The sequence below is a fragment of the Hyperoodon ampullatus genome (assembly GCF_949752795.1).
Source record: "Hyperoodon ampullatus genome assembly, chromosome: 11".
NCBI classification, from domain to species: domain Eukaryota; kingdom Metazoa; phylum Chordata; class Mammalia; order Artiodactyla; family Ziphiidae; genus Hyperoodon; species Hyperoodon ampullatus.
In genome coordinates, this window is record NC_136924.1 from 14,764,901 (window position 1) to 14,909,079 (window position 144,179).

The 144,179-nt window shown below is 38.0% G+C and overlaps 1 protein-coding gene across 16 annotated transcripts; it reads right to left on the reverse strand.

Annotated features, from left to right (window-relative positions):
* Positions 1-5,588: 5,588 nt before the first annotated feature.
* Positions 5,589-77,428, reverse strand: ATP2B1 (ATPase plasma membrane Ca2+ transporting 1; the record flags this gene model as incomplete). Of its 16 annotated transcripts, none has more annotated exons than XM_079714294.1 (21): positions 5,589-5,900; positions 15,099-15,185; positions 15,573-15,755; positions 17,579-17,686; positions 19,063-19,274; positions 19,740-19,953; positions 20,184-20,375; positions 27,381-27,487; positions 28,084-28,171; positions 28,810-28,989; positions 34,075-34,312; positions 36,895-37,136; positions 38,542-38,784; positions 41,178-41,392; positions 42,905-43,066; positions 43,818-43,856; positions 46,362-46,502; positions 50,285-50,410; positions 50,499-50,753; positions 64,744-64,941; positions 77,221-77,428. In XM_079714294.1, 21 exons carry the CDS (start codon positions 77,426-77,428, stop codon positions 5,589-5,591), a joined length of 3,750 nt encoding a protein of 1,249 aa, XP_079570420.1. The 16 variants fall into 16 exon arrangements, with proteins under 16 accessions (XP_079570420.1, XP_079570412.1, XP_079570421.1 ...); XM_079714286.1 differs by having other exon boundaries at positions 15,072-15,185; XM_079714299.1 differs by having other exon boundaries at positions 5,875-5,900; positions 15,032-15,185.
* Positions 77,429-144,179: the final 66,751 nt, after the last annotated feature.

The window sequence follows — 144,179 nt, forward strand, 5'->3', positions numbered from 1 at the left end:
ATAGCCTAATTTTACAATTATGAATAATAGAAAAGAGCTACTGCCGTTTGAATTTTTAAGAAATGTTTGGAAAAAATTTAAGCAACATTGTTTTCTGTTCAAAATTCAAAATCAGTTTTGTTACATCCACTTACAGGTTTTGAATTATGCAATTTTTGGATATTATAAATATAGATCTAGCACAAGAAAAAAGAAAAATAGGAAAATATTTACTTTTTAAAGTACAGTGACTTAATTTAATGTATAAAGCCAACAGAATAATTGTTACTTCTGCCAGATGGTATTTTACATTTTGATAAAAAGATATATTCTTAATCATATGTGTCAAGAAAAAGGGACCATAAGTTGTTAAACACTTACAATTTGTCATTTAACTTAAAAGGCACTACTGATATTGCCATAAATTTTTTTTGGTGATGTGGCCTAAGTATCCTTGGCGTCAATAAAATTTAACTTTCTCAAGTAAAAAAAAAAAACTATGAAACTTTGAATAAACATACCTATCTTAAAAGTATTGAATAACGAAAACTTCTAACCAAAATATGCTATTAAAAACACCGTTCTGGGATTTCCCTGGAGGTCCAGTGGTTAAGACTCTGCACATCCACCGCAGGGGACGCGGGTTCGATCCCTGGTCAGGGAACTAAGATCTCACATGCTGCAGGGCAAAAAAAAAATAAAAAACCTACTTAGTTTATCTTTCACTCTTCAGCTAGAGGAGGTCTGATTATAAGGAAAGCATGGATTATACATCTTAATCGGTGATTCTTTGCCTCAGTCTCTTCATAACCCAGGAAGGTTATGAAGAATCTTTAAGATCATCTCTGATGCATTTGATGTCAGAAAAGAACAACAACAAAGGAACACTTAAAATTTAAGCTTTTTAGGCACTGGGCCCTGACTCAGGTTAACAAGATGCTAGTACTGCAGTAAAAACCAATAGCTACCAGCTTGGGGCTCTTGAGAAAGTCAGCCTTGGTGTAAATTCCAGCTCACCATGTGACCAAGAGCAAGTTACTTAAACTCTCTAAGCTTCAGTCTCTCCCTATGTAAAATGGCAGCAGCAGTACAGAGGGTTGTTAGCAATATTTACATAATCCACATAAAGTGCTCGGCATATATCAGGTACTCCATAGATATTAACTTACGATATGACAAGATTCCTTTTAATAGGTAAGGAGAGAGTGTCTGTATTTAATTATCTAAAAAAAGTAATTCGGAAGTTATGTGGTCCTTGTAACTTTGATTTAATTAAGAGAATTCTTAGGGAACTTACCGCATTGAACACCCCACCCAGATTTGGGTGGTACTGACTTGGAAACTAGTTTTCCTAGGACACAGTGCTGGTTAAGAAAGATACCGTATAAACACATATTCATGTTTCTTCCTTTAATTTCCTACTTTGGAACCATTAATATTATCGTGTTGAATAATGACACTGAATTCAGAGAATAGAGATTAAACATGCCTACATTTAGTATATTTATCTGCAAGCTGAAGTATTTTTCTAACAAATAGGGAAAATGTTAAAGAAGTAGTTAAGACAGGAAGTACAAAAATAAGCTATTGAGAGTTTAAGAGACAAAATCATCTATCTATTGAAAGGAAGTTACATTATAAGGATAAAGATCATTTCCTTTTTGACATGTACTGATAAGAGAAGTACAGGAATACAACCATGACTCCCATTACAGCATGAAACATTCTTTATGGTATTTTTATAATGCTTATTCTAAAATAAAGACAATTTTTCAAGGATCTTTCAAAGACTGTTTTTAGTTCGGTGGTATAATTATGCTATTAAAAGTTTTTTTTGGTCTACAAATGAGTGCAACACTAATTTTAAAAGATACAGGTTGATATGGGGTTTGGACGTCAGAGTCTTAAGAGTGGAGTACGTTAAAAGAACAAAGGCAGCTGTAACATGACAGGAGCTCTCTAAAGACACAGGGAAGAAAAAATGTCAATAAGCAGAAACTTAGAGAAACTTCCCTTTCTTATTCAATTAATTTTACAAAGGGACTTAATTCAAAATTCAATCCTAATACATAATACATATATACAATCGAACTTGACAAAGTAGAAAACATCTCTCATGTCATAAATATGGTACTTGTATATACTCATTAACTGAATAATTTTTACTGGTGGAAAAATATGGTATTAATAATCATTTAAAGTTTTCTCAGTATTTCAACAAAGTTGCTAACTTATGTTAATAATTTATTATAAAAACCAGCTGAGGGCAATTTGATTAATTTTGTTACCATAACATTCAGATAATTGCTATTGACAACTTTGCATTAGTTAATGAAAAAATAAGGTCTTACATTTAATGTGAAAAACTAATCTTTTTTAAAATCCAAACATTACTCTCCCCTGGACTGCAAAAATTATCTCTTGTGCTACAAAGATTGAAGACAGTGGGTAGGCGAGTAGGGACAATATACCCACTTTCACTCTAGGGGCAAGATCATGCATATTAGAACACAGCCATAACATTTCAAGTACATTACAGAATTTTCATCAATTAGGTTTTTAAAATTTCAAGTAGAAAAAAATAATTCCCAAATATGATGTTCAAATCAATTTAAATATTCAAAAAGTTCAGTCCCCATTCAGAAACAGATAAACAGTATATTTATTAAATGAGTTAAGACAAATAAACTTTACAAATAGACAAATAATAAAAGGCTCAGTGGCTAAAATAGATGGTAAGCATCATTGAAAGAAATCAACACCATCACGGTATCTCAGTTGGCTTACACGTGTAAAAAGAAATTTTCAAAGAGCAATTTCACAGAAATGAAGCCAGTTTTTTTTTTTTTTTTTTGCTTATAAACAAATCACCATTTCTTGGTTCAAAACTGACATCTGTTATGAAAATTACCATATCACATATTTATAAGATGACAAGGAGTAACTCATCTTCAAAGTGCAAGTAAGTCTATTTACAACCACAAAAAAGGCAATGATGAGGAGAAAAAGATTTTTAAAAAATATACAAAGATTAAAAACATTTGGGATGCAAAATTAAACAATTTTTTGGTTAGAGGATAAAAGAGAAAACGTGATTGAATTACAGATGCTGATTTCAGCTATACATACTATATAATGGGATCCAAGATCTTTAACAGCTTGTTTGCATTTTTTTCCACTTACATAATGCTCTGGAAATTTCTGGTAGAAATTACAGTGTCTCAAAGAGAGAAATACACACTAAGCATGTCTTGCTACTACTTCATGGATGTCATAAGACCCGTTTATGGATTAGAGTTGGTGTAAAAAGCCATTGCCTTGAGTTGAAAAATGAATACTGTAAAAGCTCAATACAAATCCTCCAAAGCACATGCATTTCTAAATCTTTTGGTAATTACATTCATATTTAAGCATAACCAAAATAAAAAAGAAAACTGAAAACATTTCCCTTTTCTCTATTCCCTATGCCTTGTAGGCTTCTCCAGTTGATAGGGTAAATTTTTAGAGCTGAAAGGGTTCTTCAAGATAGTCTAGTCCACCACCCTCATTTAGGGTAAATGATTTCCCCAAGGTCATGCAGCACGTTAATGGCAAAATCAAGACTAGAAACCAGGTCCTGACTCCTAGCCTCGTATGCTTTCCAGCATATCATGCTACCTCTTTTTACAGTATGATTTGCTATAAATACCTGATGAATAATGTACAGTTAAAAATGCTGACAGAGCCAATGTTTTTCTAAGTCTTGCAGAGGCTAACTGCAAAGGACTGATGGAGAGAAAAAGATTCTCCCCCATCCACCAAAAGTATCAAGCACCATCAACTAAATGTTTCTTTGCTGGGTCAGCACTCTCAGATGTTGTAGTAGTCCTCGTAAACTTTATGTCAGCCTGAGGATTGTATTATCTGATGCAATCTGGGCCCTAACACAATGCCAGTTCCTAAAAGGTAAAGACAGAGGCAAAAAGGGGGAGAAGGTAGACAAAAGAAAAAAAGACTTAAAGACTCCAGCTGGCTTAGAGATGGGCATTCCAGCATATGGTTAATTATTACATCTAAATATGTATATTTTTAGGATCTTTCCCACCTCTTCACATAATCTCATTTTACCTAATTTGTTATTTGGCCACTTAAGAATGAAAACAAATGTATCAAAGACAATGGTGGTCATTATTTTTTTTAAACTGTGAGACTATTTTAGGCAAACTAAACTCTATGGAGAACATGTCAAACTGCAATGATTTCCTTAATTTGGTTCTGTTAGACTGCCACCAAGGAATTAAAGGGGGTACTTCATGGGGCTGTTACCATCTTGAAATTTATTCCAATTGTGGTTAAAGAGAACAGACCGATGCACCATATATGTAGAATTGAGTAAAGAAGCTGAAATTTCTTTTTAAAAAAACATCGCTGTGTATTTATTTAATAAAAGGGCATATTTATTTATGTTTACAAACAAGTTTCAAAAACAAAAGGAAAACATGTATGCTTCTACTTATTAACCTTTTTCAAAATGCCAACAGCCCTCATGCTGTATGAAGGTTTCTAAGGATTTATTAGAAAAATCAATACAGTTCACTCACAGTTCACCAAGACATCACTGAACTAACATGTTTAGACAAAAACAAAAAGGACTAAAGTTCTCTTGTAGTTTGATAGTTTGATTTAATTTGATTTGCCTGAAATAACAAAAGCATTTCAAGCATCTTTCATTATGTAGTTGATGTCCTGCATTAAACAATCTACTAAATTCTGAACAAAGGTTATTAGCAAGTTTCCAAAATTTTTAAAAATTAAACAGTTGTTTCAAAACCATTAAGTAGTAAATGTATTTAAGAAACTAATTAGGACAGATGCCATAACTTCATTAGAACACCACTGCTCATGTTTTTTTGTTTTGTTTTGTTTGTTTTTTGTTGTTTTTTTAAACAAAGCATTAGTGTTATCTATTTGGCTATTAGTATTAGCAATTTATCTACAATATTTAACAAGGTAAATTGTAGGCAAAAATTTAGTACAGTTTCAATAGAAACACCCCCCCCCCCTTTTTTTTTTCCTGAAAATACAGCAGTATTTGAAGGACTAATTTTTCTCTGCATCAGTTATAAGGAAGCTTCCCATCTATGAACAGGAACAAAAAAAGTATCTACAAACCTTGTAAACAGATCTGTATCATTTATAAACATAAATAATCCAAATTATTAACAGCCAACAGCAGAAATTAAAGCATCAATTCAATGATCCAGGGCTCTCTGCTTGCTTGCCCAGCTTTACTCCTCTCCCTCTCTCCCATCAAGGATCGAGATAAACCAAAGCTTTGCTAATACACTGTTCAGGACCATTCTTAGGTTCTACTGATGATCCACAGGTCAACTTAAGCTGAGTTACTGTTTCTGTCAGTTCATTTCTCCCACCCCCCAAAAAGCACCCTCAGTCTGGCAGAAAGCTTTGCTTTTTTTTTTTTTAAAAAAATAAATCTACATTCGTACAAGTGTGTCTTCTGTTGAAGTCCAAAGACAAGAATACTATCTTGTCCGTCACAATATGTGAAAAGACCCAGTTTCAATTTGTTTCTTTACAATGCAGCTAGTGTGTTAACATTCAGCTTACAATCAGAGTGATGTTTCCAAACTATGTAGTGGGCTTCCTGGGGATGAAGAGGTAGCAGACTTGTTCATTTCTATTGTAAGGTAAATCCCGCTGTCAACAGCATTGTTATTTTTGTTGGGAGAGGGTGGAGGACTGGAGTTACGTTTTGTAGGAGCATCATCTTCAGCATCAGTGTCATCAATAAGGGGGATATGAGGCTCTGAATCTTCTATCCTAAACTCAGGATGTGTCATAAAGTTGTGAATTGAACTTCTTGATTCCGGTTTTTCTAACCCTTCATATAAAGAACTACGAAATGCATTCACCACTCGAATCTGTAAACATCAGAAAACACAGAAAGATATCAGTACGCCATTAGCTTAATTTAAAAATGGTTCATTTATGAGTTTGAATCCACAAACAGCTAGGTATGAGTGAATCATATTTGCATGTAATGCAGTGGAACTTGCAATACACTGTAAAAAAAAATGAATATTTTAGTAGGACACTACAGACCAACAAAACCACATACTCTAAGAATTAAGAGGTGTAGAATTCAAAGTAATACTAAGAAAATCTCATTGTCACTGGCTAAGAGTTGAATAGCCATTTTATAGGATTTTTTCCCTAAAAAAAAACAAACAAAATCAAACAGAAAACAAACATAAAATTAACCATACACAGCTTTAGCTAATTTTTTTAAATGAAAAAAATTATCTTTTGAAAACAAAATAAGTTAAACAAAGTCAAGCACAGAGGGTTACTATTAATCATGCTAGGAATTAGGGTGTCACCGACTATGAAAAAGCCAAGCAAATATAAGCTGAATGTCACAATGAACTCACATCTACCCCACTACGCCCTTAATTAAAAAATAAAAAGACAAAACCCAAATAAATATCTATAAAATGCCATTAAACAGCTATAAATATTTGAGTATATGCCATTTGTCAGTCAAGTGTTAGTGTTTTTCTCTATAATAATAAAACAAATAAATTTACATACTAAACTTCATCGGAAAGAACAGATTTAAAACAAAACAAAAAGCCCTCTGGGATCCTTCTGTGAAAAATTTCCCCAGGAGAAGACACAAAGTCTTCTAGCATTTTCACCCTTAAACATATAGCTCAACAATTCACCTTCCTTCTCAGAAGTCTGCTGTATGGATGAAGAGAGGTTAATGAATAATTGACTCAAATACATTCCTGCACATACTGACGTTAGGTCTCATTAACCCAGTGTCATAAAGAGTTAAAAAAAAAAAAGACAAAATCCAAATAGTTGAGCATCTAGTATACATCAATTCAAATAATGTTTGCCTTTGCTTTCTAATGAATCCTGTTTAGCAATGAAGACATCATTTACTCATAGTTAACAGAAGTAACTGATACTGATATTCCAAAAAAAAGATCACTAAAGTCATCTCATAAGTCACTAAATTCACCTCCTAAGACAATGGCATTGAAAAAATTAATTTCTTCACAGGGATATTTGAATTTATTTTTTTGAAAATGTAGCAGTTTATGCCCACTTTTTACTGTATATATTTAAGGTATACAAGACTATTTGATATACATCTACACTATGAAATAATCATTACAATCAAGTTAATTAACATATCCACTACCTCACACAGTTATCATTTGTGTGTGTCGAGAACACTTGGGATTGTACCCTCCTAGCAAATTTCAAGTATACAATACAGTATAGTATTGTTACCTGTAGTCACCATGCTATACGTTAGATCTCCAGACTTATTCATCTTGTATAACTGAAACGTTGTACCCTTTGACCAACATCTCCCAATTCCCCCTCCCTCTAGGCCCTGGTATTCATCATTCTACTCTGCTTGTATGAGTCTGACTATTCCAGATCCCCACTTCTAAGAATTTATCCAAAGGAATTGAAATCAAGATCTTGGAGCGATTCCTGCACTCCTATGTTCACTGCTGTCAGTGGCCAGTAGGCATAGAGAATACAAACTGGAGGACCAGCCAGCAAGTCTGGTGAGTGATGAGAGCTGCTCAAGATGACTCTAAAGTTGTCGCTTATTTGACTTGGTTGCTGGTATTGCTAATGGAGCTAGAGAAGCAGTTGAGATGTTTTATTTTGACCAGTCTGGGTAGAGGGGAGTAATGAAGAATCAAGGGGAAAATAAAAATCAATTTTTGAAACATGTTAAATTTGGGGAGCTGCAGAACATCCAAGTGAAAATATCCGGAGCTCAGAAGAAAGGTATGGGTTTAAGTTAGAGATATGGGAGTCGGCAAGGCTCTAGGAGGGGCAGCGTAAAGAGTTATAAGCAGGTGAGTGCAGTTAGTATATTTGTATAAACGATTACACTCACACCTGTGGCAAGTGAAATTAGATTCCTTTTTACGGAAGCTTTCCAATTTTGCTAAGATTTTTTTCCCTATCTGACAAAATGTATTAAGTTATCCTAGAACATCGAAGCTTGAAAGGATATTCGAGATAGTTTATTTCAACCACTTTACAAATAATGAAACTGAGCAACTGAGGACAGGTGGCTGCCTTGCTGGGTCACTACAAATTAGTGCCAGAATGTCTTAGAACCAAGCTTTCTGTACTGCCAACTCCAGGTTCTTTCAAGTCAATAAAAGAAGAGAACATATGGACATCAGCTTTATAACTAACTTCAGTAGATTAAGATACTTCCTAAGATTTAGGTCAGCACATTACAAGGACAGCTTAGAAACGCTGCAAAGCAATACAATTTTCAATAAACAGTTCTCACATTAGGCACACACAATAACATCTAGATTAACTAGGGGCCACTGAGCCAGATTTGTTTTACTTTCTACTCATAAATAAGAAAGCACTCTCGATCTAAGGCGTGACACTGACCTAGTTTATATTTGCCCTCATCTCTGTTACCTTCTATAGGTAAAATTCTCACAGTACTGTAGTAATTCTGAGTAATTAAAAAGTTCCAACTGTGTGCATTATACTGTAGGTAGACAGAAAACTATTTTAATACCACTAAGAAATCAGTTTAAGCAGAAAATGATTACCCATCTTTGACAATCCAACCCTAACTGTTTATCTAGTCTTTTAACTCAATTCTTTTAATAGCTATTAAGACCTACTATGCACAAAACTATAGCTCCTAAAATTATTAGAATTAAGAAAAATTCAACAATCCCTATGTCAAGAATTTTTTAAACAGTAAATTATTGAGGAAAAAAATCAGAGGCATGATGAGGCACATACGGCAAACAAAAAATTGAAATGATTATTATGATCAATAAAGTAATTTTAGGAAACTGAATATGTAAGCATTACATTAAACTTTAAGTAACAAATCAAGTTAAGATCATGTACCCTGCTAAACCACCCATTTTCTTAAATATAATCCTAACTTTTGATAGTAGAAAATATCACTGCCCAAAACACTGTATGTAAGGAGACGGCTCTAAACTATGAGGCTACTTAATCAGTAGCTGATATATCTTACCTTCTACAACAGACTGCCCATTTCTGAAATTTGTATTTATCATTACCTTTATTATGTGCACCACAAAGAATTTCAATGGTAAAGTAAAAGATACTGTGCAACAGGGAATAAAATTCGAGGTTGCTTTTCAAAGCTGTGTACTTGCATATCAAATTTTCTCAAAGTGAGACTCACCTGTGTAATATGTAATGTTTTAATTACCTGGAATAAGGGTTGGAAAACATTTTCTGTAAAGGGCCAGACAGCAAATATTTTAGGTTTAGTGAGCCATACGGTCCCTGATGCAGCTACTCAACTCTGCCTTTGTAGTGTAAAACTACCAGACAGTAATTAAATGAATGAGCATGGCTATGTTCCAATTAAAAACAGGCAACAGGCCAGATATGGTTTGCCAATCATTTATCTGGAAGTCCAAATTTTCTCTCAATTTCTCCTTTCCAGGAAGGTGTAACTATTGATTTAGCAAAAGGATTTACTAACCGTGAAGACTGATATTAGAAGGATACACTTTATAAAGAAAAACTATAGAAAGTTTCCTCTTCAGATTTTTGGAAGATCTGACTAATAAGTGAGGAAACAAAGATGCCCTCTCCAGAGATGTTACAAGCCTAGTATATGACAAAGTTGACATGGATTATAATTTCTTCATTTAGCACAGCAAAGACTCCAGACGAGTCTTTGAGGATAGTGGGGGAGGCGGGAGGGACAAAGTAGGAGTTTGGGATTAACGCATACACACAGCTACACATAAAAGAGAAAACCATAAGGACCTACTGCATAGCACAGGGAACTCTATTCAATATCTTACACCAACCTAAAACGGAAAAGAATCTGAAAAAGAATACACATATGTATAACTGAATCACTGTGCTGTACACTGGAAGTTGACACAACAGTGTAAATTAACTATACTTCACTAAAAAAAAGAGGGTTAAAAAACAAGTCAAAGAAGTTTGACAAACTCAGATATTTCTAAGATTATTCTATATTAGGGCAGGAAACCAGTGAGGAATTCACACCTTTCATTAAATGTATTAACACCATTACCCTCAATACATGTGCCCAGCAACTCACAGGTTTCATATATAGTTGTGCGTCAGAAAAGAGCACAGAGCACATCACCTGAAGCAGGTGTGGGTGGCTATGTCTTCAAACAGAGCTTGTGCTTGATTTGATATTTAATATAAAGCCTGGAATACAATTATACAGAGAAATACAATAAATATGATACACCTAAGGTCATGTGATACCACTCCAAGTGAAAGAAGTCAATTACTTAAAATTTTCTGAAGTAAAAATAAATGGAATATATACCACCTAGGAGATAAACTTGTCAAAAAAAGTTTAACATAAAGCTAATCAAGAGGAAACAACCAAATCCAGAATGCAGGACACTGTATAAGACAATTTGCCTAGATTTTTTTAAAAAGTCAATGTTACGAAACTTAAAGGTAGAGAAAATGGATCCAGGTTAAAGGAGACTGAAGAGTCATAACACACATTATTGAATGTCTTTCCTTCGATCCTGGATCAAAAAAGCTATAAAGGACATTTTGGGGGCAACTGGAGAAATCTGAATATGGACTGTGTATTAGATAAAATGGTATCAAAGATAGATTTCTTGGATGTGATTATATAGTATGATTATATAGGAGAGCACAAAGTGAAGTATTTAGAGATGGCATTTACGGTATCTGCTACTTACTTTCAAATGGCTCAAAAAAAGTATATATTAATACTATATAGATAAAGCAGACATCATAAAATATTAGGAAGTGGTAAATCCAGGTGAAGATTATTCACGTATTAATCTTTCAACTTGTCTGTCAGTTTGAAATTTTTCAGATTTAAAGTTTTGAGGGGAGGGATTAAGTCTCAGTTTGGCTCCTTCTTGTGGGATATAAACAGATGCTTACTTTCCATTCCAGCCTCATCAACTCCTTACATTCCATTACTCTTTTAGTATCAAACTATGTCAGTTGAGGTCTGCTTTCCTCAACCGACAAATTCTGTCAGGTCAGCTCGGGAATCATTTCCTTTTGGTAATTTTTCCTGACTTCTCAGGGTGGGTTAAGGACCCTGTTATAACATTCTCTGTTTCATCACCATGTAGAAATCCCCAACTCCTTGTTTGCTTCCCTTACTAGATGACAAGATCTGGAGGTTCTAGCAGCCTTGGCATATAGTAGGCCTTCCACTGTTTATGAAATACAACTAAATGAACACTAATAGTAGGAGATGAAGGGATGAGTGGTAATATGTCCTCGAAAGCCAGGAATAACGTGAAATCCATAGGAGGGAGGCATGCAACTGACATCAGCCATCCCAGGAGTAAGGCCAGGCAATTTGCATACACCATTTCATTCAGGTAGGTAGTGCCACAGTAATTTCTAAAAGGAAGATTCCGATCTGTCCACGTATGTAAATTTAACATCCTGTCTAAATGTTACAGGGTCAGTTTGTCTTTACAGCACTTGTCTGCTCTTTGCTCTACATCATGTTGCCTCTGCTTATTAGCCATGGACAAGTCATTTAAACTTCAAGTCAGTTTTCACACCTATAAAATGGGCATAGTTCCTGTTCTGCCTGTTTTACAACACTGTCAAAAATAACAAATGAAAATTACTTAAGCAAAGAGTGAACAGATAGGCTCTGCGTAAACAGCATTGTTTTCTCCCCTCAATTCATCCCCTCCCCAGCTTCCCAAGGTTCCTCTAGTCCTTAATTGGCTAAAGACCAAATGGAAAAGATAGGTTTCTGGCCAAATCAGGTATCTTAGCTGACTTCAAGGGTAGGCATGAGGAATGGGGGGGTTTGTATCTTTAATGCCTCTGATATACTAAGAATCTACCATGGACTCAAGACACTAATTCAGAGTAAGAACGATATAGGTTATAAGACTTCTGGAGAGTTTACTAAAAACCTTTTACTAAAAGTCATTTACTAAAAACCTGAAAGAAAATCTGTCATTCTAGTCAATTAATGAAAATTATGACCTGTAATAATTAATCAGTATAAATCACATGATCATCTTTCAACAGATGCAGAAAAGCACTTGACAAAATTCAACATCCATTTATGATAAAAGCTCTTAACAAAACAGGTATAGAGGGAACATACCTCAACATAATGAAGGGACACACCCAGAGCTCACATCACACTTAACAGCGAAAACATGAAAGCTTTTCCTCTAAGGTCAGGAACAAGACAAGGATGTTCACTCTTGTCACCTTTATTCAACATAGTACTGGAAGTCTTAACTAGAGCAATCGGGCAAGAAAAAGAAACAAAAGGCATCCAAATTGGAAAGGAAGACATAAACCTGTCACTGTCTGCAGATGATATTATATATAGAAAACCCTAAACACTCCATCAAAAACCTGTCAGAACTAATAAACGAATTCAGTAAAGTTGCAAGATACAAAATCAATATGCAAAAATCTGTTATATTTCTTTACACTAATAACCTATTTGAAAGGGAAATTAAGAAAACGATCCCGGACTTCCCTGGTGGCACAGTGGTTAAGAACCCGCCTGCCAGTGCAGGAGACACAGGTTCAAGCCCTGGGCTGGGAAGATCCCACATGCTGTGGAGCAACTAAGCCCGTGTGCCACAACTACTGAACCTGCGCTCTAGAGCCTGTGAGCCACAACTACTGAGCCCACGTGCCACAACAACTGAAGCCCGCATACCTAGAGGTCAAGCTCCGCAACAAGAAGCCCGTGCACAGCAAGGAAGAGTAGCCCCCGCTCACTGCAACTAGAGAAAAGCCCGTGCGCAGCAACGAAGACCCAATGCAGCCAAAAATAAATAAATTTAAAAAAGAGAAAACAATCTCATTTACAACTGTATCAAAAAAATAATAAAATATCTAAGAATAAATTTAACCAAGGAGGTGAAAGACCTGTATATTGAAAACTACAAGACATTAATGAAAGAAACTAAAGATGACACAAATAAATGAAAAGATACTCCATGTTCACAGCCTGGAAGAATTCATATTGTTAAAATGCCCATATTACCCAAAGCAATACAGATTCAATGAAATCCCTATCAAAATTCCAGTGGCATTTTTCACAGAAATAGAACAAACAATCCTAAAATTTGTGTGGAACCACAAAAGACCCCAAATAGTCAAGGCAATCTTGAGAAATAAGAACAAAGCTGGAGGCTCCCTGATTTCAACTATATTACAAAGATATAGTAATTAAAACTGTATGGTACTGGTATGAGTTTACATAAAAATGGACATATAGATCAATGGAACAGAACAGAGACCCTAGAAATAAAGCCATGCATATATGGTCAATTAACTGACAATAAAGGAGTCAAGAATATACAATGGGGAAAGACAGTCTCTTCAATAGATGGTGTTAGGAAAATTGGATAGCCACATGCAAAAGAATGAAACTGTACCACTATTATCTCACACCACACAAAAATGAACTCAGAATTGATTATAAAGACTTTAACATTAGACCTGAAACCATAAAACTCCTAGAAAAAAACACAGATGGTAAGTAAGCTCCTTGACATAGGGTGATGATGATTTTTTGAATCTGACACCAAAAGCAAGAAAAGCAAAATTAAACAAGTGGGATTACATCAAACTAAAAAGCTTCTACACATTAGAGAAAACTATGAACAAAATGAAAAGGCAACCTACAGAATGGGAGAAAATATTAGCAAATCATATATCTGATATAGGGCCAATATCCAAAATATACAAAAAACCTGTACAACTTGATAGCAAGAAAACCAAACAATCCAATTAAAATATGGTCAAAAGATCCAAACAGACATTTTTCCAAAAACTATCTACAAATGGCCAATAGGTACATGAAAAGATGCTCAATATCACTAATCATCAGGGAAATGCAAATCGAAACCCACAATGAGATATTACCTCACATCTGATAGAATGAAACAGAAATAACCTAAGTGTCCACTGATGAATGGATACATATGGTGTACACACACACACACACACACACACACACACACACACACACACAGAGGAACATTATTTAACCATAAAAAAGGAAATCTTGATATTTGTGAAAACACAGATGAACCCTGTAGGCATTATCCTGAGTGAAATAAGTCAGACAGAGAAAGACAAATACCGTATGATCTCTCTTATATGTGGAATCTAAAAAAAATGAAACCCAAACCAAGCTCATAGATACAAAAAACAAATTGGTTGCTGTAAGAGGTGGGAGGTGGGCAGTGGTGTGAGAAATGAATAAACTTAAAAAAAAAACCTGAAAAAAAATTAAAAGAAACGCAATTTCCCTACTTCTTTGGAAAACTTAATAGAACATTTTCTTATCTAGGAAGCAATTCTAAATTAAATTGATTATATAAATGAAAAAAACCCACATAAATACCAAAGAACTTTGAAGCTTATACAGGGATGCACTCTCAAAACAAAACAAAATAAATTAAAAATTCACAGCAAGGCCACAAAGTCCAAGCTAAGAAGGCAAACACCTGGCTATATGCTCAGAACTTTTCCTCAGGGTACTAACTTACTTTACAAACTGAACAAGATACAAGTCAGAATGCTTAAGTTCATTTTTAGCTTTAAAAATGCAATTTCTTGGTTCTGTTAGATCAGTTTCAAATCACATGCTTTTGGGAATCATGCATTATGGAACATGTTTAAAGGCATATACTCAAAAATTTATAGTCGTTTCACAAATTCTAAGCTACAATTTTATTCCCCATATTAACTATCAGAGTTAGCATAGAGACAAGCTCACAGATTTCATGTCTGATCTTTGGTTGCAATTGTTCCACCTGTTATCTAACCCTCTAAGAAATAAAACAACCACAACGACAACACTTTGAGGTCTCAATCCACTTTACGAAAAGAAAGCTTTATGAAAAGCCTGAACAATGAATTTAAACATTAAGGAGAAAATGAGAAACGTTAGGTGTGTGAAGTAGGAAATGTTAATTTCATGCACTTAGGAACACACACTCACACCCCACAGTAGTAGAAGCAGTAGAAGAGGAAAACACTACATGTGTAGGGGTAGAAATATTTGTTACATCATGATGCTGGCTGGCGATGGAGGGTTGCCGCCTTAGAGCCCCCTGAATGGAACTTCCACTCTGGAAAGCATTCACTACATCCATCTGCAAGGAATCAGAGATTGTGACAGCTTGCTCAGCAAGAGAGAGAGAGAACAAGAGAAAGGACCATTCCATCTATCAACATATAAAAAGTAAAGAAAAAGGCACTTTTTACAGAGCAGATAAATAGGCAAGAGTAGCATTTGGAGATGAAGGGGGGGAAAAAAAGCTAGGAAAAAAGGAGCTTGGGGGCATATAGACACATTCTTTCATGGTCAGTTAAAACTTTCACCCATTCCAGGCACCAGTACTATTTTTCAAAAGAATAAGTTTTGTGGGTTGGGGAGGCTGGAAAGGAAGCAAAGGAGCACATTCAAACCTCCTCCCCAGGCCCGAAAGCCCTCGGCTCCCGCTCCCATCGTCTCTCCTACCTCTCCACCAGACCCATACCTGCGTTTGGATTCTGTTCAGACCTCTAAACCACAAGATCTGGCCACGCCGTAACTCCCGCTCAGCGTGATCAATCTCTTCCACATCCTCTGCTAACTCCTCCTCAGGTATTTCTTCCTTTTGTGTTCCATGACCAGCTTCTTTTAGGAATTTTAAACGGCTAGTTGGAATTGTTGAAATAAGCTACAACACAGGGGAAAGAACTCAGAAACAAATCATATCAAACTACAATTAAACCGATCAACTTTAATACAAAAAAGGTATGGAAAGTTGCAAGGATAGCCAACTATCTTTACCAATGAAGCAATGAGATCCTGTCCATCAGAGGCTTTCTTTCTCAGAACAAAAAATATCCTTCTCTTAGCTACACAAAAGATTTAAGTTTGAAGGCTAAAAGGTTTTCCTGAATGGAAATAACCTGATTACATTTTCATATTTTATTTAGGACATTCAAGACAGTAAATTATACAACCATGCTTTGATATATACATATTTCCTTAAACTCATATTAATGATATTTATTTCAAATAAAATGAAAATAGGTGATCTTATATGATGCAAAAGAAGTTTACATTTCATTAGTGCTTTAAGAATTCAATGAGAAAAAACATACCAAAATTCAGAAAATCTTCAAGGCTGAGCTGAAAATAGCTTTTGTTTATTGAATGTATTTATTTTTATAAAGTACAACTATTTAAAATTGGATTAATACTGATTGAGAATGACACCAAACAAGAACAGATGCCCAAGAAGACAATAAAAAATACCAAAATACCAATATGTATTAACTTATAGGTGTTCACAGCCATTCCTTAAAGAAGCTGGGAGAAACAGGCATGCAGTCAGAATCACAACTGCTCAGAGAACTTCTAGTCCAACCACCTCATTTTAGAGATGAAACAGGTTCAGAAGACACTGGAAGTGACTTGTTCATGGAGTGACTAAGACCCTAGGTTTCCTGACCAACAAAATCAGTGCTTTCTACCATCGCACACTTAAAATCAATAGACGACGTCAACCAAGGACAGTAACTGATGCCTGTTAGGCGTGTACACTGTACTGAATTTCCTCTTCCTGAAATTAGCCAGATTTTGGGGGAGGTTGTAGGGTTCGGTTTTGCCTGCGAGGGAACATTATAAAGTAACTAGAACGGTAATAAAAAAAAAAAACTGTGGGCCCAGTATGGATCCTGCTTAAAAGAAGATCTCAATGAAAGAGGTCTTTATAATGAGTAAGAAGAGAAACCTCAGAACCTAGAAACACAATTAAGAAAAAGGTGAGATAAAAGGTGCATAAAGACTGAGTTAAGGTTAAGTACAATCTGAATATTCAGTCTGACTGACTTGCAAAATGACAGTAAATTAGCTCACACCAGCTACACACCATAACATAGGCTAGTTTTCATTTATGAAAATGTTGGTACAAATTCTCTATCAGTTTTATAGTGATGGTAATGGATTTAAAATGACACAACAGCACACACACCATTACCACTTATCTTTTAAAAAATAATGACATATATCTGCAAGTCAGCTATCCATAGTGAAGATTAAGGATATCTAATTTTTCAGGCATTGTATTTTATACATACACCGTTGAAGCCATTTGATCCAAATAATCTAAAATGTCATTTTGTGGCCTATTTTTCCAGATACCAGTATTTTTATAGAAACATTCTTCACATCAACTGAAACTCAAGATTTTTCCAATGCTACATTTTTATTAAATTACCTAACAAAATGATAAAAAGTCTAAAGTATATAATATTTTTATTAAAATATTATATCTGAAAATGCAAAAGTAGGTCATAGAGCTAAAGATACAGATATTAGCATTCTAACCAGTTATAAATGCATCAGCTTAATAACAGTTGTAAAACTTGTTCTAAAAAACAGAATGAAAACTACTTAGAATCAAGTTATAGAACTGATTAAAGAATATACACACTAGAAATTTTTTTTAAAAATCACTGTAGTTTTGAACAAAAAATGATGAGATTTTTTTACCTGGCCCCAGAGTAACGTTCCCATTCCTAGGAATATTGACCATAGCCACTGTTCTATTGAAAGTTCTGAACAACTGAAAGGTTTTCCACCAAACTGCACAATTATTATCTAGAGGAATAATCAAGAATAAATTTATTTAGTGAAGTTGTTGACTTATACTCTGGCCCATGCTCCTTAACTCATTGTGGACTTGTAATGAACAGACCAGTAGCTGGTCCACAGACCACACTTAGAGTAGCACGAAGGCACTGAAGAATGACACCCTACATCAACTGTTTTGGGTATATCAACCTAATCGAGGAACTAAGTTTTATCAGACTTGCTTGATAGAGAGACAGGCAGTTACATTTTTGCAATCCCCATATATTAAAAACAGATAAAATAAACCTAACTTCAATAGTAAGTAAAAACTAAAATTTTAGCGTGTCATGAACAATGATTTTTTTAATAAAATACTTCCAGAAACTACACAACAAGTAAGTAACACTTCCCCTAAAGTTTATAGAAGTTGAAAGCTAAAACAGAAACAGTCTGCACAGAAATAATTAAGTCTAGGGTTTTGGTTTTGGTATCCACAGTACACAAGGTAGAGACTGAATAAACTTCAAAATTCTTAGATCTTCATTTTGAAACTAGCATCATCCTGTTTGATTCTGTTGTTGCAAAGCTCACCTTTTAAGTTTAAATCTTACTGTGTTTACTGACTTCCTGGTGCGATCATGCACCATTCACTTACCTGCTTTGATTCCAGATTCTGCTATTAACAACCATTTACACAGAGGAGTACCATAGAATCCAAGATGATATAAAAACATAGGTATAGTAATATAATTATATAAAATTTACCATATGTAAAGTGATGCTTAGTTTTGTCCTTAGAATGACCTTTATAAAAATGGGAAAATTCGGTCCTTTCTATTTCATCTCGACCCCACTTCTCACACCCATTCTCCCACTCCTCTTCTACCTTGTTTTGACAATATTACAAAATGGAAAACTGGCACATACCAAGTCTGGATGAGGCCATTCAGAATCACATGGATTTTAAAATATTCATCTCAAAACCTTTTATTTTTTAATAATGAACTCAACTGTACAAATACAACTACTATCAATTGCTAGAAGCAATTAAGGGATCACTCTAGCTGGACTAAAAAGTGGTTGACTATAAGACTGGCCTTAAATAATATAAAAATTACAACAGTTTTCATAATAACAATGTAGAATAATCAGAATCACAGTGAGTGTGAAGTATCACAGCCACAGAACCAGTAGTGCAATTAAAGTAGTATTAGTTTAATGTACTCATTCACATGTAGAATTTCAGGATGGGGCAAATTTTCACTCGAGTTCTTTTGATGTCATCAAGGCAATACACAGAAGGCCCACACATTGCAGTCAAGTAATTTCTGGAACAAGCCACCTGCTCACCTAAGATCTCCACATAATAATCATATTTGAAACTATCTTTTACAATTACCCACCTGTACCACAAATGTGCCTAAAACAATTGTGCAGAAGATGGCATTATTAAAGATTCCTTCAAACACATTTCTTTCACCATGAATTTTCCGAGCATTTATTTCGTTGAAAAGTTGCATCAGTACAAAGGTATTAAAAACAATAGTATAATGTTCCGATGGAGGAGCATGCAAAGGAGCATTTCTTCCACTATCAATATCAAAAAACTTTTCTCCTGAAAGAATGAAAAATTACCATTTTGTAATTATCATACAAAATAATTTAACATTTCAAGGAAGTATGCAATAAAACCTAGTCAGACCTTTCTTGGCTCTCAAATGGCAGCACAGGAAGAGCTGGAAGGGACCCGGGATTCTCTAGTACAACCCTCTTTTATTTTATACAGGAGGAAACGGAAGCCCCCAAAACTATGGTGACATGTTCAGGATCACATATTTAAGTTAGTGGTAAAGCCAAGGACAAGAAATTAGGACTCTTTTTACTCCCCCTACTGCCCCAATCTATCACACTGCCTCTCAAAATGTCCTAAGGATCCACCGATAAACAGAAGAAATTAAAGATAAATGGGGAGTCAGAAAGAAAATAACTTATGTTCTTGAAAAAGCTGTAGCATTAAAACCATCTGGGATATTAGCTTGGAACAAAACAAATGAAACTTTATTAGGCATTAAATTCTTACCAGCAAACAAGAGTGTAAAGACTACTACAAGCTGATAGAATGCATGACCCAAAATATTCTTCATCATTGTGCGTGAGATGAGAGGCTTATTTCTACCATAAGGTTTCCGAAGCAGGAGAGACTCAGTGGGGGGTTCAGTTGCCAGAGCCAGGGAAGCGAGCGTATCCATTATGAGATTTACCCACAGCATCTGCACAGCCTTAAGCGGTGAATCCTAGAAAAGACAGGTTTCTTAATAGACATTTACAGCTATTCAGGGACTCCGCAATTCTCAGGAAGCCGTTTCTATTTAAAAACTTAACAGAACAGGATTACATTTTTATATTAATTAACATAAAGTACTAAGCTTCAACTTATTTAAATAGTTAAGTACTTTAAAAAGGCAGGTTATACACATCTTTGCTCTAAAATAAACAAGTTTTAATGAATAAATTGTCAACCTACTTGAGTAATACAGGCGCCCGTGAAAGCAACAATCACTGCTACTACATTAACAGTAAGCTGGAACTGAAGGAATTTTGAGATGCTATCATAGACATTTCGTCCCCACATAACTGCTTTAACAATGCTTGTAAAGTTGTCGTCTGTGAGAATAATATCAGATGCTTCTTTAGCTACGTCAGTTCCAGCGATACCCTATTAAAGAAAATTTCTGTGAATTAGACTGAATGTTTAAAATATAATCTTTAAATATTTGAAAAGATAATATATATTTTATAAACAAAAATTTACCATTATACTTAATAATTATTGACTTAAATTTACCGTAAAAGGGGGTAATATAGTTAGTCTAAGATATTGTACTATCTCTCAGAAAGACATTCTATCTCAGCAGAAATCGAACATAATGAACGAGGCATTGACAATAATGTTCAAATTGAGTTTAAAAAAACAAAAAGAGGAATGGACACAGGCACTACCCAAGTTCCTTCCAAAAGTCACACTAAAAGATTTTTTTTTAATTAAAAAATAAGAACTCACAAAGTCAAAAAGTGGGGAAAGAGACACTGCAAAAGCATCTTAAGAGGCTGGAAAGCAGATAACCAAGTAGGAAGAAACTCAGCAGACCCCAGAAAGCTGAATCCTCCATCAACAGTAGGAGAGCAGAATAGCAGCCGTTCTGCACTACAGGACTCTCCTATGTAAGGCTCAGGACTCGGCAGCACCAGGCAGCAATGGAGGTAGGGGTGAAGGCGCGAATAAGAACAGGAGGATTCTTAAAAGTCTACCGAAGACACTGAAGCAGTACTTAGAGGGCCCAAACTAAGAATAACAATGTCCCTCAACAGTGGAATGGGATGGATTAATAAGTTGTGGATTGATAAAAATGAGTGAACTACAGCTATGTACAATAACACAGATGAATCTCACATGAAAAATGATGAATAAAGGAAGATGGACTCAGAATAATACATGATATATGATTCTTATGTACGAAGTTCAAAAACAGACAAAAGGAATCTTCAGAATACTGGTTATCTCTGCAGAGAGAGATGGCAGTAATTAGAAGGGACTGTGGTTGAGGCATCTGGGGGCATAGGTCATATTCTATTTCTTGCCTTGCATAGAACAGGTCTGTTTACTTGTGATAATCTATTCAGTGTTTACTTATGACATAGACACTTTTCTCTATGTGTGTTGTATTTTAATAACAAAATTAAAAGAAAAGGCAGCTAGAGCCTCAGAGTCCCTTCCCACATCCGTACAACCAGGAATTTTGCCACTCCCTCTAACCTGGCAGAAGACTGCCTGCTAATTAACTAGAGAGGGTATAACAGGGAACGTTTAGACTGAACGATACCAAGTGCTGCTGAGTATAGGAGGTGCTATATTGAAAAAAAGGGGTTAAGAGTAACTCTGTTTAATGAATGTAGAGACCAATACCCTTCTTTTTTCTACTTGATTCCCAGAATACCAGTATTCAGGATTGCCCTCTAGGTAGCACATCTGAAAATTCTTTCCTGAAAATCTGACCATCATAGGAGAAGAGACCTAAAAATACTGAAAATTCAAGGTACCCTAAGGAAGTGAAATGGCCAAGCCAGATCACTTTACTGGGAAGCTTCTGGTCGATAAATCCCACTTAGAGGCCTAAGGCTTTCCAGCTTTTCAGCTTTCTACTGGTAAAATATGCAGAGACAACCAAGCATCACTTTGACCTCTGAAGAAAGCACTAACCTGAAAGACAGAGACTAAACCAAAAGGCATATGGAGACACAAACACTACACAGAGATAAAAGCTGATTTTTATTAAAAAAATCAAATCCTTAGAAAGGCAAAAGGTCAGCAATGAAACAAGAACAAGAACTCAGAGATCAAAAACAACCCTAGGAAATTAAATATATGATCACAGAAATGAAAAAACAACAGAAGTTGAGGAAATATTCCTGCAAGATGACAAAGGTATGGTAGACAGGAAAAAAGAGACAAGATAATAAGGTAAGTCCAAGAGGTTCAAAAATCAGAGGGGACTATTCCACAAAGAAGAGACACTGGAGAAGACATAAGACGAGTATAAGAAAATTTCACAAAATTGAAGAAAATCAGTTTTCATAGTAAAAAGTTGCCCTAAGACAAACCATCACAACATTTCAGAGGACTGAGAACAAAGGAAAGACTTATATTCCTCCCAAAAGTGTATGTGGTGGGGGTGGGGGAGAAGGAGGTTCAAAGTTCAACATGGTATGTAGTAACGATGGAGGTACAAATTCAAAATTCTGAGTGAAAATCATTGTCCACCTAGAGTTTTATACCAAGTCCGACTAAGTATCAAGGAGGATTCTTTGAGGAGAGAATAGAGATTTCAGTCATAAAAGTTATGAAAAAGTTTAACTCTCATGAACCCTTTTTCTCAGGGATCTATTGGGGGAGATGGCTTTACTACATGAGAGCGTAAACCACAAAAGACATTGGCATCAAATTCAGGAAATTCAAAATCCAACATAAGAGAGAGGAAAAGGAAATTCTTAGGTATGGAGAAAGAAGAGACAGCTGTGTAGCAGGCTTAGCAAACAGTCCAGATTGAAGCACATCAGAAGATCTGGGAGAGGTAGCTCTAAGAAGGCAAAACTGGTAAAAGTGCCTGATGTCTCTGATGTAATGAAAGGAGAATTTGGCGATGAATTAGTATTAAGTACATAAAAAACTAAGAAAATAAATAGATAAATAATTTATAAAGATTAAAAAGTGAATTGAAAAAAATGTATAGGGAATACAAAAAGTTGTGCAAGGAAGTAAAAGTAATTTTAACAGACCACATGGCTCAGCTTGGAACAGCATTTCTAATCACAATAAGGACGGTATATTGACTGAACTCTAACTCTGATGGAAGAATAACAGGATAGGAAGTGTGCGTGAATGCATACAGGTGTCTGTGTGTGTGTGCCTGTGAAAGTGCTAAATCCTTATCTTTCTTAATGAAGAGTCATTAACAAATGCTTTATATTAAAAAAATTTAAAAAACTATGAATTGGGAGATTGGGATTGACATATATACACTATTGATACTATGTATAAAATAGATAACTAGTGAGAACCTACTGTATAGCACAGGGAACTCTACTCAGTGCTCTGTGGTGACCTAAATGGGAAGGAAATCCAAAAAAGAGTGGATATATGTATACATATAGCTGATTCACTTTGTTGTACAGTAGAAACTAACACAACATTGTAAAGCAACTATACTCCAATAAAGATTAATTAAAAAATACAAAAAAAATTTAAAACCCTTGTAATCATGCCATTTAGATACATGGAGGCAAACAACTAAGGAAAACAAACAGGGAAAATAACTGGTTTCCTTTAGTCAAAAATTAGCTGGAAGAAATGATATGTGGTAGGGGACACAGTTATTAAGTCTTATAGAACTGTTTGACTTATTAAATGCTATGCAATATTGTTTTGATAAACACAAAGTCCAAAACAAGCTTTTCTCAAAATACTCCATGAAGGAGCAATCTTAATTTAAAATTTTAGTCTCTAACTCCTAATCTGTATACTTTACTTTTTTTTTTTTTCCTTTTTCCGGCTGCACTGCGCCGCCGCTTGTGGCATCTTAGTTCCCTGACCAGGGACTGAACCCGAGCCCTCGGCAGTGAAAGCGCGGAGTCCTAACCACTGGACCGCCAGGGAATACCAGGGAATTCCCTGTATATTTTTTTAATGTGCAACATATTTAACACATCTAAACCCAACAGGTTTCCTTGCCTCTAATCATCCTCCATCTTTTGCAAATGCAAATCTCACACTCCCTTGTTCAAAATCTTTCAAAATTTAAAAAGCTACTTTAAGATGTTAATTGTGTCCAAATAAAAACTAGTTTCACAGTGAAACAAGTTTGGGAAACTCGCCATCAAAAAACGTTAAAACAGCTTTTTATAAGCTTCTTAGAGCTGTATGCTAGCATGCATTGTGAGTCTCCAAATTTGTTTTACTGCATCAGAAGTCTGCTTGGGAAGTGCTGATCTACAGGATACAAGAACAAATTCCTCATCTTCATATTCAAGGCCCTTCTGATCGTCACATTCCAGTACCCACCAACACCACACCCTCTTCTAGTGAAGTTAAACTACTTGTAATTCTCGGAGGGTCTCTTAGCAGTAGTTTTCTCCCTCTCTCCATTCAAATGGCACCTCTTTCAGAAAACTTTCCCAAGTCTCTACAGGCAGAGTCAAGGACTTCTTCCTTGAGGCACTCCCTGTGCAGTGTTTAGTTCTTCACTGGCTGCCACCGTGCTTCAGTGATTTACTTCCTTCTGTGCTGAACCTTTAGGAGGCAGCAACTACTCACCTGTAATGTTTCTGGACCAGAATATTGAAAACAGCTTCTTAATGTTTGGAGGAGAAACAAATTATTATTAACCCAAAGTCTAGAAACACTTTAAATTAAATGAAGATATTTTAATTACCTTAGCGAAGATTTTACTACCACAGATGCATATTTGGTTACAGAAGTACATCATGGCATTCAGTCTATGATGACAGAAATATCTGTACATGTGTGGTTAACTGAATTTTGGTAAGAATAATGCAATATAATTTTAAAAATAATGTAATCATATTTTAAACACAGCATGGAAGCTTGCTATCTAAAGGAATTCTGAAAGGAGTAGCTAAACAGGGGAAAATGCCAGGCCTCTTTGCAATGTACTCACATTAGAGTCCTTTTAATTTACTGTTGTAAATTTTATCTTAATGTTGAATTTACTAAATGTAAGTGTATATGTGTGTATACATACATACACACACCTATATATATAAAGAGAGAGACAGAGAATGCAGTGTTTTAAAATGCTATTTCTGCCTGAAAAATAAGAGACAGGTTTAAAAAGAACTAATCAATAGCAATTTTTTGGGCTTCCCTAGTGGCGCAGTGGTTAAGAATCCGCCTGCCAATGCAGGGGACACGGGTTCGAGCCCTGGTCCGGGAAGATCCCACATGCTGCGGAGCAACTAAGCCTGTGCGCCACAACTACTGAGCCTATGCTCTAGAGCCCACGAGCCACAACTACTGAGCTCGTGAGCCACAACTACTGAAGCCCACGTGCATAGAGGCTGTGCTCCGCAACAAGAGAATCCACCGCAGTGAGAAGCACGCACACCACATCAAAGAGTAACCCCCCACTTGCTGCAACTAGAGAAAGCCCGCGGACAGCAATGAAGACCCAACACAGACAAAAATAAATAAAATAAAATAAATAATTAAAAAAAAGAGACACTTCATCTCTCTCTCTCACACACACACACACACACACACACACACACACACGTAATTTCTTGTGGGTATCTAATAAAAGTCCAAGACACATAATTTCGTCTTTCAGTTTTAAAATATGAAATTGAAGAACTGAACAAATATACAAAGTAAATTCAAGCTTGAGCAAGAGTGCTTTCAAGTCCAAGCCACTATGCACTTATTTTTTCTCTGTGCATTTAAAATAAATTTAGATTTTTTTTTTGACGTTACCTTTAAAAAAAAAAAGTGGTAAAATGTACCTAAAACTTTCAAGGCTTAAAAATCAAACAGAGCAGCTGCTGTACTGTGTTTTTGTTTGAATTACTATATTTACCTGCATTTATTTAAAGCCCTTAGCATCTGCCTTAAACACCTAAGTTTTAGGAAGTAAGTTTTTGTTTTTGTTTTTTAAATATTAAAATGCATTGTATATAAATACCTTCCTGGTCAGCTGTCCAGATGAAAGCAGAAGTAAGAATCCTGCCAAATGCTCAAGAGCAGCAATGAGTGATCCCGTGTTTCTAAAATGAATGATCCTGTTTTGCTTACAGCCAAAGGAAAAGCCCTTAAATATTCCTTATCCCTTCAGCTTCTTCTCCCAGCTCTTCAGAAGTTCACACCAATGCACTGCTTACCATAATAAGTTTGGGATAGGGCAGGGTGGAAATCTTTGGGTTCACAGCTATTGGTTGAGAGTACTTTACCCATATCATTTCCTTCTTCCATCTCCCTCACTCCTGTTAAAAGGCAGCTACCATGGTGGTGGTTCTGCTAAACCCCTATTTTAGCAGCAAAATACCAGGGGGACAAATTATGCAAATAAACATTGGTACACATAAATATTCTCCTTTCTGAAACACTTGAGGGCACACTGTGTTTCAGAATTCAAAGTCTCTCATGCTTTAGAAAGATAATGAGGCACATACCTTCTATCACAAATTCTCCCAGATAGGGTTAGCATCCCATAAAAACACATTAATATCTCTACAATGACTACGAATGTTCATATTAAGTGGGACAAATAACATCCTCATATCATTCAGAATATTTTTTGCAATCAAATGATTCTGCTGCAAATTTAGGAAAAAAAATTTCAGTTTTCAGATTTTTGGATTTGAGAATTGTGATTATGAACCTGTATTTTCCAAAAATGAAATAAATCAAATTAAAATTAAATGAAATACTTAAATTTTCTATGGCACTGAAAGTACAAAGATTCATTCCAACACTGAAAAATTAGAAGGACTGGATTCAAAGATATAACAATCTAATTTCAATCATTAAACATTTATGTAGCATATGTATTTTATGATACCTATTTTATAGTAAACACTTCATCAGTATTATGGCTACAGTATAAAGAAAATAATAATGAAATGCTAAAATTTCCTAGCACTTTTAATAATCAAATATAAATTGAGAACTTGGGTGGGGTACAGTAGATCTTTTTTTCAGTCAAAAAAGATTACAAAAAAAAAGATTACATCTATTATACATGAAATGATTACTAAAAAGTTACTCTTAAGACATTTTCAGTTGAGTGGAAGATTCTTAATCATATTCTTAATTTAAATACATATAACTGTTCTAAGCCTGTCTCCTATTTAAGAGGACTGCTGTAAGGTTTAGATGAGATGACAGACATTTATATATTTTACAGAGTACAAGGTAAATGTATGATATTATAACTGTTCAAAAGAAGTCACGTCATCTTCCAGCATCAAATAAAGGTATTATATAAACTAATTAGACCTATAAACCAATATAGGCTTACATATTATCCCTCAAGCTACTCGAGGGACAGTGTTTAAAATCAACAGTAATTTAGTAACAAACAAACAAACCAAACAAACAGAAAACCCAACCAGTAAATTACACCTGAATATTTGAATTATGTTAAGTTCCTACCATTGCAAATCCAACATCAGCTTTCTTTAATGCTGGGCCATCATTTGTACCATCACCAGTTACAGCTACAACCTGGCGTTGTTCTGAGACAGTGCTGTCAATTATACCTGAAATAAAAGTAAGTATTTATGCTGTAAAAACAACCTGTTTAATTAATAAAGTGATTCTGCAGAATATGCTAGCTAGCCAGTTTTACAGACTCAAAGTTAAAAATAGGGGCTTCCCTGGTGGCGCAGTGGTTGAGAGTCCACCTGCCGATGCAGGGGACACGGGTTCGTGCCCCGGTCTGGGAAGATCCCACATGCCGCGGAGCAGCTAGGCCGTGAGCCATGGCCGCTGAGCCTGTGCATCTGGAGCCTGTGCTCCGCAACGGGAGAGGCCACAACAGTGAGAGGCCCGCGTACCGCAAAAAAAAAAAAAAAAGAAAAAGTTAAAAATAAATAATTAAACACAGAGAAATGGAAACTGCTGAGATGTTGGGCAAGGAACAACTACAGAAATTGTTGTATTAGGAATTATATCCTGTTTTAATCACTGAAGATAAACACAATTCACCTAAGGTATCAAAAGGAAATGTATTTAGATTTTATTGGAGAAGATGATATCCACGATTCAATCTAATATTCAGTATCTATTACTATTTTAGGAAGCAGAACGCATTTCTCTATTAAGAAATTGCGGAGTAACTGTAAAATCTACTCACCTTTAACCAGTGTATGTTTGTCAGTAGGAGATGACCTTGCAAGCACTCGAAGCTTTGGCCAAATCTTGTCTATCCGCTCTTGCTCAATCTATAAATTTTTGTCAAAGTTAAAATGTGCCCAAGCCTAGTTTTCTAATTCCAAGTTAGCGACCTAGCATTTGTATCAGTGGTTCTCAAAGTGTGGTGGACAGACCAGTGGCATCAGCAACTCCTGAGAACTTGTTAGAAACAGAAATTGCTGAGCGAGACCCAAGGCCTATCTTATTAGACACTCTGAGGTGGGGCCTAGTAATCAGCATTTTGAAGAGCTCTCTAGTCACTCTAATGCAGAACCGCTGTTATATATATCATTACAAGATCAAATTCTAACCATCTCCCCACTGCCTATGAAAATGGAAACTCCTCAGCGTAAGTAGTGCAGGGTTTGGGGTCCCCTAAAATATGTTCCATGGCAAGCTTTCCAAACTCATCTCCCATTACTCGCTTACACATATTGTACTTCTTGGGCCCAGACTGAAAAAATGAAGCGCTCACTCCCTTTAGGGCAAATTTCTTTATCACTTGTCCCCTTTATTTCCTAAAATGCTACTGTTTTGCTTCTTGGGGTGAGGGCTGCACTGATCCAGGAGCGATGCCTAACACGTAGTGCATATTCAAAATGTATCTGTCCAGTGAAGTTCCTAATATACTAAAAATATATCAACTTAAAAAATAAAAAACGCTTACCTCTCCTTTTTCATTTCGTATTCTTCTGTTGAAATCTTTACCTTCTAGGCATAGGAAATCTTCCCCAGGATGTAAAATACCACATTTGGTAGCAATAGCCCGAGCAGTATTAATATTATCACCAGTGACCATCCTCACAGTAATTCCAGCCCTCTGACATTTCTTTATTGCATCTGGCACCTGGTTAATGTGGAAAAAAATTCACATGATGAAAGAAAATTAGTATTTCCAGGGTGGGGAAAAATCCCACCTAACAAATACACATTGCCTCACAGTCCCACAAATGACAACTTTAATTACATCTCAAGATATTATTTCTTGAAGTAGTCCCAATAATCTCTTCTTTCCCCTTCCACTGCCACAGTCCTGGTTCAGGCTTCACTTTCAGTTATCATCTGACTTAATTTGCTTACATTATTTATTTGCCAAAGGCTTTTTAAAGTGCCTTTTCCCCCTAGCAACCATTAGGCAATTCTTTCCTGGTTGGCTTTCCACCGTTCTGGTTTTACTGCCCAGACCACACCAGAGTAAAATGTTGGTGTTCTTTGGGGTTAAGGGAGGTTCACTTGTTTTTCCCCATTCTTGAGCTTTTAAGGGTTATCTTACCTATTCTGGAACCTCCAACTACTAGGTACATGCTAATAACTTTCAGACCTACATATTTTTCCCAGCTCATTGTGAGAGCTGGATTCCTAGTTCCATCAGAAAAGTAGACATCAGAATTTGGGTGTCTAAAAGGGAAACCATGTTTTCTATCTAAGAGAAACCTAAAGATTATCTGATACCTTCAATCTCCTTACCCTATACATTCTTAAGGGCCAGTGAGTCCTGCGATTCTACCTCAAACCTTCCCTGTACCTTGTCTCCAATGTTTGTTGCCTGAGCTACTGCAATAGCTTTTTTAAATTGGCATCCCTGTGTTTATGTTCATTTCCCCTTTAAAACATCTGATATACCCGAAAATAGTTCTTTTTTTAATACACTTTCTCAAAAATATGATCCCTCAACTGTTATACTATAAACCACAAAGTTCTCAGTATAACAGAGTATCACACTTGAGCTTCAGAATAGTTCCCTAGTAGATAAAAAACAAGGATTTACTATATAGCACAGGGAACTATATTCAATATCTTGTAATAACCTATAATGGAAAATAATAAAAAAAGAAAAATATATGTATAACCAAATCACTTTGTTGTACACCTGAAACTAACACAATATTGTAAATTGCCTATACTTCAATTTAAAAAATACAAGATGACCAAATATTGCACTATTGAGCACCCTTACACTAAAAAAAAAAATTCATTGTTTAGGTGAAATGCAAATTTAATTGGGTGTCCTGTATTTTATCTGGAAACCCTACTCTAGATCTAACTACCAGTTCACAGGAAATAGAAGGAATGCAATTGGCAAAATCTATTATAGAATGTAGAATACTCTCCAGGACACATGTCCTTCTACAAATAATTTCCAAAGAAACAATAGTTTACTTGCTAATTGAAAGAAAAAAACAATTTGTTCGTTGACAGAGAAATTGCAAGAATGGAAAAGGGAGGAAACCTATAGATCCTTTAGATTAAAAGGGACTTGAGAGTCATGGCAATAAATTTAATGTGTGGATTTTCGATCCCGATTTGAATAAACATTTGTGACACAATTTAAGAAATTTTAAAAATAATGAATATTTAGGAATTATTGTTAAAAGTTTTAAGTATCATGGTTGTGTTTCACAGAAGAATTAAAAAAAAAGAGCAGTTTCCTAGATTTATCTAAATTTTTTTCTACTATACACAGCTTGATAGACGAATAATCAATGTATTATTTTTGTGCCTCTGCTTCTGTAATTCTCTTTGCCTAGAAAATCCTTTCCTGCTCTTCTCTAACCAGAAAATCCATGTCGATCCTACTAGAACAGAGGTCGCAAATGCAAATACCCACAGGGCCATGCAGGTAACAGAAATGAGGAAAAAACACTGAAAGTGACAAATCCAAGACAATCCTAACAGAAGGGCACTCAGCTCTAGTCTGTTTTTCTTTTAATCACAGTGGAAATGTTGACAGAATCTGTAATTTCAAGAGAAAGCAGAAACCCAGATTTGTGTGTACTCTCTCAAACCTGATGTTTTAAACACACACACACACACACACACACACACACAGATCACCTGACTGAAGGCTAACTTTGGCCTATACACTGTTTGTGACTTCTATTGTAAACAGTGTAAATGTAACATCTCTGGGAGCTTTCATGGCCTACCTAGACAGAACTGTGCTTTCATATTATACATCCCTCTATTGTTTAAAAAAATCAATATTTGATTTTGAAAACACTGGTCTGCTGTATAAATGTATTTCTCACTTCTCATTTGAGATAGAAAGTAACCCAGATGTGTCCATCTTAGCACTCACTGGGTGGTACCCTGAGATCATTTGGAATAGGAAACAATGAATAAGAGGCAGAAACTGGTCTTGGTTAAAGCTATGTGGCAAATAATATTTAAGAAAGTAAAATAAATTTATTAATAGTCCACTAACCACCAAATACTTCCACTTAAAACTTACAAACTACCTCCACTTTTACAGATAAACTGAAGAGAAGCCAAGCATCTTGTTTAAGTATCTATGCATATGCAATAAAGCTGGATTTATTCTAGATATCTAATTAATCAAGATTCTCTATATCAGAACTGTACAATCCAGAAGATCCACTCGGGAAAGCTACGTCCTATTAGATTGTCTCATTTTAGTATGAAAGCACTCATTTTGTGATACTGAAGAAATTAATTGCCACTTACACGTTTAAAAAAAGATAAAACTGTCCATCAACCTCAGTGCTAAGAACACAAAATGAGCAATACATTTTCCAAAGGACAAAAGTTGAAAACATCCTGATTTAATATATTTAGATAAGATTTAAGCCATAAATCAATGTATAAAAGTTCGAATGGTTTTCCTTTGACCAAAGGTTGGCAAACATGATCCACCTGGATGTTTCACAAGCATCTGAAACTCCAGAACCCCAAACTTGATCTCGAAATAGGCAGCTTCGTCTGACTCTCTTATTACACATTGGTAATACCGTCTACCAGCCACTCAGTTATGCAAGTTGGAGACTGATTCCCCACTCCTCCAGAAGAGATCTAATTGTAGAGATATCTCAGTCCTAAGCTTACTGCTCTAGCTACACACTTCCTTCAAGAGATCTCCTTTAGCCTCATATGTGAATTCTCCAGCCTACTTCACTTTCAGGCTTCTAGGTTCAAGTGCCTGCTTGACATATAATTGGATGTTTCAGAGATCTCAACAATGTCAAAAGGAGTATATCCAAACCCAACATATTCATTCCTATTGGTTCTACCTCTATGTACTTTAAAATCATACCTTTCTTTCCATCTTCCCTGCCACAACTGTAGTTCTAAGCTGTGGTCATCTCTCGTCTGGGATCACTGCAATAATCTCATTGGGTTCCCTGCTTCTACTCCTCTCTTAACTAATACTATTTTAACAACATGAATCATGTCACTTCCCAGCCTGAATTTCTTCAATGACTTCCCACTGAATTTCAGAATAAAATTCAGAGCCCTGACTGCCTAGTAAGGCCAAACATAACCTCGTCTGCCCTTTCTCATCCGAACTTACAGCCTCGCTGGCCTCCCTTCCACCTCTGAAAATCTAAATACTTTCTCGCCTCAAGGGTCCTGTATTTTTGGTGCCATTTTTCTGGAATACTGTTCTTGCGGCTATTTACGTGGCTGGCTCACTTTTAGCCATCAGACCTCAACTCAAATGTTCCATCTTCAGAGATCCGTAATGGGGTCTCTGTTATCTTTATCACCCTGTGCATATCCTTTATAGCCCTTATCACACTTGCAATAGTCATATCTGATGCTCCCCTGTTACCCCACGTCAATTAGAATAGAAGGCTTATGAGGGCAGGGACCAAGCCTTATTCCTCACAGGATGTGTCTTCACTTGGCATACTGTCTATGTACCTATCACTTTATAGGTTTATCTGTTGCGTTACCTCTCTAGAGTGTAAGTTTCATAATTATTTTGTTTAGTGCAGTATTTCCAGTTCCTAGAAGAGTGCCTGGCACTACACACTGGATGCTGAATCAATTAGTTGATGACAGCCACTGAACAAAAGCTGGTTTTGCCTTTGTGCTTTTATTCATGTTGCTTCTTTGCTCACAATGTGCTTACCGCTCACTCTCTTGGTCTAGCCAATACCTCTTCGTCCTTTGAGACTCAAAACAGGTAATTAACCTCTAGGAAGTCTTACTTGACCCCTCTCATGGTTAACATAACAGTGTGGTCTTTTAAGCACATGTATTTTATATAGAGCTGGGTTTGAACACACTAGCTCTAATGTCTAGAGCTAACCTCTATACATCTCATTTTTTTTCATCTTTCAAATAAGTAATAATACTTATAACTCAGAGGTGACTATTAAATGAAATAATACATGTAAAGCACTTGGCATATGTGGCACACAGTAAGAATGCAATAAAGATATAATTACTTTAGAAGGTTGGGGGCTCATGTTCTGTGCTCATATAACATGTTTTGCATATGTATCTAACTATGTACTAACATCCTGGTTATAATTATGTGTTTGTCCATCCCTGCCCAGGACAGTGACTTCTTTGAGGCCAGGAACCAGATCTCAAAAATCTTTATGTCTCCAGTATCTTAGCATAGTTGCTGGCACACAGCAGTTGCTCAATAAACTTAAGAAAAAAAAAAAAAGATTTAAAGAAGAAAAGCAAAGTCTAGAGCTGCAGACTGTCCAGTATGGTAGCAAGATGTTTAAATATAAATTGAAAATAATTTTTTTAATTCGGTTTTTCAGTTGCACTAGCTACACCTCAAAATCTCAGTAGTCACATGTGGCTAGTAGCTATGATATGGAACAACACAGAACAATTCTATGGTTGCAGAAAGTCCTACTGGACAGTGCTGGACTACAGACCATGAAAACAAATAACTTAATGGCATTCACTATGTAATTTAATATAAATATCAACTGAAAAAACCTACCCAGTTCAAGGCACTGGTTATGCTATAAACATACAGGATCCCAAAGAGAAGTTATCTAATTAAAAACCATAAACAGGTAGCACATGCATCACAAGCACTATTATTTCACTTATCTTGGATTCACACAGGAGAGAAATAAAATCACAAACACTAAGAAGTTTACTAGAAAACTGGTTACAGTTAGTGCCTTCTGCACATGCAGAACACAGAATGTTTCACCACCTCAGGTCTCACAGGATCTTCAATCCCCACAACAGCAATGCATGTAAGGCCGGTGACAATATCATTTTCATTATCCCATTCTGGTTCTGGTTCTCCTGCTGGGAAATCTCTGAATGCAAGACATATGGTTCTCAAGCCTTCTGATGCCATCGGTTCAATCACAGTTTTTACAATATCATCACGGTCCCTTGGTCTGAATACTTTTGCCTCACCATTAGCACTCAAGATTTTGAAACACCTATAAGGAAACGTTGAATCCAAACATCAATAATTAACAAAAATAATGGTTAATGCCATTTAAGTGAACTGGAAGGGCTAGAATCATGGAATCTGATTATCTGGAATTCAGAGAATTACATACGTTGTGTTGTTACAGACTTAAATCATATTCACTTTTCACCCTCCCCTTTACAAAATACAGTTCTCTTTTCATGGTTCTCACTTGACCATTCTCCATTCAAGTTACTTTAAACACTTCTCTTTTGGAAATGCAGGGCTTCTAAATTTTCACAAAAAATCCTAGTGGCAGAGAAGAATAAACTCTATGCCTGTCCATTTTGGTACAGAATTAAGACATTAACTTTAATTAACACAAAATTTCCAGATATTTCCTTCTGTTAAAGTAAAAAGCCACGTTCAATCAACCCTTACCTGAGATGCTGTTTCATCACCTATATTGTTTTAACCATGAAAGAAAAAAAAAACTTACTGTTAAAATAAGCACTCTATTAGAATGAGAGAGATAATGCCAAAATAGTTTTAGTTTCAGTGAAACTAACTACAACTCTTTAACTGTGTAGTAAATAAAAGTTACACTGTATACTTCCCTATTTAAAGTTTATTTTTTCACACTGCCTCTTTATGTTCCTCTCTCTTGGTGATGCCACTGCCTCCTGCTTCTAGGCAGGTGATTCCCAAATCCCCATCTTCTGTTTTGATCGTTTTCCAAAGCTTTCCACTCTGACAGTCTACTCAGATGTCGTACCGTACCTTAAATTTACTGCATGCAAGACTAAAGGCTGTCTCCTCACTGCCCATTGAACAGACATCAACATTACTCCCAATAATTTCACTGTTAAGTCTAAACTGTCACCTGAATACTTCCTTTCTCCTCCTCATCTATATAGTATTAGCTCCTAAGTCCTATGTATCTGTCCTCTGAACAGTCTTCCGAATGTTTCCTCTCCTTTCCATTCCCCCTGCTACTCTACTGCCTTCTTCTGGCTCTTACTTCAAGCCAGAGCTACTGTAATAGGCTTTTAAATGATATCGGTCTCCAGTCCATCCTTCCCCGCCACCAACCCACCTTATTCCCTGATGCAAGGATTATCCTCAGTCTCACAGCTATGCTCATTCTGCTACCTGATGAAAAGAATTCTTCAGCTGCATTATCTGGCCTACTTAACTGTTTTAACTGCTCAGGCTAACATTTAAGAGACTCCACAACAAAAGTAAATCTCACTGTGGAAAGAGTTATTGTATACTTAATATACTCCATGCTGGATGTTTTACATGCATTATTTTATCTCAGTGTCTTAGAATTGGTGGTCATCATCCTCTTTTTCAGTGAAGGAAAATGGAAGCCAAAGGAAGAATCTTCCCAGCATCCCAAAACTACTTAGTTGCAGAAGAGCCAAAGCCTGATTTGGTTTTGATGGCAAAATCTCCCCCATACCATCTACCTGCTTCCCAGCAAGCCACGGATGCAAGATTTCTAACATTTCACAGAAATCAGATAACCAAGCACATGTAAAGGGAAGAAAGATGTCCTGTGTGCCACAAAAGCCCATCACCACTCAGCTGAACTGTATGACTATTAGCTATTCCCCCAATATGGTCTGCATATTGCTTCCTTCCCTCCAGTGTGGCTTCCTTCAACTTGATCTTACTTCATACCGAAACCTATCTTAAATGCTACACCCTTCATTGTATGACCTCTCATCTTAAAACTTTGTGTACATCTGTCATATTCTGCATTTTCATTTATATGTATTTTCTCTTAAACCTGTTAGATTATAATCTGACAAGTGTTCATTAAGGTAACACTGGATTATAATCCACATATAAGCTAATTAAAATTGGAAATATTTTAAATATTACAATTTCAAGTGAGTTCTAATTTTCCAAAAATGTTCTTAATTAAAAAAAAAGTTTTCTACTTCTCTACTGGAATTTAAAAAAATCAAAATAATTTCAACACCTGTAATAAAAAATAAGCATTAGGGAAATTATACATAAACATGTGATGTCAAAATTGAGGCGACTGGTGTGTATAAGGACAGTACGAAAGAAAAGATTACCATTCAAAATGACAGCAGATATTTAAATACGATGCTGCAGCAGCATAAATATGATAAAACCTCACTCTGATATAAAAGGATTCTCAAGATGTAGTTTTAATGCTTTGCTGTTCTAAAAACTAATATATAATTCATTCATCACTGTCTACAATGCAGTGTTGAAGACATAAACGGCAGTTTTTCTTCCCAGAAGGCTTTTATTTTTCATGATCCTACATAACAATGGAGTCAACATGTTTCAGAACAAATATCAATGTTCACTTCATTAAACCTACCAGATTGAATGTAATGGGCTTATTTTCCCTGTAGCAAAATACTAAGAAATAAAAGAAGCTGGAGTATGAAAATGACAGAATACCCTGGGCAAAAGAGCGATACCATTAAAATATACTAAAAAACGCCAACGTCCTAGCAAATGCCTGATATTCACAAAAAGAAAATAGCAACCATATTAACATAGTAGATATTCCATAAAGCAACTATAATTAGCAAATTATTCATCTAAGCATTTTCCTCTTACTTTTTCAGAATTATCTCCGATGCGCCCTTGCTGAATATTCGGTAACCTCCATCTGGATTTTTCAGGACAGTACTCATGGACTTTCTAACAGAGTTGAAGGTGTAGACCTTGTACAGTGCTTCTTCTGGTATTTCATTTCTAACATCCTGATAATCCCGTTTCAAATCCAAAAGAAGTCCCAACAAGGCACATTCCGTTTTATTACCAACATGACGCGGTAATCCACCCTCTTTCTCTGGTGGCTATAAGAAAAAAAGGTTTAGAAGCTAGTATCATCTTGTTTCTCTACGACAGTTTAATTTATAATGTAAAACAGAACGAGACATTCTAAACCAAAATTATACAGAAATTATACAGAAAACTTCTATTAGTTTTAGCATTTCAAAGAGGGACATAGAAAAAGTAAGGTAGAAAGAAGCTCTGGAGCAAAGATGACATGGATTCCAATCTCAGCCCTGCCAGTTACTAGCTATGTGAACTTTTGGCAAATTACCCAACTGCTGTGGTCCTTGGCTTCAGCATCTGGAAAATAGGAGCTCTTATGACCCAAGAATTAAATAAGAAATGTAACTTTTAAAGTTGGTTCCTGACACATATGGGACTTAAGAAATTTTAATTCCTTTCCTTTTCTCTTGTTTTCACTGAATGTTTACATTAAATAATTCAAAATTAAATCTACTTTACCAATTTTTATAGCTTAAAATAAAAGTATAAGCATTAAAATGAAGCACTGTTGACTTAAATATATATAAAAACTTTATTTCCTTCATAGTATCTTCACAAATACCTTCTTATGTAATAATCATCACAACAGTATTAAGGGCAGATGTAACCATCTTTACTTAACAATTGAAGAAAGCAGAAACTAACACACCACTGTAAAGCAATTATACTCCAATTAAGATGTTAAAAAAAATAATTGAAGAAAGTAAAGCTCAGACTTTTAGCTAAGGCAAAGCTAGACCTAGAATCAAGATCTCATAACTTTCCAGTCCAATAATCCAATTCATGAAATACTAATTTTGTTTATGGTCTTCACCCACAAATCACTAGAACACGTATCAGCCAAACAATTTCATGCTTTATGTTACAAATAAGACTTTTAAAACTTGCAAAGTTAAAAATATTTTATTCTAAGGTAGTATAAGTCTAGAATTACTTTATTCAGTTAGTCCCAAAAGGTTTAAGGATCACCTTATAGGTAGGATCTACTGAGAAACCAAACAGAGCATATAGCAAGCATATATAAAACGTATTATTTTAAGTTGAAATCTAGTTTCAAAATCTTCTCTAGTAAATTGAGTTAACTTTCTATAGTAAGATAGACTAGTCTTTCACAAAATGAGCAAAGTAAAAATTTAAAATTAAGGACTTATTCTGGTTGTTAGGCTCAAGAGTTTCTAAACACAGGAAATTCAAAATACAAATAAACAGAATGTATATGTTGATCAACAGACCTTACTAGTAACACAAATTGTATCAAAAGAAAATTAAATACAGTATATGGATATATGCCTTTAAAAAACTTAACACAATTCATTTCTTCAATTTATAAATAGTAATGATAGAGCTTAAAAGCTACATACAGTCAAATCATCACAAATTGAAAAATTAATTTTCATATATAAATTATTAAAGAAAGCTTACCAATATTTTTGATGTATAAGCACAATTCACAGAAATTCCTGTTACAAGGTAGGACAAAATATTTGGTGGGATAGCTTCTGGTTCAGGAATCTTTTTATAATGTTTTTCATTTATGTAAGCTTGAACAACTGTCATTCTGTTCATTGTCAATGTTCCTGTTTTATCTGAACAAATAGCTGTAGCATTTCCCATGGTTTCACAAGCATCCAGATGCCTCACTAAATTATTATCTTTCATCATTTTCTACAGTGACCAAAAAAAAGTAGTTAAGCTACATATAAAACCAATGACCTCATTATATTAAAATGATTATAAACTGCTTTAAAATCAGAACTAAAACTCCCAACTTTACATGGATACATAGTATAAAGCACCGATTTAATACTGGAAGAATTTAGTATATTTGACCTATTCAAATAAGCTAAATAGAGTACTAGCTTTCAGTGGTTTCAATCATTTCCCCACTACGTAACATAATCTAGTAAATGAATACAGATACCTGCACCCATATGCAAATCATGTTGACTATATGCCTCCAACACTTCTGTGAAGTGTCGTCAAATTACAAGAGCTATAATAATTTGTACTCTAAGTACAGAGGTACTTACAGCCATCTAAGAGTATATAACATGTAAGGATTAAGTCTCCTTATTAAGTGGAAAACAAAAGATTCTAGTATCAGTCACCAAGGGAAAAGTAGCTTATCAGTTAAATATAGAGTTTGTGGGCATGTAGCTGCCTGATTTTTTTTTTTTTCTTTTGACTCTGATAGATGGAGGTAACATAACAAAACCAGAAAGGATCATTTTTATCTTTTCCATATGTTGGTACAATGGTCTTCTCATCCTCAGGATCATCCCTTCCTCTTATTTACAAGAAAAAGATAGTTTCTAAAAAAAAAAAGAGTTTCACTGTAGCTCCAAAAAGCATTTAGGTTAAAATGCTTGATAATTGATACTTAAAACATACCTGGAATGGGTTAAAACCTGTAAAGAGTTATTTTACAAAGTATGTTCTGTGACTACTAATATGCAAGATACTGCAAGAAACTGATTCCTTGAAGAAATAAATATGGGGAAGGAAGATTACTGTGATTTACATTAACACTGAACGTTAAAAGAAGGAAGTTCTGCAGTAAAGAAAATGTGTTCAGTTTTGCCAAACACTAACAGAGGAGCCATAAGGACCACACCTCAATGAAAAGAAAAGTGACTGGTAACATTTGGGCTAAAATAAACATTTAATAAAAACTTACAGAGAAGTGCTCTTATTTATTTTCTATGAAAGGACTTCAAATCAATCCTGCCTATACCTTTTTGATCAATTGAAAAATTAGTATCATAATGACTATTCAAAGTGAACGACAGTATTGATAAAATGACTGATTTTACCCATGTGTCTAAAACTTATATTTACCCCAATTATTTCTAATTATTTTAAAACATCAAATAGATGATTACACTGTATTTCATCATTACTTTGACACATTTACCATTTTACTTTTGAAACAAAAGATGTGAAATGCCTGAAAATAAAGTCAAACAGTAAGCAAAAAATATTCTTATCATGACACATCTGTTGAAAATTCTTGGGAACACTTAAGATAAGAGTGCTGGAGCAGAAACTATGACCAATTACTTTGTATTGCTCTCTGTCAGCAACATTACTTAAGGAGAAATATTAATTAATATTAGAAAATTGATAAGAGCAGCATTCTTTCATCAGGTATAATTTTACATGTGAAGCCACCTTTTCCATATAAGATATAAAATTGATTAAAAAGTAGATTAATAATCTTCAAACAGAATATTCCTTTAGGTAACCAGCAGCTAGCAAAGCCACTGAAGCTCATTTTTTCCGACATTCTACTAAGAGAACAAGGAGTAGTTAGCTACTGTAAATGGAGAGGTCAGAGAAGGTGATATGTGAAGTGACCTGAGTAAAGTTAGAGAGCTGATGATTCAAAGGAAGGAACACAAGGGTCCTGAAGTGAGAACAGGGTTGGGGTATTTGAGAAACAGCAGGAAGGCTGGTGAGGCTGGACCAGAGCGGGAGAGAGAGGTGGGAGATGAACACTAGAGGAAAGCAAAGGCCAGATGGGGCAGGGCCCTGCAGGCCATACCAAGGAGCCTTGGATTTCATTCTGACACGAAGGCACTGGAGGGTTTTATAAAAGGAAACAAGATGATCTGAATTATTTTTTAGAAACATGAGTCTACCATGTGAAGGCAGGACCGTGGGGTCATGAGGGTCCAAGTGTGGAAACAAGGAGGCCTTAGACGGTTGGATTCAAGTAAACCTCTCTGCTCTTATACCACAGGCAAATGATAAACATGCTTACTTCAATGTTACAGATTGGAAACAGGAGGGGACAGGACAACATAACTATCACATGAGGAAAATTAAGCTAGAACCTTCCCCAGCAGAGTTATGCTTAGCTTTGTGTCAAGTCTGCAATCCCAGGAATGTATAGGTCTCGATGCAGAGATCTTCAACTGGGGGGAGGAGAAGGGAATCAATGACAGCGCTAAAGAAAACAGTGTAAATTTATGGAAATCCCCTAGTTCCAGAGCCCAAGAGAAAAGAGCAACCAGCTGTACATTTTCTACACCAGCTGAGACTTTCTTTTCACTTACCTTGACTGAATAAGCCAGTGAGATAGTGACTGCGAGCGGAAGGCCTTCTGGCACTGCCACCACTAAAACCGTAACTCCAATAATGAAGAACTTCACAAAATACTGTATGTAAATCGGTGTGCACTCTGCAAGCCACGGTCTCTTCTGAACCCAGAATGTATCAATTACAAAATATAATACGAGAATGATAACTGTGATGGCAGACATCAACAAACCTACATAAAAAGGAAAATGTAATTACTAAATATTCTAGACACGATTCATTGTCAGTTACATATTAGCCACTGGAAGAATTATAACTACTTTGGTGATATTTATTTTAATTTCGCTGAGAAACCGTTACATCCTTTTTTGTGCTTAGCTCATCGCTTGACATTATCAGATTTAATTTCTGCTTCCAAGTATAGTCCCGAAACCCAGGAGAAGTGGGAAAAAAGTGTTTATGATTCTTTTCTAGACTTAATTGTATCTTCAGTCTCCTACTAAAGCTGAGACAAAATAATAAGCAATGACGGGGAAATACCAAAAGCTTAGTATAAGCTGGTGCCCTACACGTTGGCAAGCTGCTTTCATGACAAAAGAGAAGTTGATAAGAACCTGATCAATGGGGAGGCCTGGAATTAAATACCGAACCCCATGTTTTTTATGAAAAAAAAAACACAAATTACTAAAATTACTTAATTTTTTCATCTATCCTTACTGCTTTATTAACTTAGCAAACCAACAGTTAATCACGTATTACAAATCACTTACACCTTTCTGTTTTGTGGGATATTTAGCCCCTTATAAATGAGTATTACAAAATAAGGCATGTCCACCTATCTGGGTCTAATAATCCAATTCAGTGTCTACTAAAATACCATCACCATCTTAAAGCCACCCTTTTCCCCAACACTGTATGAGTCAGTATTACCATTTGGCTACATAATATCAAAAGCAAATATTTGCTATTAGATAATAAGCTTTTTGAGGACAGAAGCAAAAATTAACTTTTTCCAACATAGTCCTAGGAAGTAACAGAATGATGCAATGTAAGTGACTTTAATAGTGTAGTCTGATTTAGCCCACACGTGTTCTTTCATAAAGATGATACTGTTGAAGGGCATGCTATGTTTTTAGCTAAAGCTCTGTTTTATTTCCTCTGAAGAGGCGTTCTGTTAACAGGTGTTTTCTAGTGATGGTTGTAATTTATAACTTCAGCCTCACCAGGATGATCCATTCTAACTCTAACTAATCCATTCAATTTAAGTTAACTGTAACTTTCAGAAAAACACACACCTAATTTTTTTTTCATAGTCAGAAAAAAGATAAGAAAATGTGTGGTGAAATTTCTTTTTATTAAAATATAGCTGGGTAATCTTTACGGAGTAACCTCACTGCTAAGCCCTCTCTCTATTGCTCCCAGAAATTCAGAGAGGAGCGTGGGGGCTTGTGAATTGGGCAGCCTTAGGCGCTAATCCTAACCTGACCACTTATTTATTAGCTAGTTGACAGAGGACACTCCCTCTGCATAAAATGAGGATAACAGTTCCCAAGATGCAAAATATTATGGGGATCCACAGTAACTCAAAGGCCTGGTACATTGTAGATAAAACTGAAAATATTTTTAACTCCTCTTCCACTCACAAAGCAATGATTTCCAGTCTTAAGTGTGTCAAAGATGATTTTTAAATAGAAAGGCAGCATATTTTAAAACAAAACATCTTATTTTCTCGTATATATCATACCTGCTTTGCCAATCTGAACAGCCAGCTTTGTTAGTTTCCCTTGTAAAACAGATTTTTCCTTTTTTGGCAAATTCGCTTTCTTTTTGTCTTTTTCATCACCATCTCCACCTTCTTCACTCTTCAAAGGCTGCATTTCCATGGCTGCACCATCCTGGGCTTTTGCTACATTGAAGAGCAAACATAACTTCACTACATTTTAAAGGCACATGGAACTGTTAACATTTTCAAGCAATTTTTTGGGGAAAAAATCAATTTCTTATAGAAACACAAAAATTTAAACATTTAGCTTCCTGTTCTGTGCCTACCCAGAGAAAATAAGACAATTAGTGACACTAGGTTTTGAAACTCTGTACCAGATTTGAGAATGTTGAGCTAGGAAATAGGGATGAGGCACAAGAAGAAATACAGGGTCCTGAAAGAGCTAAATATCAAGTCATTTTTCTTCCTGTGTGTTGTGTTAGATAATGAGACTCATTCCAAACACCATAAATCCCTCCCATATAAGTTATGACCATAATGTAGGACATTATGTAGGACCACACATATAGAGAAATGCACATATGCTTACAGACTATTAAATAGCTGCAAAAAAATTTTACATTTTATATTTTGTTTCTTATGCATTTTTGCTAGCAATCATATTGTAACCAATGATAAAATACTGAAATGCTTAAGTTTAAAGTTACCTACATCTGGACCTTTCTAAGCTTACCACCACAGGTCATAATTAAAGTCTTATTAACATTGTAAAGGCAGCATGAGTCAGGCACTGACAAAAGAGACATTCACCCAAGTAATACAGATTGTTAATTTTCCATATATATCCTACTTTTGGATGAATACAGCACACAAGAGATATATTTGTGGATATAATGAGAACAAGCTAAGTGTACTTTTATCCTCCTGAATTTACCTTTGTTGCGATTCTCAATAGCTCCGTCTTGTTTCTTATCTGTAGGAACAAAATGGGAATTAAAGCTTTCCAAAAGAAATGAATACAGCCATGTTAAATTATGCAAAGGTAGCTCACATTTCTATAACAGAACTGTTACACAATGGTGTGTGTGTGTGTGTGCGCGTCTGTATACAGATTAGAAAGCATTTGGCCCATAATGACCTTCTGGCTCAATCACTCCCTGGGTCTTAACCATGGGGGGACACTCCAAAATAATTTGGGGCATCTATACTTGGTTGATTTCTCCGTAAGACTTTACTCTTTTTTATGCTGCAATACTCCCAAATATGGTACAAGAGGTTTTCAAACTAAATACAGATAGAAGCCTAAGAATGTGGAAAAGGGGAGGGGTAGCGGGAGGAAGGGCTGTCCTAGGGAGACAGCAGGCACACAGGAGAACTCTGACGGGAGTGAGAACCAGACTGGTACGTATAAAAGATGGGGGAGGCAAGCAAGCAGAATATGAAGGTACAACATAAGACGGTAAAACTACTAGTTAAGGGAATCCCCCAATTCACTTAGATCTGGAGGAAACAGAAAGATGAGAACGTCTAACGTAAAAAGTAATCAAGGAGGGAATGGGTCTATTGTTTCGAGTAGGGAGTATAATATTAAAAATGACGAAGAGAACCACTCAGCCTATTCTTTCAACTTCTCTATCAAGGAGACCTACCTTCAAACTGGAAAACGTGGAACAAATATGGTCAAAGAGGAACAGATGCTCAAGACAGGTGAGGAGACAGAATACCTAGGTACTCTGAATGAGCCCAACTTTGGAAAGAGACCAAACATTCACGTTCCAGATTATGAAGGCAACTGAGACAGATTACCCTGGATTTATTAATACATAATATCAATTTATTCAAGGGAATGGTAAAAGAGATGGAAGTCCACAGATGGAAAAATGGTGTCTCCCATTACACACACACACACACACACACACTCTCTCTCTCTCTCTCTCTCTCTCTCTCTCTCTCTCTCTCTGTCTCTCTCTCTCTCTCACACCAAGAATCAAAAACAGCAGTCAGTTAGATGTTAATTCCTGGGAATACTCTTGACTGGATTAATAAAAATAGGTATATAAGATCTTAGAAAAAAAAGGTGCTTGTTGGAAAAGAAACTGTAGGGTCAACAGGAACAAGGTCATGATGTGAACTTCCCTTTCTTTTTTTAATAGGGTCTGTTGACTTTAGTCTCCTGTAAATTAGGATGCAACACAATATATGGTGAAGAGCACACACTTTTGAGTCAGACAAGTGGGTCTGATCTGCCACTAATTAGATCTTCGACTTGGAGCAAGTTATGCAACCTCCATAAGCCTCAGTTTACTTGTCAGCAAAAAGATAAATAGCCTTTTCTGTATGGTTGTAAGGATTATTGAGATAACGCATATAAAGCGGTCGAGAAATGGTATCAGCACTACGCACTGGCCCCTTAGGGCGGCACGTGGAGGGCTGCCATGAGGAGTGGGACAGGAAAAACCTACAGCTTGGGGCCTGCCTCCCTTGCCGGCAGCCAGAACTCTTCAAACATAGTTCTCTTTGAAATCAAGATTTCACAGCTCAAGACAAAACACAAAAACAGAACCAAAACACCTAAATATTAAAAACACTGCTGTAGATATAGCAAGCCAAGACTTTTAGTAAGGCATTTATTTTATAAGATCTCAAAATACTTATGTGTGTGAGAGAAATATGGGCTTACTAGCCCAAGTAAAATTAAATAAATCTAAGCGGTTAAACCACAGTAAAGTGCTATTGCCCTAAAGGGAAAAACGCTGGAGTAAAGGGTGAGGCGGGCCTTTTTAAAAAGGGGACATACTCCCCAACTAAGTGATCCTGAGCTATTTCCCTATGTATAACAGCTTCTTATAAGATCCTTGTGGATAAACTATGGTTATCAAGTTTGCTGATAATAGATCCCCTTGGAGGGACAGCAGATACAATGGATCAAGATTAAAATTTTAAAACCTTGATATCTAATAATGGGCTGAATATAACAAGGCAAACACATGAGGTATCAAGGTGAAGTCTTGATCTTATGTGTAAAAACCAAGTACATAAGTACAGACTGGGAAATGTGAGTAGTAGAAAACTTGAAAAAGATGAAAAGCTCAATGAGGCCAAAAAGTGATATGGTTGACAAGGAAAGCTACTACTGAAGTAGCAAAAAAATAAGCAAAGGAAGTGGGAGTTTAATTCATTTTGCTGGTCAAATGACAGGGAGATTTTAAAGTATTCAAGGAGATGCTGAATACATCTGGCTATGGTAAAGCAGGACTGATATCTTCCTTCATAAAGCCCTCCTCGGACTACTAAGTCTTAAAAAAAAAATTCCCCCTCCCTCAATTCTACCACTTGAAAGTACTATGTTGGGTAACTAATTTTTTGTAGAACTCTTCATTTCAAAATCTGATGAAACAGTGTATTTTTTGGATGAGTTCTTACAATCTAGCTGCCGTATTTCCAAATACCAATTCTTATAGCATATAGCTATCCTTACTTTTCTTTTCCTTTTTCTTCTCATCTTTCTTCTCTTCCTCTTCACCTCCAGCTCCAAGTAAGGTAAAGATAATTCCAGTTTGAGAATTTATACCCACAGCAGTAACTACCATTCTTCCAGAGCCTTCCATTACATGAGTACCTACAACAACAGAAAATGTGTTTTTAAAATTCAACAACACATTAAGTAAAACCAAAATTCTTGTGCTTAAGGTTTTATGTCTGTAATAAGTCATCTGAGTTCAAAGCTCACTCTACTACTCATTTATCATGTGATACTGGGCAAACTGTAACATCTCAATTACTAGTCCATAAACATGGATAACAGTACCTACACTTTGTAAAAATGAGACGCAAATTAAGTCTGTAAGTGTAAAGTGTTTGGCACATTGCCTGGAATTTTAGGGGTTCAACGAATGTTCAGTATTTAAATTATAACTGTATTATTATTATTAGGGGCAATTCACTTATAAAGAAATGTGCTTACAACAAAAAGGATCACACAGCAACAACTGACATATTCCCAAGCCAACCCTACCACCTTTCCCTAACCCAGGCTTTCATGCCAGCCCACCTAGATCACTACAACAGCAAGCAGCCTAGCTAGTTTCTGTCTTTCCAGTTCATCCTGAAATAAGTTTACCCTTCCTAAGATGTGATTTTATCATAAGCCTCTCGTGGCTCCAAAACTTCTGACCCTCACTGACTACTGAATAAAGTTCAAAGTCTTCACATGGAGACCAAACAACACTCCAAACTTTTTCATCCATTAGCCTAACATAAAACTCCATTACAGGGCTTCCCTGGTGGCGCAGTGGTTGAGAGTCCGCCTGCCGATGCAGGGGACATGGGTTCGTGCCCCGGTCCAGGAAGATCCCACATGCCGCGGAGCGGCTGGGCCTGTGAGCCATGGGCGCTGAGCCTGCGCGTCCGGAGCCTGTGCTCCGCAACGGGAGAGGCCACAACAGTGAGAGGCCCGTGTACCACCAAAAAAAAAAAAAAAAAAAGTAAAAAAAAACTCCATTACAAAAAGCTGGGGAGCAGAGATGGGAACACTGACTGAATTCTGACTCCGTCCCTCACAACAGTCTTGCAAGCAGCAGGCATGATTCTTCTTATTTCCTAGAAACTTGCCCAAGTTTACACAACTATTAAGGGACAAGGCAGATTCAATCCAGCTCTGTCAGAGCACAGAGGGTATATTCTTCTTAGGATATAATGTCACTAAGGTTGCTCACAACTCTCCAACCTGTACGACCACACCTCTGCGTCTTTCCCTCACTCATTAAAAGGCTTCCCACCTCTCTAATATTTTTGTGAATTTTAAGTAACTTTCAAAACTTAACTCTTTTTAATATACTCAATAAAGTCTTTATAGTTATCACTTATTTATTTGATCTCCTAGGTTACTACCACCTGGAGGGCAGGGTCTGTAGCACATACTATACAATCCTGTGTACCAAAACAATGTTCAATGGTTATTTGCAAAATAAGATCGTAAAGCATACCTACTTACTCCAGTACTTAAACATTTATATTTGGCTATTAATTACTAAGGAATTTATCCAATATGAATTTTTAGGCCTTTGATTTTCTTGCTTTAAAAAATCTATATTCTGACTATTTCACTAATTATTAGCTTCTTTGCCAGTAAAAATGCAAGGGAAACAAGAAATAAAGGACAGTGAAACAATATTTATTGAGCAAGGACTAAATGTAAAAGACAGTTTATTTCTTTTAACAATTCTAGCTTTCAGCAAATTTCAGTTTTTTATGTTCTGTTCTTCTTGACCACAGGTAATCAAATGTTGGCAGCTAATATGCTCAGGCAAAGTAAACAGCTTTTGTTCTGGTCATATCCCTACCGCTAACTGAATAACTGCTTTTAAACATCTAAATTTAAAAAGCCAAGAACAGCAGTGAGAGATGGCATCATGAGAATAAATTTAAAAATAAATGCATTTCATGTTTTCAGTACATTTTTGGAAGAGGGAAATAAATGCAGAAAAACTTTCCCACCCGTACTGTGATAAGGGACTCCAGAAACTTATTTCAGTCTTTTCTTAAACATGGAAAATTTATAGAGTCCTCTTGGTATACGTGGTGTGTCGGGAACCTGAGTCTACAAAAACTTACCAGCCATGTCTGTTAAAACAGAAAAGGACCAAGATTCCGTTAAAGGATGTCATTCTGAAGAGCTAAGCACTGTGTGAATAAGCTAGATGTACATCAAAGCCCATGAAGTATACATGGCAAAAAGGCAAGAGGAGACTACCTCAGTTCACCAAATACTGTGGCCTGGTCAGTCTGTGGCAGTTAGGTATGACCAGCTAGCTTCCCTCTCCTTTGGAAAAATCATAGATTTTACTTGGCTAACATTAACCAACAGTTTCTTAGAAGTATGGCAAGGAATAAGTAAAATAAGTATACATTAAACTTAAATACATTATATATCCAAGATATTTCTATTTGGAATGAATTTCAAGCAGAGCAATATAAAGAAAAATTCAAATCGAGTAGGAGTGTTCTTAGTAGTGCAGGATATTGAAGGTATACAAATCCCAAGATTTTTTCAAAGAAACAAAACTCTATATTAAAATGAAACTTTCCCCCTATTTATAATGCTGTTTATAAACGTATATACATGAAATTACTCTGATTTTTAGTGGTGGGACGTTTTACAATAAGCCTTTTGGCACATATTTACAAATCTTAAAAAGGTAATAGCTAAACTTAGGTATGTGCCCCGAAGTTGTGATTCTAATTTAACTGACCCTTGTCACACGTTTGACTTTGGTTTCAGTAAAACCATGCCCAACCAATTAGAATATTAAGTTCACAGAGAAGAAGTGAAAAGTATAGCTGCCAAGTTATTAAATATTTAAATAAGCAGAATCTCCTTACAATGTAGGAAATGTTAGCATTCCATTAACATCTGAAAATAATAATTAAAGACAAATAGGCAACATTTTTTTAGTCCAAATGCTAGTACAACTCAATCTAAAAATATATTTAAACCAAATGTCTTAAAAGCAATTTTGTAAATTCTATAAAGAACACTAGAAAATTAAAGAGTAGGAAACTGAAAATAAAAAGCTAAGGAACTGGTATAATTTTGGAGACAAGTTGTGGTACTCTGGTTTCCTTTCATGTAGCATCTTAGAAGGCAGCTTGTAATTTTTTTCATCATCCCTTCCATTTCATTTCCAGTTAACCTTAGGTCTAGCTATCAACAGTTAAGCTGTTGTAAAAACCTCCTAAGTAGACACGTACCTCCCCTTTTCAGACAGCACCCTCACCTACACAAAGCCTTAGATTTTCAGAACATGTCTTAACCGTGTGCAAATTCAGTTCTGCCTAGTAGATGTGGTACTACTCCTGGACCTATTTATTATTAATCATATTACCTTAGATAAATAATTGATGTCTCGGACTCACTCCTCAGTAGTTAAATGAGGGAGCGACATTAGGTTAACTTTAAGGATTTTATGAGTTGTTTTTTTTTAAATCCTGTCCTTTGTAGACCATCATAGAAAATTCATTAATTTGCTTTAAACACACAATCATTCTTTAATTTTATATTACAATAGCCCTTAAGAATAAATGTAAAACAGCTCAATTTAACAGAGATCATTAGGCTTATACTTTAGTTTTATCATTATACTAACATTAACTAACACCGACTCTCAAATCTCTTCATTTTTTTGGACTCGGGTTCCTCATTTGTAAAAATACAGTTCTGGATTTAAAGATCTCTAATGTCTCTGCTGACTTACAAAAGAACGTCTCTAAAGTTTATAAGGGTAGAAGCTAACATAAAATACAGAATCCTCTTCACATTACTGGCTCTTCGGGGAACTGTTTGCTGACAGTGGTATATAGTTGCGGAGGAGGAAAAAGTTCAGTTATAAAAGAAATTCATACCTGATAAAAGTAAGGGATCCTTATCTAAAGACTTCTTAACATGATCAGATTCACCAGTCAATGAGCTTTCATCAATTTTAAGATCATTGCCTTGAATAAGTATGCCATCAGCGGGAAGAAGATCACCTAAAACAAAATAAAGGTATGCTAAACTGTGAACAAGATTACAATAACATCACATCATGTGTAAGATGCACTGCCCTTTTTTACTTACCATATTTCACTTGAGCAATATCTCCAACTGTAATGTCAGCTACAGGTATCTGAATGACCTGACCACCCCTGATGACTGTGAACTTCTGTTCTTGTTCAATTCGACTCTGCAAACCTCTGAACTGTTTTTCCTTACTCCAGTCATTGAAAGCTGTTACTAATACTACACACACTACTGACAAGAGGATCGCAGCTCCTTCAATCCAACCAGTTTCACCTTCACCTTCTTCCTCTCCAACAGAAACGTCTCCACAAACTATTTGGAAAGAAAGAAAATGCCTATCAAAAAAGATTCTGAATTGATAGCAACAGATATGTAATTATAATGTTTATATGCCCCATTAACTTTGCTTACAGCTCTAAACACTTTATTGACTCAAAGCATTCCATAATGATGATGATTAATTTCAAGTTAATTTCAAGTTCCCTGCCTCTGAGGATTCTCATCTTTAGGGTAGGGAGGCAGTCTCGGGTACCTGTTAAGAGTGAGGACACTGGGGAAGATTAAATCTCGACCCTAAGGCAAGTTACTTATTTTTGAGACTCAGTTTCTTCATCTGTCAAATTAGGAGACCACCACTTACTGCAGAGTTGCTGAGAGAATTAAATGCGAAGACACTTGTAAAGAAGGTAGAGCAATGGCTGAGACATCCCTCACACTCAACCAATAGTTAATGCTATTACTACATATAGTAGGCAAGTCATACATGGAAAGTTAAGTATTATGTGTTTACCCATGAACCATGCTTATTTACCATATCAGTTTCACTGGAGTATGATAAAAGCTTGACTTTCATAACATAAAAATTTAAGCAAAGTGCTACTCATTCATTCAACTATTTGAGCACCTACTTTAGGTGCCAACACTGTTTTCAAAGCTAAGGATGTAATGGTGAATAAGACACATAACCTCCTTCTCCTCAGGGAACCTGTACTCAGACTGGTAAGTGTGAATGGGATATGAAAAAATCAGATAATAAAACACAAATAATTAATTTCAGATATAGTAAGTGCCATGAAGAAAATAAAAATATGGTGATGTGCTAGCAAATGAAAAAAGAGGGCTAACTGTGGTTGGGTGAACAGAGAACGCCCCTCTGAGGTGTCCATGACATTTGAGCTAGGAGCCAAATGATATGAGGGAACTAGCCATATAGATTTAAGGGAAGAGGATTCCAGAGAGAGATTAAAGTCAGCACAGAGGCTCTATGGCAGAAAAGACTTTAGAAAAAGACAGAGGCGGGCACAAAGGAAACCTCAAAACTGTAGGGCCAGTAATGGTGAAGAAAGAACAAGGATGGTGCTTTTTGAACCTTTGGCTGTTAGCTATTTGTGAGTCTAAAATCAATTCAGACCTTCAAGATGGCAGAGGAGTAGGCCATGGCGATCACCTTCCTCCCCACGGATACACCAGAAATACAGCTACAACTCCTACAGAACACCTACTGTACGCTGGCAGAAGACCTCAGACCTCCCAAGAGGCAGAAAACGCCCTACATACCAGGGTTGGGCAAAAGAAAAAAGAAAAAACAGAGACAAAAGGATAGGGACGGGACCTGCACCAGTGGGAGGCAGCCATGAAGGAAGAAAGGTTTCCACACACTAGAAGCCTCTTCGCAGGCGGAGACTGCGGGTGGCGGAGGAGGGAAGCTTCGGAGCCGGGGAGGACAGCGCAGCAACAGGGGTGCGGAGGGCAAAGTGGAGGGATTCCCGCACAGAGGATCGGTGCCGACCAGCACCCATCAGCCCGAGAGACTTGTCTGCTCACCCGCCGGGGCAGGCGGGGCTGGGAGCTGAGGCTCGGGCTTCGGTCGGAGCGCAGGGAGAGGACTGGGGTTGGCTGCGTGAACACAGCCTGAAGGGGCTAGTGCGCCACAGCTAGCGGGGAGGGAGTCCGGGAAAAGGTCTGGACCTGCCTAAGAGGTGAGAGGCCGTTGTTTCGGGGTGCTCAAGGAGAGGGGATTCAGAGCACCGCCTAAATGAGCTCCAGTGACGGGCGCGAGCCGCGGCTATCAGTGCGGACCCCAGAGACGGGCATGAGATGCTAAGGCTGCTGCTGTAGCCACCAAGAAGCCTGTGTGCAACCACAGGTCACTATCCACACCTCCCCTCCCGGGAGCCTGTGCAGCCTGCCACTGCCAGGGTCCCGTGATCCAGGGACAGCTTCCCCAGGAGAACACACACGCGCCTCAGACTGTTGCAACATCATGCCAGCCACTGCGGCCGCAGGCTCACCCTGCATTCCACATTCTGTACCCTTCCCTCCTCACAGCCTGAGTGAGCCAGAGCCCCTTAATGAGCTGCTACTTTAAACCAGTCCCGTCTGGGTGGGGAACAGACGCCCTCGTGCAGAGGCGGGGCCAAATCCAAAGCTGAACCCCAGGAGCTGTGCGAACAAAGAGAAAGGGAAATAGCTACCAGCAGCCTCAGGAGCAGCCGATTAAATCTCCACAATCAACTTGACGTACCCTGCATCTGTGGAATACATGAATAGACAACGAAACATCCCAAAATTGAGGAGGTGGAGTTGGTGTGATTTTGTTTGTATAGCTTTGATTTAACCATTTGTCCTAGGGTTCTGTCTGTCCGTTGTTTTTTTTTTAGGATAGTTTTTAGCGCTTGTTATCATTGGTGGATTTGTTTTTTGGTTTGGTCGCTCTCTTCTTTCTTTCTTTCTTTCTTTTTTTATTACTTTTTAATTCTTTTTGTACTTTTAATAATTTTTTTATTTTTTATTTTAATAACTTTATTTTTCTCTTTCTTTCTTTTCTTTCTCCCCTTTCTTCCGAGCCGTGTGGCTGACAGGGTCTTGGTGCTCCAGCCGGGTGTCAGGCCTGAGCCTCTGAGGTGGGAGAGCCAAGTTCAGGACACTGGTGCACCAGAGACCTCCCCGCTCCACCTAATGTCAAACGGCAAAAGCACTCCCAGAGATCTCGATCTCAATGCTAAGACCCAGCTCCACTCAACGACCAGCAAGCTACAGTGCAGGCCACCCTATGCCAAACAACTAACAAGACAGGAACACAACCCCACCCATTAGCAGAGAGGCTGCCTAATATCACAATAAGGTCACAGACACCCCAAAACACATCACCAGATGCAGTCCCACCCACCAGAAAGGCAAGATCCAGCCTCATCCACCAAAACAGAGGCATAAGTCCCCTCCACCAGGAAGCCTACACAACACAATGAACCAACGTTAGCCACTGGGGGCAGACTCCAAAAACAACGGGAACTATGAACCTGCAGCCTGTGAAAAGGAGACCTCAAACACAGTAAGTTAAGCAAAATGAGAAGACAGAGAAACACACAGCAGATGAGGGAGCAAGGTAAAAATCCAACACCAAACAAATGAAGAGGAAATAAGCAGTCTACCTGAAAAGGAGTTCAGAGTAATGATAGTAAAGACGATCCAAAATCTTGGAAACAGAATGGAGAAAATAAATGTTTAACAAGGACCTAGAAGAACGAAAGAGCAAACAAACAATGGTGAACAACACAATAAATGAAATTAAAAATTCTCTAGAAGGAATCAATAGCAGAATATCTGACACAGAAGAAAGGATAAGTGACCTGGAAGATAAAATAGTGGAAATAACTACCACAGAGCAGAATAAAGAAAAAAGAATGAAAAGAATTGAGGACAGTCTCAGAGACCTCTGGGACAACATTAAACGCACCAACATTCGAATTATACGGGTATCAGAAGAAAAAGAGAAAAAAGAAAGGGAATGAGAAAATATTTGAAGAGATTATTGCTGAAAACTTCCCTAATGTGGGAAAGGAAATAGTCAATCAAGTCCAGGAAGCACCGAGAGGCCCATACAGGATAAATCCAAGGAGAAACATGCCAAGACACATATTAATCAAACTATCAAAAATTAAATACAGGGCTTCCCTGGTGGCGCAGTGGTTGAGAGTCTGCCTGCCGATGCAGGGGACACGGGTTCGTGCCCCGGTCTGGGAAGATCCCACATGCCGCGGAGCGGCTGGGCCCGTGAGCCATGGCCGCTGGGCCTGTGCGTCCGGAGCCTGTGCTCCGCAACGGGAGAGGCCACAACAGTGAGAGGCCCACATAACGCAAAAAAAAAAAAAAAAAAAAAAAAAAAAAAAACAAAAAAAAAAAAAATTAAATACAAAGACTATTAAAAGCAGCAAGAGAAAAACAAAAATTAACATACAGAAGGAATCCCCATAAGGTTAACAGCTGATCTTTCAGCAGAAACTCTGCAAGCCAGAAAGGAGTGGCAGGACATATTTAAAGGGATGAAAGGGAAAAACCTACAACCAGGATTACTCTACCCAGCAAGGATCACATTCAGATTGGATGGAGAAATTAAAAGCTTCACAGACAAGCAAAAGCTAAAAGAATTCAACACCACCAAACCAGCTTTACAACAAATGCTAAAGGAACTTCTCTAGGCAGGAAACACAAGAGAAGGAGAAGACCTACAATAATAAGCCCAAAACAATTAAGAAAATGGTAATAGAAACATACATATCGATAACTACCTTAAACATAAATGGATTAAATGCTCCCACCAAAAGACACAGACTGGCTGAATGGATACAAAAATAAGACCCATGTATATGCTGTCTACAAGAGATCCACTTCAGACCTAGGGACACATACAGACTGAAAGTGAGGGGATGGAAAACAATATTCCATGCAAATGGAAATTAAAGGAAGCTGGAGTAGCAATTCTCATATCAAACAAAATAGACTTTAAAATAGACTATTACAAGAGACAAAGAAGGACACTACATAACGATCAAAGGATCAATCCAAGAGAATGATATAACAATTGTAAATATTTATGCACCAAACATAGGAGCAGCTCAGTACATAAGGCAAATGCTAACACCCATAAAAGGGGAAATTGACAGTAACACAATCGTAGTAGAGGACTTCAACACCCCACTTTCACCAATGGACAGATCATCCAAAATGAACTAAAAAAGGAAACACAAGCTTTAAATGATACATTAAAGAAGATGGACTTAACTGATATATAGAGGACATTCCATTCAAAAAGAACAGAATACACTTTCTTCTCAAGTGCTCATGGAACATTCTCCAGGATACATCATTATCTTGGGTCACAAATCAAGCCTTGGTAAATTTAAGAAAATAGAAATCGTATCAAGTATCTTTTCCAACCACAACGCTATGAGACTAGATATCAATTACAGGAAAAAAATCTGTAAAACATACAAACACATGGAGGCTAAACAATACACTACTAAATAACCAAGAGATCACTGAAGAAATCAAAGAGGAAATTAAAAAATACCTAGAAACAAATGACAATGAAAACACGATGACCCAAAACGTATGGGATGAAGCAAAAGGAGTTCAAAGAGGGAAGTTTATAGCAACAGAATCCTACCTCAAGAAACATGAAACATCTCAAATAAACAACCTAACCTTACACCTAAAGCAATTACAGAAAGAAGAACAAAAACCCCCCAAAGTTAGCAGAATGAAAGAAATCATAAAGATCAGATCAGAAATAAATGAAAAAGAAATGAAGGAAACAATAGCAAAGATCAGTAAAACTAACAGCTGGTTCTTTGACAAGATAAACATAATTGATAAACCATTAGCCAGACTCATCAAGAAAAAAAGGGAGAAGACTCAAATCAATAGAATTAGAAATGAAAAAAGAGAACAACTGACACTGCAGAAATACAAAAGATCATGAGAGATTATTACAAGCAACTCTATGCCAATAAAATGGGCAACCTGGAAGAAATGCACAAATTCTTAGAAAAGCACAACCTTCCGAGACAAACAGGTAGAAATAGAAAATATAAACAGACCAATCCCAAGCACTGAAATTGACACTGTGATTAAAAATCTTCCAACAAACAAAAGCCCAGGACCAGATGGCTTCACAGGCAAATTCTATTTAGAGAAGAGCTAACACCCATCCTTCTCAAACTCTTCCAAAATACAGCAGAGGGAGGAACACTCCCAAACTCATTCTACAAGGCCACCATCACCCTGATACCCAAACCAGACAAGGATGTCACAAAGAAAGAAAAGTACAAGCCAATATCACTGATGAACATAGATGCAAAAATCCTCAAAAAAATACTAGCAAACAGAATCCAACAGCATTATCAAAAGGATCATACACCACGATCAAGTGGGATTTATCCCAGGAATGCAAGGATTCTTCAATATAAGCAAATCAATCAATGTGATAAACCATATTAACCCATTGAAGGAGAAAAACCATATGATCATCTCAACAGATGCAGAAAAAGCTTTTGACAAAATTCAACACCCATTTATGATAAAAACCCTGCAGAAAGTAGGCATAGAGGGAAGTTTCCTCAACATAATAAAGGCCATATATGACAAACCCACAGCCAACATCGTCCTCAATGGTGAAAAACTGAAAGCATTTCCACTAAGATCAGGAACAAGACAAGGTTGCCCATTCTCACCACTTTTTTTTTTTTTTTTTGTGGTACGTGGGCCTCTCACTGTTGTGGCCTCTCCCGTTGCGGAGCACAGGCTCCGGACGCGCAGGCACAACGGCCATGGCCCACAGGTCCAGCCGCTCCGCGGCATGTGGGATCCTCCCAGACCGGGGCACGAACCCGTGTCCCCTGCATCGGCAGGCGGTCTCTCAACCACTGCACCACCAGGGAAGCCCTCACCACTCTTATTCAACATAGTTTTGGAAGTTTTAGCCACAGCAATCAGAAAAGAAAAGGAAATAAAAGGAATCCAAATCGGAAAAGAAGAAGTAAAGCTGTCACTGTTTGCAGATGACATCATACTATACATAGAGAATCCTAAAGATGCTACCAGAAAACTACTAGAGCTTATCAATGAATTTGGTAAAGTAGCAGGATACAAAATTAATGCACAGAAATCTCTGGCATTCCTATACACTAATGATGAAAAATCTGAAAGTGAAATCAAAAAACCACTCCCATTTACCACTGCAACAAAAAGAATAAAATATCTAGGAATAAACCTACCTAAGGAGACAAAAGACCTGTATGCAGAAAATTTTAAGACACTGATGAAAGAAATTAATGATACAAATAGATGGAGAGATATACCATGTTCTTGGATTGGAAGAATCAACATTGTGAAAATGACTCCACTACCCAAAGCAATCTACAGATTCAATGCCATCCCTATCAAACTACCACTGGCATTTTTCACAGAACTAGAACAAAAAATTTCACAATTTGTATGGAAACACAAAAGACCCTGAATAGCCAAAGCAATCTTGAGAACAAAAAACGGAGCTGGAGGAATCAGGCTCCCTGACTTCAGACTATACTACAGAGCTACAGTAATCAAGACAGTATTGTACTGGCACAAAAACAGAAAGATAGATCAATGGAACAGGATAGAAAGCCCAGAGATAAACCCATGCACATATTGTCACCTTATCTTTGATAAAGGAGACAGGAATGTACAGTGGAGAAAGGACAGTCTCTTCAATAAGTGGTGCTGGGAAAACTGGACAGGGACATGTAAAAGTATGAGATTAGATCACTCCCTAACACCATACACAAAAATAAGCTCAAAATGGATTAAAGACCTAAATGTAAGACCAGAAACTATCAAACTCTTAGAGGAAAACATAGGCAGAACACTCTATGACATAAATCACAGCAAGATCTTTTTTGACCCACCTCCTAGAAAAATGGAAATAAAAACAAAAATAAACACATGGGACCTAATGAAACTTCAAAGCTTTTGCACAGCAAAGGAAACCATAAACAAGACCAAAAGACAACCCTCAGAATGGGAGAAAATATTTGCAAATGAAGCAACTGACAAAGGATTAATCTCCAAAATTTATAAGCAGCTCATGCAGCTCAATCACAAAAAAACAAACAACCCAATCCAAAAATGGGCAGAAGACCTAAATAGACATTTCTCCAAAGAAGATATACAGACTGCCAACAAACATATGAAAGAATGCTCAACATCATTAATTAGAGAAATGCAAATCAAAACTACAATGAGATATCATCTCACACCAGTCAGAATGGCCATCAGCAAAAAATCTAGAAACAATAAATGCTGGAGAGGGTGTGGAGAAAAGGGAACACTCTTGCACTGCTGGTGGGAATGTGAATTGGTACAGTCACTATGGAGAACAGTATGGAGGTTCCTTAAAAAACTAAAAATAGGACTACCATACGACCCAGCAATCCCACTACTGGGCATATACCCTGAGAAAAACGTAATTCAAAAAGAGTCATGTACCAAAATGTTCATTGCAGCTCTATTTATAACAGACTGGAGATGGAAACAACCTAAGTTTCCATCATCAGATGAATGGATAAAGATGTGGCACATATATACAATGGAATATTACTCAGCCATAAAAAGAAACGAAACTGAGCTATTTGTAATGAGATGGATAGACCTAGAGTCTGTTATACAGAGTGACGTAAGTCAGAAAGAGAAAGACAAATACCGTATGCTAACACATATATATGGAATCTAAAAAAATGGTTCTGAATTACCTAGGGGCAGGACAGGAATAAAGACGCAGATGTAGAGAATGGACCTGAGGATATGGGGAGGGGAAGGGTAAACTGTGACAAAGCGAGAGAGAGGCATGGACATATATACACTACCAAACGTAAAGCTAGTCAGAAGCAGCCGCATAGCACAGGGAGATCAGCTCGGTGCTTTGTGACCGCCTGGAGGGGTGGGATAGGGAGGGTGGGAGGGAGGCGCAAGAGGGAGGAGATATGGGGATATATGTATATGTACAGCTGATTCACTTCGTTATAAAGCAGAAACTAACACACCACTGTAACGCAATTATACTCCCATAATGTTTTTAAAATAAAAAAATAAATATAAAATAAAATCAATTCAGTGGCTCATGACCAGGATTTTGAAAAATGAAAGAGAACAAAATAGAAAAGGATATACATGTAGTAAAGGTGAACTGTTTTTTGAAAGCTTACTTTGGTTATTTTTAAATTCACATGAAGGAGTATGTTCTTCTTTGTTCCTACGTAAAGTTCTTTCTTACTGAGCATTGAGCTAGAATCTCTGAAAGTCAATGGTTCTCTTAGGAAATGCAGAACAGGAAATGGATTATTCACAAGAAAATAATGAGTAAACCAATGATACTAGAAATGATTAAAGTATATTCCAGAATAGTGAGCATGAACTGAAGAGAGGACTTGAGGTGCAAGGGTGCTGCATAAAGATGAATCAGGGAGAGGTATGAGGGACAGATAAAGGGAGAGAAGACAGAAGCCGGAGAAAAATCAATTTGCGTGAGATGCAACAATCACCATCCCCATCAAATGGGCATGATGTGAACAATCACAAAAAATATCCCTGTGAAGATCAGCAGGATTCAGCCACCAATGGGTATAAAGCATGTTCTCCAAAGGAGATGGCTAGATGATCTACTGAGAGTGCTGGCCCCGCCATCCAAATACTAAAACTTCTATTTTATTTGTTTTCAAGCTGAAGAAATAACTATGTATCATTGCATACAATAACCAGTTAAGTGAATCTATGGTTTACATTATTTTAAATAGTAGAAGCTGTAAAGACAGCTTCCCCTTACCTTTCCCCCTGCCCAGAATATCAGAGATTTGCTCTCTGAATTACATAAAGCAAGTCTGACCTCAAGAACTCAAGATGAAGGTTGAAATACTATACTGACCACTTTCACTAACCTTGAGGCAGTGCTAAAATATTATCTTCCAAATAAAGCTCTACAGTGGTCTTACTGGTTAAAAATATAAAAATGCAATACTTGGGACTTCCCTGGTGGTTCAGTGGTTAAGACTCTGCACTTTCACTGCAGGGGATGTGGCTTTGATTCCTGGTCAGGGAACTAAGATCCCGCATGCTTGCACCCTATGGCCAAAAAATAAAATAAAATACAATTAAAAATATATTAAATTAAATTAAAATCAAGTGATGGCAGGGGATTCCCTTGCTGCAGATAGAAAAAAAAAAGCAACACTTTTTAATAGTGTGTAAGAATGACAGACTCATATCAGAAGATGAAATTTAGTCGTATTTCAAGAAAAACTTTTACATAACTGGTGGATGGAAGTGAAAATAAGTATCATGATTTAGTGAGTACACTAAAATCTTCCACTTGGATTTACCTAATGTTGAGTTTTTTCCAGCTATGAGAGATATTAAAACCAAGTTCTGAAAGAAAATAAACTTAGCCCAAATCAGGCTAAATCAATATTATAAAATATAATAATGTATATTCAATCATGCTATTAATAATGATGTTTTTATTTTATTTATTTATTTATTTATTTATGGCTGTGTTGGGTCTTCGTTTCTGTGCAAGGGCTTTCTCTAGTTGCAGCAAGCGGGGGCCACTCTTCATCACGGTGCTCGGGCCTTTCACTGCCGCAGCCTCTCTTGTTGCAGGGCACAGGCTCCAGACGTGCAGGCTCAGTAGTCGTGGCTCATGGGCCTAGTTCTCCGCAGCATGTGGGATCTTCCCAGACCAGGGCTCGAACCCGTGTCCCCTGCCTGCATTGGCAGGCAGATTCTCAACCACTGCGCCACCAGGGAAGCCCAATAATGATGTTTTAAGGCTACTAAAAATCAAAAATTTAAATGTTCACCTTTTTAACCTTTAATTTCTATTTGTGTATATGTTTTAAAATGCTCACAGTATAAATAACTTTAAATATATATAATTCATAAATGCATCATTTGGAGACATGTGCTCATATCTTTTCTTTATAGGGTAAATAACCAAAAAAGTTTAAAGACAATGCAACAGATGTTTAAGGGAAAGGAATTGTGAGATGATTATTTAATTTTCAGCTTTAAATCTCATATGCATATGTATTTATAACTAAACTACTGAATATTTCAAAAGAGAGTGTGAAACAAGTTAGTGACATATTTCATTTCATATATAGTTCTACTTTATATTACACAGATGAAGTTAGAATGATCTTGAAATAGACAGTATTAAAGTATTTCTAGAAACTGAATCTTTTTCCTACTGATGACCATCACAAATTTTTAAGGGAGCTGCAGGGAAAAAAGAAAGTAATATCAAAATCAAACTTAGGAAAGGACTGTAGTTTACCAGTTACACATGGGAAAAAAAAAGTATTTTAATAATGTTTTCAGTAAAGTCCAAGTGTAAATACAATAATAAAAATCGATTTTTACTAAAGGTGCTCCCTTGTAAATATATTCGCCTGAGAGGTACACACCATCTAAATTCAGCCTATGCTCTCTACCACAGGGCAAATATGCCATTCTAAAATCCCCTACGTGATTCCTGGGTGGTATATCAAGTGTATATATTAATAGCATAAAAAAGCAGTTCTCAAAGTGTTGTTTAGGAACTCCAGGGGGATCCTCGAGGCCAAAACTATTTTTAGAACAACACTAAGATGCTACTTTGCCTCATATTTCATGAATGTATAGTGAAACTTTCCAAAGACTACATTACATGTGCTAAATACAACAAAATGAATGCAGAAGCAGATGAGAATCCAGTTATCTTCAATTAAGCCAGAACTCAATGAGATACAATGACGTTACAAACACCACTACTCTTCATTATTTCATTTCAAACTTCATTAATAATTATAGTAATTATAATTATATATTATAATATTTATTATTTTTAAATGCACTGATGAATATTTTTAAATTTCTCAGTTTTAATTTAGAATACAGTAAATACCTACAGATATAACTCACATAATCAAAACCTCTTTTGAGTTCTCAATACTTAGAGAGTGTAAAAGGGTTCTGAGACCAAAGAGTTTGAGAACCACTAGTTGCATACAGTGACTATAGATTTATGTGGGTTATAGTGCTTATTTTCACACTAAACAGTACTAGTAAGAAATTTTGATAATTTGGATTTCTATGACTATAGATTTACGATTAATGGATTTCCTTTTAAGCAAGTATCCACTTCTTAGTGTTAAACATAACATGATGAAAAGATACATGAAATATACTAAAAAGTGTTTTTTAAAAAAGTGCAAACACTAAACTTTTACCATGGAGCAAAAATACCTTTATATGGTTTATTAACACCTTCTGGTAGATTTTGAGTCTCTTTAAAGGGCCTTAAGACACCAACAACTCTAGTTATCTTCTCAGTTGGATCTAATACCAGTTATCTCCTTAAGCAAATGGGCCTGTCACTATACCCTACAAATGAAGCAGTCTAAATGCCAAGATTTGCCCAGATCCCGTGAGTAAAAAAAACCTACTCCCACTGAAAATATTTTTCTTCAGTTTTCTTATAGTCTTGGGAAAAAATGTTAAAAGTAAAAAGTTTTTAATCATCTGCTAACGCACTCAAGTCTAGAACACCAATTCCCAGTATTCTATAATGACAGTTGGATAAACCAAGCAGTAAAGAATTTAACTGCATGTTGCTAAACATGATATCACCTCCCTTTCCAGATGAAAAGACACACACACTTAACACTTACACATCCTCACACCTACCCACTTGTGCACACATACATATACATGAGCACCACAGACACATACACAAAAACATTTTTAAAATCTCAGAGGATATATATCAAAATGATAATCTCTAAAAAGTGGGATTTTCAGTAAATATGATTTCCTTTGAATTGTCATTTTCCCCCCTAATTTTTCAACAGCAAAACATGTACCGTTTATTTAATAAATAAAAGTTTAAAAAATAATTTGGCTCAATACTGATAAGAATATTGCCTAAATCCTTTCGTATCTACATCAGTGATTCTCAACTGCAGGCAATTTTCCCCCCCGCATAGGATACCTGGCTACCACTGGAGATACTCTTGGTTGCCAAGGTGACAATGAATGTTCCGGTGAAAAATGTCAACAGTGCCCCTCTGAGAAATCCTGATCTCCACAGACTTCAGCCTCAGATCCACTCGCTTATGCTGTGACCCACTACCTCCTCCCGCCTGCCCCCACCAAAAGTTCTCTCTCACATGAGTTCTAGGCATACCTTTGAAAGAATTACTTTAAATGATTACCTAAGCCAACTTTCAGAGTTAGCAAATATTTATTAAACTCTTAATAACTTGAAAGGCAGAAGAATGAAGCTTTCACAAACAAAAATATTTTGGTGAATCACTCTTCTGATATATAAAATACTAATGGTTCCCTCTATAGCTATTTACATATAGTGACCAAAACCCAAGCTTGATCTCCAGGCAGTTATAGAATGTAATGTTGGAAATAACCATTTTAAATAATTTGTTTTAAGGGAAAAGAAGAAGAAATTTAAAAGAGAAATGAAGGAGTACTTCCCTGGTGGCACAGTGGTTAAGAATCCGCCTGCCAATGCAGGGGACATGGGTTCAATCCCTGGTCCAGGAAGATCCCACATACCCCGGAGCAACTAAGCCGGTGCGCCACAACTACTGAGCCTGCGCTCTAGAGCCCGCGTGCCACAACTACTGAAGTCCGCGCACCCTAGAGCCCATGCTCCGCAACAAGAGAAGCCACCACAATGAGAAGCCTGCGCACCACAACAAAGAGCAGCCCCTGCTCGATGCAACTAGAGAAAGCCTGCACGCAACACGAAGACCCAATGCAGCAAAAGAAAAAAAAAAAGAGAGAGAGAGAGAGAGAGAGAAAAAAGAGAGAAATGAAGGACATAGAAAGATGAGAGAAAAACAAAATCATGTGCAGTTACAGGTTAAAGCAGAGTTACCATTCTATATTCTTCCACTGGTCAGAATACTCTGCAGCATAAACATTTCTAAGATGGCAAGGAAATTATCCAAATCATGTATATAACAAAAATATATATAACATTTTAAGAACTTGAAAAGTAATGGATTAGGGAAAAGAATAAATTTTTGCTTTCATAATGATTTTCCAAAAGATTAAAAAAAAACCCAAATTAAAAACTAATTACTTCACAATAGTGTTCTAAAGAACTTAAAAATCATGGTGACACATAACACATCATATATATGGCTTAGTGCTTTGCCAGAAACAGCAATATGCATACTTGGGTAGGTTACTTAACCTCTGTGTCTCACTTGTAAAATGGAGGTGACACTGTCTATCTTATAGGGTTACTGGGAAAATTACCTGAGGTAATATATTTAAAGAACTATTAAAAGCACTATTAGAATGATATCCAGTACAAAGCAGTTAATGAAAGGTGGCCTGCTATTGGTATTATGTATTAAGCAAGCAAATGCACTGAACTTAGCATCACACATAAGAGTCTTCCCTCCCCACCGCCCAATTTACTTACGTGCATTATCCCCTTCTGGAGGTTGATAAAAAGAAAGGCCCAATGATACTATGGCTGCAATTTCTAATATAATTAAAGTGACATCTTGTAATGCTTCCCATACTAATTGAAGAAAGGTTTTTGGCTTTTTAGGAGGTATAAAATTCTTTCCAAATACAGCTTCTCTTCTCTCTATATCTGCAGGGTTTCCACTTAAACCTAATAAAAAGAAATAAATTTAAGTGAACAGTTTTACTACTTACAAATGAAAATATTTTATTCAAAACACATACATTCTCTACACTTTAGATTAGTTACATTTAGACACAATTCATAAGACCCTATCAAAATGGTTTATTCTCATGAGTTAGACTAAGTGTACATAATTTAAATCACCAAAAAAACATGTGCAATGCTTTAAGAGAACATTTTAAGTAGATGACGTAAGGTTGAACTAAGAATTTCCACTTTTCCAAACTGCTGGTTTTTGATCATACTGTCTTACACCATCTTATAGACTGCTAGAGACCAGAAATGATATATGAGTTTGATGGTTTTATATTGGAATTAAACATTTCCCTGACCTTTACTTAGGATATTTTTCCTCCAAAAGCAGGGAAGTATATAAAGATATTTATTTGATTTACTTATTGCATCTTGGTTAACTTAATAAGTGAAAGTCTTTTATTTTCATTCTTATTTGCTGAAGAACAATGAAAAGTTCATCCACTATAAGCTCTAAAACTTCTATTATAAAAGGTCTGTTATAGGGAATTCCCTGGCGGTCCAGTGGTTAGGACTTTCACTGCCAGGGCTCAGGTTCAATCTCTGGTTGGGGAACTAAGATCCTGTAAGGCGTGGCATGGTCCAAAAAACAAAAACAAAAACAAACAAACAAAAAACAGGTCTATTATACTTCAATTGATAAAAGATTTGCAAGTCACAAAACAACAGGAGACTTAGGATGGCCTTTCCTTCAAGTTTACTTTTTAGGATTTATTTCCAGTTAAAGAAACAGGTAGTGCTATTGACTGACCGTCACTGTAAAGGAAAAGGTACCTTGTAGGACATATTATTTATTGCCTGGAGCATGGAATTAGACAGCCGTGAAGCAAAAAGTTAAGAGAGAGCTGGATGATCAAATTTGCCTTTCCTTCACCCTACCAAGCAAGTCCTTCTCTAATTTAATCCTGCTGATCCTGTCGAGCCCAGATATATCCCAACTAGCTAATGCAAAGTATGTACATATTTACATTATTGTGGGAGTATGAAAACACAGGCAGCAGTGACAAATGACATTTTCCCTTAGTTTAAGAACACTGAAGAAGAGACTTCCCTGGTGGCGTGGTGGTTAAGAATCCGCCTGCCAATGCAGGGGGCACAGGTTCGAGCCGTGGTCCAGGAAGATCCCACATGCCACGAAGCAGCTAAGCCTGTGCACCACAACTACTGAGCCTGCACTCTAGAGCCCACGGGCCACAACTACTGAGCCCGCATGCCACAGCTACTGAGCCCACGTGCCACAACTACTGAAGCCTGTGTGCCTAGAGCCCGTGCCCTGCAACAAGAGAAGCCACCGCAGTGAGAAGCCCGCGCACCAGAACAAAGAGCAGCCCCCACTCGCCACAACTAGAGAAAAGCCCGCGTGGAGCAGCAAAGATCCAACACAGCCAAAAATAAATAAGTAAATATTTTTAAAAAAGGAAAAGAACACTGAAGAAGAGAACAGAGATACCAGGATGACATGACTTTTAATTTATCATTATAAATTTAAATTTATAATCAATTTAACCTCAACTCTTTATTTTTTGGCAAGAATTCATTCTAAGGAAAAAGACAGGAAAACAGCAGATCACTGTAAGGCTCTCGGCTTTAAGTGTTTTAGCTATTACTCTAGATGCAGAGGTGGGCAAAGAGTAGAAGAGAGAAAACAAAGGAGGTTTATGAGAACAAACAATGAGAGATGAATATGCAGATCTTAAAGTAATTATTTACTTTGGTTTTTTATTTATTAATTACTTATTTACTTGTTAAAGACACCAAAAAGCTTCCAGAGAATGTTTTCACAAGCAACTGTGGCACAGTCGGGTCCACACTAGGCAGTTCAAAAAGCATCTTAGATTTCTGATGACAAAAGTCATCAACTGAAAGCTTCCACAGAGCTCTAGGCTTTGAGTCAGAGTCAATGGATAGAAAGGCAGTGAAGGACTGCACTGACTGCGACTAGCGGGAAAGACAGTATGAGAGAGGAAACTTGCAAATTATAACTTAGAATCCACACACTGTTTCTTCAGGCAAGAGCAATGCCCCTCATCAATCCTGGCTGCAAACAGTTAACAACAGTCTGTGGTTTAATCGGGGGATAAGGGAATCGATGTAGTGAGGTTTTCCACAAAACAGAATGTATTTGTTTTAAAGAACTATAATTTAAGATGTTCTGAAATTATGTGCTTACTGCTTTTCAAATAAAACACCCTTTCTTTTATGAAAGGATGATATTAGACAGTGGGTAGGTTTGCTCTGTCTTATATTTTAATGCCCTTACAGCAAAAATAAAAGATTGCTATCCTTCCCTGTGTCAGTCTCCAATTCTTTCTAAGAAATATGTTTGAGATACTGGTTCTATCAGTTTAACTCGCCCTTAATGGAGTCCACCATTAACTACATATAACACCTCAGTTTTAAATATCACCACTGCAACTATAAAAATAGTTGATTAAATCTTAACTTATACTGGTTGTAACAGGGGCCAATATTTTGTTAATGCTGAAAAGAACAGCCATAAAGCTAAAGATCGCTTAAAAATGTATCTTGGAGGGAATAAGGAAAAAAGCAGCCGATCCAAAGGTTATCGTAATTCTTCCTATGCTCCCACCACATATACAAGCACACACCTAGGTCACTGCACCACTAAAGCTGTCTGGTTTAGGAATTAGAAAACCTAGGCTCCAATTCACCTACTGAAATCTTGTGCAAGTCACTTAACCCCTTTGGGGTTGGGGGGGCATTAATATTTATTGGTATAACTCAGATAGTTTGGAAGGACCAAAGGAGAAGGTACAAAGTTTATAAACCATAAACTACAGGGTAACAGTTAGTTAAGGTAAGTAAGGAGAAAGACAAGTTACAAACTAAACACTATAGGTTTTAACTCCATGTTGGGGACAGCTGATTTCTACTCATGTAAAATAATAAACCCACACAATCTAAATATAATGAAGTTCAGAGTTCTGCAGCAGTCTGTCCCCCCTCCCCCGACTCCTGATACTTACTGAAAATCTGCTACTTCCAGGTACTGTTCTACTTGCTAAAAAGCCAGTGTGGACAAAACAAGTCTTACATTCAGCAAGCTTATATTATACTGGAGGAAGACAAATAAAGAGACAATTAAAATAGTATGAAGAGAGGACTGGCATTCAGTCTAAGTGCAATGGAAACCACTAGAAGGCTTTATAGCAGGGTAGTGATAACTAATTTCATTTAAATTGTCTGAAGGAGAAACTGAAGAGTTGGAGAGTGGAGGAAAAGACCAGCTGGGAGGCCGCTGCAGTACAAAGTAAGAGATGGTGGTAGCTTCCATCTGGGTTCAGAAATGGAGGCAGAGGACTTCCCTGGTGGCGCAGTGGTTAAGAATCCGCCTGCCAATGCAGGGGACATGGGTTCGAGCCCTGGTCCAGGAAGATCCCAATGTGCCACAGAGCAACTAAGCCCGTGCGCCACAGCTGCTGAGCCTGCGCTCTAGAGCCCGCATGCCACAACTATTGAAGCCCATGCGCCTAGAGCCCGTGCTCCACAAGAGAAGCCACTGTAATGAGAAGCTCGCGCACTGCAACGAAGAGTAGCCCACGCGCAGCAATAAAGACCCAAAGCAGCCAAATAAATAAATTAATTAATTAAAAAAAAAAAAAAAAAAAGAAAGAAAGAAATGGAGGCAGAGTCACCGAATATGCCAGGTATCTTGTAAGGAGATCAGACAGAACTTGCTGAAGGACTGGATGTGGAGGAAAGAAGAAAAGAAGGATAAAGAATGATACCTAGATTCTTTTTTGTCCATGCACTCAAGTGGATGGATGATAGAGACATTTACCAAGATAGGCAGGCTTTGGGAACCGTAGACTTGGGTGGAAAAAGGGAGGCAGGAGTTAATGGTTCTGCTTTATCGATTTAAACATGAGATGCCCATTAAAAAAGCGGGAATGTCTAGTAGACAGCCGGTTAGCCATATTCAGAACTCACAGAGAGATCTGAGCCAGAGAGTCCTCAATATACAGATGATTCTGGAGCCATGGGCCTAATGAGAGCTTCTAGAAAGCTGAAGTAAGTTGACAAGAAGCAAGCAGGGCTGAGGCGAGAGCCTTGGAGCACTCCAACATTTGATTTGAAGATCAACTAGGGTTCTTAAAACACCAAAGGAAACTGAGAAGAAAAGGGGATACACATACACATGCACTTGCAAATAGATTCGTGCAGTACTACAGAAAGGGAGTTTTAAAAAAGATGATGTGGCTGATTATATCAAATGGTGTTACAAAAGTGGAGTAAAATGAAGACAGAGAATGGATAACTGGCTTTCACTAGATGGAGGCCGATGGCCTTGATAAGGAATCTTCCAGTGGAGGTATGGAAGAAAGTCTGATTATAAAGAATTAGACAGATAATGGGAATTAGTTAAGTGGAAACAATGAGTACAGAAACTTCTTCTAGGAGTGTGATGCAATGGAGAGAAACAAAGCAGTAAAAGTAAGATAAAGCAGTAAAGGTGAATTAAAATGGGTAAATAAAACCCGTTTTGCTTTTTAAAGATGAGTGACAGATATTAGGGCAAGTTATTTAGCAATGGAAATGACCAACTAGAGAAGACCACACTGGTGATACAGGAGAGACAGGCTAGTTAATCTAGAGCAAAGCCTTTGAAGAAGCCAGAGTAAACGGAATCCAGGGCGTGGGTGTTAGTCTATAATAGGTGTAGGAAGAGGCTCCACTGTGAGGGGGGAGAAAGCAAAGTTTGTGGGGAAGAGAAAGGTAAGCAGTTGGAACTGGTAATGAGGCTACATGGTCCTAGTTTTAAAAGGAGAGGAGATATGATATCAAATCATTTAGAATAACTTATGAATAAATATACTGAGAATCTTCTGCCTAGTCCTGTTGGCTCCACTGATTGTAGTGTAGCAGCAACAAGGCCAAGGGCATTGATCTCATTACGGCCCAGTTAGCCTGACAAAGAGAAGAAACAAAACCAGCCCAGAATATATGCTTTTGGGGTCTGGATCTACCATTCTATGAATAGATAATGGCTCAAGAATACTGTCTTTATATGTGAAAGGGATAGATAACGGAATAAAATGCAAATTCTATCAACAGCTTGATGTTTTACCAAAAGAAAAAACAATGTAGCATTTCAACTGCTGGGGCTAATAAAAACATGTCTCAATTTTAGAAAATGAAGAGGGGAGAGTAATGGAATATAGAAAGCAGGTGGATTTAACTGAAAATCATGGCTATTACATAGCACATCCTAATCTTATCAAATTCTGTACTTGAAATTATGTCAGTATTTGTGTGTGTGTGTGTGTGTGTGTGTGTGTGTGTGTGTGTGTGTGTAGTAGTGGTAGTGGTGGCAGCAGCCAGCCTGCATTCTTTTTTTTTTTTTTTTGCGTTACGCGGGCCTCTCACTGTTGTGGCCTCTCCCCTTGCAGAGCGCAGGCTCCGGACGCACAGGCTCAGTGGCCATGGCTCACGGGCCTAGCCGCTCCGCGGCATGTGGGATCCTCCCAGACCGGGGCATGAACCCGTGTCCCCTGCATCGGCAGGCGGACTCTCAACCACTGCGCCACCAGGGAAGCCCATAGCCTGCATTCTTTAAGTGAGCGCCACAGGAAAACACACAGATCAAGAAAGTACGTGAAAATTTGTGTTTGTGTTCATTCTTCTTGAGAAACAGACTAATACCCTCATCATACTTTCAATTTCAAAAGAAAAGGAGACTGCCCTCAAATTTAAGTGAATCACTGTCTAAATTCAAACTTAGGCTTAGTTCCTGAATGCCAACCATGGGCCAGATAATGTGATGGGCACAAACATACAAAGGGAAATGAGTCAGACAGGATGCCTTTCTCTGGCACTTGCCTTCAAGGAACTCACAGTTTGGTGGGGCAGACCTGACAAGTAATCAGTTAATCACAAGCCAGTGTGTTACATACTATGGCGGTGGTGAGGCTGTTAATGGAAGCCAGCAAAGGGAACTAGAATCCAAATTTATGGGGTTGGGGTGGACAGGGGAGTTCTAAGATACCAAACTTGAGATCCCAGGAACGATTAAGAGAGACAGTCACAGGAAGGGTGAGGTACAGTGTTTTAGGTGAAAAGATCAGCATGTAACAGGACCAGAAACAAGAGTGAGCTTGGCACAACAGTATTTAAGAAAACTGAAAATTTTGCTATGCCTCAAATACTGAGGAGGAGAGTTGGAAAAAAGAGATGAGATGAGGTGAGATGAGGTAAACAGGAGCCAGACCCCAAAGAAATTTGTTAACCTAAGTGAGAAGTCTGAACTTCCTTCTAAGGGCAGTGTAAAACCACTGCCAGCTTTCAGCAGGAAAGTTGACGGGCAGCGTGAAGGGAGACAGGAAAAGACACCAGTTAGTATGTTGTTACCTGAATTATGCAAGAGAAAGACAGCAGCCTCAAGCAGGGTGGTGGGGAGGTAGAGAAGCAGACACCCTTGAGTTAAGAGACAGGAGTTAGAATTTCCACGTCTTGTCGACCCAGTGAGTGAGAACAAGTGAAAGACTCCTATCAAAGTCAAGTCTATCTAGCAAGGTGGATGACAGTTTCACTGCAAAGGGGGAAAGAGGAAATATGCTTTCAGAAGGGAAAGTTTGGAGAGGCTGAGAAAATGAAGATGTCTAAAAGCAACTGAGCTTTCAAAAAGCCCAAAGCCTGGGAGAAAAGCCTGGACTGGAGCCACAGATGTCGGAGTCAGACGTGAAGTCTTAGAAGTGGAGAGCATCACCCAGGGAGAATGCAGAGTGCACCGTGAACAGAAACACAAGGCCTGCCAACACTGAAAGGAAAGCACGGGAGGCGGATGAAACGGGCCAGAAAGGAAGAAAGCAAACCTTGAGAGTATAGTGTTATGAAAGCAGAAGAGAATGCTTTGGGAAGGAAATATGTCTATTGTACTCAGAAAACTGAACTTGAAAAAACTAACAAAGCGATGTTAGTTCAGGCTCTATCAAGTACAACTTTAAAAAATAATATATATGCTACAAGGTTTGAGAAGAAGTAGTCAGTGTTACAATTATCTTCAAAAAATTCATAAGCAATGAAAACTGGTCATCTGAGCAGGATTTAAATTAAATGTCTAATTCTCTATTTCTAAAAAAATTTTATTGGGGTATATAATTCTCTATTATAGCAGGAATAAATTTCTAGGACAAGGTCACACAGGATCATCGATAGAAAACCCTCACTGATAACTGTATACAAGTATTAAAACATACGTGGCTGGCACACCACGGCCATGCAAATCCTTGTCGAATGCCTAAAACCAACCTGTATGACCAAACACATACATCAGGGAATCACAGTGTTCTTGTAGTAGCCTGTAAGTCAGTAATGATTTATCCTGGGCAAAAGGCTGATTTCTTTCGAGAGTTAAAATATATTTCCATGTGTGAATGTCAATTTTATTGTATTACATCATGAAGACATGGTCAAAGCACACCATTACCAACAACCTTACTACTAGCAAGTGCAAATATAAACTGCCATCTGAAACATTATGGAAACATTAGTCAGCCAGGGACAACTGCTGTTGACTCTACCCTGCTTCCTACCACACACTACTTTTGCTTCTCTCTACCACTGTTTCCTTATTTCCTTTGTTTTTTTGTTCTCGTCTACCTAATTTTAGCAACTACCACTTAAAAAGCTTGGTGTCTCATTTGCTTTCCTGCCCTTTACAAATCCATAAAGTCATGCCTCTTACAGAGTACCATTCAGTACCTATCTTTAATTTTTATGAATTCATTTTTATCCTTTGCTTGATACAGTACTATGAATAATAAATGATACCAAGGGCTGAGATTTGCATTCTGTAAATCTTATTAGAGAGTCTATTCTACCATCCAATATAAAATATAATATAGATAACATAGGAACACATTAAAATGGGAAAGATACCAAAAGCTAGGGTAACAATAAAAAGATCAAGAAATATGGTTTAGAACAGGACTAAGAAGGTTAATGTAGGGAAACAATGATACAGAAGAACAAAACTGTAATGGCAGTTTTATACAGTTAGGATATTAGAAGATTATTCTGCCATGAAAGTACATTCTTGGATTCTGAGGACTATAAGATAGGTGCTTGCTAACACATAAAACCAAAAATATGAAGCAATAAATCTCATTCCAGTTAACCTTGAAATTTACAGTTCTAGTTCTTTTAAGAGTAAAAATAATTAATCAGAACCACTAGGAAGTTTTTAATATGAAAATTACATCTGGCTCAAAACACTTCCTATTGATCAGTACACGTACAGTATGCTTAACATCAAGTTAAAGCACTGCTCTGCTAGAAAACAAGCAATAAATTAGCAGGCCAAATGAGGAAGCACACAAGTACAACTTCCTGAGGAGGGCATATTTTAAAGACCAACTAATAAACAGAATCTTAAATCCCCATTTTTTTTTTTCATCATGTAATTCCTGCCATCAAAAAAATACTATTGTGGGCTTCCCTGGTGGTGCAGTGGTTGAGAGTCTGCCTGCCAATGCAGGGGACACGTGTTCGTGCCCCGGTCCGGGAAGATCCCACATGCCGCGGAGCGGCTGGGCCCGTGAGCCATGGCCGCTGAGCCTGCGCATCCGGAGCCTGTGCTCCGCAACGGGAGAGGCCACAATAGTGAGAGGCCCGCGTGACGAGAGAATACAGGTACTTCTTTCTCAGTCTCTCAACTCTTTTGCAAGCTGAATGAGATGAACTTTTATAACACGAAGTACACTACGGTAGTTAAAAGCATATCCTTTGTCTAGGTTTGAATCCCTCCTCTGGACTTATGAGCTGTGAGACTTCAGCTAAGTTGCTTAACCTTTTTGTGCTGTGGGTTCTTTGGCTGTAAAACAGGATAAGGTTGTTGTGAGGATAAAGTAAGTTGATATAAATTTATAAGTACTAACTACCAATTTGGCACAAAAAGCGTTATCTAAGCTTTACTTATTATTGTTGTTGTTGTTAAGAAACATCTTTAATTGTTCATCCAGACTTTAGAGCAATCTAATATCTACATCCCAAATATTTCTGATTTCCCTTCTCCACTCATTTTTCTCTTAGGCATGTATCACTAACACACTACACATCTCATTTGTCTTGTGAACTTGTCTTCCCCATGTAAAAATAAGGAAGGCAGTTTTGTTTTATTCATGGATGTATGCCCAGAGCCTAGGTAAGTGCCAACAAGATAGGAGATACCCAATAAACACAATATCTCAGCAATTCTAAAACACACACATTCTTACATTTTATTAACATCTCTGAAATTGGGATGTAATTTAATTATACACTTACGATTATCTTACAGTTAAAACTGCTAACACATTCTTTTTTTTAGGGGGTATATAAAACATATGACTATCATTAACCTAGATCTGATGAAAGACTGTGTGTCAATGAATGAATGAATGAAAGAACTAAAGTGACAGATAAACTTCAGTTTTACCTAACCAAAATTCCTGTACTTTAAAGAATCACTGTTATCTCACTTTCCCTGACTATAAGCAGATTATACTTAAAAAAAGGCTACTTATTGTCTAGATCATTTTACTTGGGCATAAAAACTCCTAGCTGATTATTCCCAGGGATGAGTCATTTGTTACCATTTGCCTAGTTAATCAGTGACAAAATATTCATTAGCTTCTGAGTGAATTATTTCTAAATTAAACGAGAACTGTTCCTTTGGAAATAACATTTTTGTGAAAGCTGCTATTGTTTTTATTTATTCTTATGACGACTGTAAACACAAATATAATGCTTACAATGGCTTTTTCACATTCTTTAAAAGAATATTTCAAAATGACAAACTATATATATATAAACAGTGAGACAAAAGTTTGTACAAATTTTGACAAAAATTAAATTCACAATACTAGGAAGAAGATGAGCAAGAATTTTCTAAGAATAAAAGACGGGGAAAATGGCACACACTTGTTTAATAGCACAAAGCAGCAACGATACACACAAAATTGAGTGTTGAGTGAATATTTCTAGAGATTGTCCACAACTTCCACCATGTCGTCAAAGAGGTACATAACCATCCCCTGCCTAAATCTTAAAAACTACTGTACTAGGTGCAAAGTTTCCGTTAATTTAATAAACTTCACTAATTAAACCAAAATCAATATAAGGAGAACTGCCCAAAATAACAACACAAAAGAAACTGCAGCGCAAAAGAGAAATAATGTCCATTAAAAATGAACAAATAATGTCCATTAAAAATGAAATGGAAGGGTTTTTAGTTAATCAGAAGTTTTGTCTTCTCAGAACTAACAGCAGGGAAACACAAAGACATGGTTGAGGGAAGTGCAAATATGTGCAGATTTCAAAGTGAAGTTCAATATCGGGTTTTTAAAAATTAACTAATTATTTATTTATTTTTGCTGCGTTGGGTCTTTGTTGCTGCGCGCAGGCTTTCTACAGTTGTGGTGAGCGGGGGCTACTCTTTGTTGCGGCATACGGGCTTCTCATTGCGGTGGCTTCTCTTGTTGAGGAGCACGGGCTCTAGGCACGCAGGCTTCAGTAGTTGCAGCATGAGGGCTCAGTAGTTGTGGCGCACAGGCTTAGTTGCTCCCTCGCATGTGGGATCTTCCCGGACCAGGGCTCAAACCCGTGTCCCCTGCATGGGCAGGCGGGTTCTTAACCACTGCACTGCCAGGGAAGCCCCAATATCGATTTTATGAACAAACGATGTTGTTATAAATATTGAGGGTTTTTAATGTTAACATATCCTATCAATTTGGTGATCATGAAACATCCAAAATTAGGTTTTAGATTAAATGTAGTATGTACATATGGTTGAATTAATGAATCTACCAATTGAGAATAGCAACTTAATGTACAAATCTCTAAAGTTATATGAAGTTAGCTAACATTTTAAAGTAGATTTGCATACTGAACAAACTCCAAAGTTTGTCAAATTACATCTATTAAAAGCTCCATGGGTCTGTTCCTGATTCACTCAATTTAAGCAGCAGGGGTCCAGCTCTTAAAATGGTGCAGCATATTTAAGGTATAACTGAGAAGTCCATGTTTCTAGTGGTTCTGACTTGAGGAAAAGATCCAGACAATCTGGAAGACTTTACAGAAAAAAGAATATACTCCAACTGATCTGAGGAAGCCCTTTTAGGATATATGTGAATACTGACATTAGCTTCCTCAAGACCATGCTACCTCAGAAAAATTAAAGTAACTACCTACCATTAAAACAATGAGAAATTCACATAGAATTACATAAAGGTTTTAAAGAATCTTTTAGTGTGATTTAAAATTCTTTAACAACTTTGGAAATAACTTTTTGCTATTACTTTAAAATTTATCACAAGTAGTGGCATGGCATAAGATGTTTCAGGAAAAATGTTAAGAAAAACACTGAAGCACAATTTTTCTAGAATTGGCTTTGGAATATATACTAATATCTTTTAAAATTTAGCAGTAATAATTTCCCTTCCTTACTAAAATAAATTGTAATCACCAAACATTCATCCTCATGTATCCTTCCCCCCTCCTTTGCAATTTGGAAATCCCTTTTGGAAACTTCCTAACCTTACTTTTATATTCAACATGATCAAAGTATAAAATAAAGATTATCCCTTCAAACTATTTCAAAGACCATAACGCAATGAAGTCATAATGAACGTTTCTGTTTTTCACAAAGAAATTTACTACAGATCAAGAATTATGAAACCAAAGATTTCTTTGAACACAGGGAAACTGAATATAATTCGAAGATTGAAAACTATTTTTAATCAAAGGAAATGTCCGCTAAATTAAAAATTGCCATCTAATCTACTCCATTTGCTCTGGTACCTTCTGAACTAACTGTTAAAGTTTAGGTTAAGAAAAAAAAACAAACTTGGTCAGCTACTGGCAGTGAAAGCTATTTTAAGCCGCCTGGCAAAATGAAGGATAGTGAGCAGGGTTTAGTTCCACTGAATCCCCTGGGAACTACCAAGCCTGATTCCAGCTCAAGTGGAGAGACAATCATGCTATCGTAAACAAGCAGCAATATGTGCGACAGTACAGAATACTTCCTCCCATCAACTTAAAATATGTAAATTAATTTGCAACACTTTTTTTGATCTAAAGTTACTTTACACCAATCTTTAATGCCATGAAAAATATGGCATAATCAAACAACAGCCAAGACAATCTAAGCATGCTTATTTATGAGCCAATTACAGAACTCGCCAAAGTACTAAAAATGAATGTAATGAAACTCACCTTCATTGGGAGATGTTTTTAACCTGGCGCAAATTCCATAGACATCTCCATAGCTTTCCTGTATTTTTCGTAATGCATCTGTAGACCTGAGCTCCATGAGAGCCCGCAGCTCTGCGAGTGTAATTCCAAAGTCTCCATCATGATTAGCTTCCTTCAAAGAGTTTTTTACGCCACCATATGCAACCGAGTTGTTTGCCATGTCGCCCATTACAAGTATAATTTAACAGGAGGAAAATGTTTCCCAAAAGACTCTAATTTTCACTTGATATATATCCAAGATGAAAATCTTTTAAATATGAAAATCTTTCTTAAAACAAACACTCATTGTATGACTTTGTAAAGGAGCATCAGCAGCATTTCCCAGAGAAGTATCTTGACCTTTGGCCCATGACTAGTTTCTTCCTATCAGTCATGAGACGTACACATCTGTAAGAAGAAAATATTTAAAATTAGTAAAATCCATATGAGAGTATTATGCATATAAGCATACTTTCTAAGTGTCAACAGGTAGCTAATCAAAGTATATCATTTAATTGCAAAAATATTTTTTACTGTAGTTTCATGCCCTTAAAATATTTCGTATGATAAAAAGTGAAAGTATAACTTCTAAATAAACTTGTATATCAAGAGACATTAACTTTCACCATTATTAAATGAAACCGTATTTCACATAACTGTTAGGGATTATTAATAGTTATCATTAAGTACTTCGTTAGTTGCTTTAAACTCATTCTCTCATTTAATCATCACAATTTAATCCCATGAGGTGTTATTGCTCCTTACTCTATGGAGAATAAGCCTCAGAGAAATTGAGGGGTTTCTACACAGCTCACAGATGCCTGATATGAATGAGTTGGGATGCCTCTAAGCCCATGTTCCTTCAAATACACTACCCTGTCTCTCCAAACCTTTCATATGGGAGAGTCCCCAAAAGGGCGAAAAGCACAATGAACTTCTCATATGTTTTCCTGCAACTCTCCTTGGCCACTCTGTGATGCCAGCAACTTTTGGCTTCCTGAAACTATCTTTCACATGTTTCACATTTTTCAACTGATTTCTGTCACATGTCACCGCCTCAGGTCTTCGTTGACTCTCCATCTAAAGAAATTCTCTACCCCTTAGTCACTCTTTACTGTTACTCTGTTTTATTTTCTTTGCTGGCCCTCAGTATTATCTGAAATTATCTTGTTCATTTATTTACTTATTTGTTGTCTCCCTCCACCTACAATACTAGTTCTGCATACAGGGCATGGGTTGGTCCATTTCTATATCCTGAGAACCCAGAACTGTGCCAGACCCATGGTAGACATTCAGTAAGCATTTCAAGAATGAATGAATGCATTATTTTAATTTTCTTCACAATTCTTGGTTGAATCTGCAAACGTGGAACCCACAGATAGAGGACCGACAGTAAGGGACCTGAGCATCCGCAGATTTTGGTACCCTGTAGGGGCTTGGGTGTGTGTGTGGGGGGTTTGTCCTAGAACCAATCTCCTGCCAATACCAAGGGACAAATGTACTTTCAAGTTCTCCTCTTACTCTAAACCACCTAAAAATGAGCTCTCAACTCTTCCTTCTCAATATATGTCCTTTAAAGTATGACCTCAAAGTTAACATGCCCAACAATGGATTCATCTTATTACCTAATTAGAAAGTTCCCTTCCCAACTACCATTATCTTAATCATCTGGGCCTGAGATCTTAAAAAATCTTTGATTCTGTCCACCCCAGCTTTCAGTGAACTGAGTTCAATTAACTCTTCCTTTGAAAAGCCTCTTCTTCTACAGATCCCCTTTTCTTCCTGATCTTCGAGTCTCCCTACACAAATTATAATCACTACCCCCTAGAGTTTCTCTCTCATTCTATTATCTCCTACAACAAATCCCTTCTACATTTTGCTGCTACAGTTAGTCTTTTAAACAGTTATCATGCCCCTATATCTAAACCTATAGGATGAAAACACAGTTTTATCGTTCATATCTGTTTGGCATTCAAGCCTAAGCTCTATTTTACCTATTCAACCTCTCTCACTCCCCAAAATATCCCATGTTTAATAAATGCTTAATGATGAGGAACTAGAAAAGATTACTTGCAAGTACAATTAATATCCAGCTATGAAACTGTTATGGGGATGTTTGCAAATCATGGTATGTGGTTAAATATCCATCAAAATTGCCTAGAGGACTTGTTAAAATACAGATTGCTGGGCCCCACTTCCAGGGTTTCAGTAGGATAAGGGTGGGCTCCAGATTTTGCTTTCCTAACAAATTCTCAGGTGATACTGATGTTATTAGTTCAGAGAGTACAATGTGAGAACCACTGGACAGGAGAACAGGCTAAAAACTGAATTTATACCAGCTGGTTGAGGATGGCTAGTGGAGGGAAAGTTTGCTTGCCTTGGCTTAAATTTACAAGGATGTGATAGTTATGAACTCTGTAAGACATTTTCTTTCACTGCCTGCTTCCTCCACTTCACAAATCCTTCTGCTTGCCCAATTATTACTAATTTTACTCATCTCCTAGGCAAAGTGGGTTCCTACTCACACATCAATTATTATAATAACCCAACTTCAAAAACTGAAGAGGGTGGTTATTTGATACTCTCTGAGTTTTCATACCCCAAATTTCTTGGTATCTGTACATCGCACCAACCCTAAAATAAATTATTATTATTTACTGAAGAGATAAAATAATTAAGATTCATTAGTCTATGTGTTGGAGGCATGTAGGTCATCATCCCTCTGGTTTCCACAAAGAGGAATTTTCCTCAACAATTTCTGACCTCCTACCCCACCCATTACCACTGAAGTGAAATGAGCTGCTTGACAGATTTTTGGAGAACAACTAGACATACATAGCTTCCTCACCTCCCTGTGCTCTTTGTGAACCCGATGTCTGCAGAACTCATCCATTCTGGTCTGAGTTATTAGGGGCAGACCCCCAGGTAAAAAAGCCTATTGTTCAAAGTGCCGGGGGGTGGGGCACGGATAAATAACTGTTTAGTTCTGGATTCAATATTAGAACTTCATTGTTGTCACACAAAAACTTTCATTTCAGCTTTTGTCAGTAATAAAACTAATGTTTTTATTCCTATGTGCCAATATTTGTCTTTTCTCTTCACAGAATTCAAGCAGGAGAGAAGCGTGTTATTTATTGGGTGCCCTTAAATTTCTCAACAATAAGGATACATAACAGAGCTAGGACCTGAAATCTCTGTTTGCAACTCAAAAGCCACGCTTCTTCTACTATAGTGTTTCTACTTTAAGTCTTCATGTTTATTAGGCTGAAATGGAAATTTTTGTAGGTTAAAAAAGAAACACCACCAAATGTACCAACTTATATAATAAAAACAGAATTCAATAGACATTATAGTGGATATTTGTTATCTGCCGCATCAGCTCATCCTTCTCCCCCATTTCTCAGCAATGGCCTCACTTTTTGTTTGGGGATCTGCCCTTCCCCAACTCTCAATGTGGTCCATCCCCATATCCAGACATTCCCCCGACCATAAGGATGATGGGTTCAGTAATGTGCATGTGACTCAACAAAGACCAATACATAGGTGACAACAAGGCATCTGCTGTGACTCTGGAACAGAGACTTGTTTCTTGTTACTGAACTTAAATCTGAGATGTGGAAAGCCTCTGAGAAAGGATCTAAAAGGGAGGGAGGGAGGGCATATGTCTGTCAGTGCTAGATCATTGGAGCCCCTTGGTCGATCAATGCCTGAAGTCTGTCCTATCCATGATCTTTTCATTAATTTTTCAATAAATTCCTTTTGGGGATTTTCTATGACTTTGCAACCCATAAGGCTTTGATAATTACATGATTACCAACCATGTTCAGTCCCCCCACTCTTTAAAGAAAGAGAGGTCCAGGGAAAACCACCAAATGCAAACGAGCCGCTTTCCAAAAGTGGACTACTTTGAATTACTGATTATCTACAAATGATAAACTGGGCTGTTGTCTATTTCTAGATCATCTATAGCCTCTCCCCCTATTTTCCTCTCTGCCAACTCTTCACTCTTTTACCCACCTAACTAGTGAACTGACAAAAATGCCAAAGACAACAAACAAAAAAGTTTTGCTTTTCGTTTGTTAGCTACAACATGACAATCAAGAGACATGCTATTTGGGATTGAGGTACAACACAGTAGAACACCTACTTTGCTTCTCATCGTTCACTAAAAGATTCTGACCTTCCATTTGAAAAGTTAAAGAAGAAATGTTAAGTGGAAGCTCAGGCTCCACAAGAGGGGGACTTTAAGGAAAACACATACCTAATCTACATAGGCCTACATAATTTATCCCAGAATCCCGAGATGACGCCTCTGACCCAACCACTATTGATAATCTTTGAGGGAATACATAAAAAGACAGAGGTGGTCTAAGACTAGAGTGGGCCTAGGGGTAAGACAGGAATAAAGACACAGACCTACTAGAGAATGGACTTGAGGATATGGGGAGGGGGAAGGGTAAGCTGTGACAAAGCAAGAGAGAGGCATGGACATATATACACTACCAAACGTAAAATAGATAGCTAGTGGGAAGCAGCCGCATAACACACGGAGATCAGCTCGGTGCTTTGTGACCGCCTGGAGGGGTGGGATAGGGAGGGTGGGAGGGAGGGAGACGCAAGAAGGAAGAGATATGGGAACATATGTATATGTATAACTGATTCACTTTGTCATAAAGCAGAAACTAACACACCATTGTAAAGCAATTATACTCCAATAAAGATGTAAAAAAAAAAAAAAAAAGACTAGAGTGGGGCAAAAATAGTTACAGTCTTCAAAAAGAAGAATAAGATGGATTTCAACCGACACATAAGCTTTACTGTGAATGGGCAGGCCCCCAAAAGAAAACAAAAGGATGACTATGGGGTCTTAGTACTGAGTGAAGCTCATAAAGAGACAGTTTTGTTAATATTACAATTCAATCCCTTCTTTCACAAGGTCACTTGACTTACAGATTGTGGAATGGTTGTATAGATATTATTTAGACTCAACAATGATGACAAAAATATCACACATTAGGAAAACTACAAGAAATATAGTAGAAGAGTTAAGTAAATTTGGGGATGAAATATGGGGCTCTAAGAATGATTATTAGGGACTTCCCTGGTGGCACAGTAGTTAAGAATCCGCCTACCAATGCAGGGGACACGGGTTTGAGCCTTGGTCCAGGAAGATCTCACAGACCACGGAGCAACTAAGCCCATGCTCCACAACTACTGAGCCTGCGCTCTACAGCCCACAAGCCACAACTACTGAGCCCGCGTGCCTGAACTACTGAAGCCTGTGCACCTAGAGCCCGTGCTCTACAACAAGAGAAGCCACCACAATGAGAAGCCCGCGCACCGCAATGAAGACCCGACGCAGCCAAAAATAAATAAATAAATAAATAAATTTTAAAAATACAAATAAAAATGATTATTAATATTATATAGTAACACAAGATTCCTGCAGGCAAGAAAATATATGCTACTATAACTAAGTGTATTAGAATAAGAGGAACAACCTGAAAGATGTTTTTAAATGCATTACTGGGTTCCTAAGTCCTGACTGCTCTAAACTTTTTAGTGATGTGAAAATATAGAAGTTATGTTTCTCCAATCTGTAGATGACTTGAAGCTAGGTAAGTCAGCAAGTATGTTAGATGACAGAATCGGAATCAGAGACAGGTGGGAATGGGAAGCTAACTTTAATTGGTATAAAAGTATAGTCTCCTACATTTAATTCCAAAAACATAACTGTACAAACACGACATACAAGAAATACAACAGTATATATTCAAAGACAAAGGTTCAGTTTACTCAAAGCTCTGAATGCCTTAGCTTGATGTTAATTAATGTAAGTGCTTTCCCCTCCCAAGCTCTCTTAGGCAGCAATGACAGAAGTGTAACAACTAACAAAGGGAGTTTAATAGACCGATTCTACTTTGCCTTGGACAAACACATCTAAATGTTACAGGATAATCTGTAAAACACAGACATAATAACAAATAACACACCTCCCTAAATGTTTGAATATATGTAAAACAGTGTGTAATTAGCCTGACACACAGTAAATCGTAAATACATGTTAGCTATTTTTACTATATTTCTAAACCTAGAGGAAAAGAGAATCCTGATAACAGTCTAATATAAGTGAAGCTCTGCTATACAGATAAAGCATTGATGACTGAATACATCAAAAAGACTGGTGAACAAAAGAGAGGCACCAACTTTTATTTGTATTATAGACAACAGGCCTACCAGATTTCACATTCCTCAGGTCTAAATTACCATGAGAAACATAGTGTAAAAAATAATAAAGAGGGCTTCCCTGGTGGTGCAGTGGTTGAGAGTCCGCCTGCCGATGCAGGGCACACGGGTTCGTGCCCCGGTCCGGGAAGATCCCACATGCTGCGGTGCGGCTGGGCCCATGAGACATGGCCGCTGAGCCTGCGCGTCCGGAGCCTGTGCTCCGCAACGGGAGAGGCCACAACAGTGACAGGCCCGCGTACCGCAAATAAATAAATAAATAAATAAATAAATAAATAATAATAGAGAATGTTGAAGATGTCAGAAAATCAGTCAACTGAAGTAGTGGAAGAAATTCAGTCTAGGGGATGAATATTCCATGATAGCTATTTTCAAACATTTGAAATTTAAAAAAAATTTCATTGAAGTATTATTGATTTATAGTGTTGTGTTAATTTCTGCTGTATAGCAAAATGATTCAGTTATACATATATTCTTTTTCATATTCGTTTCCATTATGGTTTATCACAGGATACTGAATATAGTTCCCTGTCCTATACGGTAGGACCTTGTTGTTTACCCATACTATATATAATAGTTTGCATCTGCTAATCCCAAACTTCCCATCCTTCCCTCCCCCACCCCCTCCCCCTTGGCAACCACAAGCCTGTTCGCTATGTCTGTGAGTCTGTCTGTTTCATAGATAAGTTCATTTGTGTTGTATTTTAATTCCACATATAAGTGATAGCATAAAACATTTGAAATTTTAGTGTAGAGTAGTGACTAGATATATTCTGTGGAGTAGTGGAGGGCACAACTAGAATGAAATGAAAGAAAGTTACAGAGAGGCAGGTTTTTGGCTGAGGCAGAACTTAGTAACAAGTTATCCCAAACTGGAATGGATCTATAACAGTTAATTTTATGTCCACGTGACTAGATCACAAGATGCTCAGACATTTGGCTAAACGTTATTTCTGGGTGTGCTTACAGGGGTGTTTCTGGATGACATTAGCATCTGAATGAGTAGACTAAGTAAAGCAGATTGCCCTTCACAATGTGGGGGGGCAGCACTGAATCCACTGAGGGTCCAAAGAAAACAAAGAGAAGAAATGGTAAGTCGTACCCACCCCTCCCTGCCTAACTGTCCAGTCTTCCTCTGCCCTCAGACTGGGAATTACCCACTGACTTCCCTGGTTCCCAGGACTTCAGACTGATCTAAAACACCAGCTTTCCTGGGTCTTTAGGTTGTAGATGGCAGACAGTGGGACTTCTCAGTCTCTGTAATTGCCGGAGCAAATTCCTCATAATAAATCACTATATGGATAGATTTCTTATTGGTTCTTTTTCTCTGGAGAACCCTGACCAATAAAGGGTCCCTCGGTCAGTTAGACTCCCTACGCTTGGAGTTGATAGAGCTATACTAAAAGAATGTATGGAAGAGAGTTCAATACTTGAAGACAGCCCATGCCCTTTTGGTGATGACTCTAGTCTTTAAAAATCCATTCCTGATTTAAAAGGTAACACCATAAGTCCTGATGCAATAAGCATGCTTTATACATGTACACAACTTCCTGTCCAGCACTCCATTCCCCATTGATCTTAAACTGTTCAGCTTTTAAAAATCAAGATTCCTTTTAGGCAAGATTACTTCAAAGAGAATATACCCCAGACAAGAAAACTTATCCTTTTTTTTTTTTTAATATAGTGTATGAAACATACCATCTAATTTGAAGATCTGCTAATTGTGTTCATAAGCTTAGGAAAGACATTTGATTAATTTCAACCCTGAATTTACACAAACTGGTTATAAATAAAAAGTAATTTACGTGTTAGAAACCAATCCTTTCATTTAAACTTTAATTAATCTCTTAAAGTGTCCTTTGAGTCAACTAAAGATTCCTAAGTAATCTTGACTTTTTTCAAATCACTCCCAATTTGGGATGAAATTTCAAAACTAGCAGAAAAAGTTATAGTCCTAAACCTTACTCTTTAATTTTCTAATGTTTATAGATTCGGTAACTACTTCAGTACATTAAGTTACTTCTGATTTCATACATTCTTTCCCAAGAAAATTCAAACAGTTCTCTTAAGGTAAAATAAAATATCTTCAAATTTTCATTCATATATTAAAATAATTTAAGTGTTAAGTCAAACTTCTATTTACTAGGCCTATTACGTGTCTCAGTAAATGTTTAAAAATAAAAAAATAGTATTTACAAAGGTTCTTAGTCCATGACTGGTTCTATGGGAACACAAATTATGGATCTGGGGTTTGGGGGGGAATCCTCTGAAGATATAGACAGCTTATTTTCATTCACTTAGAAAAATTGTAAAAGTTTCTAAATCAAAGTAAAATACCAACAATATACAAATTTTAAAAAGCCAGCATTATGCTAAAAAATGATTACAAAGGAAAAAATCATAGACTTTGACACCTGAAAGGGATGTTGAAGATCAAATCCAATTGTTCATTTTACACCAGTTGAAACCAAACACTCATCATCATCTACTTCTGAAAAGAATAAAAGAAAGCAAGCATTAAATGCTCACAATAATCATTAAAAAGAAGAGTAAAAGATCAAAATTTAAATCATGGGATAAATCGTAACAACATACAGGTTTTAAGGAGGCTACTATGGGGAAATAACTAGCATTGTACTTCAAAACGGGTACTGACACCCTAGCTATTAGACACACCATTCGATTGACAAAAGGGTAAACGTTTTTGACTGCAGCCTTTCAAAAAAGAACACTCACAAAATCTCCACTTAGCTTTTTTTTAAACATAAAAGTTAATTCAAATTCCTCTGTAGACAAGTAGCTGTGAGAAGAGGGATAACATCTTTATAGCTGTTTCTCACTGTAGCTGCTATCGGCATGTTATTGACAGTGAGCACTAGCTCATACATTAAGAAATCCAGCCTCACCCAGCCCCACCAGATACTAGCAGTAACTCTCAGTCAGTGAAAAACCTGAAACTTGCCACCTTAAATGTTCCCTGAGGGAGTCTGGACTGTATAACTATGCCTAAATTTAGGCCTGTTATACTGAACATTTATTTAAAGACAAAAACCATGCCTTATTTATCTCTGATCTTCATATCTTAAGAGGTACTATGCTCTTTCAAACTTCCTTACAGTCACCTTCTGCAGGAAAAAAAAATCTTATACCTAACTCATACCCTAAAATTTAGTCTTTAAAAACTTAAAGCAATTTTAATAAGAAATGACAAAAATGTACTGTAAATTACTGAATATATAAGTACTAGCATGTAATATCTGACTGTAATGGAGGAAAGAGCAGATGGTCTAATATCACACATAGCAAAGAGTAGACACCTCAAGATTGTGAGTGGTGGGAAGTTTCTTTTACCAAATTTTGTTATATTCAAATTATTCCATTAAAACACTCTGAAGAACCAAGGGATTACTTAATTTTAATGTTACTCTGAACTCGCATTAATCAAGTTTTAAGGGGTTTAAAGAAAACATACACGCTTGGCTTGCATAAAAGAGCGTATAAAGCTTGTTTAGAAAAGTAATTTACATCAGGTGAGTAAAGAATGATACATTTACATAAGATTAAATTCACCAAACAGGATTTGTTTTCATAGAACGGATAAGCAGGAAAATAAGCACAGACTACAACACCTGATTTATTAGTCTCAAAAAAATTCATGAATACCATGGCTGTGTCTGTGTTGACAAAAATTAGTCCCACTCCCCTCAGTAAGTTACTTATCCACTAGATTCTTTCAGAGACAGAGACTAAGTACAATACTTTCAAGGGCAAGTTACAGATGCTGCCAGTGATAAATTCAGAATGACCACTTTAGCAAATCTCTCAGGGTGGGAAGCAAGTAGATTAGAATAATGGAGGAACTAACTTGTTCTTCTATTACAGCTTTTTGGTTTTTTAACATCTTTATTGGAGTATAATTGCTTTACAGTGTTGTTAGCTGCTGCTGTACAACAAAGTGAATCAGCTATATGTATACATATATCCCCATATCTCCTCCCTCTTGCTTCTCCCTCCCACCCTCCCTATCCCACCCCTCTAGGTGGTTGCAAAGCACCGAGCTGATTTCCCTGCGCTATGCGGCTGCTTCCCACTAGTTATTTTACATTTGGTAGTACTTATAAGTCCATGCCACACTCTCACTTCATCCCAGCTTACCCTTCCCTCTCCCCGTGTCCTCAAGTCCATTCTATACGTCTGTGTCTTTATTCCTGTCCTGCCCCTAGGTTCATCAGAACCATTTTTTTTTAGATTCCATATATATGTGTTAGCATACAGTATTTGTTTTTCTCTTTCTGACTTACTTCACTCTGCATGAGACCCTAGGTCCATCCACCTCACTACAAATAACTCAATTTCGTTAACACACAGCTGCAATGATCTGTTTACCTCTCTGTCTTCCCCAATGAACTGTGAACTCAAGGCAGGATTTGTGCCATCTATTTTTAACCCCAGCACTGTCAGGAATATAGTAGGTGCTCAATGTTTATTGAATGGAAACATTCCTGTTTGAACCTTAGCTAAAAATCAATTTGAAAAACAGGTTTTACATTAGTAATCAATGACAATTCAAACAGCAGAGCAAAACATAACTCCTAATGCTGTTTAAAATAATATGCTAGGTGTTTAGTTTGTTAAGAGAAAGTCATAGCCTTCAAGGAGTTTTCAAACCACTTTGGTATGCAAATATACAAACTTTCCTTTAAATTCTTTCAGACAATGTAAGTTAAAGGTAATTCAGATTTCCAAATAAATTATATAATGATTGCAACATGGCAGTGGTTCTTAACTGGGTCCTAGACTCTCAAGGCTATGCAAAGTAACAATGCTGAGTTTCAATACTTCATAAAGCCTAGAAGAAATGATATATTTATTTGAGAAATAATTTGTTAGGATTGCTCATGTTAAATTAAAATTATGCCAAATCAATATGGTAATAAAGTTAGCAATTAGATCTAAAGAATTAAGAGATAAAAATCTTACCTGTAAAGGCAGATTGGTAAGAAAATCCTCCATCCCACATCTAGCTATCACCCTCTCTTAAATTTGCCATTTCTATTTTATCTCCTACTCACAGATCACCCCATTTCAAACCAGTGGCTTCTGTGCTGCACCAAAACTACTCTTCAAGGTGACCACTGACCTCTTTTGTCCCTAAATCTAATAGACACATTTAGTCCCTCTTACCTGACCTACTGGCAACCTTTGTTACTGTTAATCACTACCTCACTCTTGAAATGTACTGTTGCCTTAATTTCTCTGATGTTGACTCTTGTTCCCACCACAGTGCCACCTCTGGTTGCTTGTTCTCCTTTTTCACTGCTTCTTCTTCATCTTGAAATTGTCAAGGGAGTCAGTGGAGAGGGACTGGGTGGCACTGTAATCCTGACCATAACTCTTTCCATCTGTTTTTAGTTAGTGAGCATGAGATCAGTTTATTTGCATGTGCATTTACAAGGCTCATTTTTTTTTGTTTCTGTCCTATCTCATAATTTCACTATTCACTTAAAATGATGAAACCACATGATAGCAGTCTGGCTTAGTAAAAGTGTGAAAAAAATACCCAGTTTCCTTATCCTAGCCCCCAGTACAGCTCCTTTTCCCCCACAGTCTTTAGTTTATAAAGAAATATGTCAGCCCAAAGCAGAACAGTTTCTGTAAACTGGTGATCCATCCCCCTCCCTGGGGCTGTAAGACAATTACTCTTTTGATAACTGTCATTTCCAGCACAGATTATTTGTTTATGCCAGAGTACTTAATTAAGCATAAGATATGATAAAATTTTAATGTGAATGATCTCAAACACAGATTATTTGAAGTTCACTATAGACATTTTTGCTTTATGGTCAAATCAGTTGGACTCATCTTGTTCCCAACATGGATGATGCCCGTGTCTCTGGAAAGGTTGTCCTAACTAGGAATGAGTGGTTCTCAAACCTTAGCCTGCATAAGAATCACCTGAAGGGCTCTTTAATACACAGACTGCTGGTGATCTCTGATCCCCAGCAATTCAGTGGATGCAGGGCAGAACGCAAGAATTTACATTTCGAAAAACTTCTCAGGCGATGGTGATACTGATGTTGCTGGTCTGGAGAACCACTATTACAGATAATAAGTATGCCCTGAAATCTGACTAAGGAACAAACTGTTGGATTATCACCTTAATCCAAAATTTCCCAACAATAATATAAGCAAATTACTCATGGTTCTTTGTTATGCTATTCTTAATTTGCATGAATAACTGAAAGCACACCATATTCTAAAAATACGCTGTTACTTTGTTTTTCTTTTTAATACCAAGTATATTGATGTATTATACAAATACTGCAAATAATTTCCTTCATTCAAAGAAACGTGAAGACACATTGCTTTATTTTGAACATATGCAGAATGATTTTAAACACCTAAAAATCTTAAATTTTAACAAATTTAACAGAGAACTACAATTCAGATATCTACCTTTCTCCTGCTCTCTCCCAGAAATAAACTGTCCTTTGTTTTCTCCTATCCTATTGTTCTACGTAGGCGTTTCAAGAACTTTCATCCTAACAATAATCATTTCCACGCGAAGGAAAGGCCTTTGAAAAGCTCAGAAGTAATTTTATATAATCCAGTGCCGCTTACCAACAAATATAAGAACATATTCTATCTACAGTTAAATATGAGAACGAAATGTTCTCTCATTTTCTAGTCTCAGTGGTTCTGAGAATTTCAGCTATAGTCAAGAAAGATTTCTAAATTAAAAGTGTTTTTTTCCTTCTGTTCAGGAGCTAGGAGGCAATATGAACACTTGAATGTCACACCAGCTGCTCTATCAGCCTACTCAATTCTTAAGAGCCTCTATCCTGTCAGTTCACGAGAACCTACACTTAAACGCTTAAGGAAACAGGATGCTCATTATGTCACTGAACAAGCTCACAAAAATAAAGTTGGCAATATTTAGAGAAGCATAACTCTTATCTATAAATTTAACATGAGCTTTCTGTCTTCTTAATTAAAAACTCTAGATTTCAAGGACTATTTATTCCAATATTTAAACAACTGAACGAACACAGAACTAAGGGCAGAAGACCCTTTTCCATTCCTTTATCTCCTTTTTCTTTATACCGTTTGATTAGTTGATGGTCTTTTGCAATTTCTAGCCGTGGTTACTAAAGAACAGCCCAGTAAATCAATACTCACTTTTGCAACACATTCAAAAAATCTGGTTGAAAAACAAGGTAAGCTATATTTTAAGAGGATGTTAGGCAAGAACCTGATTTACAGTTTACTCACCAAGGGGCAAAGAATATGGACATGAGGGGATGGGTTGAGCCGTAACCACTCCATCACATCATGTTGATGATCCTTCAAGCTCTCTGGTTTCACACAGTTCCTGACCTTCATTCCAAGACTTTGATTTGTACTCTGTGACTGCTATTCAAGGGAAGAGCTATACATTAACGGTCATCATCACTTGGAATTGTTCTGTTTTCAAGACTTCCTCTCCGGTGCAACTTCTATTTCTCTTCACCTATAAAGAATCTTGTATATATATCCTGACCTCCAGGCTCAAAGGCAGTCAAGACCCTTTCTGATCACACTTGCCTCCCTAAGAAAGCTAACTTCCCAATGGTCAGAGGCTCCAGTTTTGCTCTTCTGCCTTCCCTTGCTCTTTTATTCTCATACTACACTCATCTGGTTAATTAGCTACCCCTGAAGAGACATACCATCTGGCTGAGCGATGTGCCGGTTAAAATGTTAAATTCCATTAGAAACTTGCTTTTCTCAGTAACATACGATCCACTGACACATCTCTAACTTCCTAGCATGTCCCTTTTTCTATTTGGAGTCTCCTAAATTACTCCAACTCTTGCCTCTCCAGGCTACTCAAGTCTACTGCAAGACCATACTTCCTTATTTCCTTGACAGCCACTGCAAGCCATGGCAACTACTTTGTACTGGTTCCTTCACCTTCAATATTCAGATACATTCGACCCCATAAAAGACCATTCTCTCCTCCTCCCACCCGAAACAGTCATCTCCTGGATTTTGTTAGGCAAACAACATTTCCTTTTTTCCCTTCCTTTTACCACCTCTTATAAGGTCTATCCTCAATGCTTCTTCCTGATCACCTGCTCTCACCTTGATCCATCCTCCCACTCCCGGGTTGGCTGCTTGTGGTGATGAATCATCTCAGGCTTCTTCTCAGTCCTCAGCCTCCTATATATTTTGTGTCATTTGACAGTACTCTTCCCTCCTATCCATTATATTTCTTACTTAGTTCTCCCAGGTCTCGCGCAATACTCCTCAGCCCACATATTTCCTGGCTTTTTAAATCTTTACCATACCCTAAATGAGGTTATCACCCAGGGATCATCTATCCACAGGCCTCTCAGAGCAGCTGATATCACATAATGACCTATATCTAAGGACTTGATCAAGCTCCAGGCCAATGTTTTCGACTGTTAACAGACATGAACATTTGAGTATCTTGCAGCAAATCTAACTCAATCACCAATATTATTACACTTATCTCCCCATATCTGTTGTTTTCTCTGAAGTTCCTATCAGTTCCAAACATATCTGAGTAAGCCCTACATCCAAGTCTCTTTCTTCAAGGAGTCTGCGGCCTAAATGAGGAAGAAAGACAAGTATACAAGCAAACACAATTAAGTGTTGTAGAGAGCATCAGGAAAGGCTGGGTGAGCACACAAAGCGACGAGTGTTAATGGGGATATGGCTTTGAGAAAGGCTTCACTGTCTAGGACATACCTGGATTGAGGCAGGGTTGGGGAGAGGTGATGAAAGGGCTGAAAACAGATGTGTGAGTGATAGTTTGACATACCTGAACACAGGAGAATAAGGAGGCAGCACAGGAAAGAGATGATACCATGATAAAAACACTATCTACTTATACCCTTGGAAGGTTTCTTAAAAGTTTATCTTCTCTTCTTAAATACAACTTAAGCTTTCTGAGGGAGTAGCAACTTGTGTTCCTTTCATAGCTCTTACAGAGGCTAATAAATTGTTTAACTGTTCACTAGAATAAAAATGGATGAGTCCATCTAAATTGTGGAAGATCAATGCAATTAGAATCCTCAAGTTCCCCTCACAGAATATTTTAAAAATCAGGCACACACATTAAAAACAAACAAACAACCCCCCCAAAAAACTTCAGGTTAATATTAATATAGCACTTGGGAGAAAACATGCAGATTTCAAAAGCTCCTGACTTCCCATTTCTTTATGATAATTTCTTAATACAAATGATTTATAAATCATCTTATAAAACTCTTATAAATCATCTTCTAAAACTAATAAGAGACTTGCATCACCCTTTGAAAAGGTCAGAACACTTTCACAGCACTTGCAAAAAGTAAAATGAAGGAACCAGGAAGGAGATCAAAAGGAAGGAGTACTTTTAAGATGGTGATAAGAGGGCCTCCCTGGTGGCGCAGTGGTTGAGAGTCCGCCTGCCGATGCAGGGGATACGGGTTCGTGCCCCGGTCTGGGAGGATCCCATATGCCGCGGAGCGGCTGGGCCCGTGAGCCATGGCTGCTGAGCCTGCGCGTCCGGAGCCTGTGCTCCGCAACGGGAGAGGCCACAGCAGTGAGAGGCCCGCGTACCGCAAAAAAAAAAAAAAAAAAAAAAAAAGATGGTGATAAGACACTGGGCAGCATCTAGCCTGTAAGCATCTCCACTCTGTAGAGGTCTTCAGTAGAAGAGAGGTGGATACTGACGGCTTCAGCGCGGTGTCATGTACCAAATCAGCACCACTCCTCTCATCCATTTGTTTCAGTATCACTCTCAGGTTCCCCACCTCTTTTTCTTTGGACAAGTATCAAATAATCTCTTAGCGTCATTTTTCCTAATGAAAGCTGGCCTATTCCCTTTGCCTTTCTACTAACTTCTCCTTCAAGGAACAGCTAACATGCCCTCCCTTCTTCGACACCATGACATGGAATTACTAGTCTACTTTTCTCTGCTGCTGTAGTTTTTGAGCCACTATAACATTCAGTATGTACTACAATTACCTGTGTACATGACTGTCTTCCTGATTAATAGGTAAGCTCTGAGGACAGGTTGGTCTTGCTCATTTCTGAATCTCCTAGTGACCACCTACAGCTACAACACCTTCCCACAGAAATGGCTCAATACAGGGTAACTGAACTGAACTGGAAAACATGTGGCAATGCATTGAAGATACTGGTCCTTTAAGTAAGGCCTGTCTCAGGTGCTGGCAAATGAAACTGTCAGTTCCAGAGAAGCAGAGATTATTTCAGCACTCAAGAGGATGCCTGGCCCACCAGGGAATCATGACTACGGTGATGGTAGGTCCCCAACTTCTTAGATTTCATTTCAGCACTTTTCTGTACTTGCTGGGTGATCTTCAGCAATTTACCTGGTGTTTTAGCTTCCTCATTTGTGAAATGGGGATAACACCATTTACTTCATAATTTTGAAGAGGTTTTAATGAATTAATGCATGAAATATCTTAGAAATCATCCCAATGTCTTAGAGCCTGGCACTTAATAGTAAGTACTTAATAAACCATAGCTATTTAATTGTTATAATTAGCAGTAACACATTTTTAGTTTCCAATAAACTGTCATGTGCAGTAAACACTTAAGTATAATACTTAAGTCAGTCTACTGATATAGAAGGCACATAATACATACTTGTTAAGTAAGTGAAGACATTAAATTCAATATTTGAATGTGATGTCCTTATATATAATGACACCTAACAGCATTTAAGAATTAAAAAGCAAGAGGCCTGGATCACATCCAGAATTTTCTAACAGTTGACTACAAACTAGATTGATCTACTTTAGAAAAGAACAGTAGAGTGACACCTCAGAGGCAGAAAAAAGGTTTTCTTCCCACAATTAAAATTAGATGATTAACGGTTGAAGGTTCTTCAAAACTTAAAAATAATGATTAAGGGCCTCCCTGGTGGCGCAGTGGTTGAGAGTCCGCCTGCCGATGCAGGGGATACGGGTTCGTGCCCCGGTCTGGGAGGATCCCATATGCCGCGGAGCAGCTGGGCCTGTGAGCCATGGCTGCTGAGCCTGCTCATCCGGAGCCTGTGCTCCGCAACGGGAGAGGCCACAACAGTGAGAGGCCCGCGTACCACAAAAAAAAAAAAAAAAAAATGATTAAGAAAACTAAACACCAACCTGGAAAACTCTTTGTGGTACAATATTCAGGGCGGAAATACAGAGCTATATCTATCTAACGATTATAACCATTTAGAATTCACATATTGTAAATGGACAAGAACCAGAAAACCCTAGGGGGAATTAGCTAATTTGTCAGAGTAGCCTACAGATTATTTTCTTTCCTAAATCCTGTGGATGTTAGTTGAGCATTATAAAAGTGACGTATTTGCCTTCAATTATCAGACATTCTGACTTTGATCTATCAGCATTACATTGAAATTCTAGTGCAATGGAAGAATTTGCCAACTTTGGTACTGACTCACAGTATCCTTACCAAAACTGAACTTTTTTTTTTTTTTTTTTGGCGGTACGCGGGCCTCTCACTGTTGTGGCCTCTCCTGTTGCGGAGCACAGGCTCCAGACGCGCAGGCTCAGCGGCCATGGCTCACGGGCCCAGCCGCTCCGCGGCATGTGGGATCCTCCCAGACCTGGGCACGAACCCGTGTCCCCTGCATCGGCAGGCGGACTCTCAACCACTGCACCACCAGGGAAGCCCCAAAACTGTGAACATTTAAAGTTAATGGCCATGATCTAGGATATCATACACAGAATGTACAATGAGCAGCAAACACTGATTTAATAACTTAAATAGAAAATGCACCATGTAAACTACCAGTCAAGGAATTACGAATAATCCTTCATATGTTCAATGCTGGCCTGAGCAAGTAAGAGAGTAAATGTAAAGAGAAGAGGAAAAATAGTATACTAGGGCTTCCCTGGTGGCGCAGCAGTTAAGAATCCGCCTGCCAATGCAGGGACATGGGTTCGAGCCCTGGTCTGGGAAGATCCCACATGCCGCGGGGCAACTAAGCACGTGCGCCACAACTACTGAGCCTGCGCTCTAGAGCCCACAAGCCACAACTACTGAGCCCGTGTGCCACAACTACTGAAGCCCAAGCGCCTAGAACCCATGTTCCACAACAAAGAGAAGCCACCGCAATGAGAAGCCCAGGCACCACAAAGAAGAGCAGACCCTGCTCAACGCAACCAGAGAAAGCCCGCGCACAGCAACGAAGACCCAATGCAGCCAAAATTAATTAATTTTTTTTAAAAAAAGGAAAAAGAAAAATATTATACCACACAAAGGACACAAGCAGACATACAACAGAAGAGCCTTCTCAGGACCTGATCACAGGAAGAGAAGTATAAGGGTACAGCTCTTTGCATTTAAAGGAAAGTCTTCTGAACTCATCAACAGACTTAGCTTCTCTGGGACCACCTGGAAGGAAATAAATTTTAAAATCAGTATATTAGATTAAGCCATATGACACTGCCATTTTTCTATGTGAAAACCAGTAGAATATCAGCAATTTCATATGGTTCAACCTAATATAATCGATTGAGCAGAGTATCCACATCAAGCATACTAAAAAGATTAAGATGGATTCCAGTTCTCAAGATCAGACATTAGCTAGACTGAATGAGTTAATTTAAATTAACTGGGGGGGTGGCAGTTAACAATCAGAAATGGCTGGCCAACCATGAAAGAACAGGCAGAAGACAGCTGTTAGAACAGCAAAAGAAAACCTGGCCTTTCTCATTCAAGCAGTGTTTAGCGGAGTATTCTAAGCCACAATGAGGTTCCAGTAGTATTTGTATCCTAACTGGGAAGAACTATAACACTGATGGGATACCTGTTCCAGGTACTGTGCTAAACAATACACAGTATACTCTACCTAATCCTTCCAACACCCTGTGAACAAGGTATTGTACTATTATTACCCCAACTGCCAGATGAGGTAACTGGTCTTTGAGAGGGTAAGAAAAGCCTGACTCCATTACACATTCCAAACCTTATACCACTTGTTCTGCTGACATACTAAGCAACCTTCTAATTATAATATGGCGTCTCATGTGGCAAAATCTATGGGGAAGAAAATGTGTCAGCCAGGACTTGAGAATCTGTTTCCCAAAGCAGTTACTTTTTTTTTCCACTGTAAATTAATAAACTGACATTCTGCTTTTTATATCAATCTCATGAGGCTTTGATAATTATAGTCTGATCCAAAAAATCGATTATTAGAGTGTAGATGAACTGAGTTTCAGAGCCTGCAAGTCTCAGAATCTTTATCATGGTAAACCTACTAAGGGCTGTAATCCCTATCCTGTGAGGGCCCTTTGGGGGACAGCCAATCCTCATCCTCCCAAGAGAGGAGATAACCTCAACATTATCATTAGCAGTCTCTTCCTTTTGACATCCCTAGAGTACAAAGAGGTAACAGAAGCGACCAGATTCTAATCCTGACTGCTGTGCTAACATTTAATCCTGAGCAAATCACTCTCCTTCCCTGCTCTCAGTTTTTCACGGGTAAAATGGAGGAGTTGGGCCCAAGGACCTGCGACCCCTTTCTTACCTACACCAATGGCTGCCTATCCGGTGAAACACTCCTCCCTCGCGTTCCACGTGCACCTTCTAGTTTTATATCTCTCTCTCTTAGCATCCCTTCCTGTTTCTCTGACTGGCTCCCCTAACCACTTTCTGCCTCTACACCCATCCCAGTAAAGTCTGGGGTCCTCCACTCTTATCTCACCAGCACTCAACAGTTATAACTCTAGACTTGTACTTAACAAACACTGTCTGTACTCCCCGTTATCTACCTCCTGTGGATTCTACAGAGTCAGCATGATCTCTGCATATATGTGAGGTATTGAAAAGCTGTGCCTTTATCTGAAGGACCCAGGTGCACTTCAATAGTCTTGGGTTCAGGATTTCAACTGGTTGTTAGTATTTTCTTTTCCAGTTTTGTCTCTTGCTTCCATGTAATTCACCTACAAAACTATACTTTCAGACCTCATTTCTCACTCACCTCAAAAATCCTAATGGTCATTTAATTTTTAGTTTTAACCTCAAGCTAAAACCTCAAAATCCATTCCTATTACCAATCCCCAAATTCCTCTAGACCAGAGTTTTCCAACTGGTGTCCTAGAGAAGGCTAATTCACAATATGTTAACAGCTATGACGTGAAAAGGTCAGCATAGCAAATAGGTTTCTTTAGTCAGACTTTGCACAGCCATGCAATTTTGTGAATCTACAAGAGGGAGATATTATATGTAGCATTTCCTGAACTTATTTTTAACTACCGTTTCTCCCCCACCACCCCCGCCAATGGAGCACCTATTAATATCTCTAGGAACCAGTGTTTCACAGAATATTTTAGGAAACACGGTTCTATCCTTTCCTATTTCAGTCAAAGTATCGACCACTTAAGCTCAAAAGTGCCTCTGATGTCTTACTCTCTCCCCAATAGCCAATCAGTAGCTAAATTCCTTTTCCTTCTCAATCTAATCATTTCTATTCCCTCCGAAACACTGAATTTCAGACCCTGTCATAAGAGTGATAGATCATGTCTACAAAACAAATATTAGATATGTTGCTATCAACCCCTCAAGGCTGTCATGAGGATTAAAAGAGAATGAATATGACATCTTGTATAACGTGTCTTTCCGAAGCATCCAACATTTCTCCCTGAGGATTAGATGGAATTTGTTCTTTATTATGGCAAATTTTAACTTGAAGCTTAAGGATATCCATCTTCTTAATAAGGGCAGTACTGGCCTTATACATATCAGCCATTATTGGACACTTTTAAATGAAGCAAATGAGAAATGTGGATAATATGAATATGGCATGAGTAACAACAGTGGCAGAGTGAATGTCATACCCAGCACTGGGTCGCCATCCCCTTCAAAATATTTACAATCAGGAGGTATAGAATAGGTAACAGCATACAGCTAGTTTTCTCATTGATTCAAGCGTTGAAAGTTGGGTTTTTCTAACTCTGTAAACTGTGTACCTCCTCAACTAGCCTACCATGTTTCAGAAGAGGTGAAGATCTTCATTCATGTACACTTACTTGTAATCCCTTACTGACATTAGCATGAAAAGAACAAGCATGCAAACATTTTCCTCATTCAAGGTGCATTTGAGTGCTAGGTATTGGGGACACGGAGGGAAACAAAACAGAATCATCTCTGTCTCTACAGAACTTATATTCTTCTGGAGAAGATATTTATATGTGTGTGTGTGTGTGTGTGTGTGTGTGTGTGTGTATGAAACTACTAATTATACAATTATTTAACTACAACTGTAGTAAGTATACACTGGTTGATTCTTTTTTAAACCTTTAGTTATTCACAGATCTGGAAGAAGGAAAAAAGTGGGCATTAAGCTCATACAGGGTTTAAAACAGTATGTCTCATTAGAGCCTTTCCGAATTAGCCAGAAAATACAAAATGCACATGGGATATTCGGGGGAACACAGGGATGGCTAAGTGGGGAAAGCTTTGGCCACAAGGTAGCATTAAAAGCAGATTCTTTGAAATTGTGCCCATGATGGCGAAAACACCTCTGAGACCTCTGAGTACCACCTCTTTGGCTTGTTGCCAAATGTATAGGGAAAACCAACCAATTTTAAGTGTTTACTATATAGAGAGCATTGTGCTATGAGTTTTACACGAAGTTGAATGATTATGATGATGATGCTAGCAATAATAACTAACTTTTCCATAGTGTTTTATGGAACACGATGGCCCAGTGAGATTGGTACTATTATTTTCCTCTCCCTCTGAGGAAACTGAAGTGAAACAGGTTAAGTCATCTGTCCAAGGTCACAAAGCTGTTAAGGACAGAGCTAGGATTCACACCCGAGCAGTGTGGTTTGCTCCTCCCCGCTCTGCTCTGCCTTTGCATATATGCTCACATATATATTGAAGCATGATATTAGACCCCTCTGAGATGTTCATCTATTTGGAAATTCGGCATGTCACTAAAATTCTATGGGAATTTTAATTCTGAATGATCATATGTTGAAGAGATCAGGATTTTTCATTACCATCAATATTTACTGAAGCTCATTATGTGAAAAGCGTCACACTACATATGAAAATACAGGGATTTCCCTGGCGGTCCAGTGGCTGAGACTGCATGCGTCCAATGCAGGAGGCGCACGTTCCATCCCTGGCCAGGGAACTAAGGTCCCGCATGCCCTGCGGCGCAGCCAAAAAATACAAAGAGGCTAAAAAAAAGGAAAAGGTTTATAGACCAAGAAGAGAATTCTTCATTAAAAACAAACAAGAAAACCTCAATTTGTGCTACCAATTAAGCTTATGTTCACGATTTTCACAATTAAGACATACATGTAACAGTACATAGGGAATCGTATTATATAAACGTCAACATATCTCTTTCAGAGCCAAAATACTCGTCTATTATGAAGGATGACATACTTGTACCTGAAAGCAGCATTACTATTCATTCTTTTAAAGATATTATGCTGAACTTTGAGAATATCTGTGTTCTTCCTTTATTAACAATAAGACGAAGGGGCACATCTTTTACCCGTAGAGTGGAGTATGTGGTCTGGCACAAGGTAGGCACTTGAACGTTTGCTAAATGAACAAATGGTACTATTTAACTATAATGCTAGAAAAACCATGCAAATATAAAATTTGTACCCTCCCCAATATTGTTGTTATGTAACTTAAAACTGAAGCAATGAAGTTTTTACTACATGCTAGAAAAGTGGCCCTCACAACTCAAGATCATCATCATGAAAATATTTCACATGATTCCACCATTAGTTACCACTATAATAAAACAGGTAAGAAAAAGGGTTCTCTCCAGGTTGCCCCAGAATCCATTTCTTCTAGTGGTAGATGTGCTGCTGGTTTGTTTGTGTTTTTTTTTTTTGTGGTACGTGGGCCTCTCACTGTTGTGGCCTCTCCCATTGCAGAGCACAGGCTCCAGACGCGCAGGCTCAGCGGCCATGGCTCACACGGCCCACCCGCTCCGCGGCATGTGGGATCCTCCCAGACCGGGACACGAACCCGTGTCCCCTGCATCGGCAGGCGGACTCTCAACCACTGCACCACCAGGGAAGCCCCGCTGCTGCTTTTTTAACTTAAAGCCCTAACTAACCAGAACTTATTTTTAGGTATAATTATTTCAGAAAAAAAAAAATGATAAAAGGTCTTGGAAAACACTGCTACTTAAAGAATACTTAAATCTATTTAGGCCAGAAAATTGTTTTTACAACCTCAGAGACCTATTGTCATCAAAATATTTCCTCCATGGAGGGAGAGGGTAATTAGCAGAGAGGTGTTAGCTTTGAAGGCAGCTGAACCTGTCGTCTGCAGGTGACCAGTATGTGAAACACAAACTGGAAGCTGGGGGTGGGCATTGTGATAGGGAAAGAAGTCCATGGAGGGAGAACCTTCCAATTTCCTCTTCCACTGCAGGTTCTGCAAAGACAAATTAAACGGCTAAAACCCAAGGTTTTCGATTTACTCTCAACAATAAATATTTCCTGATTTCACCTTGGATGTACAGAACCATATAAGGCACTGCAAAAGAATTACAGACACGGTTTATACAGCTGATGGTTGGCAGAATTACTGACGATGGATCTTGTAAGACCTTGTGCGGCAGCATCAGATTTAAGTGCAGTTAAAAATTACAATGTTCTCCTTGAACAAACGTATGGACACCAAGGGGGGAAAGTGGCAGGGGGTGGTGGTGGGGTGGGGGGTGAATTGGGAGATTGGGATTGACATGTGTAACTGATGTGCATAAAATAGATAACTAATAAGAATCTGCTGTATAAAAAAATAAATAAAATAAAATTCAAAAAAATATAAAATAAAAATTATAATGTTCTCCTAGAAAAGATCTGAAAAATAATAAGCATTTACTATATTTCAATTTTTAAATGAGAAGAGTGTTTCTACTATTGCTGTTTTTGTAGATATTATTTACATTAAAAGGATAACAAAGTGGTATGCAAAGTCTGGGGAATACTAAGTCTCCACTAGTGAAGACACCACTTTTACTTATCTGAGGGTACAAAAACTGCAAGTAGATGCAGCTTATTCATTTGATAGCTGTTGCCACCTCACAAAAAACAAAATTTTCCAGCTCCCACAGTTTTACAAGATAATTACCCTTCTAAATACACATTTTTAAAACAATTACAATTCCCAGATTTACAAAGCAGCCATTAATTATTATTACTATTGATATTACTACAGAACACAAACAAAAGAAAAAGTATCCTTTTTTACAGTTTCAAATCACTGTTCTCTCCTTAGAAGAAAAAGTCTGTAGGAAACAGTAGCCACTATGGATCAAAAAATTTTTAAGTCTTTCTCAAAAACAAAAAACAATAACCACCTCTCCAAAAAACCAATCACAGTGCTAGTCTGTAAAGTACTTCACAATTTTGACTATTAACAATACCTCTTATAACCAACAGTGCCAGGAAAGCAACACAAGGAACAGCAGACGCTTTCTTTATCACTGCCAAATGATACTGAATACAGACCCTGCAGGATATTAAACACCTTGTATTTTTCATGCATCCAGGGTCCAGCTTTTGAGGTACTCCTATGCAAAGCCCAGCTGTTTTGAGTGATTTATCCACAGGAGTTTAATTTCAATTGTGCGCTGGTAAGTGGGAGGCAGTGATTATACCCTCCCCAAACCTTTCTAGTACACTAATGAACATTTTAAGAAATAGTTTCCGACGGAGATTAATTTGTCCTTCAAATATTCTCCTCCTAACTCACTAATGGCAATATCTGATTCACCACCTTTTAAATACAAGAACACAGGACCCAGCTTATAATGACGCTTGTGCTTTATTCATTTCAAGACCGAAAATGACACAGAGCAAGTGTGCTCTCTTGTGTGTCCTCCCCTACCATCTTCAAAGGAAAACTGTACTGGAAGTAAAACCAGTTACACTTCCTTGAAAACACATCGCCAGGTTCCTTCACCTCTTTTTGCTTTTGCTTATTTCTCCTGGTACCAAACCGCACCAGTGTTCATTCCTTCTCCTCTATAGTACCAGAAAATCAGGTGTGGCTATTCCTAAACTCACCAGTAGTAGCCTATCAATTAAATTATAGGTTCATCCTGTCCAATGTTTTTCATCAAAAACCTAAAGGTAGACATAAAAGACATACAATTTTCAAATGCCACAACTAGAGGAGATCTCCTATAGCAGATGGCAGGCTACATGTTTAATAAGTGGGACAAAAAAGGAATAAGATGAAATATTATCAATACTAACCCCTGCATTGAGATTTTCTAATGGGGGCGGGGGAAGCCATAAGTACAGAATGAAGAAGTCTTCAAAAAAACTTAGTAGGAGTTTTAGTTTGCTACAACCAAAGCCTGCCTGCATTAACATTATACTAAATCAGAAGGGAAGGCACCAGTGATCTTCAAAGTCTTCTGAAAATTTCCCTGAATAGGTCTTTGATACTGCGGAAACTTGGCCAGTTAGTTTTAAAAGCACTTGATTATATATTCATGGGGTTTGGGGTGGGGGTGGGGGTGAGTGTAAGACTTGAAAGCACAAAGAGAATCTGAGCTCCCTTTCTGTGTGGGTCAACAGTTAAGGCAACTCCAGGGTGAAGTCACTTCCACAGAAATCTAAATTCAGTTGCCTTTATGGGAAAGCACAAAAATCACCCTCTTATTTAAAAAAAAAAAGATGAAACCATCCTCCTGGTATTCTGGTAATCAAATAAAAGTGCAAGTAGTGCAACTCTTCGTTACCTAATTCATGGAACTGAAGAGTGAAAATTTATTTTAAAGAGGTAACTGATTATAGACAGCTTTCCAAGATACACTATTATGTGCTTATCCTTGATGCTGAAATGTTTCTCCTTTAAAAAAACTTTATTCTTAAAACCCATGGATCAAATAGTCAGAGCAGGTAAGAGGCAACCCCTGCATTTCCAAGCTCAGCTGAATCAGTCCTTAACTTCCACCAAGAGGAGTGGAGTGGGGTGGGGGAATTACAACATTGTTCATATTTTATCAACAATGAAAGAGAATAATAATTGAAATAAAAACCATACACACTGGCAAAAACTTCCACTGATTCCTCAAAATATGTCTATTGTGTGCTAGGCAATACTTCAGGGACCCAGGACTCAGTGGTGAATATGACCATGTTCCTGCCCTAATGAACCTTGAATTCTACTAATTATGTGTCTCCTCCAACTATTTTCTAAGAATGATAAATACATGAAAGAAGGACAGCATGCAAGGAAGGGGCACTACTTCAGAGAGGATGAAGAGGAGTATTTGACAGTGTCCTCAACAATGACAAGGAAGCAGCCTCAAGGAGATGTGAAGGAAGCAGCATTCCTGGTGGAGAAAACAGGAAGGGCCTAAAGTAGAAACAAGGTTGAAAGGTTCTATCCAAAGGCATAGAAAGAAGGCCATGTAGCTACTGCACAGTGCATGATGAGGCGGGGTGATGAGCTGGGAGAAGCCAGATATCGAGGGACTTTAGGCCATGGCAAGGAGTCTGAACATTAATTACAAGGTGATATGGTCTGATTTGTACTTTAAGATTATTCTGGCCTCTATGAAAAATGGACCATGGCGCCAGGAAAGGGTATGGAACTGTAACTCCATTTGTCTATTTTTCTTATTAGGCAAGGAAATGAAAATCATACCATCTCCAAAAGAGTGGAGGAGTCAAGGACGCTGCATCAAGCAGAGTCACTAACCTACTAACTGCCCCTCCCCCTCCCAAAGAGTCTGTATGAAAGACTTCTAAACACTGACTGCAGCAGTGAATAACGAAGATAAACAGGAGGACTTGTCACCAAAAAATAAAGGTGACTAACAAAGTGCCTTTTTTTTTTTTAAACCCCATGCCTTCAAACCATAGTGATTCCATAACAGAAATCAATCTCTTCATGGACTACAGAAGATGAAACTATGTGACTCTCGAAGTTTAAAAGGACTTTTTTGGGGTTTTTTTTAAGTGGCCATTTGACCTCCATTTCATGTTTTCTTATAGTAAGTGGAGAGAGAAGAACCTGTCAGTGGATGGCATTCAGAGACGGCTAAAGATTAATAACAACGAGCCTGCTAAATTAACAAGCTTTACTCCTTCTCACCTCTAGAGTACTGTTATTCATGTTACTTCACCTTCCAAAATGGTCTCTGCTCCTCACATGAGACTTACGTTGTAAAGCCTGTTTAAAACTACTGCTGGGGAGTCAGAAGTGGCAAGGATGGTGATCTACACAGGAAGATTTCATGCACCTTCTCCAATACATTTAAACAACAGAATAACAGCTTTAAGAACATGCCCTGTGGCCATGGGAAATAGGAAGCTATTTCACATCTGTCTTACTAACACAAATCAAGAGTTGCCTTAAGAAGGAACTGAACCTGTATACGGTGAGAGCTCAGTATCAGCTGTGCAAAAAGTCAAAATAGGGGCTTCCCTGGTGGCGCAGTGGTTGAGAGTCCACCTACCAATGCAGGGGAAACGGGTTCGTGCCCTGGTTTGGGAGGATCCCACATGCGGCGGAGCGGCTGGGCCCGTGAGCCATGGCCGCTGAGCCTGCGGGTCCGGAGCCTGTGCTCCGCAACGGGAGAGGCCACAACAGTGAGAGGCCCGCGTACCTCAAGGAAAAAAAAAAAAAGTCAAAATAAATTTGGTATAAATTCTTAAAATTTAAACAACTCTAGAGGGATATTTGCAACCCCAAGGGCTCCTCATTTGCATATCTTTACACACTGTGCTGGTCAATATGCTAGGCATCCATCAAAGTGCAATATTTTGTGAAATCAGGTAGTTTACAAGGAATCATATAAAGTACTCTTGTTCTTGAAGCAGCTAACCAGTAACACCTACATTTCCATTTTCCATTTCATACTGTTACTTCCATGCTTTCTGGCTTATACCCTCAACCCATCTCTTGGTTTATACACCTGAGAAGATCCAAAGCTGCTTAAGGCACTGAAAACATTCCTTGTTCCAGGCTCTCAGAAAAAAGTAAACATTAGTAAACACTAGTTAGTAAACACTAACTTTCAAGCCAAGTTCAGAAAAAGGCATTTGAATGTCAGGCATTAGCCAAAATTGCCTATACCCTGTTTTTGCAAGGCCTAAAGCTAAGAATAATTTTAAAAATAGTTTTACAGGGTTAAAAAAAAGAAAAAGAATATGCTGCAAAGACTGTACGGGCTCTTGAAAGCCTAAAATAATTATTAATATCTGGCCCTTTTCAGAAAAAGTTTGCTAGTCCCTGGTCTAAGGCAAGCAGTTCCCCCAACTAGCTCTGTATCCAAACAATCTACAGAGCTTTAAAAAAACATATAAAGTCCTAGGCTTCACTCCACACCAACAGAATCAGAGTCTCCAGGGCTAGCATTTAAGAATCTTAATTTTAAAAAGCTCCTCTGGAACTTCTGAGTCAGGAGTATAATGGTAACAGCCTGAATCCCAATCTCTCTCTCCTCAAAATACATAAAATCACAGAAAGTGCAAATAAAACCACACATGACCTCCAATATTACTAGGAGACAGAACACCACAAATTTCGAAGTACCTGCAAGTGGAGAAATCAACACCAAAATCCAAGAGAGCTCCCACTGCCTTTGCAAACCTATGGTAGCCTGACACAGGAGAAGGGACACTTAAAGAGAAGGGACCAGAGAACACAGATGAAGCACAGACAAAATCACCCACAGAAGAGGGAAGTCCAACATCAAATGTCAAAATACTCAACACTGGAATTTGGTAGTTGACATCATCAGTGACACAGAAAGAGACTGAAAGACAAGAGCAACAAAAACGCAACCTCAAACAAGCAGCACTTCTGGGGAAGAAGCAGATTAATAGAAAAGAGAGGTGTCCCTTAGACGGACAGAAGTGAAGAAAGAAAATATAAGGATCCTGAAGAAACCAAAGAGAAAAAGACAAATTCCTGCCCAATTCCCTTCACTACTGCCATCATTCATTAAAAAAATGTCCTTTGCTATTTTGATGGAAGGCATTTATGAACTAAGAACCTTGTCCACAAAATGCCTAGGAATAGGTGGGAAAAACCAAACTAATTCCATAAAGAGCTATTGGAGGAAGAAAACAGAAAATGTAAATCACATTCCAGCTAATGAACACTCTCCCCATAAAACAACACCACACACCAAAAACCATGAAACATGAGAAAACTGTGAAGCAATATTTCAAATTGAATTAAATACCCTCAAGCCAAGTATCTGAAGACATTAAAAACAAAACCAAAAATCACCTAGAAAACATTCAAAAGCTAAAAGCAGAAATGAACAAAATTCTAGGAAGAAATGCAACAGGAATTGATCAATCTCAAAGAAGAAATCAAAGAGAAAAGGATAAAACCATTTCTGAAATTAAGAATAAATTACAAAATGCTCAGGAGAGATTGGATTTGAGTGAAAATCTAGTAAGAGACATTGAAGGCAGGGAAATAAGAGAATGAAAATAAGAAAGGAGTAAAAAAGAGACAGAAGAGAGTGTATGAAATATAAGACATGCAAGAGATCCAACACTGTATAATTAGAGGCCTTTAAGAAAAGAAAAATGGAACAGAATATTTAAAACTACTGTTCAAGAAAGCTTTCCAGAAATAAGAGAAAATCTAAGCCAGCACCTTGAAAGGGTCCACAGTATACCTGGGAAAGCCGACCTGGACCAATCTACTTCAAGACACATCTTAGTAGAAACACCAAAACAAACAAACAAAACCCATGAAAGACAATAGTGGAGCGGGGCAGCATTTTCAAGAAATTTAAGAATGTGGGAGCCAAGCTTTCCTTCAAATATTAAGTCTACCAAAGAAAACAGTTGTGAAGACACAAAAACCCCGAAATACAATGTGCACGTGGCCCTTCCTGAAAAATTGACTGAAGATGAACTTCATTCAACTAAGGGATCCCTGGGGAATCTTCGGCAAAAAGTTTAAGGGTGAGCATTTAATACACGTAACTACAGAACTAAGACAAAGGTGGGAACATGGTTAAAAGAACAGAATGTACGTGTTATACATGCTGACAAAGTAGACAGAATGCACAAATACACTAAAATAAAATTACAGAAGAAGAAATAACTATGCAGAGGAAACTTCAAAAAATAGATTGAAGACCTCTAGGTAAACAGATCTTAAAACCAAATGAAATGGATAATTTCTTAAGAAAATACGGCTTACCAAAACTGACCACAGCAAAGATAAACAGAAAACATTACCAAAGAAAAACCTCCACAAAAGAGCACCAGGTTCAGAGGGTTTCACAGAGCAATTCTACCAAAAGTTTGAAGACCAGAGTCCCAATGCTACATAAATTGCTTCAGGGAATAGTAAATAAAAGAAAACTTTCAAGTTCCTTATGAAGCAAATATAACATTGATATCTAAACCTAATATAGAATAAAACTGTAGACTAGTATCACTTATGAAAATCGATGCTAATATTTTATTTAGGATTTCTGCAGACTCCAACACCACATTAAGGAAAAAATACACCACAATAAAGTGATATTTATACCAGGAATGCAATACTCCAATATTAGAAAATCTATTAGTTAGCAGGAATAAACAAATACTTAATAAATTTTGTCTGTCTATATCTCAATCTTAAAGTCAGTCAATTAATGGGGAAATACTAGAGGCATTCAATATAAGGTCAAAAACAAGGAAAAAATGCTGTCATGTCCACTACTATTTAACATCATTCTGAAAGTATCAGCCAATGGATGAGAAAAAAGAAAACAACTGGAGCTATAAGAATCGGAAAAGAAAAACAATCTCTTTAGATGCCATGATAATATACCTGGAAGACCCTAAACTTCAGAACTAAGAGAATCAATGAAAACTAACTCAATAATAAAACAACTGAGTAAGGCACAAGGGTTAAAATTAACATGCAAAAATCAATGGCCTTTTCATATACAGCTAATAACCAATTAGAAGATTTAATGGAAAACTTCATTACAGTAGCAACCAACAAGATTAAAAATAACTTAGGAATAAACTTAACAAATGCTCAAAATCTATATTAAAAAAAACCCTGACACTCCTGAAAGACACAAATGCAGACTTGACCAAATGCAGACATTCTTTCTTCATGATTAGGACATCTCAACATCATCAAGATGTCCATTTTCCCTAAGTCAATTTGTAAATGTAATGCAATCCAAATAAAAACAATGAGCTTTTTTCTGGAACTAGACAAGTTGAATGCTAAGGTTTATATGGAAAAATAAACACACAAGAATAGACAGGAAGCCACAGCAAAGGAAGAGCTATGATGGGGAGATTAGCCTTACCAGATATTAAAATGTACTGGAAAGTCCCTATGAATAAAAGAGTGTGGTAGTGGTACATAAATAGGCCAATGGACTAGAATACAAAGTTCAGAAATAGACCCAAATATATATTAAAAGTAGTATATGATAATGGTGGTAACTCAACTTACTTGAGAGTAATGAGAAGCAAAGATGGGCTTTTTCATGAATTGTATTGGGACAACTGACTATTTAGACATAGATAAAATCATATCTAAGCATTCCTTACACCACATAAGAATAAATTCACTAAAATATAAAAATAGTCCTTAAAAACAGGGAAAGATGTTCAGTGTCACTTATAAGAAAAATGCAAATTAAATCTATGGTGAAATACCACCTCTCACCATACACAGTAACAAAAATTCAAAAGCTGGAATATGTACTGTTTAGTGAGGCTTTGAGGAAACCATCAATGCACCAGCAATGTATGCAAAATGTCAAGCAGCAGTTGTAACACATAGTTGTAAATTTTTTGACATTACTCCCATGAAGAGGTGAAGTTCATGTCCCTACCCTTGAATCTGGACAGACTTGTGACTACCTCCTCCAACAGAGTACCACAGAAGCAATACTATGGGACTGGAAGCTAGGTCATAAAAGGTCATGTAGCTTCTGTCTGGTTGTCTTGGAATGCTCACTCTCCTGATACGTATGCCTTCTCAGAACCCAGGCTGCCAATTCTGTCAAGAAGCCCAAGCTCACTGAGAGACCATGTGTACATATTCTGGTTGACAGCCTGAACTCAGCCCAATTTCAGCCATCTCAGTCCAGGCACCAGATGTAAGTAAAGAAGCTGCCATGGAATTCTAGTCCCCTAAATTTTCTAATCACCTCCCAGCTACCTGAGACTTCAAGCTCGAGACAAGCCACTCTCATGTCCCCTACCTGTATTTCTGACCTAGAATCTAGAAGCATGATAAAAGAATTGCTACACGATTAAGCAGCAACAGATAACCAGAGCATGGCATATCCCTAACCTGACAATAGCTAATAAAACTATTAATTGACCCTTCACATCAGCAATTTCACAGGAATTTACTTTGCAGATATATCTTAACAATATGAAAATACACATGCACATTTGTTGCACTTACTTATAACTTCAAAATGCTGAAAACTACCTAAAATGTCCAAACATAGGAGAGTGGTTGCAGAGCACATACAGCAGAAAACCACAAAGCTATTAAAACAAAACAAAACAAAAAAAACAAGAAAAAAGAGGAAGCCATGTATAAGCCAATATGGAGAGATGGGCAGGGTATACGGAATAGGGGAAAAAGCAGAGTGCATACACCCCATTCTGTGTAAGAAAAGAGAAATAAGAAATGATACACAAGTCTGTTTATTTTTGAGAAAAGAAACATAGAAAGAATAAACCAGAAAACAAAACAATTAGCTACTTGCAAAACGAACAGGGATGAGAGGGTAGAAGGGAACAAGGAAAGGACCAAGGATTTTGATTACACATTGTTTATGTGTAGTTTTGACTCCTGGAAGCACATTAGTGTTCCACATATGCAAATATAAAATGGAAACAAAATGGGTTGGGGCGAGAAGTTAAAAGAGAATACAGCGTAAGTAAATGAACCCAGCTGTATTCCAACTGAGTAAACTGACAACTCTGAAAGTGAATGGGGTGGTGGCGGCAATGCAAGTTAACTTTCAGACACAGTATTATTTTTACTACAGTGCCTTCGCCTAGAGGAAAAGGGACTGTAAACAAGTCTTAAATTTCTCTTCGTACCTCTGCCTGTCAGCGTGGCATGGATGTGGACGTTCTCAAAGAAAGTGTTAATGTGGGGAGCTACAGTTTTCATGGTGGAAGTAGAGAGAGACCAAAAAAATGGAATGGGGGACAAAGAAGAGCCCTGTGGGCTGGACTAGCATGGGAGCTATCAGTATGAATTCACAATTTCATATATTTTTTATGTATATGAAACATATATACACACATATACATGTCTATACACATCTTAAAATACAAGAATTTCTAAGGATGAGGGGAAAAAATGACTTAGGGCTATTTCAATACCCAGCTAAAATCAGCTACACCACGAGCAGTGTTTTATAAGAAAAACTGGGTTAGTTTGGAGCATTTAACACAGAGCTTTATGTTCACACTGTAAAATTTAATCTTCTCTCTTGGTCCATCTGAGACTGGGTGAGGAAAGGGAATGTGGCCTCTCTCCCTCTTGCCTGCTACTCCATATTAAGTGGGGGCTCCCAGGTCTCAGGCTAGTAGAGTACTAGTGATTTCACTTCATTTTTGGATTTTGTTGACCAACTGTTTATAGTTCTATTTCTATGAGAAAATTTGTTTCAAGTTCTAAATCAACAAAAATGAACTTCTGAAGTACAACCCAATTTTATTCACTGCCTACACTTCAACCCCAAAGTCTGTTTAAACTAAATAAACATTAAATTCTAACCATCAGGCACCACTCTACCTAATTTGTATTTTTCACTATAGCACCTGCTTTTGCCCTCTTTTCTTGGGATAGTCTTTAAATTCACAGATGCAATTTAATAGGATGATCAGGGAATGCCTCACCAAGAGGGGGACATTTCAGCAAAGATTTGAAGGATGTGATAAATATTCTGGGAATTAAATTCCTTAATAACCAAGTCTAGAGTCAATTTTCCTCCCATAACAGACAACAGAAGTGCTTGCTTTCAACATCCAATCAAATGTCTCTTTAACTTACTGAGAACAAACATGATAGCCAGTGAGCAGACCAATATTTCCTCAACATTCCCAGTACATCTTCTATTTCCCACTGCAGTCCATCTCATCACTCCCTTCCCCAAGGAGAGAGTTCCTTGGGGGACTCTCAGGGGCATTCTTCAGCAACTTCTCTCAACTCAAATGGGAAATACAACATCAGTGATTCTCAAAGCATGGTCTGCAGACCAGCAGCTTCAGCATACCTTGGAGCTTGTTGGAAATGCAAATTCTCAGACCCACTCCAGACCTATTAAATCAGAAACTCTGTGGCTGGGACCCAGCAATGTGTTTTTAACAAGGCTCTAGGTGATTCTGATGCATGCTAAAATTTGAGAACCATGTTCTAGTTGACTAAAATTACACTTTAGAGAGTGAATTTCTTTGCTTTCCCTATTATGGACTGAACTGTATCTCCTCAGAATTCTTATGTGGAAGCCCTAACCCAAAAGGTGGCTGCCTTTGGAGACAGGGCTTTTTAAAGAGGTAATTAGGGTTAAATGAGATCATAAAGATGGGACCCAATCCAATAGGATTGGTGTCCTTATAAGAGGAAGAGAAGCCAAAGGTGCACAAAAGAGAAAAAGCCAGATAAGGACACAGCAAGGCAGCCATCTACAAGCCTAGAAAAGAGGCCTCAGGAGAAAACTAAACTTGCCAACACCTCGATCTGTGAGCCTTCCAGCATCCAGAACTGTGAGAAAAATTAACTTCTGCTGTTTAAGCCAAGCAGCCTGTGGTTATTTTGTTACGGTGGTCCTAGAAGACTAATACATTCCCTTTTACCTCAAGCAATATGTAATTTTGATATTTTTCTTTAGGTATCAATGAAAATACTGGCCACTGTTAAAAGAAAACTGTCTGAAGTTCCCTTAGGCAACTGTAAAACTCGTTCTTCGAGTCAATATTTCACGCTTTTTAGATGATAAAAGAAGGGTTATCTTATACCCCACTTCCCTGGGAAGATAAACCAGAAGCATATGCAGCTTAACCTGTTAGAAGTCTATTTCCAAGTACAAAACGGTGCTGCTTCCAGTATCTACAATCTATCCTAATTTGACTTTGGTCTACTCTTGTCTAAGCAAAGACTAGATACCTTTCTCAAATTCTTGTCCCCTATTTTCCCCTACTACAAGAAAGCCCGATAACTAATATGCTTTTTTTTTTTTTGCGGTACGCGGGCCTCTCACTGTTGTGGCCTCTCCCCTTGCAGAGCGCAGGCTCCGGACGCGCAGGCTCAGCGGCCATGGCTCACGGGCCCAGACGCTCCGCAGCATGTGGGATCTTCCCGGACCGGGGCACGAACCCGTGTCCCCTGCATCGGGGGACCACTGCGCCACCAGGGAAGCCCCTAATATGCTTTTGAGCACACTCATTTTCAGTTCAGTTCGTAGTTAAGGATTTTAAAATCGCAACTGTATTTCCCCCTTTATCCAGTCTACACTGAATAAAATGTGATAATGCAGCACACCACTAAACCTTCCAAAAAACCTAAAAGGAAATTTCAGCAAAAATAGTGCTACACTGAGTACACTCTTCATTAAGAAATACTAACATGTAATAAATATTAGCCAACCAATCATATTCATCAACAGCCTAACCAGCCTGAGAGCATCCTCTAGACACAGGTTATTTCCACATGCTTCACTATGCCTACATCAGTGCACAGCATATTTATGTTCAATCTCAACACAAAACTACATGATTGGGAAGAGTGTCATATTTCAAGTGGTGTGTGTGTGCATGCACAGACACACACAGCAAACATGCTTAGCTAAACTGACAGTTAAGTGGCCACATACACACTAAGAGAAAACAACTGGGTATTAATCCAAATAAATATAGGACCCTGTCTCTACCATATATCCATAATTAACATATTACCCTTATGGAGTTACTTATGTTTTCTAAAAATACAAATGATTAGCCTCTCCCAACTTCTTAGGCAGTAAGGTCAAGAAAGTGGCCAATCTAACCACCTAGTCCCTTCCCCATTTAAATAACAATGACAGTATCATTCTCCCATGAAGACGCTATCACACAAAATACCTTTAAAAAATGTAACTAATTAGAATTTACCCTGAATAGTTATTGATTAGAAAATTTTTGTTCCAATTTGAAGAGTCAGTCAAGTTTATAAGTGAGATCCATCTTTAAAATATTCTAAAAATATCCTTGGGAAAGTATAAATTTGGATCATTCTTCCTCTTACTGTACATCATCTGATGAAGAACTGATGGTAAAAATTATAAAACTGGGGCATCTGAATAAAAGAAACATTAAGTTTTAACCATATTTGCTGAGAAAGAAAAACACTAATTTGGGGGGTAAGTTCAACAAGGGATTCAAATAAAAGTTACTCAGCCGGTGATTTTAGTTGCTAGATTTTAAAAGTTAGAATAATATCTGCATTTTCAATGTTTAAATCAAACCAAATATGCTTCACATATCTAAAAACCAGTGAAAGATGTCAAAATAAGAAGGCAAACTCATACAGTACATGCAAGATCATCTTTTCCATCAATTCAGTCATATGCAGAATACTAACTCAGATGTTTAAAAAAAGAAAAAAGCCCAAGAACATACAAGAACACCCTCCACCAAGTGAGAAGAGGAAAACCAGGACCATAGTGCTGACCAACTGAGAACTCCTTATAAGCACCCAAAGGCATCAATCTCACAAATGAGACATCCTTCCAGAATAAGGTCGTTGGTAGGCATCTAACCCAAGATGATGTTGGGGCCTTCAGCCAAGATTTCTGTCTGTTCAGTCTACCAGGGGATGAATTTATAACACTTCCTTTCATACAAACACTGAGGTCTCATCGGTATTACTCTTCATTATTGAGGGTAACTGAGTGAACTATAAAGGAACAGTTAACACTTATCAGTTGCATAGATGTTTTGGTTATAAAATATCTGGACACACTAGTTTTTGCACAACTATTACAAACTGCAGAACAGGGGAGTAAACTTCAGGGATCAGGCATCAGAGTTCTAGCTCTAGATTACACATTAATGAAGCCATTTTATCCTAAACCTTGCTCACTGAGCACCCACTGCTTACAATAAATAAATGGAAATGCAATAAATTTCCATTTATACAGGACAGAGACTACCTGCTTTAACCAAAATTATCTGGCACCTAGAATAGTACCTGAAGGTATACCAGAGACAACATAAAGCTGGCACTCAAATATTTCGCTGAAGGGATATTATGTCTGTCGAAGTTCAAGAGAGCTAAACACCTAACAGTGGAATGGACACTAATATGGGATTCTGATCTGGTTTTTCATCCTCCCTGTGCAATCTTGGGCAAGTTGTGGGGTCCCCAGATCTCAGTTTTCTCATCTAAAAAAGAGAGGGTTGGACCAAGTTCTCTGATCTTTTCTAGCTCTTAAATTCTTTGCCCTCAAAATGCTGGCCCTCATTACCTCTCCCAGTCCAAGTGCAAAAACATCAGTGGTTCCCTTCCATGGATTTAAGACTCCTCGTATCTTTTGCTTATAGTCTCTTCTACCAGAAAAAACATGAGAAGCCTGAAGGTGAGCCACAATGTAGAATCAGTTTTAAGTTCACTTTAATGGTTCAGAACCTTGGTTCACTATATTGACTTCAGTTGTTTCCATCCAGAATCTAAAAACCTCTCTATTGTGATTGGCAATGAACAGATGCTCTTCAAACTTTTTCAATATTGGCATCCTTTTAAAAACCTATGTATGATCTATATTTCAACTTCCTGTTTTCCAACTTAGAGAAAAGATTCACATTCTGTTACTGCCTGTCTTGTCAGGTTCTAACAGGGCTGCTGAGTAAAATATAGAACACCCACTTAAATCTAAATTTCAGACAACCAATAAATAATTTTTAGTATAAGTACATCCCATCCATTACTTGGAATACACTTATACTAAAGAATTATTCAACTGAAATTAAATTTAACCGAGTGCCCTGTATTTCTACTTGCAAAAACTCTAGTACTGATTTAATATTACCAGTTTACAAACAAATGTTTAAAAGTAGTCTAAACACTGAATATACTTAATTTTTCTGACTCAGAAGGAAGTTGGGTCTTCCAATAGCTAAGCTTCACCTCACTCTGGTCTCCCAACTTACAACACTTACAAAACACTGGAAATGAACTGTAAAATAGCCTCTACCATATGACCTGCCTTCCTGGCCCCAGACTAATAATAGAACTAATAATCTTCATGCTTCTAAGATGAAACTTAAGAACACAAATTCGTATCTGCAGCTCGGAGGCTGCCTTATTCCAAATGGCCTATACTCAATATTTTTTTAATTGAGATATAATTGACAGGTAACATTATATTAGTTTCAGGTGTAAACATGATTCAATACTTGTATATATTGCACAATGACCACCATGATGAGTCTAGTTAATATCCATCACCACACACAGTTACAACCTTTTTTCCTGTGATGAGAACTTTTAAAAATCTACTCTTAGCAACTTTCAACTATACAATACAGTATGATTAACTACCGTCCCCAGGCTATATACACTACATCCCCAGGGTGTGTACCTTTTGACCACCTTCACCCATTTGCCTCCCGCCAAAACCCCTGCAAATCACCAATCTGTTTGTTCTGGTTTGTTTTTTAGATTCCACATATAAGTGAAATCATACAGTATTTGTCTTCCTCTGTCTGACTTATTTAGCATAATGCCCTCAAAGTTCATCCATGCTGTCATAAATAGCAAGATGTCTTTCTTTTTTTATGGTTGAATAATATTCCATTGCGTATACATACACACGTTTTATATAAACCATCAATATGGCTTCTTAATCCTCGTCTATTCTTTAATTTGCTATATAAATACATATACTCATCTATCGTACCCAATATATCATAAACCAATTAGGGAGATACTTCTTTTGTATCCTCACCTTCATCTCCTATCCTACACCATACACATGGTACACACTCTGTTATGTATACAGAAGTTTAGCAAGTGTTTTCTAAATATTAAATGTCATTGTAGAAGAGTACAAATACAGAAGTTGTAATGGTCTGCACTGAATTCATACTGATCCCATGACAAACCTGGAACTCACTTTTTGAATTAAATTCATATTGACTGCTTAACTCACTTTTTGAATTAAATTCATATTGACATATTGACTCTTAAAATATAGAAATGCCAGTTGTGAACTTTCTGGATAGTTGGATTCTTTCCAGTAAGCATTTACTAAGCATCTAGTAAATCTAGACTCTATCCTAGATGCTTACTATGACTATGTAGTGTGACTATAAAGAAATAATTGAGGTATCAAAATATATAACCTAACAATATCTATTTTTACACTAAGAATTAATTATGTTAGCTCATCCTAGTAAGGCTGTCATTGCTAAAAACATTTCAAGCACTCCTATTTTGAAATTTCCTTTAGAGTCTGGGGCACTTTTAAAAGGAAATATCCTCAATGACAGCAAATCTTCATTTTCTAGAAGATACATCAACAAGAGTAATTTTGAAGAGATATGGGGATATATGTATATGTATAACTGATTCACTTTGTTATAAAGCAGAAACTAACACACCATTGTAAAGCAATTTTATTCTAATAAAGATGTTAAAAAAAAACAAGAGTAATTTTGTAGATAAGTTTCATTAACAAGTGAATGGTTCACATACTATATGTTATAGGGACATTGGTTTAAAACATAATTATATCACAGAACCTGTTGTTTATCAGAGGCAAGTGTCTATAAAAGGCAATATTTCATAACACAGAATCTCAATCAATTCAGAATCTCAACATCCTAAACCCAAATGAATTGTTCAGTCTTGTGGAATGAATTCAACAGAATTATGCTTTTTAAAAATTAATAAACATGTGTTTTGCCAATTATTATTTATCACTTATTAATTTTGACATGAACGCTTCCTTGAATCTCCAATGTTATGTTTTTCTATTACAGACCTTAACTTTTTCTCCAGATATCATCAGACATACCGCACTTCATTAACAATTACTATTTCCTAATATCTTTGCTAACATAAATTCTCCTTTTAAGATTAAGATAATATCAAGTCTTCATTGTCACTTTAAATGTGTGGCACAAACTTCCTACAACCTAAGCAGAACTAGATTTAAATTTGGCTTTTTGTAGTCAATATATAGAGTCAATCAGAATAAGCCAAATCTCTAGCCTCCTGTACATTTTTCATCAAGCCTTAGGTAAACAAGTAAGCATGTCAAAAATCATCCAAGAACACTCTAATTCCAAGAAAGAAAAAGAAAAAAAAAATCTAGCCCTTGACATTACTTTCAAACTTCTGGTAACATGTGAGAGGCTCAACAGTATACAGCAGAAAGAGCAGCAGAGTGGGGAGTTAGAGAACTGGGGCCACAGGCCTTCTCTGCCACTGAGCATCTGGGCAGGTGAACTGACTCATTTCTCTATCTCCAGAGAAAGAAGCCATCATCTTACCTGGAGGGCTGCTATGCAGAATAAATATGACAGTAACTGTTACATGCAACATGTTTCTGACACAATCAACCTTCTTCTAACTATCGAAGAAAATCAGATTCTTTATCCTCATGACCTCAAATATTATAGCCAGTATGCCAAATCTATTTTCTTTAACTAAAGCAGTGGTCTGAAGTCTGTGACTGTTACCAGTATAATACTCAAACTCTTCATGTCAAAAGCACTTATTTATGGAGCAAAATCGGGTTGTGAAATATTTGCCGTAAGCTGAAGTTTATCCTTATAAAGAAAGAAAGTTTAATATTTTTAAACAAAAATCTTTCAACAACATACCACAAAACTTTCTTGGACAATTTGAAAAAGTCAAACATGATTAAACCAGCAAGTAACCACTGAGGATTACTGCTCTTTTTTTTTTTTTTTTTTTTAAAGACCTACAATGTGCCAGGTGTTAGGCTAGGTCCCGGGGATAGAGACAAGCAGCAACTTAGACCTCACCCTTGAAGAACTCTGTTTATCTAGGAGTGTGAACGTGACAGATAAATGTAAGATAATAAAAGATATTTTAGAAATACTGTATTTCTCTGGCTTAAATATATTTAAGAAATCATTCTTTCCACTTCCCAGCATTTTTAGCCCATAAAATAGGAAATTCCACACTTGTTGAGTTGATGGGAATTTGAATCCCCAATTTTTGCTTACAATATCTTTAGAAATTTATAATTAAAAAGTAACACTGAAACCAAAAGCTAGTTTATACAGAGATTGTTTGTCACATGCCAGGCAAAACAATTAAAGGGAACAGAATTTGCCACCTCTCAGAAAAAGCACAGAATTATCAAACTAAGAAAGGGCAGTGTTTCCTTTTTATGCATTAGCACTCAGTTACTATTAAAGACAAAAAAATTAAAACACACAAAGACAATTTAAAAAAAAACACCTTGGGGCTTCCCTGGTGGCGCAGTGGTTGAGAGTCCGCCTGCCGATGCAGGGGACACGGGTTCGTGCCCCAGTCCGGGAGGATCCCACATGCCACGGAGTGGCTGGGCTCGTGAGCCATGGCCGCTGAGCCTGCGCGTCTGGAGCCTGTGCTCCGCAATGGGAGAGACCACAACAGTGAGAGGCCCACGTACAGCAAAAAAAAAAAAACAAAAAAAAAAAACCCTTGAGTTTAAACCAATAAGAAATGCAGACAAAACCTATATATAAGTTTCAAAGTTACAGGTCAATTGTAAAGTTGTTAAGATAGTTAAGATCACAGAACATAGGTTATAAAAAGCAACATGTTACCATGCTGTGATTCTTAATCAAATGGCTAAAATGATTTAGATGACTTAAAGCTCAGGAAAGGCTTGGACTCAGATTTTCCTATACCGGAGAAAGTGGAATATGCCTGTAACATGCCTCTGCCAGTTAGCTGAAGTATTTCTGTATGTATATTTAATTTCTACTTTTACCTCCCACAACTATTATTAAATCAGTAATTTATTTTCTAATGAATGTTTCAGAACCAAGGAAACACTGACAATACAAAGCAATGGCGACATAGACATGGAAATGACTCTGCCTAGGGAAGATGGGGGAACGTCTCATCAAAGAACTGGCTTTTAAAGTGTGTCCTGAAGAGAGAGCAGTATTTTGTAATACGAGGAACTTAGACAAAGTATGATGTACAAAGTATTGATATGTCAGAGAATAAAGAGCAGGCTGTGCATGTCTGTACCACAGTTAAGAACTCGTGGTATGACTTGAGGTGATCACTGTGACAGCAGAGATGGGGTCCTATGGGGGGCTCAGAGTCTAACTGGGCAACCTGAGAATTCAGTAAGTGCCAAGAGAGAGCATCCAATTTTCTGGAGAGGTTGGGAGGGCTTCATGAAGCAGTTTCATGATGAGTCCTACAAGACGACTAGTCCAGATGAGGAGAGCAGCACAGAGCTACTGTTTTTGAACCAAATTTTCCATGGCTATTAAGTTTTGTGAATTCCAATTTTTAATTTTAAAAACCTTTTTCACGATGTCAATTTTTTTTTTGTAATACTTGTGCCTGCCTCTGAACAACATTTCCAGTTCCTCCAAATCTGCTCTCATCTGCAGTGTGCTGCTGCAAAACCAGTTATCAAGATGCTATAGAAATTTATTTAAAATACTAGTAAACAAACTAAATACCTAAAGTGGAGCGAGGCACTGAGAGATCTGATGCATGGACTCCTGGCTTCTAGAGGGCCTGTCTGCCAATTTCCTGGTTTTCTACATGTTTTATATGGTTCAGGAAACTAGATAAATAATAGCCTTCAGGCTAGGAGAGAAACTATCCCACATCTCTCCCCATTCTTCTGGTCTCCTTCCTCTTTCATTCCTTTCCCTTTCAGAGGCATCTCGGATGGCAATTAATCCACTAAATTGCATTCCACGGCAATTAATCCACTAAATTGCATTCCACGACAAGACCACCATTATTCACTGACTTCAACATTAGAGGAATGTCATGATAATTTTATCCTTTTACACCTTTAACTTTTCTAAGTAATTAAGAGGCAGTACTTAAGAGAAAAAAACCTGCTTTGAATATTCAAACATATACGTTGATGTCTAACTACTCACTAAATGTAAAAAGTTACATTCAACCAACTACATAATCTGTCCTATTCTCCCTCCTCTTGTCACATCCCACTTCTGCAGCTGTCATCTTTAAAGTCCTCAACACTGCTATAATTTAGTGACTTTTGATGACTCTAATCTCTTAGCGTACGTTTGCAGCTTTAAGTTAAACTATAATCTCTCTAGATCCCACAAACGACTCAAAAATTCTTCCTTTCAACTCCTTGCAGCACCTGCCTTATGGGGCTACCTAGTATTGAATATATTGGAGGGGCACAGCCAAAGAAACCCCTCAAAGGAGGAGTTTTCCTTCCTTTCAGCACAAAGACCTTCATCAATGCAGCCTCAGCTTGGGGAAACATTCAACTTGAATCTACAAGAAAGGAGACAGGGGACTTCCCTGGTGGCTCAGTGGTTAACAATCCACCTGCCAATGCAGGGGACACGGGTTCAAGCCTTGGTCCGGGAAGATCCCACATGCCACGGAGTACCTAAGCCCATGTGCCACAACAACTGAGTGACCCAACGCAGCCAAAAATAAATAAATAAATATATTAAAAAAAAGAAGAAGAAAGGAGACAGTAGGGGCAAGTCCAAGATTACGACGCAACTCAGAACTGACAGTCTGGCTCTCTACCTTGGTTGTATGTGGAATATAAGCAGAGCTCAGTGCAACTTAAAAAAACAAACAAAAAAACCCACAAAACAAACAAACAAAAAAACTTCAAAGGTAATAGTGACAGAAGGAGAGAGCTCACCATCGAGAGTTCTAAGAATAGGAAACGATGGTAGCAAAACTACTGCCACATGAAGGTTTGACAGCTGACTCCAAAATGTCTTTTCTTCTTTGTATAAGAATAGCTGGAGGAACTTCCCTGGTGGCGCAGTGGTTAAGAATCCGCCTGCCAATGCCGGGGACACGGGTTCGATCCCTGGTCTGGGAAGACCCCACATACCGCAGAGCACCTAAGCCCATACGCCACAACTACTGAGCCTGCGTTCTAGAGTCCGCGAGCCACAACTACTGAAGTCCATGTGCCTAGAGCCGGTGCTCCTCAACAAGAGAAGCCACCGCAATGAGAAGCTCACGCACCGCAACGAAGACCCGATGCAGCCAAAAATACATAATTAAAAATAAATAAAAAATTTTAAAAAAGAATATGTCATTCTCTTTAAAAATAAAAAAAGAATAGCTGGAAACAATATATCCCTATTCATTATAGGAAGAGATCAAAGACTAGGAAGGAGACATGTGCATACACTTAACACTGGTTCCTTGGAAGCATACAGCACCTGATGAATCACCGCACAAAAAAGGAAACCAAGAAGGAACGCTGGACATACCAAGTGAGACAGACTGAAAGCTCTGCATAACAGACTCTCTTTCTTGGCAGGTCACAGTTATTACTCTCTAGCACAGTGATCACATAACTATTTTTTGAAGGAATTTATTTATCCAAAATCTTAAGTTTTCCACTCAAAGTTTGAGCACTAAGAAAAAGTCAGATACAATGTCATAGGAAGAGCCTGCTAGGACACCTTCCTAAACCTAAAGTTTTATTCCATATACAAATACAGAACCTCCACTTTTTTGGATTAATTCAACATACACTTGCACTTAAAAGCTTAATGTCAAACTTTTGTAGAATTTTCTCCTCTGTTAAAAAAAAGATGTATTAATCTGTAAGAAGCATTTTAGAAAACTTTATCAGCATTTTGAAATAACTAATAATAAAAGTAACATCCATTTCTAAGGGCTTCTTCTTAGTATTCTACTTCACTTAGTAAAGTTTATCTTACCCTTTAAAAGCAGGGATGGTGGAACTGTTTCAGAAAGAATTAAACTTATATAACACAGTTATAACAAAATATTTCTCATCTTCAATAGTATGATTCAGCTGACATATTTTCAGCTTAAGTTAAAAGAAAAGGTGCCTTGTGATAAAGTCTCACCACAAGCATACTACAGTTTCTAAAGAGAGACAGGGACTTTCCTGGCGATCCAGTGGTTGGGACTTCGCCTTCCAATGCGGGGGGTGTGGGTTCAGTCCCTGGTCAGAGAGCTAGGATCCCACATGCCTTGAGGCCAAGAAACCAAAACATAAAGCAGAAGCAATATTGTAACAAATTCCATAAAGACTTTAAAAAAATAAAAGAGAGACGAAACAAGCATTTTACTGGAGTCTGAAGTCAGTGGACTCAAGCTCAAGACCAGACACAAGAGGCTCATTCAAGAGTCATTAAGAACATCACAGGTAAAAGTCACGTGCCAGAGGCTAGGAACAGAAAGATAAACAGTCCCTGCTCTCAAACTGAACGTCTCGTGGAGGTGTCAAACATGTAAACAAAAACAAATTATGAATTTTTAAGAGGGCTATGAGAATTTGAGAAAGTAAAGCAAAGACCTAGAAGTTGAGTGGCACCAACTGTACACATAGCAGGAAAAGACAAAGAATCCTAAATACTTAACTAGCCTCTCAGCAGCAACGAGGCTGGCAAAAAATGTTAATCAAAAGATAATAAACTACCAAAATCCTTTAAACCCAGAAATTACAAAGGAAACAATCATAAATGAAGATAAAATCTACAAAAAAAAGATGTTCACTAGCGGATTATTTAACATAAGAGAAAAACTTAAAACCCAAACATCCACTAACAAGGGACTAGCCATGGGATGGAGTATCACACTTATTAAAATGATGTTGATGAAAAAAATCTGATGACAGGAGAAAAATAATACAAAGGTTTTTAAAATCACACAATTATACCTACATTATCTCAAGCATGTTAATAGATGTACAAATTTTTTTAAAGTTCAAAAATAAATCAAAATGTTAAAGCTGGCTATTTCGCAGAGATAGTGATTTTGTTTCATTTTTACATTGTTCTATATTTTCCAAAAATCATACAATCAGTATTGTTACATTTTAAATTGGTAGAAAAGTTATGTAAGTCACTGTATTCCAGGATTCCCTTTTAAAACCATTAATAACCCCTTTCATCTTTTTCGGTAGAGAATCTCTCTCCCCCAAATTCCACAGAACCCACTCATTTAAACAGGTTAATATCTGTAAATTCCTTGAAACAGTATCTGGCAGGTAGAAAGCAGCTACACCAGTGTTCATTTTATTAAATATTTTAAAATTCCCTTTATCTAGTCAAAGTAATTAGTGTGTTTTATAGCTGGTCTATTTTTCATGCCAGTTTGACAAAAAAAAAAACCATAGGTTTTTGTTTTTCTTTTCTGAATTCCAGCATCTCTTAAGGGATGACTACCGTCTCCCTCTGAGATTCTTCCTTCAAAAGAAAGAGCAGGAGGAAGAAATTCTGTCAAATATCAAATTCTTCAAAGGGAAGACAGGAAATTAGTGAAGGGGGTGGAATTTTAAAATATGGTTAATTGTTAAGATGCACCTACAGAAGGGTACTCCTTAACATATTAAAGAGTCTCTCACAAATCAACATTTCATGGGATTAAATGCTATACTTACCCAGATGAAGAAATAAAGAAATCATATACCAAACTCTTAGCTACGGACAGGACTATATGTAACTATTTAGAAAAAAAATGTCTTCATGTTTTTATGAGCTGCTTGGAGTGCGTGTGGAGTAGTGGTGATGGTGAGGGACAATCCAAGGGAAACTAAGAAACCAAAGAAGGCAAGCAACTGTTCTACATAATAAAGGAGGGAGAAATTTGAACTTGCAAAGTGGAGGAAGACTTGAGGGAGAGATCAAGGAACTTAAGTGGACTGCCTCCCCTAAGTAAGTTTTCAGTCAAGTCCACATTGCTCACTTATGCTTTAGTAAAAATGGATTCTTTTATTCAAAGTAATACTGAATTCTGCATCTCAGTTGCACAAGACTGCACGCAGACACAAGAACGGAACAGGGGACATATCTGGCTTATCCACAGATATAAACTTATTCCACTCATGTATTCATTTTTCATTTTGACAAACTTATACATGCATGAAGTTTGTTTACAGAAACAGGTCTATAAGACTTTAAAAAAATATCAGCAGTTTTTTCAGTCCCCTTATCCCAGTTTCCATTCACAGGCAACAAGGAACAGGTACCTTTCATTTTAGTACCTAACTCCATTTCTACAAATAATACTTGCGGTGCTCCTGCTTGCTTTTTCACTTTTAGGTGTTAGATACATAAATCTCTTTAAACACCATTCCTCCTCCCACCCCCAGCACAAGCACAAATGCTTCCCAAAGTACTTTTATTTAGAGGATATAAAGAAACTACAACTCAATAATAAGACAAACAACCTAATGAAAAAGTGGACAAAAAAAGATCTGAACAGACACCATAAGTTACTGGAACCCAAAAGGCTATCAATGGGTAAATGGATAAACAAACTGTGGTATATCCATGCAATGAAATCTTTACGAGCAATAATAAGAACTGAACTATTAATATATGCAGCATGGATGAATTTAAAATAATTATGCTGAATGAAAGCCAGACCAAAAAAGAACACATACCTTATGATTCCATGTATATAGACTTTAGAAAGTTCAAATTAATCTATAATGACAGAAAGCAGATTAGTGGTTCCTTTCCCTTGAGCTAGTCAGAGTTCTCAGAGAAGACACTTCAACTCTGGCCAGCATCCTGAAAGCAAAGTGAGGGAAGGTGACTGCGGATCTTAACAAATACTGTAAACTCACACTCACTCTCATTTTAGCAAACTTTGACAGGGAGTAGGTGTCAAATGCCACTGACATGCCACTTCTTTAATGGAAGTCTTAGATAAATAGATTTATTGAAAAGCTAAACTGTCTTCATGAATGAAACAGCATATCATCGATGAAACACCAAATGATAAATTAAAGGCAAAATTAGATAGTAAACCTAAAAAATAAATTCAACAGTTGAAAATTTGGGACAAGGTGGAGGGAGAAGAAGACCTACTGTGGACATATTGTTTTAAAAGTCAAAACTTCCAAGAAAGACAAGTTAATAAAATTCTCTGATTTTATATTTTGTACTTTTGTGGGAGGTAACAAAGAAACCAAGTGATTTACCCATGGTCACTTGGCTTTTTAGTGGCAACAATAAAACTCAAATTTAAATCTGGAGAGATCTTAAGACAGCATCACAGAGTTAAAAACCCAAATCAGAAGTTTTAGGTCTAGTCACACATAGGAATACCATGCAGATACACAGACTCAAGGACCTACTTGTACAGCACAGGGAACTATACTCAATATTTTGTAATAACCTATAAGGGAAAAGAATCTGAAATCCAATCATATATACACCTGAATCACTGAGCTTTACACCTGAAACTAACATGACATTGTAAATCAACTATACTTCAATAAAATACAGATATACAGTCTCTGAGAAAAGTGGGCATTGCTGGCAAAAGGAACGATGTAGCAAGAGCATCCAGAGGCAAAAGAGAATCAGGTAAGTTCCAGTGTTCAATATATATATTAAAAAAGTGGAGTTTAAGCTTAAAGGCAGGTGAATTTAAATTTTATCCTAAATCCACTCTTCATGCAAAAAAGGGCTGATTGGTGTTTGTTTTTCTGATACCTGACATTCAGAGGGTCTGATGCTGGAGGATATCCTTTTCCTGGACTTTGCCATCCTCTCTTTCCCATTTCACTGACTGACCTTCCTTGTTTTCAGCTCCCTATATTTGCCCTTTAACTCAATAGTTCTCCACCATAGTACTAGTTGTCAGGAGTGTGCAAAGTAAAGTACCTGAAGTTTGTGATTCACTTTTTAAACAAACAAAAAAGGGTAGTTAAGGCATCACTCACTTGATTTGGGGCATAAGTAGAGAAAAAAAGGACAGAATTATAGCAAAGGAACTGAAAATTTCGCGTAACTCTAAGTATAAGCAAGGCAGCGTGGAGTATATGCCAATGCCATCCACGTCTGTCCCAAGAGGAAAGATCAAAATCCAGTAGGAAAAGATCATACTCTAACCCATTTCACTTTTGCTGATTCCACTGATGTCTGCCTTCACAGCTTTCTTTTTATTTTTTTCACTACTAAAACCATTCTACACTCCTCTTTTGATCAACGATTAATTCCTTCCATAATATCTTACCAAGAGTTAGGTCTATAAAATGTAAAAGGGATGGGAGAACACTCAAGATCAGTACACCTGTACAGTTTCAGCGGTGCTAAACACTGGAAAGTGAATAACCTATGGAGAGCAACTTTTTTCAAGCATTTAAAACTACAACAGCTTACGTGCCAAATCTATATAAATCATTAATTGCTTAAATGTTTGAAATTATGACTCCACGTACTACATGAGCATTCAACAGAAATGATGAAGTCAGGTAGAGGCTTTCCTGACGTAAGGAAGGCAGAAGAATAACCACGTTGCTATGCTTTAAACTTTAACTGAGACCAGATATCTACACATCTTCCTGATGCCTGCAGTGATCATGCACCAAGTCATGGGCCAACAGTTCACTCTCAATGCATGAAGAAGAACTCTCTCAGAAAATCAGAACCTGCAGCAAACAGACATTTAAAAACCTGGCTCCAAGAGTACTCCTATCGATAAACAGTAACTACAAGGGTATCATACTGTAAATTTTAGACCATAATATATGCTTCAAATTACGGCATTTTACATCATGCAATATGCTAATGGATTACAGATACAACAAGCACATCTTAAGAACATCAATGCTGATGAAAGGAAAAGATGTCATGAGCTAAAAGAAAAGTGAAACTGGTCATTTTAAGACATAAATTTTAGCTACTGTAATTTGTCTAAAATGGACAAATTACTACACTGCAGTTAAGAAATGGAAATGACTTTCTGTGGAGAAGCTAAATTCTATTGTCCTAGCAACAGTCTATGAAATGCGGCTGCCCTCCAGAAGTAAAACAGGTTGTCCTATGAATCCATCTGAGCAAAGCTAAAATTTCAAAGGTAAAAAAGTCTTTAGAAATTCTCCAAGAAAAATTCCTCCACTTTATCCACTTTACCTTCACGCAAGCTACACAATGTCTAAGTCCTAAATCAATCTGCCAGAAAAATACTGATTGAATGTTTATGGGATAAAACTCTATATATCCTCAAGAACTCATGCTCTTATCTGAATGAAATTACTAAGACAAAAAGGATATATAACAGATGGGAACTGTATGACCCTGACTACAAATGTACAGCAATTCAGACAAGAAAGTTAATGAGTGATGACTGCAAAAGGTAGATGAATGCTGAGTTTTGAAGAATGGGAACATTTAGACAGACGAGATCAAGGGTCCCATCAAGTGAGAGGAAAATCATAATGATGTCACCGCAAAAGGAATGAGAGGGTGTACGCAGGAGACTGCCTGACTTGACTGTCCCGCAGTGGGGAGTCAGCAGTATAGTACTGCAGCTCTGCTCTCAGCTCCAGAAGCGTGATTCGCATTGCGAACAGCACCCCCCGGAGGTGTGCAAAGTGGTGATCCTGGTTAAGTAATACAGAAAAGCAACAAGTGGGTGCTCCACTAAAAGGGATTCTGTGAAACAAGGGAGCTTTTAAAACACTAAACACATTTAGATAGATTCAGTCCATATTACCATAGCGAAATACGGGAGAAGTCCCAAATGGGAAACTGCACAAACCAGCCTATCTTGGATTTGGGTTTTGCCCTTCTCCCTCCATAAAACCCCTATTAATATTTCTTAGAATCGGTGTTCTAAAATGCGCTTCAGAATACTGAGCTGTTTTCTAAAAGGTCTTCAGAGTCAAGCTGCATCTTGATAAAGAGAAAAATGAGGAACCACTGAGCGTTTTAGTCAAGAAACGACAGCAGCAAAACTACTTAAAAACAAGAAAATTCTGGCACAAATATCAAAGGTAGATTAGAACAGCAGATCTGAGAATTTTGAGAGTAAAAGATTGCTTAGAATCCTTCTGGGGGCAAACCAACTCACGGAGTTAATACAATGAACAATAAATCCACATTGTTAATAATCAAGTTATTTAAAAAGCATCTTTTAAACAGACAAATCCTTTTTTATGATCTACTTTTCAGAACACACAACTTTTAGTCCTAAATTTGTCAAGTCTTTATAATAGTCATACTAGTTTACAGTTAGGGAGTATCATCTCAGATTTCACAATGTAAGCAAGCACTGGTCCATTCAAAACTATCCTTGTTTTTTCCTCCAGAGGCCGAAGTGACAAAAATATTAATACAAATCCAGGTATTCTGGGTTTTGAGACACCACATTGTTGGAAGTTATTGTACTTAGAAATACCAAATAATATTCCTACCAAAGAGGTAACTAAAAACACTGCATACTGTTTAGAATAATTAACAAAGTTATTTAGGAAAATTTTAATGAAAAATAGCTTTAAAAACTATGGTGAAAGGTTTACCCACAGTTTATCTGGATCTCTCTGCCAGAAATCTTTATGAGCTTAGATTTCCACAACCATTAGTAAATTATAACCCATGATTCCTAAATATATTCTAAAGTGCAGCGAACAAGCCTAAGGTTTTGTAACAAATGATCAAAAATTGTTCAGCACAGTCTTGAGATGGACCTGCTTTGAAATTAATTTCATTATAAAATGTATTTTAAAAACAGATGCGGGCTACTTATTATAGTGTCATAAATGAAGCAAAAACAATTACATTTTAAATCTGGTCTTAAACAGAAAGTAATCCATATAGGGTAGATAAAATGGTTAAAGTCAGATCAGTTTACATCAAATGGCTCTTACAGTAGACTGCTGAACTATATAATCTGTTCTTTAACATTAAGTAAAACAGCAGTAACTTTTGTTTTCGTGCACAGAATGGTAAATTATCAATTAGTCTTATTACTATTCTTGAAAGATCATTAAGGACTAACGTGCTGTTTCGGACGGAACAGCTACTTGTTAACTGAAATTAATAAGGACCACTATTTATCCACCAATTTATGTCCTTTTAGTTTGAAAGAACATCCGAAGTCTTTCCTTCTAACATAAAATAAGAGCTAGACTAAAGCATATCATATGTATATAAATATACAGTACTGTACTGACACAGCATGCATTATTTTTACATAAGCCCCCATGTTCAAGGCATTTGGAAATGGCAGACACTGGGGCATGAAAACAAACAGAAAAGAACATTTTCCATCTAGGACTTTCACAGTGCTTAATAAGTAACTCAATAACCGTAGATGGATCTTCTGAAAGAAGACAGTGCACACAGATAAAAAAATATTTTCAATTTACCAGTCTTACAATTGTCACAAAAACCACCAAGTCCACAAATCAAACCTGGCTACAATAGTCAAAACTACTTGAAAGCACTATGCTCATAGTCAAATAAATCAATGATGTCTTTCTAATTTATAAAGGCATCTCAACTACGTAATATAATTTTAAGCGAAATGCAAACTCAATGTGAGTGTTTCTCAAAATGCTGACTACTGGGCCCCACTCACATCTGCTGAATGAATCAGATTTGCAGGGGCCATGCCAGGGAGTCTGCACTTTCAGTAACTCCGCCAGGTGACCCTCCTGCACACTTTCTGCAGAACCACCACCTTCCCTGTGAGCTTTATAGCAAGGTTTTGGATGCGGAGAACTAAAATCTCATTTGGGACCTTTTAAAACTAAATTTCATTACATACCGAATTAATATTTCAAAAAGACTTAAGTAACAAGCTGTGGCAGAAAAAAACCAAATACATGAAAAAATGACAGCAGAAATTAAAAAAAGAAACTTTTAGTACAGGCCATTTTATTTTTAACTCAAGATTTAAGACACCCCTAATCATTTCAAGGACTAACCAGTCTTTGTAAACATAATTCCTAACTTAAAAATAATCCTATCCACAATATTAAAAATATAGTATTTCAAATATGTTCAAATTCATTTACTCAGCTGTTAAGCAAATCAGGGTATGAACTGCTTATATTATACCAAATACAAGCAACGATTAAATTTATAAGTTAAACCGAAACAAATCTGTTTATATTCCAGTATTAAATTTACTGTGGTCAGAACCTGATTTTCATAAACTTATATAACTTTCACAAACTTACGGAGACATGTATAATGGAAAGAGCAATGAAGCAAAAACTAGAAGGCATCTAGAGTCCAGTTCTGGCTAATCTAGCTGCTGGCTATATTATATGACCTTAGGGCCTAGAGAAATCATTTTACCTACCTAAAAAACAAGGAAGGTACAGCTATCTACTAATTTCACAGATTTATTGTGAGAATCAAAAGGGATACTATGTAATACACTCTGAAATACTGTAAAGCATTTTATAAATCAAAGGCATTATCATTAAGAGTAAAATTTGAAAGACACTATCTTTAGGTGCCTGCTGTAAAACAGACTATTACAGAAACAAACATAAAAATTGACCTTTTAGATTCAATTAGATGTTGTACATTATTGTATACATCCTATAAATTATAAATATAAAACATAAGAATTTAATACAGTAATCTGTCTTATGCCCCCATTTATAATAGATCTATTTCTTGTGTAAAAACAGAAATGAAATTAGATGCACCATGAATTGATAACTGTCAAAACTGGTCACTAAGTATAATATTCTAGTTTCACATGCTGGACAATTTCCATAATAAAAAATTTTAACAAGACCACAATGTATATGTGTGTGTGTATAAAATATCTGTAAAAGCTAAAAACCAAATCTTTTAAAGTTTTTTTTTGAAAATTATCCCCATACCTATTGTATCACTGTCCTTCAATGTTACCTCAGATTCTATACATTCCAAAAGAAGCTGCTCTCACGTACCCTTCTATATATATCATGACACCTATTAGAAAATAACTATTCCTCTCCAACGCAGTGAGTAAATACTCTTACCCAAGCTGCAAAAACTTAATTTTCTGCTCCCTGATCCTTACTCCTTTAATTTTCTCATTCATTACAAAATTCCAGACGTAAAAAGTGAAATGACCAGTTTCAACTGCATGTATGTGTAAAAACATAAGGAAAAAAAAAAGGGGGGCAAATACACTTTTTTGTTAGTATTGCAAAAGACCAATAGTTGTAATTGGCCATTCCTCTTAAAACCTGTTGACCCATACAACTCAATTCACATGGTAAGAGAATGCTGCACCCAAAATGAAGTTAACATATCTGTCAGACAAAAGAAATTGGTAAATTTAACCCCCAAATCAAGGATTTTATCAAGATATGCATAACAATGTATAATTACTCTGCATACATCAACCTAATTGCTCAAATGATGCCCTTTAACCTGGGCACATATTCCAGACTGAAAAGCGTAAACTACCTTTCATCACAAGCAGATTTTTTAACTTAATAAAACTATTTGTAGCTCAATAGCTTATGCTTTACAGTAGTCTATGAAGAAACTACAAGTGGTGAATTAAAAATTAAATGCAGATAGAAATGGTAACGATCCTGTGGTTTGCAATTAAAACTATATTTAGTAATAGCCACACATTTACTTATTCATTACTTGAAAGCTGAATCTTTTTTTATGTTCCATCTGCAGTCACAATCATCAGAAAATATCCTGTGTCTAAAGAGATAGTGTACCTCAAGTTTTTGATTTGTGAGGGAGGGGGACAAGAGGGACCAAGTGGTCAGGGAAGAAAATCTCACCCATTTAGCTGTCACTACAGCACTTGTTTTCTAAGCATTAAAAACTCCATTCATTTTTATATAAGATATTGATACATTTGACAAGAGCCATGCACCAGAAACCACTTTTTCCAATATGGTCTTCAATAACTTTGAGGGTAAGTACTCCTGCTGGAAGTCCTCATTTGTATTATTTAAAAACAATTAACTGTAAAATCTGCAGTCAAACCATAAAAGGCAAGCTGTTGGAAGATGAAAAACAAAAAAAAATTACTATACCTTATTCAAACAAGGTTAATAATTTTGCATGTTTACTTTAGAATCTCTTTATAGCACAGAAGCTAAAAAAATTTATAAAACCACGATCATGCTGGTGGGTACCCTTATTTGGTGGCAACCGCTAGTTTTAAATATCTATTTACGATGAAGCTATTACTTTCCTTATTTCTTTTCCTAAGTAGATCCAGACTATTATTGCCCCTATTATTTTATCATAAGCACAAATCAAAGCTAGTTTCTCACTTCATCTCAGAGTTCTACACTAAATCCCAAGCTTCAATTAAAAAACCATGATTTCCCATACAATTGCAGAAACACCCCTAAAAGAGTGAGGAATTGCAGAATACGGGAAAATGAAGACAATTTCACCTTACACATCTAAATGGGGATGTCAGTAATGACAACTGTAACAAAAATCAAGAGGGTGTTCTCTGAATTTTCACCATTTTAATAAAAGAAAATGCTGAAATTTTAAATTAAAGGTGGCGCTCTGTCCTCAACTCACCCGACTGTGACTCACTTTTGCAGACTATATGGTAGGAAATAACTTACTTTTCAAAGATCTTTGCAGTTAGTTACACCCAAGCCAAAATCAGGACAGAGATCCACCCTTAATTACAGCAATTCATGCAAAGCACAGAAACTAAAACGGCCCCCTGAAATCATGGCTAAAGAAGCCCATTTCATATACTAGTTCTCAAAGTCTCCCTTTAAGGAATATGTTCCTACTTACTTCAAATTTGAACTCACCAGGACAAAAAAGAAACAAAGAGGGGGAGGGGACCCAGATGAAACGCTCAAGTACAAAAAGCAGATTCTCCTCCAATCCCTCTAATTCCCCCAATCCGCCTCTGCCACACACAAGGACAGGGAGTCTGGGGAAGGCTGGCGGCAGGACAAGCGGTGAAGGCCCTTCATTCACTCACGTGGGCCACTATCCAAAGGGTTACACACCCTCTGCCCGAGGAGAGCCTCATACAAAGCAGATCCTTACAAGTACTTTTATTACAAAATACACCCACACTGAACAAGAGCTTTATTTTAAAATAAGACTGTCCTCAGGTGGGGGGAGGTGAAACACAACAAAGGCTTCCATGTTGAAAGGCAGACAGTCCAGATATAAGCATATACCTACAAGCGTATGAAAAAAAATCTATATAACTAATTTATCATGAACAGCAATCGATACCAACAGGAGCCATTAGATTATTAATAAACCCAGAAAAGTGGCATGCATAGCGGCCAAAGGTGGCTGCCTGCTGCGCTCTAACCCCAGGAAAGGCAAAATTACGCGTGCAGAGGAGGGTCGAGCCCTCCGCAGGTTTAAAGACCCCCTGAGCAACTCTTGCCCTCCCCTCCGCGCCAAGCACCGCTGCACTGCACAGGATTCGAGCACTCCCAGCGCTGCGAGTCCGGCAGAAAACTGGTGAATAAAATGCGCACAGACACCAACCTGGCCAGTGACCGCGGCGCAGAACCAGGGGTCGCTAAGTAGCTAAGCCACAGGATTCTCCAGCAGGATGGAATAAAGGGAGCACACACCCCCACCTCCGCAACTGGAATGCGGCTCTTACTGACCCTTCCAAAAAGGGGGTGGAGGACGCAGGATTTTTTCCTTCTTTCTTTTAAACTAAGTCTAAGAACGCGAATCGGAAGCAACCGAGAACGTCCTGGGGGGCCAGACGACAGACGCCGGGATAAAGACGAGACTGTTCTCCAACTCCCGGGGAATCGCCGTCCGATGTGACACGCATCAATCAACTAGCCCCAGCCGGGGGCCGACCCCGGCCCCGCTCTCCGCCCGCGGAGCGCCAGTGGGGCTGAAGCCGGGGATTAGAGGGGTGACCCTCCCGGGGCGCCGGGAAAGAGTGCCGGGCACCGTTGCCCTCAAGGTCACCAGGCGCTGAGGCGGGGGCGGCCGGCCGCAGGATGGGCTATGGCGCGGCGGAGGCGGCTCGGAGAACTGAAGAGCTGAGGGGTTAGACGCGAAGTCCCACCGAGCCCCGTCCCTGGAGCCCTGGGCGGGGACTCCCGGCCGGACCCGGCGCTGAGGCGCACACCGAGGAAGCCGCTCACCTTTACGATCTGCCGGGACGGGCGCGGCGGGAGACAACCTGCGAGGGGGCGCCGGAACGCCCCCGCCAACTTCTCCCGAATCCGCGCAGTCCACGGAGCACCCAGCTGTCAGGAGCCCCGCCGCGACGCCCCCACCTCCGTGTTCCGCCCGACCTCCCCCGCAGGTGACCTGTCCCGCCGCCCCCGCCGCGGACGGGCGGCGGCCGCCACTCACCTCGCCCAGCAGCAGGAACCATTTTCCGAAGGGGAAAGGAAGGGGAGGCTGCAGGAGGGTCGGGGGAGGGGGCGGTGAGGACAGCGGGAAACGCAGAGAGCGGGGGCTCGGTCCTCAGCCCGTCCGCAGGCGGCTCGCAGGACTCGGAGCGCCACGCGGAGGTTCGGCTGCACCTCGAGGATGAGGTGGCCACGGAGCCGAGAGGTTCGGCGTCCACCAGCCGGGGCTCCCTACTCACGCTGCACTGCGAGGAGGCGGCGGCGGCGGCGGAGGAGGAGGCGGCGCCCGGCCGGCCCCCGCCCAGAGCCCGGCAGCCGCCGAGTGGCCGCCCGCGTCCCCGCAGGACCCGCCTCCTGAGCTCCGCAGAGCCGCACACAGGGCGCGCCGCGCTCAGCACGGGCAGCTCTGCCGGCCTCACGCCGCCGTCCGCAAAGGCAGCGGCGGGCGGGGTGCAGCCCCCTCCTTGAGCACCGCAGCCCGACCCGCTCGGGGCGGGGCCCGCGGCCCCCTGAGAGCGGACAGCGGAGCACGAGGGGGCTGCGCGAAGCTTCGGGCAGGGGCGCCGCTTGCACCGGGTGGCCCGCAAGATTGCAGGGGGAGCCAAGGGGAGGTGAACACTCACCCGTTCCGGTCTGGCGCTCCCTTCTCTCCACACCCTCTCGCCTCCCGCTCCACGCTGGCGGCGCAGCTGCTGCCACTGCCGCCGCCGCCGCCGCCGAAGCTCGCGTTGCCGCCGCTGCCGCCTTGGCTAGGCGCGGTCACGTGACGCGGCCCGCGGGGAGCCTGGGGGCGGGCAGGCGCGCGCGCGGGAGGAAGCGCGACTCGGACGGAGACTGGGAGCTGAGAGGAGCGGAGAGGGCGTTTAAGGGGAGGACCCGGAGAGCGCGCCCCCGGGTGGCGAGCGCGCGCCCGGTGATTAGCACTTGCCGCGCGGTGGGGAAAGGGTGGCCGGAATGAGGGGCGGGGGACTCGCGCCTCCACGCGCCCCTCCCTCTCTTCCTCCGCTGAGCGCCTCAGCCGGCCGCTGCCCCCGCCCCCTCCCGTTCGCCCCTTTCCTCCTGTCGCTGCCAGCGATTGGCTGAAAGGTTCTGACGTCCTTGTTTCCATGACGTATCGGGGCGGGGGGCGGGGGGCGGAGGGGGAGGAGGGGGTGGGTCGGGCAACCGGGGCGGTGACGCCGTCAGTCACAGCTGCTGTTTCGGAGCGGGTCCGGGTGGCTCCCGCAACTGTGGAGGCAGGAGAGCGATGTCTGCCGCAGGCTGACTTGGGCGCCCTTTACTTGAGGTCCCGCCCGAGGCAACCCCGGGTCTGCGCTCTCCGAGCCCGGGAGCCGGGCTGGCGGGCGGGCTAGGGCGAGCCCTCCAGGCGAGGACAGGTTAACGCAGACCCCCGCGTCCGCGGACATTTGAGCGGCTCCTCGCCACGTCTCTGCTCCACTCCGTACCGGACTCGGTTCCTGTCCCGGGCCGTGACGCACGCGCCGGACGACAAAAGTGCCGCCTAGCTCGCTCCCTCCTTGGGGAAGGACAGCCCACACCCCCCACGGGCGAGGGGCGCCCCACCTCTGTTTCTGCCGGTCGGGCCCGTAGACTCCGGGGATACCCGCTGCAGCGCTCAAAGAGTTAACGCAGGCGTTTGGCCGGTGCGAACAGGCCCATCAGGATCTGCGCTCAGAATCCCCGTGTCTTCCTTTGGGGCTTGCTTTTGCTACCTATGCCAAGCCTTTGGCTCTTCAGTTCACTTGTAGCATCTCGGGGTGGGGGAGGGATTGAGATGCTGAAAGGTAACATGCTTTGCCACAACCTTCAAGAGATTTTGCATGTTAATAAAAAAGAAACCACCGTAGTGACATTTTCAGAAATAAAACGGGTTTTCTTTCCTACACACACATACACACGTGTTCAAAGATTTGTGTCTTACCTAAGACATCGTGCTCCATCTTCGTCTAATCGCCTCTGTTTGAACTGTCGCCACTGCTTTAGAGACCTTATCCGTGTTATTTTCAATACCACTTAATCAGAACAAAAAGATAAATTCTGCAGAGGCTCCTCCTTTCTCTTAACTCCAGGACTGGAAAAATTAACGTCTGTAACGTCTTCCTAAAAGCAAACAGTCGATGCGAAGGACTTTATTATGTATGTTCACTCTGGTAGTGTTTACATTAAAATAGTTTTGAAGGATTTAAAAACTAAATACGTGAAAAGTTTAAAAAGCAAAAAAACCCCAGTTAACCCTGTTGAAATTTTTTTTTTATCAATTTACGTATCTTACCAGGTCAAACAGTACCAACCTTTTGAGCTGTGCCCTTGACATGCAAAACAAGCACTGGGCAGGATGACCACGTTTTTTCCTCTCTTTAATCACTGTTAAGAAATTGGTTGGTGGCGGGCCTCCCTGGTGGCGCAGTGGTTGAGAGTCCGCCTGCCGATGCAGGGGATACGGGTTCGTGCCCCGGTCCGGGAGGATCCCATATGCCGCGGGGCGGCTGGGCCCGTGAGCCATGGCCGCTGAGCCTGCGCACCCGGAGCCTGTGCTCCGCAACGGGAGAGGCCACAACAGTGAGAGGCCCGCGTACCGCAAAAAAAAAAAAAAAAAAAAAAAAAAAAAAAGAAATTGGTTGGTGGGTACAACAGCCCTTCCTGACACTATTTCAAAACTTCTTAACAGAAGAACAGATTAACTTTTCAAAACGGCTTAGAGACATTTAAGACTCATTGGCCTTTGTCCAACTTTTCCTCCAAGGAAGTCGCAATAGAAAATTGAATTATGTATTATACTTTAATCAAGAATTTGACATTAAAGTAATATATGATTCATTGCTATAGTGCACTAGCAAAATGGATAATAGATTAAACTAGAATCTGTTCACTTTGTGGGTTTGTTGCAGTTCCAGATACCAAATGGTATGCTCGTACAGTGTTGTGGTCATGAAAAATTACTCAGCATCTTCATTTTAGAACATGATTTCAATAGAGTTTTCATTTATGGAGATTATATACATATATATCCCAGAACATATTTATGTGCATTTTAATGAAATGTGAGTCACATACAATAGTATATTTTTACTGTCATAGTCAAGATGATTGCACTGTGTAGTTTGGTTTTTATATTTTCATTCTTCAAATAGAAAGCAATATATAACTGTACACATTATATATAGAAAATTCATCTTTTTCCCAAAGGTTTAGCACTGAAACCTTCTTAATGGCATATTTTTCATTGTAAAAATCAAGAAAATATTTGATTACTTAATTAGCATTTCCTTAAAAAATGGAACTACTTAAATTCAAGAATGCCACTGTATATGATATAACCATATTCTTTTAATCTTAGACCTCACTTATTCTATGGATTCAATTGATCCATAGATATATTGGTGCATAATAAGAGCAATATAATGCAATTTATTGTTGAAATACTTAATCTTCTAAACCACTTTTAATATGCTTTAAATATTTTTTTTAGTTACAATGAAAATTTTATAAAGGTATTTAAATCTTATGGCAAGTTACTATTTGGGATGTTAACATTGCTTGAAGACAGGCTGTGTATTCAAAATAATGTATTTTGCAAACTGTTAAAGTATGTTTCATTTAGTGGCATAAATCTCAACTATTGACATCTTTTCTAATAAGTTGATCAATTCAATATGAACTAATCTTGTATAACTTATGGAGACAGTTTTCTAAAATCCTCAATGTAATTAAGTGTAAAGGGAAACATTAGGATCTTTATTCCCTCAAGAATTCTGTCACATTCATCTATCGAGGGGACAAAATAAAGGCATACCAACAGCAGCATATTTTTAAAACCATATCATTTCCCAATGTACACTTTTATACGTATGTGAATGTGTCAGTGCTAATCATTGCAGAATACTGAAGAGAACTGACAAGTGTAGGGAGGCAAAAGAGGAAAAATATTCAACGCTTCATAAAAAGTAGTTGTGTATGTTCTCAAATTTCCATTAACCTGGATCATCAGAGAGAGATATGAAGTGAAACATTACTTAGCTGAAAGCCACAGAGAACTGTTATCTATTAGTAACAAACTAATTACATTTGCTGAATTAAATGAAGTATGATTATAGGTAAGCCTAGAATAAGAATTTTCAAGTCACATAATGGAAAATTTTTATAGGTGAAAAATGTGAAATGGTTAGATGTCATAATTTGATGGGAATTATTTAACATCCTGTACCCTTCGGTATAAGGCATTTTTTTTCTACCCCATATGTAGTATCTAGGTCATAGGGTGTGGCCCTAAATCTAAATTCCAGAGACTCAAAAAAAAAGGAAAGCTCTTACTTAAATGTTGTTGAGGAAGATTTCCTGAATGAGGATTTGGACTTGACTGGTGCCACGAAATATATAGGAGATTTAAATTAATGCAAAAGAAGATGGGCAATAGAAATGCCAGGAAATGTACCTGAGAATTAGCAAGTTTACCACATCCATTTTCCTATCCTTTCTTTATCTATGAAACATAGATTTACTACCTTTGTTATCTTTCACCTGCATACATAACTCATTTATTTTCCCATTAATAATGGTGAGTTATGGTGTATCACAGGGTTGTTGTGAAGTTTTGGTGAAATGTTTACATTAAGCTCTTAACAGAAAAATTGGCGTATACTAAATGCTTGGGAGCTGTTGTCATTATTTTTCATAAGCATGCATTCTTTATCCCTTATTACAAAGTAAATGTGCTGCAAACAAGAACATACATTTTTACTTGACTTACTTTAATGAATAGGGGCTTATTCTCACATTAGAAGTTCAGAGGTAGGTGACAGTATGGTTGATTCAGTTGCTGAACACAGAATCAAGGATCCAGGCTAACAGCTTTCTGCTCCACCCACCCTGGTGTGTGCTTCAGTATTTTTTATGCCCCAAACAGGAAAATCAGAAGGATTTTTCTCACATTTGTGGTGCATCTTACGTTTTTCCGATTATTTAGTGCTTATAGTTTTACATAATTTTTCGTTATCGCCCTCCTTTCCTTTGAAACCCCTCCTTTGTTCTCAAGATGTTAGAATGTGCGGAAGAATCACCTGTGTGAGCTTAGCGAGGCAGATTCTTGGGGCCATAGTGGCAGAGCTTCTGACCCCGACTGTTTGGAGTGGAGCCAGAGGATAGACATTTTTGATGGTTCCTTTAGGTGACTTTGATGCACTTCACAGTCTCTGTTTCCCTCCTTTGTCCTGACATTCTCTTGTTGTGTTCTTCATTAGTTCTTCATTCTCTTTCCCTGGCTATTTCTGATATTAAGTGCTTATATTTGAGCATTTCCTTCTATCCTAACTTTCATAAAGTTCACCCATTTTCAAGACTTCAGCCCATTGAGGATAAGGATAATGTTACTCATTAATTTATTCATTAATCATTTGTTGATCTTGACAATTATCCTCTCAGTTTACTAAGGAAGGAAAACATGGAAGATGCCTAATATTTAGGAGGCATTAGCATCAAGGTAGTAATTCATCTATTCTTTTTTTTTTTTTTTTTTTGCGGTATGCGGGCCTCTCACTGTTGTGGCCTCTCCCGTTGCAGAGCGCAGGCTGTGGACGCGCAGGCTCATCAGCCATGGCTCACGGGCCCAGCCGCTCCACGGCATGTGGGATCTTCCCGGACCGGGATGTGAACCGGTGTCCCCTGCATCGGCAGGCGGACTCTCAAACACTGCACCACCAGGGAAGCCCTCATCTATTCTTTTATACAAAGAAAGTTTCATTAAACATTTATTACATGCCAGACCTAATAAGATCTGGCACATAATAGGTGATTAAAATAAAATTAGTTTGAAATGAATAAACAAATGAACGATCACCTCTCCAATGATAAATTCTAAATTTTTATCCACTGCCTTGTTCCTTTATTCTGGTGACCCGAGGGAACACCTTCAGGGTCATTTTTTTTCTTCCAGGTAGAAATAAAGTTGAGCCTTGAACGACACAGGGGTTGGGGCACCCACCTCCCAGCAGTTGAAAATCTGCCTATAACTTTACAGTCAGAACCCTCAGAATGGGACAAAATATTTGCAAATGAAGCAACTGACAAAGGATTAATCTCCAAAATATACAAGCAGCTCAATATCGAAAAACAAACAGCCCAATCCAAAAATGGGCAGAAGACCTAAATAGACATTTCTCCAAAGAAGATATACAGATGGCCAACAAACACATGAAAGGATGCTCAACATCACTAATCATTAGAGAAATGCAAATCAAAACTACAATGAGGTATCACCTCACACCAGTCAGAATGGCCATCATCAAAAAATCTACAAACAATAAATGCTGGAGAGGGTGTGGAGAAAAGGGAACTCTCTTGCACTGTTGGTGGGAATGTAAATTGATACAGCCACTATGGAGAACAGTATGGAGGTTCCTTAAAACACTAAAAATAGAACTACCATACGACCCAGCAATCCCACTACTGGGCATATACCCTAAGAAAACCATAATTCAAAGAGTCATGTACCAAAATGTTCATTGCAGCTCTATTTACAATAGCCAGGACATGGAAGCAACCTAAGTGTCCATCGACAGATGAATGGATAAAGAAGATGTGGCACATATATATAATGGAATATTACTCAGCCATAAAAAGAAACGAAATTGAGTTATTTGCAGTGAGGTGGATAGACCTAGAGACTGTCACACAGAGTGAAGTAAATCAGAAAGAGAAAAACAAATACTGTATGCTAACACATATATATGGAATCCAAAAAAAAAAAAAAAAAGGTTCTGAAGAACCTAGGGGCAAGACAGGAATAAAAACACAGATGTAGAGAATGGACTTGAGGACACGGGGAGGGGGAAGGGTAAGCTGGGACAAAGTGAGAGAGTGGCAGTGACATATATACACTACCAAATGTAAAACAGATAGCTAGTGGGAAGCAGCCGCATGGCACAGGGAGATCAGCTCGGTGCTTTGTGACCACCTAGAGGGGTGGGATAGGGAGGGTGGGAGGGAGGGAGACGCAAGAGGGAAGAGATATGGGAACATATGTATATGTATAACTGATTCACTTTGTTATAAAGCAGAAACTAACACACCATTGTAAAGCAATTATACTCCAATAAAGATGTTAAAAAAAAAAAGAAAAAAAACCTTTACAGTCAGCCCTCCCTCTGCACCAGAGGTTCTGAATCCTCGGATTCAACCAACTGTGAATGGTATAGTACTATAGTTTGTATTTACTGAAAAAAATCCACATGTAAGTGGACCCAAACCTGTGTTTTTCAAGGGTCAGCTGTGCTGGAAGAAAAAAGCCAATTTACCAGTCATCAAAAGCCAGGTCACTGAAAGTCAATTGTTTGACTTACATGTGTTTGATGGCAGAGAAGAAGGGGTCAAGGGAGGAAAGCTGAAAATGCTGGGGAGTGTGCAGCTCAGAATAAGGTAGGATCTAAAACAGAGGGGATTCACCTTGAAAAGAAAAAAGAACATCTCTTTCTCTGATGCAGAAGAAAAAGGCAAAAAAAAAAAAGTGTCAAAAAAGTAAAAATTGAAGTTTAGAGGAAAGATGACATAGGCACACAAATGTCATCTTAATATTCCTTATATAATAATAGGTGCTTTGGGTCATCAGCCAGAATTGAGTAAGGCTAAGTAAGGAGTGGATTGGGCTGATTAAAGAAACTAAAGGATGAGCAAAGGATAAAATGTTATCCAAGGCCCAGGCACATTTAGAGTACAATTTTATAGCAATATAGGTTTGCACAATATCCTCTGGTGCCTCTGAGTTGGGGTTTCTCATTGTGGTTACAGTTGTTAAGAGTTCAAGAGAGCCTGGTGCAGTTCTTCTCAGTGGGGTTTGTCATGGACACTGATAATTGGACTGTATTAGTCTGCTAGGGCTGCCATAATCACACACCACAGGCTGGGTGGCTTAAGGAACTGAAGTTTATTTTCTTACAATTCCACAGGCTAGAAGTCCAAGATCTGACTATTTGCTTTGCCTTTCTCTTTTGGAAGCTATGGCCTCCAGGTTCTCACTCTTTGCCGGTAACTGTGCTACCAGTAACTACTCTTTTCAGTAGCTCTTTGAACTCCAGTAACCATGTCCTCATAATCTTCTGCTTGCCTCCCCTGTTTCTGACCCAATGATTAGACTTACTTCTCACATCTATTTATACTCACTTCTGCTTACTTGTTGCTTAGTTTCTGACCTCACTGGTTCATCTTGAACTTTAATTATGCCTGTTTCTTAAAAAAATGTCCTGATGGCTGATTCCCTTGCCTTGTCAAGATTCTCACCTCCTCTGCATTTCTGGTTTTCCCCGTTCCAAATTCTAGCCACTTTTTAATGCTCTGCTACTGTCACACACAATCCCCGCATTGAGTTAAGTGTGTCTGGCCACTGTCATTTCATTTCTTATTATATTCACCTGAATTTTTAAATTTAGTTTTTAAAATATTTCTTAAATTCCTTCAATACTGTAAGCTATTGAAGCCACTTCACCACTGAACAAAGAGTATATCACAGCAAAATTACTTTTCCAAGTAATAGTGCCTTGTTTATAGGACTACAAGAACACTTCTACACTAAATCATCTACCAAAAAGGATGAAAATTTTATCGTTTTGGTTTGGTTTTGTTAAATTCTCTTTGAGCTATCATTATTCTACTGATATCATAGCATCATATATGGTCTTCTCTAGTCCTGGGGACGATTTCTGAGGTAGTCCTATTCTAACTAAAGATCTCTTTAATCATACCCTGACATAACCAGTGTAAAAGGTTGTATAATTTGTCCAAAGTAGTTCTTGCTGTGGGGCATAAAAGGAAGTAAAGCATACAGTGTCTGGACCTAGGGAATATATACATCTAGTAGCCTCGACAAGTCATGAAATATCAAGAAAAATAATTCCAAAGAAATATATAAATATGTGACAGTATAGTACACATTGCATAAATTCGTGCCAAGAGAACTAAGAGTCATTGGAAAGATTATTATGCGAAAGATGAATCTTAAACTTGGCTTAGAGGGGGAGGCAATATGACATTTAGAAAGAGCCTTAGCTTTGATGGAAGGCAGGCCTGGATTTGAATCCCAGTTTTGAAGTTTGCTAGCTGTGTGACTTTGAACAAGTGCCTTAACTGCTCTGATTCTTTAGTTCTCCCCTATGTAAATGGAGACAGTCTTCTAGTATGGCTATGAGGATAAAATTAGATCATGTAGTTTTTCCTAGTAGACACTAGATGAATAGGTATTTATATTCTTCTTTTAAGAATATTTATTTATTTATTTAGGCCATGCCGGGTCTTAGTTGCAGCACGCGGGACCTTCATTGAGGCATGCTGACTCTTAGCTGCGGCATGCACGCGGGATCTAGCTCCCTGACTAAGGATGGAACCCAGGCCCCCTGTACTGGGAGCGCAGAGTCTTACCCACTGGACCACCAGGGAAGTC